This window comes from Nannobrachium achirus (assembly GCF_963921795.1).
Source record: "Nannobrachium achirus genome assembly, chromosome: 13".
Classification (NCBI taxonomy): domain Eukaryota; kingdom Metazoa; phylum Chordata; class Actinopteri; order Myctophiformes; family Myctophidae; genus Nannobrachium; species Nannobrachium achirus.
In genome coordinates this window covers 48,018,468-48,162,646 of record NC_137833.1, presented here as the reverse complement: position 1 = coordinate 48,162,646, position 144,179 = coordinate 48,018,468, and the positions used below count along the sequence as shown (strand labels likewise).

Genomic DNA, 144,179 nt, shown 5'->3' with positions numbered 1-144,179 from the left:
CACTTTATGTTGTTTTTTTTACTAACTGTTGAGTGAGAAAACAATGTTGCACATTAAGTTAACAGGTTGAGAACCACTGACATAGAGGTCCTCTGGCCAGTGATGTCACAGCCTCCCCCCATCACCACCACTGATAGGTTCACTGAGGCGAGAACACCCAAAAAACATGGAACGTTGCAGAGCTTTCTGGCCCATGCTGCATATACAGTAACTACCAGTAAGACTTATCTCCACAAATATCACAACCTCCACCTCTCACGTCATACGGGCAGCCATAGTTACAGCTGGAATGTTGAATGTCCATATATGGAGATAACCTACGCATCACACAAAGTCTGACCTCACCAGCCCATACTTGGGCATGGACGACTTATATCTCCATATACGGAGATGGCCATATATGGAGATACGATGACAATACACAAACAAGCCCTATATAAAGGGGCAATTCTCACCAGGGAAGAGAGCATTCCTCGACTCAGACCTTATCGCCAGGATCAACTAAGCTTATAGCTTATCATCACATCCAACCATCTTAAGATACTCAGCTAGTGGGGAATGCTCTCTTCCCTGGTGAGAATTGCCCCTTTATATAGGGCTTGTTTGTGTATTGTATGACATCACGCCACATCATCAGCTGTGGACTCTGTGATGTCATCGTATCTCCATATATGGCCATCTCCGTATATGGAGATATAAGTCGTCCATGCCCAAGTATGGGCTGGTGAGGTCAGACTTTGTGTGATGCGTAGGTTATCTCCATATATGGAGATTCAACATTCCAGGTGTAACTATGGCTGCCGATGTCATACTGATGTCAGCAGTGTGATGTCATACTGATGCGGAGATATGAGCAGGGCAAAGGTGTGACGTGTGACGTGTGACGGACGGACAGACGGACGGACGGACGGACGGACGGTGGAGGTTTTGATACCAGTAAGACTCCCTAATCGTGAGATAAGCGACCGTTGGTCGCTTATCTCCACAAATAGGCCAAAAGTTTGTTTTACCAATTATCAAGACATACAGGCAGTTGACAGTTTGCCATGGTTACTCATTGAAGTTGAATCTCCATATATGGAGATAACCTACGCATCACACTAAGTCTGACCTCACCAGCCCATATTTGGGCATGAGCAACTTATGTCTCCATATATGGAGATATGATGACATCACACAGTCCTCAGCCGATGATGTGGCGTGATGTCATACAATACACAAACGAGCCCTACAGTATAAAGGGGCAATTCTTGCCAGGAAAGAAGCATTTCTTCGACTCAGACCTTATCGCCAGGGTTGGCTTATAGCAGCTGTCGGTAGGACCATATATGGATTCTGTTAGTGTGGATCTCCTAACAGGGCATCATCTGGGATACAATCCCTTTTATGCCCATATATGGAGATCCCTAACAGAATCCCTTTCATGCCCATATATGGAGATCCCTAACAGAATCCCTTTTATGCCCATATATGGAGATCCCTAACAGCATCCCTTTTATGCCCATATATGGAGATCACTAACAGAATCCCTTTTATGCCCATATATGGAGATCCCTAACAGAATCCCTTTTATGCCCATATATGGAGATCCCTAACAGAATCCCTTTTATGCCCATATATGGAGATCCCTAACAGAATCCCTTTTATGCCCATATATGGAGATCCCTAACAGAATCCCTTGTATGCCCATATATGGAGATCCCTAACAGAATCCCTTTTATGCCCATATATGGAGATCCCTAACAGAATCCCTTTTATGCCCATATATTATGGAGAAATCCCTGCTCTGAGTATCTGACATCAGTGTGATGTCACCTGTTTATGCCCATATATGGAGATCCCTGCTCTGCGTATCTGGTTGCTATGGTAAACAGTTGGTTGCTAGGGTAAAAAAACATGGTTGCTATGGTAAACAGTTGGTTGCTAGGGTAAACAGTTGGTTGCTAGGGTAAAACCATGGTTGCTAAGGTGGTTGCTAACGTACACTAACAGACCAGCAACAACAGACTGTTGCCACAGCAACGTACACAAAGGTTTGTGTACACATGTGGTGTGATGTCATACTGATGCGGAGATATGAGCAGGGCAAAGGTGTGACGTGTGACGTGTGACCGACGGACGGACGGACGGCCGGTGGAGGTTTTCATAGTAAACTGCTCCCTGACGGTCGCAACTAAACTGCGACCTTACGGTACTGATGCGGAGATATGAGCAGGGCAAAGGTGTGACGTGTGACGTGTGACCGACGGACGGACGGACAGACGGACGGACGGCCGGTGGAGGTTCTGATACTAAACTGCGACCTTACGGTCGCAATCATATTGGACATTGCACTGTGCGCTTCTGAAGACTCATTTCACTGCCATATGCATTGTGAGCTCGTAGATCAGCTATTTTCAAATAATAGCCGATAAAGGCCTCCAATAGCCTACCTATAGGGTTAAAGTGGAAACACATTTTGAGGATACGTTCATTAATTTAGCCAGGATACTGTTAGCTTTCAGCATTCAAATTCCAAAAATCACACCCGTGTCAAGTGAGCGGTGCTAATGATGATGACAATGATAGACGCAAATGACGTCACAGGATAGGGACATACAACGTATTTGATACAAAACAACGTATTTCATAGAAAACTAGACCAGGTCAACCTGGTTGTGCCAGACCCCCTGTCTATCATCATCATTTATGACATCATACCTTTTATAGGCATGTCATCATCATGTCATCATCATATATACCCTTTATATAGAAAACCCGGACAGACAGACCGACATTTGCCTATGTAGGCCTACCCATTTCATGGGTCTGGCAAAAACTTGGAAGAACACATGGACATACAACCAAAGTCACGATTGGTGCGCTTATGCACCGCTCCAAAATAGCCCAAAATGCGTCTCGAAACGTGGTGCAAAGCGGCGTCTTTTGAGCTTGTAGATATGCTACTTTTGATGCTTTTGTGTGAATCTGCAGTATGATCAAGTAGGGCGTTCATTTACCCCCCAAAAAACAACTTGAAATATGGAGATAATAAGTTTCTGCCCGACAGGCAGCAGCATCGATATATAAATGCATTTCTACTACAATTTAGGCATTTAAAAGACTACTACTACTACTACTACTACTACTACCAATACGCTATGCCCCGATTCCTCTATGTCCTTCCAGTCTCCTCCTTGGCCTGTTTTAGAAAGTGGTGCAGGGGCTCTAGCAGCTAGGCCCCCCGCTGGGGTGTCTGTTTCAACACAGCTGCTGACAGCTCATCTGAAACCGAGAAGACGACAGTCTGACAGCCACGGATCTTTGTAGTCAAGAGTACGACGTGGCCTTTCTCCTCTAATTTAAGTCAAAGACTATATCGTCATCATCATATTAAGCACGGCTTCACTTCCTTTTTGCCCCCCTTCTATTTTACTCGGGTCATGTTTGTTTGTTGCCCTTTTGTTCCTTCCTTCCGAATGTCAACTACCTACATTTACTAAAGTGCCGTACTTAAGTACAATTCTTTGGTACTTTTACTTTACACAATATTTCAATACTTTATAATGTACTTCTAGAAGTTCTAGTTCTACCCCACTAATACATCTCAGAGGCACAATTGTGCTTTTTAGTCCACAAGTAAACTTTACTTTCTAGTTATTTGTGTAAGTTCATATTACAATCAAAAAGCTTACATTAACCAATTAAGACCCTCCACTTTATAGTTTGTCTACGCAGAATTAGACAATCTATAATCTAAAAACTTGTGAGTTGCATATTGGCCTAAGAGGTTTTGGTACATTTCGAACTTGAGAAATAGACAGCTTTGAGACAGTTTAATGTCACTATACTTTCCTACTTCAAATCAAGTAAAACTATGAATACAAGATTTTTACTTGAAACATTGAACCCATAAAAAAACAGGAAAGCATCTTTGTCTTTTGAAATTGTATCCGTTGACTCTGTGCCATTGAAAATTTTAATTACGAAAAAGTTTGAGAACCACTGATTTTGAAAGCATTTGTGCAATCGGCTTATACAGTAATGGGTATTTTTTTGTTTTAAAAGTGGAGTACTTCTTCCACCACTGAAACATCTCCAAATGGCCTGCAGGAACTGAACTGCCACCTGACTGGTCTCATGTTATAAGCCGCTGATCTGTCAGCGCTAGCTGGGAGCCACCAGTTAAGTTCCACTGGGACTTAACTGTGTGGCGGGGGGGGGGGGGGGGGGAGCTCTCACCCCAGCAGCTGGCCCTTTGCAGAAGGGATAATCAATCCCCTAGATCCTATTGCTGAGCCAGCAATAAACAGCAGCGATGATATACAGTGACATGTATGCAGCATGTGCCCGACGGGTTCTGTTCACTCCACTCCATGCTGCGGCGGTGTCCCTCTTTGGGACTATGATTGTTACTGCGCGGATTCATTTAGCCTCTCAGCTATGGCCGCGGCGGTGTATAGCCTAGGGCGGCCATAGCTGAATGGGCAGAGCAGTTAGTTCTCAAACTTTTACGTGCCAACGAGGAGGAGCCCAACATTGGTTTGTTTTACTGAGGTTAAGGTTAGGGTTAGACATAGTTTTACTGAGGTTAAGGTTAGACATAGCCTACAGTTGTGTTACTGAGGTTAAGTTCAAGAATAAAGAGAAAAAGATGTCAGTTGTCACAACTTGTCAGTCATGTAAGACTGGGCCTTCACTGGACAAGGCTAACACGTCCCAGGAATAGGTGGACCAAAGAAGAAGTTCCCAGCCCAAATACATATATATATTCTTTAGGAATTATTTGTTAACAATTCCCAAACGTTTTGCAGATCTTAGACGCGATAACATTTTTGTGATATTTTATATTGAAACATTAAAAGATGTTTTATGGAATATATTGGGTAAAATATACCCAACGTGGTGGCGTGATGATATTCAGTGTTAGTGTTCTAGGTTTAAAGCTATGTCTGCAGGCTGAGTGAAGTGTGCATGTTTCTACTTAGTCAATTCTACGGCTAAAAGCTGCTCATCTCTCTCCTCTGTACCGTGATTCTGTCAGATGTCGTCTGGCTGTCTCATCTCGGCCCACAGAAATATGACGGCTGTTTTAATTTAATTCGTCGTTTTATTAAAAAGAATTCTGCTGCTTACAGCAGAAAGGATGGCCTTTTATCCAGTGAACCGAACAGCCTCGAAGGACACCCTGCATCTTCAATCAGTAGTCACAAGTAGAAAAGTTTAACCTGTTAGTAGCTGCATTTACATGGACACATTAATTCCAATCTGATTAAATTAAACACGATTTAAGGGTTTGGATCAAGTGTTTTCATGTAGTGAGATCAAGGCGATCTGGTGTTTGATCGAGTTGTGAAAAGGTGTAGACCACCCCTCTGCACGCAATTGGAATTTAAATCGGGTTGGTCTTGATCGGGTTTATTTAGGTGTATACATGGAGAATTTTAATCTGGTTTATTTTCATGTCAACGCAGCTAATGTTACTTATCCACTTTGTGCCTTGTGGCACATATAGTCTGAGCGTTTCAGGCAAACATCGTGCACTTTATGAAAGAAGCATGAAATTTGGCACACAGTTAGAACATGCCATATGGAACATTTTTGGCTATAGGGGCATCGCAGATTCGTCTTGGGAAACTTGTGGGAGCCAATCAAAGTTGCTCTCATAGACTTTACTATAGAGTCAAATAAATACAAAGAATAAATATGCTTTAAGTAGCATGTGAGGGGTCAAACTAGGTGTTATTTGGGATTCTGAATCCAATGCAAGCATTTGTTTTGCACGAAAAACATTCCTTTCCGAGAAACGGCCGCCACTAAACTTTGAAAAGTGATGACTCATCACTAAACCATAGTTTGTTTACGAATCTCCAGTCAGCACTCCACTCCTATGGGATGACGCAGTCAGCTCAAGAAAAACAGAATCACTCACATAAACTCCCGTAGGACAATTCCCATTGGCCGAAGGGTATGTCCGTCAAATGACGTACCCGCCTGGAGGCGGACCCCTATAAATTCCCCATCCGCCGGATGTTCCCCCTCTTTTCGCTTTCTGCTTCAACTGGATAGCTTGTTCACTCACTCGCTCCAACGAAGTCTTCGGCATTAAAGAATATTTTCTACATCTCTTCGATACTCAGGAGTTCGTCTCGTCTGAACTGATTAGGCAAGTAAGGTCGAGCCACCCGGTTTCGAGACCTAGCTCCTGTTTATCCGCTTTTCTCTGCTACAGTATTGTTTGTTAGCCTAGCCTAGCTCTGCTAACCTAGCCTTCTAGCTTGTTAGCTTGTTAGGCTTTTTGGCTACGGCTAGCGTCACCACGCCCGCCGAGCTGTTTTGTTGTTAACCTAGCTTTGCTAGCCTGTTAGCCTGTTACCTCCGCTCTCCAGCGTCGTGTACTAGCTTTGGCTCCCTAGCTTGTTAGCTTGTTAGCATTTGTGGCTACGGCTAGCGTCACACGCCCGCCGAGCCTTTTTGTTGTTAACCTAGCTCTGCTAGCCTGTTAGCTTGTTACCTCCGCTCTTCAGCGTCGTGTACCAGCTTTGGCTCCCTAGCTTGTTAGCTTGTTAGGCTTCTTGGCTACGGCTAGCGTCACCACGCCCGCCGAGCTGTATTGTTGTTATCCTAGCTTTGCTAGCCTGTTAGCCTGTTACCTCCGCTCTTCAGCGTCGTGTACTAGCTTTGGCTCCCTAGCTTCTTAGCTTGTTAGCAATTGTGGCTACGGCTAGCGTCACACGCCCGCCGAGCCTTTTTGTTGTTAACCTAGCTCTGCTAGCCTGTTAGCTTGTTACCTCCGCTCTTCAGCGTCGTGTACCAGCTTTAGCTCCCAAGCTTGTTAGCTTGTGTTGCTTTATTTTGGCTTCCTCGAGCGTCTTCACGTCTCTGGCCTAGCCTTCTTGCGTTACCGCATGTGTCCGTTCCTCCTGGAGCCGGACAACACGCACCCCATGGGCGTTGCTGCAGAGGCTTGGTCCACGCCGCCTCCGGCATTATCTCCAGCCCCACCTGCACGTTTGTCGCAACTCCCCGGTCTTCACCTGGATGCGACTCGCCGCCCGAGCGGCTAGCCTCCTCGGCTACATAGCCGAGCTCTGCACAGTTCCATCTCCAGGGACCCAGGTGCCCCAGGCCCCTTCCTCCGGCCCGCCGTCTGCCTCTCGGCACCGCCGCTCTCCCTCCCCGGCTTCTTCAAGCTCCAGCGGAGCTAGCGGCAGCCCGGACACGGCCTCCGGTTTCAAAGGTAAGGCTCCTTTCACTTTAGGAACGTCGCTGCTTCCTTTTATTTAGTTGTTTATTTTGAGTGTTTGACCTCTTCAGGTCTTTTCACGCTCTTTGCCTTGTGTACAAGGTTTTTGTGTATCCAACCCTTGGGGGTTTTTATCCACACCTTTCATTTAACCTTGAGTGTCTGACCTCCTCAGGTCTTTTCATACACTTTTGCTGTGTGTTTTAGGTTTTGAGTGTTCGGCCTCCTCAGGCTTTTCACACTTAATAACCCTTGAATGTTTAACCTCTTCAAGTCTTGCCATTCCCCTTGTTTTGTGGACTAGGCTTTGAGTGTTCGGTCTCCTCAGGCCTTCACACTTAATAGTCTTTTGAATGTTTAACCTCTTCAGGTCTTACCATTCTCTGTCTTATGTGGACTGGGTTTTTGAGTGTTCGGTCTCCTCAGGCTTTTCACGCTTTATAACCTTTTGAATGTCTAACCTCTTCAGGTCTTGCCATTCTCCTCGCTCTGTGGACTAGGTTTTGAGTGTTCGACCTCCTCAGGTTTTTCACACCTCTTACTAAAACTTTACCATTTTGAGCAGTAGGTTTGTCGTCTGGGGACTGGGTCCTCTCCCGTTACACCTCCCCAGATGACCCCTTAACCTTAATCACGTAGGCGCGGCCTCCCTTCCTCCACCCTGCCTCGCTAACGTCTCGGTCCTCACCGAGCGCACGGCAGTGGACCCTAGGGGCCTTTGACGGCCCCTTCTGCCTCACGCCCACCTCCTAGGACCCCCGTCCATTTTGGAGGAGGGCCACAAGCGTCAGTTTGATACACGACACGCCGCTCAAGCGGCTAGTCTGTTCTACGCTGGAGGAGCGGCCCCTCGCCTCCGAGGCGCCCCACCTGCAGGCCAAAGACCCGGGCCACAGCATCCTGGTGGCGTTCCAGCCAGGCCCCTCTCCAGGGACCGTGGAACCACCTACCTCTCCCCCCGGTACCTCTTCAGGACGACGGGGGATGCAGGCCTCATCCTCACGACACGCCGCTTAAGCGGCTAGTCTATTCAACGCTGGAGGAGCGGCCCCTCGCCTTCGAGGCGCCCCACCTGCAGGTCAAAGACCCTGTTGAGTCACCCTCGCGGGTGTCGGTGTCTTTGCCCGAGGCGGCTTATGGTAGATCCTGCCTTGCAGGGCCCCCTTGCCTACAGAGCTCTCACACCCCCCGCACCGGGAACATTTACGGATGTTTACGGGTTGAGACCTCCCCTTACACCTTGTGCCTTTGGAGTGTTTGACCTCGTCAGGTCCTTTCACACTCTTGCTAACGTGAACGGGGTTTTTAGATGTAGGACCTCTCCAGGTCTTATCTCACGCCCTGCCTGTGCGTTCAAGAGTGTTTGACCTTCAGGTCTTGTCACACTTCCTTTCTAACCTCAGACACAGTTCACGTTTCCCTCTGCCAGAGGGCGGCCCAGCCGCAGGGGTTGGCCTCACGCTGCTCCCAGCCTTTTCCCCATCCCTGCTTGCGCCGACTGCCGCTCTTCCCCGGCATCAGTCAGGCAACGACACGCCGCTCAAGCGGCTAGTCTGTTCAACGTCCTGGCTTCTCCTTACAAGAGGTGTTTCTTACGAAACATTTGTGTTTCCGTGGGCCTTGGAGACGTTTTCTTTAGGCCGTCCTCGGGCAAAGTTTAGAAAAGTGGTGTTTCCCTGTCTGCCCGCACCGAAAGCCCTGAGTCACGTGACCGGCCCTCCTCAGGTGCGCTCGGTCCTTCACGCGAGTCGTCCCACCCGGACGGTTTTCTCGGCCTCAGGTACGCTCGTTCTCCTCTCTGGCTCCGCCAGCTTCCGAGGTGCGCTTGGTTTCTCCCCCGGCCCCGCAGGGGTCCGAGGTGCGGTCAGTTCCTCCCCTGGCTCCGCTGGGGTCTGGAGTGCGCTCGTTTCCTCGCCCGGCTCCGCTGGGGTCCGAGGAACGCCCTTTTATCTCCCGGCTCCGCCGGGGAGATCGTCTCACGTCGGCTCGACGTCACCACGTCGGGACGTACAGACGGAAGTGAGTCTCCCCAGGGAGCACTCGGTTAACGGCACCACGCGTCCCACGGGGGCGGTGCTAACCGGTTTTCCTCTCTACACCTTAACAAGGGGCCTCAGATTTCTACAATTCGCCCCCTCTGACTTCCAAGGTCCTTAACAGCGGCTCTACAAGAGGAATTTCAAGCTCTTCTTCTCAAGGGCGCGATAAGAGAACTTTTCCTCGTGCCCGAGAAGAAGGGGGGGCTACGGCCCATTCTGAACCTGCGCGGGTTGTTTCAGTATCTGAAAACCTTCTTTTTCAGGACGCTGACTCCCGCCAGCCTTCTACGCTCGGTGAGAGTGAACGCCTAGTTCACTTCTCTGGATCTGAAGGACGCGTTTTCACACGTCTCCTTCTTTTCCCCCCCACCGAAAGTTTCTAAGGTTTGCCTTCCAAGGGAAAGTGTACGAGTACACGGTTCTCCCCTTCGGGTTGTCCCTGAGCCCTCGCGTCTTCGTTCTTGTGACCAAGACGGCGCTTGAACCCTTACGGCGCCGGGGCATCAGGTTAGCAAACTTCCTGGACGACTGGTTTTTGCGCAAGCTCCAGTCAGGGGGCAGCGCGACACACCAAGCTGGTGTTAGATAACCTGACGTCCTTGGGGTTCAGCATCCTTTTCGTCAAGAGTGTGCTTTCCCCGTCCCAGAGGACTCCTTTTCTGGGGTCCGTTTTGGACTCTAAGTCGATGGTCGCCCGCCCCTCCCAGGAGAGATTAGAGAAGTTTCTCCCCTGTGCAGCCTTCTTCCGGGCAGGGAACTTAGTCCCTTACGAGAAGGTTATGCGTCTCACGGGTTTTCATGACCTCAGTCTTGCACCCGGTACGGCTGGGCCGTTTCCACATGAGACCTTTCTAAGGTGGACGTTATCCCTTCGGATTCCTGCCACCCAGGGCCGCGCTCTGGTTCAAGTTCACGCAGAGCGGCGAAGGCCCATCTGCCCTAGTGGCAGGCCGACTTCCTGTCGGCCGGAGTCAAGATGGGAGAGGTACTTCACCGCAAGGTGATCACCTCGGTTGCTAGCCTCTCGGGTTGGGGTACAACCCTAGAGGGGCGCACGGCAAGGGGCCTTTGGGGCCCAGAGATGCGGCACTACCTTATCAACTACCTGGAGTTGATGGCGGTGATGCTGGCCCTCCAACACTTCGAGCCCCTGATCCTGGGTTGGCACGTCCTAGTCAGGATGTACAACACCACGACGTTGTGTTATGTCTTCAAACAGGGGGGGCTGAGGTCTCGGGAGCTAGACAGCTTAGCTCGGGACCTGGCACTGTGGTGCCACAGTCGACTGCAGTCGATCAGGGCTTCTCTTGTTCCAGGCCTCCTGAACAGCGGCGCAGACCTGCTGTCCAGAGGGGAGCCTCGGTACGAGAACTGGTCTCTCCGCCCCTCAGTGGCGGAGGAGATTTGGGTCAAGTTTGGCCACCCGGTGGCAGACTTGTTCGCGTCGTCGGAGAACGCGAAGTGTTCTCTGTTCTTTGGCCTGACGGGGACTCCCCCGCTGGGCCTGGACGCTCTGTCTCGCAGCTGGCCTCAGGGCCTGCTTTATGCGTCTTCCTCCGTTAGAGTTGTTTCGACCAACCCTCGAGAGGGCCAGGCGTTACTCGCTGGAGCTGCTCTTGGTGGCGCCGAGTCAGGGAACTTGGAGTTCCCTGGTAGCGCCTCTCCTGGTCGGTCAACCGTGGCGTCTGCCCCTACTCAGGGATCTGGTGAGCCAGGCGAACCAGGAGATTTTCCATCCGGACCCCCAGCGCCTAGACCTGTGGGTCTGGCACCTGAAAGGGAGAGGCTGAGGGCTGCCGGCCTGGCCCCTGCGGTCATAGAGACGATGCAGAGGGCCAGAGCTCCTGGTACTCTAGAAGTGTACAGGGGTAAATGGGAGGCCTTCGTCTCCTGGTGCAGGTCGAACCGCCCTTCGGTGGTTCCGGTTTCTGCGTCCTTGAAAGACCTTTTGGACTTTCTGCAGTCCTGTGTAGTCCAGAAGCTAGCAGCCTCTACTCTTAGGGGCTATGTGGCTGCCTTTGATGTCTGCCACAATGGCCTTGAGGGTTCTAAACCTTCTAAGAACCCTTGAGTGTCTCAGTTTCTGGCTGGGGTCAAACGAGACGCTGCTGCAGCTAGACCGTTGGTCCCCTCATGGGATCTTGAGGTGGTCCTACGGGGTCTGAGTCAGGCTCCTTTTGAGCCTTTGGAGTCTATCTCCTTGAAGCTTCTTAACTTTAAGACGGCTCTTCTCCTGGCTCTGACTACAGCCAAGAGGGTCAGTGACCTTCATGCTCTTTCTGTAATGAGGGCTGTTTGAGGTTTTCGGGTGTTGACCGTAAGGTCTTACTCAAACCTCACCTCAAGTTCTTACCCAAGAACGGGAGGATTCAGAAAGTTCCGGTGGAACTTCTGGCCTTTCACCCTCCTCCTTTCGCTTCGGAGGAGGACAGAAGGCTAAACTGTCTTTGCCCGGTTAGGGCACTGAGAGTTTACTGTGAGAGGACTAAGGACCGCAGACGGTCTAGTAGTCTGTTTGTCTCTCACGGAAAGTCCACTGGTAAGACTGAGATCGCTAAGTCGACTCTGTCGGGGTGGATTGTGGAAGCCATTATTTTGGCGTACGACAGTGCGAAGGTGGCTAGACCCTTCGGTCTTAAAGCCCATTCGACTAGGGGAGTTTCCTCTTCCTGGGGTCTCGCTAAAGGGACCTCCATCCAAGAGGTCTGTATGGCGGCTATTTGGAGGTCGCCTTCCGCTTTTGCGGCTTACTATCACCTGGACTTAACGCCTCATTCCTTGGCGCATTTTGTCCTTGGGGTGGCCGCTTCCTCCCCTTTCTCCTGAGCTGAGTCCCTTGGTAGGGTTTCTCTCAGGGAGTTTTGTAAGTGTTTTTACACTTTTCTTCCTCCACCAAGACCAGAGGGTAGTGGCTCTGGTGGAGGGGGGCCCTTTTCCTGAGTTTTCCCTTCGGTTTTAACTTGGGGCAGACTAGGATTGAGGTGGGTTCTGGTGGGCCTAGTCTATAAGGGTTCCTTAATTCCTGTTGGTTCGTTTCCACGTCCGGGAGTTTATGTTTCGAGTGGAGTGCTGACTGGAGATTCGTAAACAAACACAAGTGTTTCGTATGAAACACCTGTTTGTTAAGAATCGGAAGGAAGCACTCCACTCCGGTGAGGACCCTGTTCGTGAGTTTGCGTAGAGCTCTCTCAAAGAGGGGGAACATCCGGCGGATGGGGAATTTATAGGGGTCCGCCTCCAGGCGGGTACGTCATTTGACGGACATACCCTTCGGCCAATGGGAATTGTCCTACGGGAGTTTATGTGAGTGATTCTGTTTTTCTTGAGCTGACTGCGTCATCCCATAGGAGTGGAGTGCTTCCTTCCGATTCTTAACAAACAGGTGTTTCATATGAAACACTTGTGATTTATGGGGTCCGTTTTTAGCCCAAGGAATGTTTTTCCTGCAAAACAAATGTTTGCATTGGATTCAGAATCCCCCAAAACACCTAGTTTGACCCCTTACATGCTACTTAAAGCATATGTATTTTTTGTATTATTTTACTCTATAGTAAAGTCTATGAGAGCCCAACTTTAATTGGCTCCCACAAGTTTCCCAAGAGAAATCTGCGATGCCCCTATAGCCAAAAATGTTCCATATGGCATGTTCTAACTGTGTGCCAAATTTCATGCTTCTTTCATAAAGTGCACGATTACATCAAAATACTGCCCGAAACACCTGGACTAATAAGGCCCTGCTCTGCTTCTGGAGCGGGTTATCAACCCACAGCCCAACCCCAAGACCAGCAGATGTCGCCATTTCACCTTGGCGGTCAATACCTTATCCTAGCCTAGATCAGCTATACCATCCACCCTTGTTAAAACAAGGAGGGGTAGATACTGCAGTTAGTTAGCTAGCTGCATTAGTATCTAGGCTGGTTATCCCATCTCAGCACAACAATTCACAATTCACAAAGGGGTAATGTTGTGTCCGTCTGGCCTATTCCAACACTTGGGTCGTGTTGGAAGTCACCCACTATGCAGACATATGTAATGCATGCTATGGTGAAAGTAATAAAGTAAATGTCTTGTTTTGAAAATGCATATTTACTTTACTGTACAGTTTGTGTTTGTATGCTCATTTCACAATAACTATTGCGCAATCCTCTGTAGTGTGAAAATGCAAAAAACTCACATTCACATATTTTTCTCTCAGAAACCGTAAGGGCTACAGTTTCAAAACTTCAAGGGAGGTCTCGGCCTCATGGTGGTGCTATAACAGCCTACTTTACGTTTTGACCTATAACTCTTGAAACCAAAATTTATCCCCACATAGGCCACGCCCATTTGCGTCAGGATAGATTTCCCGCCATTTAGAATTTACTTCAAAACACACTTTTTGCTAATTTTCCTACATATTTCCTCCAAATCTCACGAAAATTGGTACACATGTTCTCTGGACCCATGCGACAAGCAACATTTTGATAGTCCATACCGTTCGCCCGTATTAGGCGAGATACCATATATAACATTCGCAGGATCCGAACAGCACCATTTCAAATCACACGTCACATGGCCTCCGACGGTATTCGTCCAAACGTTTTCCTCGGGTCCCAGCATTTTGCTCGGCTCCCCGCGGCGCAACCCACAACTCACGTCAGTGCAACCACACTTGCAATTTCCCAAAATTGCGAGTTTTCTGTATTTTTTTCAGTTATTTTATTGTGAAACTCCCAGAGCACTAATGCCATTTCACACAGCACACATGCTGGGTCGAGGGCCCCGCCCACCACCTTTCACTGGACACATAGAGAGAGACAACAGCCTTTCTATCTATGGAACTTCATTCGAGATGAATTTCACGCACAGAGAAAGAGTTTGCTTATTTTGCCGACGCAAAAATATTTCACAGGCGGCAGCCTGCGCTCATCGGTGTTGTCAGGCATGCACGGCAACCGGTGTGAGTGAGGTCAGACCAGAGCTCTTCTCAGCATATAAGATTTGAAAATATTTTAATAAACTTCATTCCAAAGGGACCAGACAATTTAGTGTGTTTACAGCTGAGAGAAGGAGATAGAAAACTGGAAGAGAATAAATAAATTGTCCATTACCCAACAGAACCTAAAACTCTGTCCCTATCACAGGCCATGGATAGATGCAGATTTGATGATGAACCGCCGCCCCAGGAAGGTGTCAGGTCTCAATCTTCCCAGACTAAGATCCACTGTTCTGATTTTACATACTTAAGATCTCAATCAAGCCATGACGACCTCTATTGCCAAATTCCCATAAATGGACAGATCCCCCCAGAATCCTTCCAGCCAATCACCCGAATTGTAAACAGCCAGGAACAAGGAGACACAGATGAACCAAAATCTTTCAGTCATCAAAATCTAACTCAGCCAGGAGAAGTAAAGACACATCGGCTGACCTATAAGAAAACTCACATCTGTAAACAGTGTGACAAGAGTTTCAGTACGTTAAGTCAACTGAAGAATCACCAGCGTATCCACACTGGAGAAAAACCTTTTCACTGTAAAGAGTGTGAGAAGAGTTTCAGTCAGTCAGGTGCCTTAAAGAAACACCTGCATAGCCACACTGGAGAAAAACCTTTTCACTGTAAAGAGTGTGACAAGAGTTTCAGTATGTTAAGTAACCTGAAGAGTCACCTGCGTATCCACACTGGAGAAAAACCTTTTCACTGTAAAGAGTGTGACAAGAGTTTCAGTCAGTCAGGTTACCTGAAGAAACACCTGCGTAGCCACACTGGAGAAAAACCTTTTCACTGTAAAGAGTGTGAGAAGAGTTTCAGTCAGTCAGGTGACTTAAAGAAACACCTGCATAGCCACACTGGAGAAAAACCTTTTCACTGTAAAGAGTGTGACAAGCGTTTCAGTATGTTAAGTAACCTGAAGAGTCACCTGCGTATCCACACTGGAGAAAAACCTTTCTGTTGTAAACAGTGTGAAAAGACTTTTAGGCGGTTAGATGAACTGATCATTCACCAGCGTATCCACACAGGAGAAAAACCTTTTCACTGTAAAGAGTGTGACAAGAGTTTCAGTCAGTTATGTAACCTGAAGACACATCAGCGTATCCACACTGGGGAAAAACCTTTCAATTGTAAAGTGTGTGACAAGAGTTTCAGTGTGTTAGAGACCCTGAAGAGACATCAGCATCCACACAGGAGAAAACCTTGTCACTGTAAACAGTGAAAACCACCATTGGAGAAGAAAACGCACCTGTGCAAAGTGACTTCACAAGGTATCAAACACGACAAACGTGCATAGGCTATCTCCTTGTAATATCAATTATGGGAGTCAATGAGATTTTGGGGAACTTTACACTTGATTTTATTACCTTATTGGACTCATTTATTCTAAAACTAATGATAAAGTAGGGTATGCTTCTAGGCTTTCTGGTTCTACCGAGTGATGAAGACCAGCCCTCACTTGTGGCTGCAGCCAATATCATTCATTTAATTGTTTTTCTCTTTTTTTTCCTATACCAGATACAGTATAGAAAGATGGCATACTGTATTTTTGGATAATTGGGGCCCATTTGAATGATAATATGGGGGATGGAAGTCCAAAAGAGCAAGTTATGAGGAAACTAGACCAGGTCAACCTGGTTGTGCCAGACCCCCTGTCTGTCATCATCATTTATGACATCATGCCTTTTGTAGGTATGTCATCATCATGTCATCATCATATATACCCTTTATATAGAAAACCCGGACAGACCGACATTTGCTTATGATGGTACAGAGTACTGTAACTGTACCAGTAAGACTCCCTAATCGGGAGATAAGCGACCGTAGGTCGCTTATCGCCACAAATAGGGCAAAAATGTGTTTTTCCAAAATCTTCCTGATCCATGTTGATGACATGAGTGTAGACATACTGTGTGGTGATTTTCGTGATTTTAGGGCAAAATCTGTAGGAGCAGTGTCCAAAAATGTGTTTTTAAAAATCGGCCTGAAGGTGGCGCTATATGGGACAGATTCATGTTGATGGGATGAGTGTAGACATACTGTGTAGCGATTTGCGTGATTTTAGGGCAAAAACTGTAGGAGCAGTGTCCAAAAATGTGTTTTAAAAATCGGCCTGAAGGTGGCGCTAGAAGAGGGGCATGTGAGAAATGAGGGGTGGGGTCTCCGCGTTGCCTTGGTGGACGAATAGGTACCGGCCCCGGCTCTCCCGGACGCTCCTAGCCCGAGTTACGGCATTTTATGTGAGCTGCAGTGGAGGGGGTCCTCCACTGGGGGCGCCACCACTTTTGCATCCGTTCTGGAGCACCAGGAGTGGGTGGTCCCCAGGAATTCCCCGTGAGCAGCCCCGTTGGGGTGGTCATTTTTGCACATTTTTTCATTTTTTACACCTGGGGGTCCCCCAGTCCTGGAGCTGCGGGGGTCCTTGGAGGTTGTAGTTTGGCAGGTAAGGAGTGTGTGTGCAAAATTTGGCATGGATGGGGGCAACGGTTGTGGAGATATGAGCAGGGCAAAAGTGTGACGTGTGACAGACGGACGGACATCCGATGGAGGTTTTGATAGTAAATGCGACCTACGGTCGCAATAATCCCCCCACTCCACAGACAAGCTATATAACTGGACTTTTAGGTGTTTGACAATTCTATTCTTTACAGTATTTCCATTCAGTTCTCGTCATCAGAAGAGGATGATCAAAGTGGTTCCTGAAAAGAAAATAACTATGAGACAATGTCAGCTGAATCAGCTTTTTTTTCTTTTTTTTTTTTTACTTCTGAAAGCCCGCTAGTAAAGGCAATTAATAATTTGTCTGTGTCTGGTGGTTTTCAGGATTCCGATTTTAAAAAGTGCAAAGTAGCAGAACTTCCATGCACATTTTGAGCTTGTGGATCCTTTTTGAAGCGGTGAAAACCGCTTCCTATGAGTGGCTTTGTGTGTATCACGCCCATATATGGTCATTTTAGTCCAGAATGAACAGGGTTTTTCAAAAACACAATGTATGTCACCTCATGTCCATATATGGTCACTCCAGGCCAGAATGAACAGGTTTTTCCTGTCCCGTACGTGCAAAATATCAGTCCAGAACGAATAGGCTTTTTCAAAAAGCAAAATGTGTGTCCCATGTCCATATATGGTCATTTGAATAGGCTTTATCTGTCCTGTACGTCCAGAATATGTGTGCGGTGTCCCTCCCGGTCAGATGAATGGATACTTTGAGGATTGGTCAAGCTTCACATGATAATTTGGCCTTCAGGTTTTATCTGTCTTGTACATGCAATAGGTCTCACCTATTGCAGCAATGACAAATAGCTGCATAAGAGCAAAAGCAAAGGCACAATAAGAATATACAGATGCTAACAGAATGGTAAAAAGGAGTATTAAGGCAGACAAGAGTAAATACATTGAAAATCTAGCAGAAGTTGAAAAATTTAGTAGGCCACACAGAAACTGAAATAATTATAGAGGGATGCAGTTGACAAACAACTAAGAGACCAGCAAGCAGGACTTTTTATATATATTTTTAAAACCTATTATACCAGCTGTCATACCGGCTCTCCAGACAATTCTATACTAAGATTCACCACTTCACTTCGAACCGAGGTTTTATTTTTTGGGGGCTTTATTTTTTGGGGGCTTTTTGCCTTTATTGACCAGTAGAGGTCCAGTAGACTGACAGGGAACGGGGAGAGAGATGGGGAGTGACATGTGGTAAACGTCGTCCGGATCGGGAATCGAACGGGAGACGGCGCGGCAACCATGCCTTTGTGACGGTGCCTATGTGGTATGTGCCTTGACCAGTAGGCCACCGGACGCCCGATCTACTACTTTTGACTTTTGTGTGACACTGTAGTGTGATCAAATAGGGCAGTGGTTTTCAACCCTTTTCATATCCAGGTCTGTTATTTATTTGGCATTTGAGTCACAGACCACCATTTGATGAGATTGAGCCTCTCAGATCCAAGACCAATGCAGATGTTAAACAATAATTTAACTCTTGAGAGAGTCAAAGTGTAATTTTACGCTTTTTACGGTTACCAACTCTCCATCATCACATCCAGTGGTCCTTGAGGGGGTTCCAGGTGGTCCCCGGAACACTGGTTGAGAACCACTGAAGTAGGGAATGAATTTATATAAGGGTAATAATAATAATAACAATAGGATATGGACATAAAAGGTTTCTGCCAGAAAGGGACGAAATGAAATGGGAACATCTGCATAAGAAACTCAAGCCATGTTGTGATAGAGAAAAATGAGTTTTATTCTCATGTTAATGTTTCTTAAAACATACAAATCACATTATTAAAAAAAGAAATAAAGAAAAAAAAAAGCAATCAGTACCTTGTGTCTAGTGTTTCTCTTAATGTTGCATCCCTCTCATTTTGATAATATACGCTACCTACTCAGAAAAATAGGAACATCACGATTTGCTTATGACTAATTTTGTTTTGTGTGTAGTAGTAGTAGTAGTAAAACTCAAGAACTGATTTACCTCTGAAAACTGTGCAAGAAGAAAATCCCTTTTTCAACGATAATTCAAATAAGGAGGAATCTTTCCCAACGAAGAACAAAAGGCCATCAATGAAATGTAAGGAACTGACGTGAAACATACAAAAAAATATAGGCTATAATAATATATATGTGAATTAGTTACAGTAGAAATTATAGTACCTATTCATAGTCTACCTAGCAACAGTTATATGTTTACGGTTCACAAATAAACAAGTGCAAAAACAGGAATAAACGAGGATGAAGTCCGCTGTAGTGGATTTTGGCACAATAAACATACAGGATATGGTTCAAGAAGGGCACAATTCTGTCAATATGGTTTTTGCCTCTTGGAAAACAACAGTTAAATAAACAGTAAACGTCAATGACATTGAAACGGATCCCATCTCCATAAAGATATTAGCTCCATAGGGTCCATAGGGTCCATAGGGTCTCTGTTTTTAGGAGTACAACCAACCACAAAAACAGACAAAACAAAAACACCTAAACATTTTAGGGAGATACCCTGCTAAGACGTGACAGTTGAATGTGGCTAGGTCTATGACCTAGTGAAAATATGTGTGTGTATGTGTGTGTGTGTGTGTGTGTGTGTGTGTGTGTGAGAGAGACACACAAAAATATATATAGAGAGATTTTGACAGCAGCAATAAATACTTTAATATACTCTGTATGTGTGTGTGTGTGTGTGTGTGTGTGTGTGTGTGTGTGTGTGTGTGTGTGTGTGTGTGTGTGTGTGTGTGGGTGTGTGTGTGCGTGCGTGTGCGTGTGTGTATTTAGAGAGGCACGATATTGACATTTTGGCCGATGTCCGATTATATGCAGGGTCAAATCAGACGATTTTGACATCGTTTCGACACCGATATTGCATTTTTTATGAAATATCGGCATATATGTATATGCTACCGATAGTATCGTGCATCACTAGTGTGTGTGTGTGTGTGTGTGTGTATATATACACATATGTATATATATATATAACGTTATAATGTGATTGTGTGTTCATCTGCATACCATATTTGTTATACTCTATAATGTCTTTAAATATCGTCACTGAAAGATAAATGTGATAGCGATCAAGCGTTCTCAACGTCCGGTTCGGGGCCCCCGACAGAGTTCCAAATGGACCCTTATTAGGGGCCATTCACACTGAGCACTGTAACCACAGCCATAATTACGTTTAGCGCCCACACACTTAAGAATGATACAGTTATAAGTCCAGCTGGGTCAGAGCCCATCAGTGTTCATTTCGACAGCCTGTGACAGAACATGTTCCTCGACTTATATCACTGACGAAAACTAAATAAAAACTAAGCTATGATGTCTACATTTAGTCAACAAATAAAAACTGTTAGGGAGGGACTTGTGGAGAAGAGATCCAATAGAATTCTAATTGAAAGTCATTTTATGCTTGGTTGCCTCTGGTATTGCGCTCTGAAAATAGCAGATCTACAAGCTCCATCGTCTATTCTCAGCACGCAACCAAGTGTAAATTCAGGCATTACGACTCCCATCAAGGCCTGCCAAAATAAACTGTAGATTTAGTCGACAAAAATCGTATATTTAGTCGAGAAAAAAAGACTCAAGACTATGACTAGGGGCGCCCGCTGGCCTACTGGTTCTGCCGCAATGCCACATACCACATAGGCTCTGTGCAGCGTGTCGCTGATTCGATCCCCGATCCCGACCAACTTTGCTGCCTGTCACTCCCCATTAATTTCCTGTCAGTCTACTGTCCTATCAATGAATGCATAAAACCCCAAAAAAAGACTATGACTAAACTTAATCAGAATTGCTGTCAAAATCAACACTGGAGACCACACAGAGGGGGAGAGGGGGCGAGGGAGAGATCTCTGTGCTGCTGAAAGTTGTCGCCTCGTCTCTCCATTAACAGCAAAGCTTTCAGAGGAATAGTGGGACTGATTGCATCTCAGTTGTCCTGGTGGATTTTAATTGTGCTGTCAATGTTTCTGTCCTTCATAGCGACGGTGCTCAAAGTGATCCAACAAAGTTGTTTACGGCTGTGATGAGCTCTATGCACAGCGGCCATAATGGAAGCCTTACTTCATTCACAGGTTGGAACCAAATGGACCCCCTGTGGTGTGGACTCACCACTCATCCACTTAAATTAGAATGATTTTTTAAAGCCACATATTAATTATATCGTCTCTGTCGGGTGGAAACCTCATATGTCCAAAAACTCGTCCTTTTCAGGATTCAAATTCAAAGCCGACATAAGTAGCAGAATTACAAGCTCAAAAGCCACCACTTTGCGTCGCGTTTAGAGCTTGCGGATCTGCTACTTTTCTGTGACACTGTACCATAAGAGCGTTAATTTACGAAAAGAACACTAAAAGTTAAAATATGGCAATGAGAGGTTCCTACCTCGACAGCAACAATATTGTTATGTTCAGAGTTGGTGTGCTCAGTGTGAACGGCGCCCTCTACAGGACTGTACAGTAAACTCTCCAGAGTTACAGACATCCCGGTGGCCGGTGGTCCACGGACCCTCAACGTTGAGAAACGGCGTGATAAGATAGATAACACAGTGGTCTGTCTAGCCCTGGAGTGCATTCTGAGGAGTTTTTAAAACCCGTCGTTTTGGCCGCCTGTCCTACGGCCTATAGAAACCCTCAAAACCATTGGCCTGTAGAAAACCTCCAGACCATTGTCATGAGCTCGACACTGGACCCGGCCCCAAAAGAAGAGGAAGAAGAAGAAAATCAGGAAGAAATCAGCCCCCGGCCCACATTAAGCAGCGGAAGAGCGGAGAGGAACATTTTGATTAAGGACGCAGAGCGTTCTTGTCCTGAAGGAAGACAGCTGCTAAATTCTGTTTTCTGCCCGTTGGTGGACATATAGTACGCAAACTCCCTCCCCAGTGCTTTTGAGTCAAAGTATATATACTCCTGGTCAGAATACAACAAAAAAAAAAAGTATAAAGTTCCGCAGTAAAATGTATACTTTGAGTTCAAAGTTACTGGAGTACCTGCCTTTAAAAAAAAAGAAAAATACTCAAGTATTCAAAAAGTGCATGCTTATAAAATAAAAAATAAAATCAAAAGTACAAAATCACAAAGTACATTTGCTTGCTGCGTTGCTGCATTTCCCCCCCAAAATTCGAATCCATTTAAGAAATTGCACCGATCTACAAGTTGATGGCAAGTTGTCAGCTCGCAGGTCTGCTATTTGAACCGGTTTTGAAATAGAGCTGAGCTCAAGTGGTTCATTCATAATGTACCTTTTCAATACCTAGAAATTCTTGAAAAAGAAAAAAAAAGTACTTTGTCACTGTCCACCACTGTGTTTTCCTCACGTGACACGGGGGCTGATTTTTGGGATCAGACATGTTTCTCCAAAGGCACTTCCAAAAAGGCCCGTAACAGTCTGTCAAACACCCAGCTACCATAGATACACAATGCATAGAACTAAACATCAACACGTGTTAAAGCCCCCTCCAAAAATAGTCTATAAGATAGATATTTAGTTTGACATGCCCCCCCCACCCCCACCCACACACACACACACATAAAATGCCAAGAAACACACACACACACACACACACACAAACACACACATACACACAGAGTCTGGAAGCACATTGACCATTTCTCTCGCGCAGAGAAATTCTCGGATATAATCACAAATCAAATATGCTAACAATCCAGGGCTCGTGCCCAGCCCACCGCCCAGGCCCCCCTCTCTGCTGTTCCAAGCGCTTTAATTGTTTTCAGGAGATGGTTTATTTGCATATCGGACCGATAATTGGCGAGATTGGTGATGTCATCATCACGCAGCTGGCTGAGAGGAGGTACAGACAACCACCTGAAAAGTGCGCCGCTCTGGTGGCCAAGTTCTGCACACGCAGTTTAAACACTTATACCCCAGCTACTTATTGTGGGGAAAAGCTTTCGTAGAAAATAGCAGTGCGACAAGCTTACGACGCGCCATTCCAAAAGTCATGTCTCCAAGAGGAGTTAACTGTAGCACAGAAAGCGTGTCTTTTCTGAGTGGAGAGGGACTTTATTTTGTTCCGACTGTATTATATTGTATTGTGTACATTTCGGCTTTGGCAATGTAAACGTATGTTTTCTCATGCCAATAAAGCCCTTTGAATTGAATTGAAATTGAATTGACTTTAATGAGAACTCCACAGCTTGTTTTGCGATTATAATGCCTTCTTTTGCAACTTCGGAAAAAAATAAAAATGCCAACAGAAATGTATGATCTTGGCATTCAATCTCTATAGCCTTGAAATCATGCAAACATTAATCTCTGACTAAAATAGAATGTATAATTTTTTTTGTTTACAACACAATCATCACACTTTTCTCATTGACACTCACTCATTCACACGCCTAGTCACCTACACACACACATGGTCTTTAATCTATTTAAAAAAAAAAAAAATACCCCAGACAGTGACGACATAGTACACAGGTTTTGTGTCGCGGATGCTGAACTTCATTTGGGTTGAGTAGATGTGGGTGGGGGGTACGCATTCAAGCAAAAAAACATGTATTAACGCCAATACTCAGACACATCTTTTGAACTGTAAACAGATGCCTACAATGCAGCATTACATATAAACACTACCATAGACCCTTAGGGAAGACCGAGTTGAGTGAACTCTTGAAGGAGCACCTCACCCATTCTCAACCTCATCCTCGTTATAATAGGCTGTATGCACAGCATATCAGAGAAGTTGGGTCTCTTCTCACTTCCTTCAAAGGTGTTACCAATGATACTAATGAAGGCTCTGTTCCATTTCATGTAGGACAGTGGTTCTCAAACCTCAGCAAGGACCAAATTATACGATATTACACGATACAAAGATATAATTGAAAATGGGCAACGTGCTCCTTTAATGTCAAGATCCAGTGCTACTAAACGTGCTCTGGAACAAATCAGAATAATAGGAGGCTCTGCTTTTACAAACGGTAACAAAAAACAAATAAAAATATCAATAATTTATACAAGAGTAGCTTCGCTGTAGTGTACCTTAGGATTCGTATCGACTATTAACTAGTGTCTGTAAGGTCAGGAGAGGAGCAGGTGCAGTCTGTCTGTTGTAGTGGCAGCTGGTTGCCCTCTAGGGGGAGCCGAGGGGAGTCCACAGGACTTTACTCTGTTCCTGATCAACTATAGTCATGATCTGAGTGCAAATGTAAAGGAGGCTGCCAGCCTGGACAATACCTGCAGAACAAAACAAACACATAGTGTTTACACAATGGTGTAGATCAGGGGTCTTCAACAAGGGGTCCGGGACCACAGATATAATGAGCTAGATGCCTCGTTCGCCTCTGCAGTTAATTGGAGCGATGTGCAAAAGTTCCAATCTGGACTTCCTGGAAAAACTAAGGGAACGCTGTCAGTCAAAGTGACTACTGGCCAATCACAGCGTGTCTTTTTCGGGACTTATCCAAGGACTACAATTCAATTCAACTGAGCCAGTTCCGATGTCGCGCTGCTCAGCTGTTCTTACAGGCTGCATACGTAAAGACCAGCCCCCACCTGCCTCTGATTGGTTTACCGACTTCCGTATGGGTGACGCACGCGCAAGCAATTAACACGGAAGTGATGAAGATTCCCTTAGTTGCTCAATGCATTCGCCCCCTAGCCGAAGGAGGTGTCTACCTTTCTATGTCTATGTCCGGGACCCCTAGGGGGTCCTCAGAGTTACTACAGTGGGTCCTCCAAATCTTTGAGTGATAGAACTTTTTTTTTTATATTAACCACTTGAACCCTAGTGTCCATATTCGGAGAACTTTAGCCCAAAATAGCAGATCTAAGCTTGTAGATCGGCTATTTTCGGCAAAGAGCTCTGGTGTAGAGGGGGAAAAGAGCAGACTAAGTACAGAGTGAAAGGTCAAGTGTATTAAGCATTGACGGTTCAAGTGGTTAAATATCTGGAAAAACACATTTACATGAATCCAGAATACACTGATGATCGTGCTGTCAAACAATGAAACTATAATGGAATCTATGAACAGGTTTGGGGATCTCTGCTTCAACTCTCTCTCAACTAAGGGGTCCTTGGACTGAAAACGTTGAAGACCCCTGGTGTAGATGGAACATAGGGCTGTCACAGGACTAAAACTGGGCTAAAATGTTAGGGACTAGTGATCCAGTCATTTAATGTGTGGTTGCGCTCGGTTGTTGTGCTCTGAAATTAGCAGATCTACAAGCTTGCAACGCATCGCGCCGCAGTGAGCTTGTAGATCGGCTATTTTCAGCATGCAACCAAGTGACAACAATATGCCACACAACAATGTTCAGCATCAGTAACTGTGTCGGGTCCACATACTGACCTGTGAAGTATTTGCTGTACTCCTGCTCTATCTTCTGTGCGCCTTCAAACTGTTCCTTGGAATGTTTCTGAGATACTTTATCCCGTAGATACAGCGGATCCTTCTGTTCCCTGCATCAACACAGCGTGGGAGTGGGAGAGTTTTGTTTGTTTGTTTGTTACCTTTATTTAAACTCGGAAATACAATTGAGAGCAAGCACTCATTTACAACGCAACCGAGATACAACAATGAACAACAACATATATACATATATACATTTACAGACATCATTTGAAATAATCAAAAAGAGAATACTTGAAAACTGTAGAAAGTTCAAGAAACTAAGAGCTAAATGAATTAAAACATATACAGTTTAGAACAAAGGTGTTAGAAACCATCATCCTAAATTGGCCTAAGGCCGGCAGATATTTTATTTTTAATGATTTTTGGAGCTTGTTCCATGCAAGTGGAGCACTGATAGAAAATGCTGCCTTGCCAAGCTCTGTATGAGCAAATGGAACCTCGAGCGTCAAAATGTCGCTTGAGCGCGTCTGATAAGGACTAGGGTCCAGATTCAGCATTGAACAAATATAAGGGGGGAGCAATCCTGAGAGAGCTTTAAAAATAAAAAGATACCAGTGTTTATCACGCCTCTCAGATAAGGAGAGTCAAGCGGTGTTCAAAACTAAACAAACCAGTGATGCCCATAGCTCCAGAACCCGAAAAGAGACATCTTTGTGGGACGGAGTCAGCCGTTGCTGTGCCAACAAACTAGATTCTAAAGTGAAATGGTTCTGGGTTACACATGTGTTTAACCCATTAAGACATGAAGGGCGATTCTACAAACATTTTGTAGAATCGCATTTAATGTCTTCTAAATCCTTCTAAGGTTTTTGGAAAACGTTATGTTTCTATGATCATTGGTTCTGAATCTTTTTCAAATCAAGGACCCATTTGAGTTACAAATGTTCACTTTTGAAGAAAAAAAAAGAAAAATAATAATAATAATATAATAATATATAAAAAAATATATTGATTAAAGTGGTTCAAAGGTCTTAAATGGTCAAAAGAGCCATGAAACGTTACGTTGGATTTTCCATTTGTCACCCGTCTGTATATACACAATCTGGCTAACCATCGTCAAATAAAAGGGAAAAACAGCATCTGTTCTTGAGAGACTAGTATATACATACTGTATGGAAGCACAGAAGGGCAGTTAAAACAAATACGTTTAGAGGTTTTAGAAAGGTTATTATTCGCTGGCAGGAAGAAGGCTGCTTACTGTAGGATCAAAAGTAAGCTGTACATGCAGTTCTATTGTCTCATTATGTGCTCTGTGCAGTCTATTCTGAAGTGCACTTGGATAGGAGATATGCATTCATTCATTGAAGGTCCCCCCTCCCTCCCTCCCTCCCTCCCTCCCTCCCTCCCTGGGGAAAAGTACAGACAGAAAGTGCTGGCTGCTCAAAATTCCAAACACGTTTTGAAACTCTCGCAAATTAATTCTTTATATTTCTGTACAAGCGGTAGAAGGGTTGGTGCTACACAGACGCTTCAATGTGTGTTTTTTTCTTTTTCTTAATTTATTTTTGTTCTGGGTTTCCTCTAACCGTATATGGATTTTCGGTGTTGTTGTTTTGCAGCTGGGGAAAACAATTCAGGTAATGGATAGCAATGTGAATAAGTTAAATGAAATATGTGAAAGTAGATGTAGGAGTTCAGGTCAGACAAGCACACTTATATTTCTTACTTTAGTTCCTGAAACTTCAACACATTAGACCATAGTTCATGAAAATATATGTATACTGTGTATTTAAAAAAAAAAAGAATCTGAATTTCCATTTATTTTCCATTTTGTTAGGTTGATAAGGAATTCAGTAAAACTTGACAGCAAAATTTGATCTAGTTATAGTATGTATGCTATGGTATCGTATGGTATCGCAATGCCCCAATTGCCTTAAAATTTAAGCTCCAAACAGCCCAGAACAAACTGATTAGGGTCGTGCTTGGTCTTCTTTCTCAGGCCCACCTCACCACTTATCACTATGGCTTAGAGTAGCTGACAGAGTACAGCATCTTGCAATGGGCCTGGTGTACAAGATACCCATGTACCTGACAAACTACTTCCAAAATGTCAAGGGTGTCCACTATCACAACACCAGAGGCAGCTCCACTAATCATGTTCAACCCCTATTTAACACTATAAAAGGCTCTAATTCGTCCTCCAGCTATACCACCAACATGTGGAACGCCCTCCCGCAGGCCTTAAAGGAGTGCAACTCCCTAGCCTCCTTCAAAATTGGTCTGAAAAGTCACCTTCAGACGGCTGCTACTAGTGATTTGTAAATAGACTAAGGCCCCATCTGTTGTTTTTATGTTTGTTTTCTTTTCTGCTTTTGTAATTGATGTTTTCCTATGCAAAGTACTTTGTTCTATCCGTCTGTCTTTCAATGTTACATGAGATACATAAAGTGGCTCCTGTGTAAATAAGCCGTAAAGCTTACTAGAGGCATGTTTTCACTACAGTTCCGGAATTTTTCCTGCAAAATAATTAGCATAATGATTTTCAACTTGCCGGGAGTTTAGTTTTTTGGGTGTTTTCACATAAGCAAAAATGCTGGCATAGCCATAAAATACCTCGTTTTCACTAAACCGTTGTCGCGGTGTTGTCCGTGTCCGTGTTGCCAGACTTTGCGAGAGAACTAAGCAACCAGGTGTACGAAAATAATCCCCAAAAAGTGATATTATCTAGGCCACACGAGCACTTTAAAACTACCCGCATCGCCACATCAGCTAATTGAAAATTACCGATCTACAAGCTCACAACAAATAAAACGAAACCAGCAACTATCATATACAAACAACTTTACGGAAATGAAGCCCAGAGTCGCTTATAATTAGCAGACATGGCAACACTTGCACTGAAAGACCTGGGAAAAAAAATGAAAAAAAGAAACACTCTCCCCAGTTCGTTGCGTTCACTGCGGTGGCATCGGTGCCTGTCCTGTCTCTTCTCTCTCTCACTCTGAACGCTACAAATGGATTTACTAAAACAAAATATTCTTCATGCTCAGCAACAACAACACATAAGGTCCGTTCAGAAAGGATCTCATCTAATGCAACGTGTTGCACCTGTGGGCTTTAGATTAGCTGTGGTCTGTGGACTCGCTCGGTGCTCAAAAGACTTTTAGGCTAATCATCACATGACAACGGCGATAAACTAATGATGCACCTTTTGTTGAGAACAGCTTCTTTCTTTCAGAACCTCTCCAGTCCCTCCGCAGATAGCGGAGGAAGAGGTTCCAAAAGGAGCTGCCGTTAAGAAATCGTTGCACTTTTGCAGGCAGCCAGCCAATGCGACTCTCACTCTACTCTTTATAGCCTAAATAATTATCCCTAATGCAAGGTGAAGCTGTATTATATTTCGACTGTAGGCCTATATCCCATTCACATTCTGATCGTTTTCAATCCCAAATACAATGCTTTAACTGTTATCATTGGCTCCTTACGCACCTGCTTGTCAAAAAACCGTCAAAAATAACGGTAGGCCTATGCGTTTTCACAGAAGGGAAATTTGTATTCTAACGGTACTTTAGACAAAAATTACTAGGTATTTTCCCGTCAAATTTCGGCCTCCAAAACTCCCGGAATACAAAATAAGTGGCCGTTTTCACATGGCGTGAATTTCAAAATTGCCGTCATTTTTGACAAGACTTCCAGAAGTTTTGCTCAGTGAAAACGGGGCTTAGGATCCCCTTTTACAGTAGTTGATCTTGTACCAGTGATTTGTACTGTCATGAAACCGTTTTTTTTTCTATTGCAAACTGCTAATAAACTCTTCATTCATAGTCTATTGAATAAGATTCTATTTAGTTGTAGTCATATTTTAGTCATCTGAAATGTTTTGGATTTAGTGATTTACTCAACAACATTTTTGGCAGGCCTTGTGGCGTCGTAATTCCTGACTTTACGCTAGGTTGCACGCTGAAAATAGCCGATCTATAAGCTCACAGAGCTTGTAGGTCTGCTACTTTCAGAGAGCAACACCACATAAAATTACTTGTCTTCTCCACTAGTCTCTCCCCAGCATTTTGGTCTAGTTTTCATTTGTTGACAAAAGTGTCAATATTTAGTCTTAGTTTTAATCATAGCTTAGTTTCTATTTAGTTTTCGCCCATGAAAAAAGGGAGTCGACAAACATTTTTCATCACAGTTTTAGTCGAGGAAATGAACACGGTCTTGGACTTGTGTCCATATTCAGGAATGTGTCCAATGTGTTACTTACTGAGGCACTTGTGTAAGCACAATGAATACTCTGGAGGTACTGTGGTGTTCATCATTAAAGCCATTACACTGCATATATACTGTAAATACAGCTGTTATGGAAAATAATGCACTGTTGGCTTTGCGACGCCGAAATACAGCATAGCCTGACAAGCTAAATACTGTAACTCAAGAAGATGGGATGTAAGCACTTACAGTACACCCGCCAAAACCTACAGTATGAAAGTGTTAGGGATGGGACGATATGAAAATGTCATATCACGATTATTGTGACAAAAGAAATCACGATTTACGATATTATCGCGATAATCAAAATCCATTGTCCTGGGGCGGAACATTTGCACAAAAATAGCCGATCTACAAGCTCACAACGCGTCGCTGTGCGACGCGTTGATCGGCAATTTTTTGGCAAAGACATTTGCTAGAGAGTGAAAAAAAGACTGTAGCAAGTACATTTATTATAAGTACCTTTTACCAATTCTAGAGGGTTTAAGTGGTTCCGGATATGCACCTAGGCAAATAAAAGGTGAATTGATCCCAGTGCATGATGGAGGACGATATCAGGAACAATTCAACATTTTGTTTTGTGCAAGAGTATGTTAATACAATAAATGTAAGTTATACAATTGCTGCTATTCTATTGAGACATTTAGATCCTGTGTCTACGTTGGAAATGACCATTGACACAATCCGGTTTCTGGTTTTAAAATTATGAAATTGTAATTTCTCCTCCAAGCAAGCAAGCAAGCAGGCAGGTAGGTACTATATTAGCTCAGTCCCGCATTGTGGTATTTCTACTTTTGCTTAATTAAAAACACCAGAGTACTGAGGGCTGAAAATAAGGTAAAGTTATAAAATATGTGTTCAAAGAGATAATCTATCCTTGGACTTTAAGGCCACATTTGTGACGAAGCAAAACACCTCACGATACCTCATGCAGCTGCAAAGACCTGGCAAGAGGGTTATCACTTTTCTCGCAGTTGGCAATGATACTAATTACAATAGTATAGTTTTTAAATTAATCATAACAATCTATTGTGGATGTAGAACATATATTTAGAGCGTTAAGAGCTGTATATTTAAAAATAAACAGGGTAGAGACAAGAAAGAAGGGCGAATAAGGACGCCTCAGTTGTGTGCAGGGGTGTTGTTGCCTGGATTATTCATGAAGCATTCCCGGAACAGAAAGATCCCATGATTGGCCGCTAGTTGTGCTGTTTTCCCCCAGCGAGGTACCAAAAAGAATATTTCTCCATTGGACCCCAGTCATTTCCTCCTTTGATTTTCCAACCTTAATAAACATCGTCATAAATACTTTATGGTTCCTGTCGCTAGTAAAAAACTGCCTTTCAATCACCATGATATGCATTTTGTGCAATATGGTCCCATTTATGTTAAAATTGATGATAAAGTTGAGGGGGGCGTGGACAACTAAACTGATACAAGCCGACTGTGTTCTTCTTCGTGTGCTTTATTTCGGGAGGCTCAACACCACATTCTCCCATGTATCCCTGCGGTTCCATGTGACCGTTGGCAGCCAATAGCGTTCCTTATGATTCCTTGTGTACCATTAAAACAATAATTTTTGCAGCATAGAAAGCAATGGCTTCGCACCGTCCATGTTTTTTTACAGTCTATGGTTGTATGACACAGATGGGAACAAGATAGGTTTCAGAGCGAGATTTTATCCTTCTGCATCGTCAGTGAAATGCATGCTTGCGTGCACGCACGCAAATAGTTGGGATGTCACAGTGCCAGGACATCCCCACTAACTATTTATTCTATTTATTTATATCCCTTACAGTACTCTGGGCTTCACCAGTCAAGCATTCTGCACAGCTGTGTGTGTGGGTGTGTGTACTGTGTGTGCAGGGGCATCAATTGGGTATGGCAGGGGTATGCATCAGCCATACCCTGGGTCTAGGGGGAAAATAAAAGTGACTTTTAAATATAAATCCATGAATGTCTCTTTGTCTATCTGTTTAACAAGGTATTATAGGCCTAATTGTATTCTCCACATTTTTATTCTCCCCATCTTGACAAGATGGTATATTCCCAGGTTCCGTAGGTCAGCTGCACAGGTGCAATGCATTATTGTTAATTGTGGAACGTATAATAACATGCCAAGTTAAGCTGCACTTGAACAACCGTTCCAGGCTGCCATATCCAGCCCAAGAAACCGTAGAAATGGTGGGGGGGGAAATTAAATGTACTTCTTAAAATAAATGTATCATGCCTGTTGCTAAGGTATGGCAACATGACTGGTGTCTTGCACGCGCTCCTTTGCGCGCGTGCAAGACACCAGTCATGTTGCCATACCTTAGCTTTTTCTGAACTGACGCCACTGTGTGTGTGTGTGTGTGTGTGTGTGTGCGCGCGTGCGTGCTTGTGCGCGTGAGCGTGTGTGTGCGCAGGTCTTTGTGTGTGTGTGTGTGTATCTGTGTGAGTGTAGTGTAGTAACCTTTTTTTCACAGACTAAAACTAAATACAAACAATAAAAACTAATCTATGATGACTAAAACCATGACTAAATATACTGACAATTTTGTCAACAAATAAAAACCAGATTAAATGTCAGGGAGGGACTAATAGAATAGATATCCAGTAGAATTAAGATGAGTCATTTGTATGCTTGGTTGCACGTGGTCATACTCCCAAAATAGCCGGTTTACAAGCTCACCACGCTTCGCAAACACGCGGTGGGCTTGTAGATCTGCCATTTTCGGCACACCTATGTACTGTATAAATCAGGCATTTACGAGGCCCGCCAAAATGCATTTTAGTCGACCAAATCAACTGCAGATTTATTAGACTAAAACTACACTAAAACCAAAAACATTTCAGATGACTAAAATGTAACAAAAATTAAAATTTCATTCAAAAAGCAAAGAATTAATAAAAATCTAAATGTTACTGTTAAAAATGACCACGGACGGCGGCTACTTACTTGATCTGCTTGGCGTTCTTATAGCGGATGAAGACCACTATGGGGTAGATGTGAAGGGCATGCAGGCGTTCGATGGCGTGGGGGGCGATGTCCAGCAGACAGTGACAGTCCTGCAGTGGGGGGGACACATCGAATGGCATGGGGGACAAACACACAGCATCAGAACAAATGCCACGTTGCCTTCAATGTCCTCAACAGACCAGTGGTTCTCAACCTTTTCAGGCCGCGACCCCCAAAATAATCATATTTGAACTGGGGACCCCCCCACCCTGACGAGCGCTAAGAGCATTATTTTGTATAACACAGTTCTATTGTGAAAATAGCCGATCTACATGCTCACAATGCCTCGCGTTGCGAGGCGTTGTGAGCATGTCTGCTATTTTCACAATTTCTGCCTCAACAATTTGGCCAATGTTTAATTAGTCATTTGAGAGGTTAAAAAGTCCTTAAATTGTCACTTTAGAAATGTGCAGATACCCTCTATACCCTTAAACTTTATGCTGGTTTGTTTACTGTTGAGTGAGAAAACAATGTTGGACATTAAGTTAATCATCTGGGGACCCCCCCAAATAGACCACTGAAGTCTGATAATAGATGGCGCATTACCCCAGTTCACATTGTTATTTTTTGTGTTGAAATCCCCATAGGGGAATCTTAGAACACCTCATATAAGAACTATGTTCCAAATATAAACACACCACGTCAGCGATTTCACTCATATGGATATGACGCATCCACTAAAAGGTGGAAATGTACACATTTACCCAAAGAGTAACACAATAAATGCTAGAAACGCTCTGCTACACCAGTGGGTCTCAAAGTGTGGTCCAGGGACCCTCATGGTTCCTTTGGGGTTCCAAATTGACCCATTGAAAAGGTGTGTAAATCTGAGTGTACAAATGGAACCAAATGGACCCGTAAGGGTCATTTCGTTTCCATTTGTACACTCTCGGAGTGATGGGGGTCCTTAAAATAAAAAGTTTGAGAACCACTGTGCTGCATGAAATGGAACAGAGCCTTACGAGGTCATAATTAAGGCAAGGAGAAGGAAGCGACGCGGTACCTTCTCCGTTATTTCCTTGATGGAGGCGACAGTTGTCACGTCAAAATGGCCGCTCCTGCGCTTGTAGTCGATGAAGAGGCAGTCTTTGACGCCTCGCTCGATGGCCTGCTGCGATGCCTTCATCACCTCTGTGGACCCCACACACAACACAGACACAACAGTTACTGTAAACCAGGCAGTGGTGTCAAATGTACTTTTACTCAAGTAAATGTTGAATTCCAGTCTGCGACTCACTCTGCACTCACTCAGACCCAGACACTCACCCACAGTGGAAATTCGACGGTCACAGACTGATCTGATGCATTGCAAAAGTAAGAATCAAACGTTTTTTCCACCTCATGTGATGTGAATTAACTTATCCCTGCCCAGCTCTGACTGATTCATATTTAATCTCTTAGTTGAAATATCAACTTTGGCAGTGTTGTTATGGTGCTGTGCTGTTAGATATCTGTTATAAGCTGTTGTTATAAAGGACCTATGTTATGGCTCACGGTTGCTGTTACAGCGTGCGTGGGGGGGGGGGGGGGGGGGGTCGTCGCGGGGTGAACAGCCAGTTATGCGTTGGGCACCAAAATGGGTTGTAGCGGCCCTGTTTCTACATTGCAGTATTGATACTCTTGAGTACTTTTTCACCACTGGCACGTTGTTCTAACTTGTATGGCTGAACTCACCCAGTACACATCTGCAGGTTGTTCTTCTAACTGCTATGGCTGAACTCACCCAGTACACATCTGCAGGTTGTTCTAACTGCTATGGTCTGAACTCACCCAGTACACATCTGCATGTTGTTCTAACTTGTATGGCTGAACTCACCCAGTACACATCTGCAGGTTGTTCTAACTGCTATGGTCTGAAGTTCTGAACTCACCCAGTACACATCTGCAGGTTGTTCTAACTGCTATGGTCTGACTCTGAACTCACCCAGTACACATCTGCAGGTTGTTCTAACTGCTATGGTCTGACTCTGAACTCACCCAGTACACATCTGCAGGTTGTTCTAACTGCTATGGTCTGACTCTGAACTCACCCAGTACACATCTGCAGGTTGTTCTAACTTGTATGGCTGAACTCACCCAGTACACATCTGCATGTTGTTCTAACTTGTATGGCTGAACTCACCCAGTACACATCTGCAGGTTGTTCTAACTTGTATGTCTGAACTCTCCCAGTACACATCTGCAGGTTGTTCTAACTTGTATGTCTGAACTCTCCCAGTACACATCTGCAGGTTGTTCTAACTTGTATGTCTGAACTCTCCCAGTACACATCTGCAGGTTGTTCTAACTTGTATGGCTGAACTCACCCAGTACACATCTGCAGGTTGTTCTAACTCACCCAGTACACATCTGCAGGTTGTTCTAACTCACCCAGTACACATCTGCAGGTTGTTCTAACTCACCCAGTACACAACTGCAGGTTGTTCTAACTCACCCAGTACACATCTGCAGGTTGTTCTAACTCACCCAGTACACATCTGCAGGTTGTTCTAACTCACCCAGTACACATCTGCAGGTTGTTCTAACTCACCCAGTACACATCTGCAGGTTGTTCTAACTCACCCAGTACACATCTGCAGGTTGTTCTAACTCACCCAGTACACATCTGCAGGTTGTTCTAACTCACCCAGTACACATCTGCAGGTTGTTCTAACTCACCCAGTACACATCTGCAGGTTGTTCTAACTCACCCAGTACACATCTGCAGGTTGTTCTAACTCACCCAGTACACATCTGCAGGTTGTTCTAACTCACCCAGTACACATCTGCAGGTTGTTCTAACTCACCCAGTACACATCTGCAGGTTGTTCTAACTCACCCAGTACACATCTGCAGGTTGTTCTAACTCACCCAGTACACATCTGCAGAACTTGCCAGGCGACTCCTTGACCAGCATGTCTTTGACAGGGTCAGTGAGCGGGCCGAGGATCAGCACGGGCCGCGGAGACGCACACTCCACCTTCTGGACGCGCTGGTACGCTAGGCTCACACAGTCTGACACACGCACAAACACACGCGCGCGCACGCGCACACACACACACACACACACACACACACACACACACACACACACACACACACACACACACACACACACACACACACACACAGACAAAACACACATTTAAGCATCGCACAAAGCAGCAGTTCTCAAACTCTTTCAGTGCCAAGGACCCCCAAGATTCATCTGGTCCTCCTTCTTACAAGGGTTCCTTTCATCGACTAAAACTATGATGAAAAATTTTGGTCGACTATCTTTTTACTTTCTTTTACCTACCTTTAAAAACTAAATAAAAACTACGTTATTATGATTAAAACAAATTAATATATTGTCAATTTCACAATTTACAAATAAAAACTAGATTAAAATGTCATGGAGGGAGTAGTGAAGAAGAGATCCAGTAGAACTAAAAGTGACATTTTATGTTTGGTTGCACTCGGGTATTGGAGTGGGACTGAGTTACTAGGGCCCAAGGTGGAGGGCCCTAATTATTTTATACTTTAGCTAAATTGATCGGCTATTTTGTGAAAATCGTGAAAATGCATGCAAATCGTTGAATATACATGTATTTTTTAAGCGAACATTTTGTAACTCAGATTTTGCTTCTGGGGAGTCCCTGGAACTAAACATTTTGAGATGGGAAACATAGATTTTTCAAAAAACCTTAGAAGGATTTGAAATATTCAAAGACTTGTGTTGTTCAGGATTTTTTCAAAAATAGCAGATCTACAAGCTTGTATATCTGCTATCTTTCAATAGTTAAAGCACAAAATAACGCGTAATAGTGCGTTCCCTGTCTAAATGGGTTAAACCCCCTCCCCGTATGAAGAACATTCATGGGGGGCCCGCAGTGAATCCTTGGCCCAGGATTTGGTGCGACACCCCTGATCAGAGTTAGCAGTGGTGCTTACCGTCCAGGAAGGGGATGGAGTCTGTGCTGATGGCGTCCAGGGCCAGCGCGTCCTTGCCGTCTTTGGAGCTGCTGCGTTTGTGCTTCTGTCTCCTCCTGAAGAAGGAGCGGCGGGCCGCGGCCGACACCGTCTTACCTGGAGTGGTGGGAGAAGATTATCACGATTGTCACGATTATGACATTTTACATGACGATTAATTGTCACTCAAATAATTGCGATTAACGATTTAATTGTGTTTCCGTCGTTGACAATTACATTCTTGTTTGGCTTGTAGGCTTCGAAGTTGCACGTGGCCGATATGACACATAACTTAAATATACAAATAAATTACTTGCATATTTGACGAAAAATAAATTGATAGTGGAAATAGCCGATCTACAAGCTCAGATCTGCTATTATTTTTGAAAATGTTTGAAAATATGAACAATTTTCAACGATTATGATTACGATGACAAAATATTGCAATTATGTCAAATAATTGTGATTAGACGATTATGTAAAAATTGTGACAGGCCTAGGAAGAAGTACTCTCAGCGGGAGGTAACTGATCTCAGCGTATGGCGGAGGTACAGTTTCACCGTCATTTTAAATCTCTGCGATACGATTATTGTGAAAAAAATGTGTACAGTGATAAACGATAATACGGGTCTGATCTTTACCAGAACCGCTGTCTTCCTTCATCTCCGTCACGCTGTGTCTGCGGTAGAACTCCTGGTCCATCCTGAATCACCAAATAGACACACACACCACATGTATTATTGTGAATTGTGATGACATCAACATGAAGAAATCTAAATAAAAAAATCGAACCTCTGTTCGAAGTGGAGCTGTGTGTGTGTGTGTGTGTGTGTGTGTGTGTGTGTGTGTGTGTGTGTGTGTGTGTGTGCAACAGCGCCCCTCCCTTAACATGTGTGGTCAGAAAAGGTTACTGCAGGCTACAGACAGACAGACACGGAGACAGACAGACCCACACACACGGCCACGTATAGGGAGCTTGTGTTCCACACAGCTCCAAAAATTATAAACTTGCCCCAGAATAGGCACAGCCAAATGTAAAACGTCATGGCCCCCTCATGACAGTTTCCCAAATATCATTGAGAGGAGAGCTATTCTGGGTTAGGCTGCATTAAGGTTAGGGTTGAATGAGTAAATGTCAGAAGTGTCTTAATCAGACGCCAACTTTAACCACTTAAACCCTATGTACTTAGTTGACCGGGGTACCCCAGGACTCTATCCTTGTCCCACTCCTTAACTCTGAGGACGAGTTATATGGGGGCCGTGTCTTTTGCATTAACCACCCTAGCATCCCCATTCTGAGAAGAACTTTAGCCAAACATAGCAGATCTATAACACACTGCAAGGCGTTGGGAGCTTGTAGATCAGCTATTTTCAGAGAAGAGGTTTGGTGTAGAAAGAAGAACAGACCAAGTACTGAGTGAAAGGTCAAGTTTTCTAAGTATTGACAGTTTAACTGTTCTGCTGCTGTAGACGATCCTCATTCAAATCGGTCACTACATGACGCCGTTGACAGCGCTCACCGTCAATCTTACTGTATTTACAGTAAATGTATTAATACTTACATAATGTCCCTCCGGTCGCGGCCGCATCGGTAATGTCAGCGATTTGTTTAAAACGCACGTTGGGCGTGCACGCGAAGTGAAGCTCCTCCATGTTAAGTCAATGGAGAGGCCCATAAAGAAACTTCATTTAATCCAAAAGAGCCATTTTGAGCCATTTTGCACCAGATCTGATGTAAACAATACACACGGCAGGGCGCAGCCATTTTTCTCTTCTCGGCTCACACTGTCATGTGACTAGATGACGTAATCGTTGCCGTCAAGTGATAATCCAAAAAAACAAAAACAACCCCCTTCCAGCCCTTCAAAATAATAGCGGCGGCCGACGGAGGAAACGGCGCGGCACCAAGGCAACAAGCAACCTTCAGATTAAGAGGCACGAGTTGTGTTAAGAAGTGGTTAAATGTCTTAAAACACACATTAACTCAATTGATGCCCACGACACGCCAACTTCTCAAACTCTTTGATGTCTCCCGGTGCCCTCGGCGCGTTGTACAGTAATCTACAGTAAGTTGAACTTTTAAATCATGTTCACGTTTAAAACGCAGCCTTCTCGTGTTCGTGTTAATGTGTATTTTCAGACATTTAACCACTTAACTGTCAATACTGAAATAAACTTCACCTTCCACTCTGTATTTAGACTCCTCTTTTTCCCCTCTACACCAAATCTCTTTTGCCAAAAATAGCCGATCTACAAGCTCGCAGCGTGAGGAGTTTTGAGCTTGTATGATCTGTTAATTTTTCAAAAGTTCTCCTCAGAATATGGATGTTAGGGTTCAAGTGATTATTGTAAAAATTTTAAAAAAAAGTTCCTATCACACAAAGATTTGGTGAGCCCCTGTGGTAACTTTGAGTACCCCTTGGAGTCACGGACGCCCTGTCAAAGACCCCTGGTATAGTGCAACGATCTGTGTGTGTGTGTGTGTGTGTGTGCGTGCGTGCTTGCGTGTGCACACATGCACTCTCAACTCACATGTACTTGCTGGGGACCTGGCCTCTCTGGATCTGCTGGGCGTTCTCATCCAGCTGCCAGGCCATCCATGTGCCGAAGCAACCCCTGAACACAGCACCATGTTATAGTCACACCCTTTACCAATGAACACACAGCACCATGTTATAGTCACACCCTTTACCCATGAACACACAGCACCATGTTAGAGTCACACTCTTTACCCATGAACACACAGCACCATGTTATAGTCACACTCTTTACCCATGAACACACAGCACCATGTTAGAGTCACACCCTTTACCCATGAACACACAGCACCATGTTAGAGTCACACCCTTTACCCATGAACACACAGCACCATGTTATAGTCACACCCTTTACCCATGAACACACAGCACCATGTTATAGTCAAAGCCCTTTACCCATGAACACACAGCACCATGTTATAGTCAAAGCCCTTTACCCATGAATACACAGCACCATGTTATAGTCACACCCTTTACCCATGAACACACAGCACCATGTTATAGTCACACCCTTTACCCCTGAACACACAGCACCATGTTATAGTCAAAGCCCTTTACCCATGAACACACAGCACCATGTTATAGTCAAAGCCCTTTACCCATGAACACACAGCACCATGTTATAGTCAAAGCCCTTTACCCCTGAACTAGGGCTGTCACAATTATTACATAATCGTCTAATCGTGATAATTTTTCATAATCGTCATAATCGTTTCCATGTTGAAAAATGTTCATATATTAAAAAAAAAAAAGGTCAAAATATTTGGAAATAGCAGATCTACAAGCTCACAACGCGTCACATCGCGACGCGTTGTGAGCTTGTAGATCGGCTATTTCCACTATCAAAGTTATTTTTTAAGTAGTAAGTTGTCAAATATGTCAGTAATTTCTTTGTATATTTAGGTTATGTGTCATATCTACCATGTACAACTTCAAAGCCTAAAAGCCAAAACAGAAATGTATTATTATGACAAAAACACAATTAAATCGTTAATCGCCAATTATTTGAGTGACAATTAATCGTCATGTAAAATGTCATATCGTGACAGCCCTACCCTGAACACCATGTTATAGTCACAGCCCTTTACCCCTGAACACAGCACCATGTTAGTCACACCCACAGGTATAAAAAGCTAGATGCCTCATCCTCCACTGCAGCGACATGCAACAACTGGAGGCCGGATGTCCGGGGTGCCGGAGACCACGCTGCCAGACAAAGTGACTACTGGCCAATCACAGCGTGTCTTTTCTGGGACTTTCAACAGAGCTTTATGGGCATGTTTCCGTCCAGTTCCGACGTTGCGCAGCTCTTGCACTGTTCTTTGAGGCTGCATATGAAAAGACCCGTCCCCACTTGCCTCTGATCGGCCAACCAACTTCCAGTTTCTGTGACGGACGTGGAAGTGGGAACGACCGGTCGCCGAGTGCCGCGAGCTTATGGCCCAGAGCCGAAGGAGGCGTCTACCTTTCTATGTCTATGGTCACATCCTTTCTCCCCTGAACAAAAATGACTCTGGACCCCAACGCAATTGTGTTTTTTGCATCCCTGGTATTTACTAACTATGCTGAAAGTTACACGTTTCTTACAAATAGTGCAACATTTTATTCCTATAAAAATAGAATACTGTCAAAATGAACACCTTAATAAAGTAAAAGTAAGAAAAGGTTAAGTGTGCCAACCTTGGCAGAGACTCGTCCACGTAGAGGATGTCATCCTTCTTAAAGCTGAGGTCTCCCTCCGTCTCGCCCACCCGCTCGTAAAGTGCTCTGCATGGACGAAACATTCATTATTGACTAGAGCACAGGTCTCCGCCAGGTCAGGTAGACAGACAGAGAGGACACAGCAGACGGTAGAAGGTAGCAATACCTGATATAGAAGCCGTCTCCCGGCGTGCTGTTGAGCGTGTTGAAGTCATCGGGGCGATGCTGCACCCTGAGCGTAACCGTCTCCGATGGCTTCAGCATCTCCACGTAAACCTCCTCCGCCGTCTTATTCTTCATATTCACCGAGTTATACTGAAAGATGGGGGGTGGGGGTTGGGGGGTTGAGTACTTCGGTTCCAGGGGGTCCCAACTTTAACCTATTAAAAAACTATAGATGTGTGTGTATATATATATATAGGCCTATCTCATGTGGGGGTCCCTTGCACAAACGTATTTCAGATGGGGGTCCGCAGGCGTTTTCACATACCTTTGAAAAATCATAGAATATTAATCTTCGCAACGATCTGTCCATGGGTGCTCTCAAAAGATGCAGTTGAATGTGGCTTGTTTTCGCCCAAAAACCAGTATAAAGCAGAGAAAAACAGACTATGGCGTTTGATGTTGGCTCTGGTATGCTGCTATTCAAGCTGGCACTGTGCCCTGTGCTTACGCCCGCAGCATCACGCCAGTGCCAGTAGCTCAACGCTGTAGCACTCCCTCCCTGTAGTGCTTCAGTGTACCGGAGAAATGTGGCCGTTACTGCACTTTAGCATTGTGGTCATCATTAATTCATTTAAAGCGGGTACACATTATTGTGCATAATGTTTTGCTTTAACTACTGAAAAAATATTTTTTTTAAATCATGAGCAATTGTGCAAGTCATTGAATATTTTGACCCCGAAGTGTCTCCTAAATCCTTCCAAGGTTTTTGGAAAAACCCATGTTTCTATGTCAGTGGTGCTCAAACTTTTTCATGTCAAGGACCCCCAAAATGATATGTATTTGGCCACGGACCCCCATCTCAAAATATTTAGTTCCAGGGACCACCCAGAAGCAAAATTTGAGTTATAAACGTTCGCTTTAAAACTACATACATTCAAAGATTTGCACACATTTTCACAACTTTTTCAAAAATAGCAGATCTACAAGCTCGCAGCGCGGCACTCGGTGCCGCGCTGTGAGCTTGTATATCTGCTATTTTTCAATAGTTAAAGCATTCAATAATTCTAGGCCTAAATGGCTTAATCAAAAGTGTGATAATGAACAGATCAGCTAACCGTGTCAGATCAGCTAACACAGAGAAGCTGACGGAACCTTTGCTAAAACACCCGGGACAATGCTCCACGCGTCCCAGACTCTTCTCCAAACTGTGGAACGAACTCCCCATTGCAATTAGAACTGCAGACTCACTCCCTAGCTTCCGCTCCTAATCTGAAGACTCGCCTCTTCAGACTCCACCTTAAGCCCGTAGCACTCACGTAGCACTTTTTTAATCAATAAATAACACGTGTGCTGTGTGCTGAACATATCGTCTCTGTCGAGGTGGAAACCTCATTATGTCCAAAATCTGTTCCTTTTCACGATTGAAATTCAAAAATAGCAGATCTACAAGCTCAAAGAGTTTTGAGCTTGTAGATCTGCTACTGTTTGATATGTTTGTGTGGCCCTGTAGCGTGATCAAGTAGGGCCGTTCATTACCACAAAAAAAAATAATAATAATAAAAAAATAAAAAAATAAACAAAAAATAAAAAATGTTATAAAAATGTTGTAAAGTACATTTACGTAAGTAATGTACTTGAGTACAATTTTTATCTATTTGTACTTTACTGGAGTATTTCCAATTTACAATACTTTTACTTCTACTCCACTACATCTCGGATCCAAATATTGTACATTTATTCCACTACGGTACATTTATTTGAAAACTTTAGTAACTAGTTACTTGCAGTCAGATATAAATTATAATATAAAATACATACATTTATCAATTTAGCCCTATTTTATACCTAGGCTATTTGAAAATAGCCATGGTACTATTTTGGTACGTTTTGATGCCAATACTTTTATACTTTTATTCAAGTACATTTTGAATTCTGGACTTTTACTTGTATAACAGAGTACTTCTATATTGCAGTATTGATACTTTCACTCAACAAATGTGAGTACTTTTTCTACCACTGGGAAAAATAAAATAAAATAAATAAATAAATATAGGGTTCCCACACATCTTTACCAATTAATTTCCAAAACTTTTCCAGAATATTTAACCCGATTTCCAGGACTATATAACAATAATTCAGCTCAATAACGCGTCGCTTACTCCTATGCGCAATGCCTAAAGACAGGCAGTGTAGGCCAGTGGTTCTCAACCTTTTCAGGCCGTGACCCCCGAAATAATCATATTTGAACTGGGGACGCCGACGAGCACTAAGAGTTGAGGAATTTTGTATAACACCGTTTATGGTGAAAATAGCCGATCTACATGCTCACAACGCCTCGCGTTGCGAGGCGTTGTGAGCATGTAGATCTGCTATTTTCACAATTTCTGCCTCTAATATTTGGCCAATGTTTAATTTGTCATTTCAGAGGTATTAACAAAATCAATAACCAAAGACAATGCATAGTTATTTTTTTCCAGGACCTTCCAGGACCCTTGATGAATTCCAAAACCTTTCCAGTACTGGATTTTGTCCAGTACTGGAATGTCATGACCGTGGGAACCCTGTAAATAACTGAGGGAGATGTGAGGTTTCCCTACCTCCAGGATGAGGTCCCCAGGCTGCAGGCCGTCGGGGCCCCGGGCAGGGCTGTCCTCGTCCAGGGCCTCGATGAAGACGCCGTGCAGGTTCCCTCCGCACAGCGTGACGCCCACCTCCACCCCGGGACGGTGCACCGTCACCAGCCGAGGCTCGCCCGCCTTCCTGACGCTCCCCTCAGAGGGCACCCTGCGTGTGGGGGGGGGATGGGGACGCTCACAGTTTGTTTCATTGTACGCAATGTATATCGTCGTTGTCGGGTGGAAACCTCGTATCTCCAAGTTTAAAATGTGTATTTTCTTTCGCGAAGTAAAGCCCTGCTTCATCGTACAAGGCCGTCACACAAAAGTAGTGAAAACAGCAGATCTACAAGCACACAACGCCTCGCGGTGCGAGGCGTTGTGTGCTTGTAGATCGGCTGTTTTCACTAGATTAAATCATTTTTTTAAATGATCAATGCAAAACAAACGGTTTTGGACATACAAGGTTTCCACCTGACAACGACGATATCCTGAAAATGTCCTGCAAATGCTTTTTTTTCACCGGTTTCATTCCCTGTTTTGCTTTTCAAATTTTTTATGGAGAACAGAGCTTATTTTTTGCAGAAACTAGCAAAACTAGCTGATCTACAATCTACATTTTCAGCAAATCCCCTGAAAATCTACTGTCTTGCCAATGGCAGGACGCGTGACGTTTTGAAATGGCACTTCTGTGTGTGTGTGTGTGTGTGTGTGTGTGTGTGTGTGTGTGTATGTGTGTTCATAATTTATGTTTTCCCCTCGTCTCTTTTTGTGTTTGTTTTGTTGCGACCATAGGTCGCATTTAGTATGAAAACCCATATAGGGACATATTGTGTCAGCCTCTGTTTCAGCACGACCAGGTCGCTTATCGCCCTTAGGGTGTCTTACTGGTATTTTATAAGGAAATAGGTATTTTTAACAATTAGAGAAAAAATCTTTAAACGAAACAAAAGAAGACAGTTTTTGGCCAACGACAACAAAAGGAGCACATCTGGTGGAATCACACTCTGGAATGGTGCACCAATGGAACACTCCTCTCAGAGTTATTGACCTCCAAACTCAGCGCGACGCATTGTGAGCTTGGAGGTCTGCTATTTTCGATATTTTCACCAAAAGGCCCTTTTAGAAATTTCTGCCCCTGCCTCTCTAACATTCACATCCCTGTATGTGTGTGTGTCATTACCTGATGCAGCTGTGAGGGCTGGTGGTGGGCGTGGTGTGCTTGGAGGAGGGGGTGAGGGTGCCCTCGTCCTGTTCGCTGAGCGTGTCGATGGCCATGGACTGATTGTCTCCGCCGCCTCCCCCCTGGGGGAGGGGCTGGGGGCTGATGGGCTCCAGGCGGGAGCTGCAAAAAAACAAACAGCGTCGGAACCAGTGTTCATTTTGACAGCAAAGTTTGAGATTGTTTTAGTCATATCTTTTGAATAATACTGACACATATAATTGTATGGGTCCTTGACATTAAAAAGTTTGAGCACCGCTGATATAGAAACATAGGTTTTTCAGGGACCTTTTTGAAATCGGTTAACCCATTAAGACCTGGATTTATTTAGCTATTGAAAAATAGCAGATCTACAAGCTCACAGCGTGGCACTAGCTTGTAGATCTGCTATTTTTTAGTAGTGAAAACTGGTGCAAATCTTTGAATATATGTATTTTTAAAGCAAACATTTGTAACTCAAATGTTGCTTCTGGGGGGCTGGGGGGGTCCCTGGAACTAAATATTTTGAGATGGGGGGTCCGTGGCCAAATACATTCTCTACATACTCATTTTGGGGGTCCTTGACCTGAAAACCTTTGAGCACCAATGACATAAAGAAACATAGGTTTTTCAAAAAAACTTGTGCCGCGCTGTGAGCTTGTATGTCTGCCATTTTTATTAAAGCATCAAATAATGTGTAATCCCTGGTCTAAGAGAATGGCTCCATTACCTGGAGCGGGAGTGGTTCCCCAGCTGGTACATGTGAGGGTTGTACTGAGCCATGATGGTGATGGTGTCACACTGCTGGCCGATGATCAGCCTGGCCTGCTGCTCCGTGGCCGTGCGCAAGTTGATGCCGTTATACTGGGGAGAAAAAGGAGAAAAGTGACCATGTTGTTGCTCCATGGTTTAACTTTGTTCTGTTTTTTTTTTTTCTTAAATTAACGCCATACTTTATAAGATTAACTAAGTCCAATTATAATTTGAGGACTGTCATGTTTTTGGGACAGTTTTAAGTATAGATGTGGAATCGAGACGGCTGTCGCTATGGGCATACTACATTTCGGTGGCATATTAGTAGAATGCCTCCCTCCCGAGCTTGCTCTTCTCGACCTGGGGCCCATGACCCATGTTTCCAAAAAGTTAGCGACAGCCACAACACCAGAGGGAGTGAACACAATGATCTGATAACACAAACCCATAAGACAAATATGGGTAAATTCTCCTTCTACAACACTGCCACCCAGGAGTGGAATTCCTTGACTACCTCCCTTAAAACGTGTAGCTCGCTCGCATCCTTCAAAACTGCCCTGAAAACTCACCTTTCAGGAGGCCAGAGACGGAGGTAGTTGTCACTTCTCCCATAGAAAAGCGAGAAGTGAGCACCCCGTAAAAGGACTTTTTTGTTCCTTTTGGGCAGGGTGTTTATCTGTACTTGTACTGTACTACATTTCTATTGTACAGACTATACTTGTACTGTTATCCATTTTTTGTCTAATAAAATAATCAATCAATCAAAAAAAAAAAAGTCAACAGCCTTCCCTGAATAAATGAAAGGTGGATGAAAAACAAACAAACCGCGCCACCAACACTGAGTGGATCGTCTCATACCTCCAGCAACTGGTCTCCGTACTCCAGCCCCGCCTGGTGCGCGATGCTGCCTCCCGTGACCTTGGAGACGAAGACGCCGCCGTTCTCCCCGCCCACGATGGAGATCCCCAGTGGCTCCGCCCCCTTGTGCACCACCACGTTGCGAGGTTCCTCCAAGTACGGCCTTTGGGAGGGACAGAGAGAGGGCGGGATGAACAACAAAGCACTGCTATCACAGCCAGAGAGGGACTGTCTGTGGGTGGGAGGATCGAATGATATCGCCTCTGTCGGGGGTGGAAACCTCATAAGTCCAAACTGTTACTTAGATTCAAATTCAAAAAGCAGAAAAGTAGGGGTGTAACGATATAGTAACTGAATCAAAAAAATCTATTTTAATTTGCAATGATCTTCTACATCGATATGCAAAAGCATATATCGTACCGTTTTGGCTTTGTATCGTATCGTTATCGTTTTACAATGCAGATAATCGGTATCGAATCGTTTGGAAAGTGCAAATAATTGATTGTATGGAAACTTAAGTACTTGTATTTAGCATTTTTAGAAGGAAAATTAAAAAGAGGGGTTTAATTACTTTTCCATTCCATTCTACTCTTGGTCTATCGATAAATGTGTGTAATCTCTGTGTTTGTGTCAAGGTGCAGGTTTGTCCATATGTGTCGAAATATAATGTCCATGTATTTGCTAGAGAATCACAGTGTTTACTTATTTATATCCATAATAATAGATTTTCCCTTAGAAAACATGCACTATTGACATGTTTCATACAGATTTAATTTCTTTGCTAAATAGTTACTATATCGATTTTAAATCATTGAATCGAATCGTATCGTATCGCCATGATTGAACCAATATCGTCTATGTATCGTATCGTCAAACATGTATCGTGATGCGTATCGTATCGTTGTTAAAATTTATCGTTACACCCCTTTAGAAAAGGTAGCAGATCGACAAGCTGGAAACCCCTCGCTCCACGGCGCGTTTCCAGCTTGCGGATCTGCGACTTTTGATGCTTCGGTACGATCGAGTCGAGCGTTCATTTACAAAAAGAAAAAGACAAAAAGTTAGAAAATAGGAGATACTGTAGGAGGTTTCTGCCCCCCCCATCAGCGACGATAACATGAGCGAGGCACGGTCAACTTAACACGGTCAACTTAACCACCTTTTTGTGCATTGCGTGCAGCATTGGAAATGCACTCGCAGTGGGTTGACGAGATCTGAATGAACGTGTGAAGTCATGTCAAGGCGACTTCTGGATGGTGTGGTGTGAGGTGGCGATGAAGGCAGACAGTGGAGTGGAACACAGCAGCCATTAAGACAGGAACAGGCAGAGTGAAGCAGTGAGCAAATTAAGGCCACCACGTCCCCCGGAAACACAGGACTGAGGTTTCTATCGTCTTAGGACAACATGAGTGCAGGTTTTCAAAGATACGTCGCCATGCTGATGCCATACACATGGATAAACACTTTATGTTTATGACCTGAGGCCGATTCTACAGATTGTCTAATAAATTAAAGGGACTACACCATGATTTATTTTTTTATTTTTATGTATTTATTTGTCCTCACAAAGTCCTATTTCTGACCATTGTATCTTTCTCAGTTTATTGGGCTGTCAGATTTTTCTCCCTCTGGTGACATCACCAGAGGGACCTACTGCTACTGCTGTGCTGTGTGCTGTGCTGAATAGGGGTTGGGGAGGAGTGGGCAGGCCTGAGTAGGAGGCGGGGAGGAGCTGGGAGGAGGGTGGGGCCAAAACTGAGCAGGAGGCGGGCAGGAGCTGGGAAGAGAGTTGGGCCAAAACTGGCTCAACAGCGCAGTCCTCCCACTCAGGACAAAGTGGTACTGCAGCTGAAAATGCTCTGAAAGCCAGGCAGAAAATGACAGGGGCTCTGTATTCAGGAGTGGAAATTTAGCCTCAAACCTTTTGAAAAACGTTTTTGAGGACATAAACAATATGATATTAATTATTTTTAAACGCATGGTGTAGAACCTTTAAAGAAACTGTTTTCTGATGAACTTATATCAGTGGTTCTCAATCTTTTTCATGTCCCTTTTAAATAATAACCAAAAATAGCCTAACTAGACACATTGAGAGCTTGTAGATCTGGCATGTCCGGTGCACAACATGCTTCCATAGAAGACATGCTGGCTTCTATGGAATCCAAACGACCAAAATCAGTCGTAGCGACTGAGAACTTCAATCCGTGCACACAGCCAGTCAGCAACACAAACAACACAGCAGCAACACGGCACCTTCCCAAGTCCATCAAGTCCAGCGTAACCCCGAGGCTACACTTTTTTTTTTTCAGTGGAGCCATGAAATTGCAATATAAGCTAAGCATGCACCGAACCATCAAGACACCATCTGTGCACTGCGGGTGGGCGAGAATCATCACATCATTCCCTGTGCCTTAACGAGTACACATTATTGTGTATCATTATTTTATGCTTTAACTATTGAAAAATAGCAGATATACAAGCTCACAGCGAGCTTGTAGATCTGCAATTTTTGAAAAATCTTGAAAATTTCAATTTTGACCCGATTCTATAAGTGTCTTTTGAATCCTTCTAAGGTTTTTGGAAAAACCTATGTTTCTATGTCAGCAATCTGGCCAGCCATCGTCAAAGAAGTCCCTTTCACTTAACTGGAGCTCAGTTAGTCTGTTCTTGAGAGAAAAAATATTAATATCTCAAAATATCTAGTTCCAGGGACCACCCCCAGAAGCAACATTTGAGTTACAAACGTTCGCTTTGAAAAATACATATATTCAAATATTTTCACACATTTTCACGACTTTTCAAAAATAGCAGATCTACAAGCTTGCAGCGCGGCACTCGGTGCCGCGCTGTGAGCTTGTATATCTGCTATTTTTACTGGTTAAAGCATTCAATAATTCTAGACCTAAATGGGTTAAGTCAGACAGGATTGCTCAACACCTCCACCTAGTGCACCGAGCAGAAACGCCCCAAGCAGGTGAACGTCTAATGTCTGCATGTGCTGTCGCTGTCAGGTGGAAACCTCACATGTCCAAAGCGGTTACCTTTCAGGACTTAAAGCCATACTGTGTAAGTTGCTCACCTAGTGGTCATTAGCCCTATAGCGAACCGCGGTCGCGTCCGCGTCTTTCGGCCGTTTTTCGTACCTTCAGACCCCCGCGTCTGCCTCCACCTCGCTGAGATCTATCTTTGGAGGGGTCCCTTGTTCCTGTGCGTTCAGTAATTCCAGAGATACACTCCTTCACCCTGCCTGGTAGGCGAAATTACCTAGAGACTGGATGGTACAAACCGGCGACAACAAAATGGCGACCCCACTTCAAGATGCGATGTGATTGGCCGGCAGTTGTATAACCCTCGCTGTGATTGGCCGGTAGTGTGATGACGCAATTTTGGCGCGAGATCCGGTCCCCGGCAAGGATCTCAGTTTACATAATAGAGAAGGCTTTACAGGCTGAAATTCACGGCGCGGATCTTCTAAAACTTTTGTGTTTTAATAGTTAGGAGAATTTTAAGATTTGTTTTATAAAAAAAGTTACATAGTAAAACTTTAAATTCAAAAGCGGCAAAAAGTAGCAGATCGACATCCTCGAAACCTTGCTTACAAGCTTTTTTGTGTGACGCTATAGTGCGATCAAGTAGGGAAAGGGTCTTCAACAGGGGGTCCGGGACCCCTAGGGGGTCCTCAGAGTTACTACAGGGGCTCCTCCAAATCTTTGTGTGATAGAAAGAAAAAAAGAAAATCTGCTTTTTAGCCAGAGTCTTAACCAGATTCTGAGAGCTTTAGCCAAAAATAGCAGATCTACAAGCTCACAATGCCTCGCAGCTTGTAGATCGGCTATTTTTGGCAAAGATGTTTGGTGTAGAGGGGAGAAGTATTGACAGTTCAAGTGGTTAAATAGCTGAAAACACAAATTGACACAAATCCAGAATACACTGATGATTGTGCTGTCAAACAATGAAACTATATGGAATCTATGAAACGGTTGTGGGGGTCCCTGCTTCATCTCTCTCTCTCAACTAAGGGGTCCTTGGCCTGAAAACGTTGAAGACCCCTGAAGTAAGGCGTTAATTTACCAAATAAATCCCGGGGAAAGGGAAAGTTAGCATATGGAGATAAGAGGTTTCTGCCCGACAGCGACCATAATGTGTGGTTGGGGAGAGGTTTTGTAGCGCCAGAGAGAGACAACAAACCTGAGGCTCCTGAGAGAGGAGAACCTCGGCCTCGCGGCCAGAGGAATCCTCAGAAAAGATCGATTACGGTACAGAGAGCTGGAAATGGAAGAGCTACAGAGCAGAGAGGGAGAGAGAGAGGGGGGGGGGGGGAGGAGAGACAAGAGTAACCGCACAGGAAGACGGGACGGGAGAAAAGAACACAGTGCCAGAGGAAGAAACGACGACGAGGTGTGGAGAAGTGATCAGGGGAAGATATTAGGCCTGTAGCGATTATCATCGCCTCGTCGAAATCAGTTTACAGTTTACAGTTTAGGCATTTAGCAGACGCTTTTAATCCAAAGCGACTTACAATAAGCAGATAATACAACAAGATAACATGTCAGAACATCAACAACAATATAACAAATGCATATGAATTTCAATCTAAAAACAAAAAAATCAGTAAAGAGAAAAAGAAAAAACAAAAAACAAAAAAAGAATGTTGACTAGCTTCATGTATGGTCATTGAGTGTTTCAGTAGTGCTATGGGTCAAGGTGGAGTCTGAAAAGGTGAGTCTTCAGTCCACGGCGAAAGCTAGCGAGTGAGTCCGTTGTTCTAAGTGCGACAGGAAGTTTATTCCACAGCTTGGGGCCCAGAAGGGCAAACTGTCTTGGACGAGTGGATTTCTGTCCTGGGGCCTGAAATGAATGCAATACTGTTTCGCATAGTCGCCCTTATTCATTCTCATGTTCAAACATTTTCAAAAATTGTGGAAATAGCAGTGGTATTGGAAACAGTAAACAGAGACGTGTTCTCATGGATTAGGCTACAGCAAGTGGGGAGCTAACAGCATGTTGTGCGTCTCTTTGAACTATAAATAGACGATTCAGGAAAAAAGGACTTTGGAGCGGCCAAAATAAGCGCTTTTGGAAGAGTAGCACAAGCCCCATTTTAGCTGTGAGGAGGGGTCGGGAGATATCAGAAGAGGGGCAACAATAACAGAAATCCACCAAACCAGGTAGGAATATGTATGAACACATGCACATTCTGGGGGCGGGGTCATGTTTTGGTCTGACTCCGAACGTCTCCTTTAAGAAGCCTAAAAGCCAAATGAAAATGTAGAATGTAACTTCTATTCATAAATGTTTCATGAAAACAGAAACACAATAAGTCTTCAAGTAAAACGCCACAATGGCGACAACCTCGTGTGGGGAGAGACGAAGAAATGGAGAGACCAACCAGCACACTGAGTGGAAGAGAGATAAGAAAATGAAGGACTCTGAAACAGACAGCGTATCACTATTGCTCCTAGGGGAGTGCTTTTCAACCCTTTTTCATATCAAGGCACATTATTTATTGGGCATTTGAGCCACAGCCCACCATTTGATAAGAAATTAGCCTCTCAGACCCAGGACTTAACTCTAAAATACCTGGAACGCGCCCGAGTCGCGTAAGATTTGAAACACTTTAACCATTAGTTTATGCTTTAACTATTGAAAAATAGCAGATATACAAGCTCACAGCGCGGCACCGAGTGCCGCGCTGCGAGCTTGTAGATCTGCTATTTTTGAAAAATCGTGAAAATGTGTGCAAGTCTTATATCTTTGACACAATCTTTGACCCGACTTCTAAATCCTTCCTCTAAATCAGCTGTTCTCAAACTCTTTCATGTCAAGGACCCCCAAAATCAAGGGTTAGGGTTAGGGTTAGGGGATAGGGTTTGGCCGCAGACCCTTATCTCAAAATATGTTGTTCCAGGGACCCCCCAGAAGCAGAGATGTGAGTTACAAAAGTCTGCTTTGAAAAATATATATTGAAATATTTGCACACATTTTCACGATTTTTCAAAAATAGCAGATCTACAAGCTCGCAGCGCGGCACTCGGTGCCGCGCTGTGAGCTTGTATATCTGCTATTTTTCACTGGTTAAAGCATTCAATAATTCTAGGCCTAAATGGGTTAAGAGATTCATACTTTAATGAGGAGCAGAGTTTATTTCGGTTAGGGAGGGCACCACAAACCGAAACTATTTAGGTTTAGGTAACTATGGGGGTTTACATGTTCTTCCTCTACAGGGTTTCAACTGGTGAATGTTGATGAGGGACAGCAGTGCCAACGCTGACCAAGATAGATCTGTTGCTAGGCAACCCCGTTTCACAGGGGAGGGGGCTGGGATTCTCCCGGAGGAGCCTAGACAATGGGGATATCATCGCTATGGGGGTGGCATCCCCCCCATAGCGATGTGCACAACAGCACACCAAGATGTCTGCTGTTGCTTTTTGTAACTCTACGCACAAATATAAACTGATGATTAGGCCTGTCACAATTATTACGCCTATTCGCCTATTCTCAATTATTTGAAATAATAGTCGTAATTGTTTCCGTGTTAAAACGTTTGCCTCGTTTACTGCCAGGGACATAGAATGACGTGGACACACACACCATTGACTCATTTTGTAAAAAAATTCAGGAGCAGCCTGCAGTCAACATGATCCAACTTTACATGTGATTATCGAAACTGGACAATTTTGTTTCCTGATTCTATGTGCACCATCGATGGACAGATTGGATCGAACATTTTTATTCTATAATTTTTCAAAAGGTAATTAAAAATCTGGCAGAGAAAGGTAAATAAATAAATAAATCTGTCAGTAAATGAGTTAAAAGCAATAGAAATAGCAGATCTACAAGCTTGTGTGTTCTAAGCTTGATTTTAAAATTGATTTAAAAATGTTTGCTTAAATTATACATAAAAAATGTACACAAACCTTCACGGTTGGAAAAAAAGGAAAAATTGCACATCTACAAGCTTTGTGCCACGATATGAGCTTGTATATCTGCTAGTTGTTTGAATAGCCATAGTATTAGTAGTACAGGAAGACACTCTTGAGGAAGGTCCAGGGGGACCGAAACGTCCTGTCAATTTAAATAAAAAACGAGCAGCTGAGCAAGAGCAGAGTGCGGGATTTTTTGTTCATGAAAATTGTTTCATGATTGCTTCAATAGCCATAGTATAAAATGACACACGTGCTTCCCTGGTTTTAATGGGCCTAAACATGAGCAGCATGTTTTCCTGACCTACCTGTCTTTCCTGGGCTCGCCCCCGATTGGCAGAGGGCTCACGGAGATGCGCGGCAGCGTGGAAATGGAGCCCTGCGATTGGCTACTGGTGAAGGAGGAGGTCTCCAGGTTGAGCGGCGACTGCGGCGGCGTGACCAGACTGGGGCTGCTGCACTCCGAGTGAGAGAGAGAGCCTGGGGAGGGCGAGAGAGGTAAAGAACAGAAGCATAATAGCGATATAAAGCCGCATTATGCCTAGTCCCGGAAGAGACGAGCTGTGATTGGCTGGCGTCGCTTTGAATGACAACCGCACGAGGCTCCTCCCCTACCCGAAAATATATAGTTTATAAAGCTTGGCTAGATAGGAAGTCATAAGAATGAGTTGTCAATGCCCCTGGCGGATGAATTTGTTAATGCTCTATACCAGGGGTTCTCAAACCTTTTTAGGCCGTGACCCCCAAAATAAACATATTTGAACTGGGGACCCCCACCCTGACAAGCACTTGGAATTGTAGGTATTACATTTAATGTGACTCGGTTCCGCAGATAAATATTGTGAAAATAGCAGATCGGCTATTTTCACAATGTTCGCCTCTTGCTTACTTAAAGTGGGCGTGACACGGCCAAAACAGCTAATTATGGCTATCAAATTAGCCAATTTTTTTTAATGATGTCATGTACCCCCATGTTAAATTACCCAATCAAATTAATTTATTGTAGTTACTGACTGTACTGAAAGTAGTACTTTCTGTACAGTAACTGAATTAAATTAATTTGATTGGGTAATATGACGGGAGGGGGCGGAGTTGAGCGCTGAGTATTATCTAGTGAAACAACCCAACAGAACTGTTCGAGGAGAAAATGCGACAATTCATAAAACGAATTTTAAAACAAGCAGTTCTAGGGGTAAAAAATTGATATAATCTGCTATAGAATCCCCCCTAACCGCGTACAGGGTACAAGTCTTCTAACAAAAAGGTGTCAGCGATTAGAACGAGGGTTCTCCTCGATCCTCCGCAGCACAGACCACTTTTTAGCAGCCATCTCTGCTAAAAAGTGCTCCAGTGCTTCACCGGAGCTCCGGACCACTTTTTAGCAGCCATCTCTGCTAAAAAGTGCTCCAGTGCTTCACCGGAGCTCCGGAGGACTGAAGTCTGTGGTAGCCTGTGTGTGTGTGTGTGCGTGCGTGCGTGCGTGCGTGCGTGCGTGCGTGCGTGTGTGTACACAATAGCTCTTGAAAATAGCCGTGCGGTGCGGCGCTACCAGTTAACAACAACACATCACGTTGTGCGCGACACCGCACGACGGACGAAGTATACATTCACTAATAACTGATACGGCCCCGCCTCCTTTTCAGACCGTTTGAAGAAAGACCACGTGACCTACTGTATCATAATGTAAAATTTCGTCCGGTGTCCCGCCCCCTTTAATATTTGACAGTTTGGCCAGTCCTGTCGAATATTCGACTATTCGAATACTTTGAGGTCGAATAATTCGAATACTAAAAATCACTATTCGTAAATGCCCTACTATTGGACATACCTAAGTGAGCTTCTTTCTTTCTTTCTTTTTTAATTGTGAAATGAGACAATCTGCATAATGAGTACTTTCTACTTTTGGTACTTTAAGTACAGTACATGTTGGTGCCAATACTTATGTACTTTCACTCAAGTACATTTTGAATAGCAAACTTACTGTAGTATTTGTAACTTGTACTTGACCATTTCTACAGTAGGACATTGATACTTTTGCTTGAGTAAAAAATGAGTGAAAATCATTACAAGAGGATCTGCAGAGGCTATGAAAACAGGGTTAGAAACATGTTGACAGCCAACCAGTGCAGAGCCACAATCGATGCGCTTTTACACCAACACTCCGCCGCTTTATTTAAAGGCTGCAGCTTTTTTTTCTTTCTTTCACCAATCAATTTCCTCCTCCTAAGTTACGGTGCGGCAGGGCTGGTATTAAGCCTCAAACTGAACACCTGCAACCTCAGTGATAGATTTACTAAGCAAACAGCACGCCTAGCGATATATGTCAAGTCTCATTCGCTTATTGCAATGACTCACAATCTGAAAGGTCGCACGCAGTGTTTCAACACTCAGCACATTGTGGCAGAGTGTGTGAGTACATAGTGTATATTTTTTTCACTGGTTTTGATTTCATTTAGACTTTTTGTTTTCAAGTTTCAGTTTGAATTTTAACTCATTAATCGCCACGCAGGAGTTTCCCTGTGTTTAGATAGATTAGATTTGATTAAAAAGAATCCAAAATCGGATGGCCGATCCAAGGCGCCCGAGTGCCCCAAAGGTAGTGCTTCCGGTTTGGACCGGAAATGGAACTGGATCTGCTTTTTTGGGGCCGGAACAACCCACCACTTCCTTTCTCCGTTTACTTCCTACAAGTCCTTCCCCGTGGGCGTGTGCACAGTATATGTACTGTATTGAACCCAGACATATAAGAAATGTCAGTCAAATCTCCAAATTTGGGCACCGTTTCAACATGAGGCTGTTACCGAGGCGGCGACACTTTTTAGTATCAGTTATTGTCGGCATGCGGACAGCATGCGGACAGATAGCAGACGGTGTTAGATGACAGATACACATTGCACATACATTAACAGTTTTATACAAATCTATTACAACAGACATTCCGTAAATTAATAGTTAGGTGTAAACAGAGCTAGCTAACACTGCTCCTAGCTCAGCAACAGTAGCATGGATTAAGATTGGGTCTTTTGTAATCGCGAACGGACCGCGTTAAAAGGCAAAAAACTGACCGCGTTAAAAGGTAAGAAATAATTGTGAATTAATTCGTTTTTAACAGTTTTACTGCCAGATGTTATTATTTATGTATTGGGTCTTGTGCCAGCAAAAGCAGCTTACCTTTGCGAGGTTATAGACAAAGATCTATGTTTTTTTTCTTTTTTTTTTTTTCTCATTACATGGTGCACTTTGGTCATACTAGCAGTAGAGGGCAGCCTCATGCAAGAATTAATGTGAAATGGCCGCGGTCGGCTCCCATCCGTCCAGGCCACTAAATCGCTACAGAGCAATAGACCCAGAGAAAATAACAAGGATGCGTTGTGTTACTCCATTGATGCTAACGTCCAGTGGGTTTTTGAGAGCACTTTTACGGGAGATGTGTTAACGGTACACACCCGCGCGACCCCTCATCAGTTTACAGACATCAAAACAAGGTACAAAAGAACGAGCGAAAGAACGTACAATTGGCATCGCGCCGCCGTGAAAAATGGGGCGAACGGGAACGTCCAAAGCGGTAAAAGAGTTAAGTGGGTTTGCTAGTGTTTTTTTTTTTTTTCATTTAAAATGTGCTGTCAAAATCAACACTGCTACTGCACCAAACACGCTAATTTCCAAACGTTTAGTTTCACGTTTATGGGACGTGAATGCAAGCATTAAAAGTACCGTACCTCTGTCTGAGCCCAGCATGGAGCGCGGGTAGCGGGGCGTGGAGGGGATCTTGATCCTCTCCATACGGTACTGCACGTTACTGGCGGAGCCTGGGCACACGGAGAGAGGGGAAAAACAAGGTTTCGTTTAATGGCGGGCACGGCTGAAAACAGGAGAGAGGCATTAACCCATTTAGACCATTTTATGCTTTAGTTATTGAAAAATAGCAGATATACAAGCTCACAGCGCGGCACCGAGTGCCGCGCTGCGAGCTTGTAGATCTGCTATTTTTGAAAAAGCTGTGCAATTCTTTGAATATTTTGACATGAAGTGTCTTTTTTTGAAAAAGATATGTTTCTATGTCGGCGGAGCTCAAACATTTTCATGTGAAGGACCCCCAAAATTATATGTATTTGGCCACGAACCCCCATCTCAAAATATTCTATCAGGGACCCCCCCAGAAGCAAATATTTGAGTTACAAATGTTCGCTTTAAAAAATATATATATTCAAAGATTTGCACAAATCTTCATGATTAAAACAAAAAAATAGCAGATCTACAAGCTCGCAGCGCGGCACTCGGTGCCGTGCTGTGAGCTTGTATATCTGCTATTTTTCAATAGTTAAAGTATTCAATAATTCTAGGCCATAAATGGCTTAATGCCCGCTGGTGGAGGTGCTGACGGTGGGAGGGTGGTGCGTGCGTGCGTGTGTGTCAGACTGACCGAGGCGTGCGCTGGAGGGCAATGAGTTTGTACCGTGTGACGCTCGGCTGCTCGGCCGCGACGAACATGACGACTCGGAGAATTCCCCCCCGCGCTTCTGTTGGCTCAGGTCCAGACTCAGTCGACCCTGGTGCTGTGGACTGCAGAGAAGAGAATACACGTGTATTTGTAAAGAAAACAAACACTGGCAATACTGTTAGGTGACTTACGGTCTTGTAAGGGATGTGTCTCCCATGGATAAGACACAACAATAAAAATGCACTCATTCATTCATACACCATCTTTTTTTTATTTAGAGTAGCCAATAATTGTTTTACCTCTTCCCATCAATTTTAGTCTTTATGCCATTTGATTCCTTCCCACTCACGGCTGTTGTATCGTGACTCACCTGCCAGTGAGGAGCCCCCACCAGGAGCCTTCGCCCAACACTCCCCGCTGACAGGTGCCATACGTGAACATACGTGCAATGACCAAGCAATATCAGCCTCCCCGCCTGGCTTCCCTCCACAAACACGGGCCCAATTGTGTTTGTGTAGAGACAAAACCGGATGCACCATGGCAGATTTGAACCCACACTCTCTGGTGTCTGTGGAGGTGGGCAGGGACTTTTACCCCTGCGCCACCTGAGCGCCTACTATCTACAGTATCAATCAATCAATCAATCAATCAATCAATCAGGCCGCTTGGGAACATTCCGGTTCCCAAGCGGCCTCTCTACCTCCTGAGCCACTGCAGCTCCAGTGCAAATGTGTGTGTGTTACCTGGTGTGGGTGTGCTGGTGGCAGATGTGGGAGGCGACAGAGGGACAGTTGCCGGCGTGGACGCGATGGCTGCGCACCGTGTACACCGGGTTCCTCATGACGGCTGTGACGGCCGGGCAAGGCGCCACGCCACGGTGTGCTGAGTCTGCAAGCACACACACACACACACACACACACACACACACACACGTTGGATAACAGGAAGTCCGCACATGTTGATCTGTTTTTAATGAGTTGGCGAGCCAGTGGAACACAGGATGAGGCATTATGTTTAATTTCTTTCTTCATAAACACCATATGGCATGAGCGCACGATGACTATGCATTACCTGTGTGTGTGTATGTGCCGTGTGTCACCAAAGGTCCCCACAAGCATAGTAGAATTTTAGAACTTCAGATTCAGTTAGGTTTAGGATGAGACATTTAGAAGTCAGGATTTGATATAGTGTTATTATGCCTGATTTGCACTTAGTTGCACCAACAAAATATCAGCAATTTAGATTTGTCTTTAGACAATAAGCCGAATAAGGTCCCATTTTTTACAAACGACCATCTTAAAACGATGACGTCCTCACAAATATAGTATCAAACGTGTGTGTGTGTGTTTGTGCATGTGTGTGCATGTGTGTGCGTGTGTGTGTGTGTGTGTGTGTGTGTGTGTGTGTGTGTGTGTGTGTGTGTAGTAGCTTTTGTATTACTGTAAGGAACAAACTAAAAATAAAACATCCCTTTAGAGATCTATGTTTGCAATTAGAAAAAGATTCATGTTGGGGTTAGGATCTTTAGGATTAGGATCTTGAGTAAAAGTACAAGAAGTATTGGTATCAAAATGTACTTAAAAGTACCAAGTAGAAAGCACTCATAATGCAGAAGGTCCCATTTCACAAGTTTTCAAATGTCTAAAATGTGTAAAACTATTTTGCATCGCGACGCATTGTGAGCTTGTAAATCGGCTATTTTCAAATGGCCGAAATGTATATAGTGTTGAAGTGGTTGATGTATGTTTTGTAATAATAATCAAAACCTAGAAAGTAACTAATAACTAAAGTTATCATTATACAGTAATTGTAGCGAAGTAAAAGTACAATAATTGTCTCCACCAGCCGAAGGCAGGGGGAGAGTATGTTTTCGCCCCTGTCCGTCCGTGCGTCCGTGCGTGCGTGCGTCCGTCCGTCTGTCCTCCGAGTTTGTTACCAGCTAATCTCCGGCGCTGTTGGCCGGGTCGCTGCCAAAATGAGCACACACACTCCCTGGACGCCAATTCAGAACCTCTGCCCCACATTTTTCAAATGGCCCTGTTCTAGCGCCACCATGAGGCCGATGTTTGCAAAACACATTTCTGTACACTACTCCTACAGATTTTGTCCAAAAATCACGCAAATCGGTAGACAGCATCTCTACAGTCATGTGATCGACACGGACCTGTCTGATTGTCCATATTCCTTCCTGATTGGCTGATATTGGCTTTCAAAGTTTGTAAGATTGGTCCATTTTGGACAAAATGCCTCAAATCACAAATGCAGAGTGCAATTAACATGAAATCGCGCACACACGTTCCCACTAGGCCGAGGAAGAAATGCCACTTCAAATTTTTGAAATCAGCCTCATGGTGGCGCTATAACAGGCCGATTCGTGGTTTTACCTATAACTCCACCAATCAAGTTTCAGTTTCAAACTTTGTAAGCGCACTCCCTATAGGCCACAACCCTTTCCTTGCATTTTTCACATCAGCCTTTTATAGCGCCACCAGGAGGCCGACTTATGCAAGACACATTTTTGGATATTACTCCTTCAAGACGGATCTGTCCTGTATTAAATATTCCATCCTGATTGGCTAAGATTGGCCTCCAAACTTTGCAGGATTGATCAGTTTCGAACAAAATGCCTCAAGTCAAACACAGCGTGCAATTGTAATGAAATTGTGCACGCACATTCGCAAAAGGCCAAGGAAGAAATGACACTACAAAATGTTCAAATCAGCCTCATGGTGGCGCCATGAAAGGTCTAAGATTGGTGAAGAACACATGCCACCCTTTTTACATTGGCCTATTATAGCACCACCAGGACACGTGGCTGGTGGAGACCTGTGCTCGGAAGAGCACTTCTTCTAGTTGGATCTGAGATGTAGTGGAATAGAAGTAAAAGTATTGGAAATTGGAAATACTCAAGTAAAGCATAAATACCAATTACAATTACATTTGTACTTACAGTAAGTACAGTACACGACCGCCAAAATGACTTTTTTTCTATTGATTACTCATGCCATGGAGACTTGAGTTCAATAATATTTCTTTGTATTTGTCGCATTCCTAAGACAAAAAATGTATTATAGTAAATTTACCCCCATTGATTCCGGATGGGGACCCAAATGCATGGCCCTGTATGGGGACCCAAATGCATGGCCCTGTATGGGGACCCAAATGCATGGCCCTGTATGGGGACCCAAATGCATGGCCCTGTATGGGGACCCACATACATGGCACTGGATTGGGAAACTGTCAGGGTAAATACATTTACTATAATAATTGTTTTGTCTTAGGAATGCGACACAAAACAAAAAATATAGTTCAATAGAACTCAAGTTTCCATGGTGTGAGTAATCAATAGAAAAAAAAAACATTTTGGGGGTGAACTACTCCTTTAAGCTTGTGTGCTTGTGTATGTGTGTGCATGCGTGTGTGTCTCACTAGGGGGCAGTGTTCCGGGGTAGACGGTGGGGACGAAGCCCATGCTGAGGCGATGGGATGGCGGGTTGGGGGAGGAGCGCAGCATCTCTCTGGCCTCTGGAGAACAGCGCTCGTCCTGAGAGGAACTCTGGAGAGGCCGTCCCGGGACCGCCGCGCAAAGAAAACACACACAAATAAAAGCACCGTCATTTCGTCATTCTGAAAACTTGTATCTCCATATTTAAACTTTTCATGATATATATATTTTTTTGGTACGTTTTTTTTTCTCCTGTTAATTCAATGCCCTATTTTGTCGTACACAAGAGTGTCACACAAAAGTAGTGAAAACAGCAGACACCCGTTATAGATCGTCTATTTTCATTATAATTTTCATTATAATAAAAAAGGAATGTTTTTTTTTATATATATTTTTTTTTATTCCATATGAGATCCGCCCCTCTTTTACTCTTGTACGATGTAGCAGGGCAAAAAATGAATAATCTGCAAGACAAATTCTACCCCTCCATTTCTCTCTCTCTTTCTGTGTCTGTCTCTGTCTCCATTTATCTCTCTCTCTCTCTCTCTAAGCCTGCAGGGCTTGAGGGGAGAGGAGGACTGACTCAGCTTTCTTCCCTGGGTGGCTGGGCAGAGCTTTGGGGGGGGGGGGGGGGGGGGGGAGCAGAGGGGCATCAATCAGCGCCAGCCGCCCTGCGAGGCGGCGCTCCGACAGGGCTGTAAATTCTGCCACAAAACGGATAAAGTGATTGTGCCCCCGCCCAGCCCGCTAGGCCCGCCGGGATGATTTGATGCCTTATTGGCCCAACATGTCTGTAACCTTTGTCTGTCTGTGTTTTCATTACAGCACTGTTTCCCCCAAAACAGTGGGGTTTTTTTGGGACCTCCAACCGATTCTAATGGGTCCTGTTGTAATTGTTTGATTTACTGTATTTGATTTACACAACAGAATATGTACAGTACAGTATATGCATAATATACTAGTTAATTCCATGGGAAAGATGGCAGATTTAGTCGTTGTGCCGGTGAGGTACTGTAAGAAACCCTAAAGGGACTTATGAGAAGTGCCTATCTTTCTCACATTGCTTCAAGTAGATCGACCCTTTTCCTCCGCCTCCCCGTTTGGAAATCTTCCAAACGAGAGAGAATTCAAGAAAATGAATTAAATGTAAAGAACACCACTCTCACAGAGGCCCAATGATCGCTTCAGCACACACACACTCACACACATGTTTGGTATGCACCCATGAACACGGGAGAGAGAAGAAAATGAACGAAATGGAAGGAAAATAACACCATGCTCACAGAGGCACTTCTTGCCTCTGTGAAAACAATGATAAATAGATCAGATATTGATCAGCTTCCTCGTAACGTGAATCGCAGACACCGCGTTTCTTAACCGACGTGTCAACCCATCCATTCATGTAATGTCATATGATTGGAAGTTATTGCTCTACACAAACTCAGACGAACGCAGAGGCATGGGGGAGCGGGTTCGATCTACTTGAAGCGACATGAGAAAGATAGGCACGCATTGTGAACCTCACTGTTTACATTACATAAAAAAACAGATGATAAAGTATGATAAAAGAAAATAGAGAAACAAAACTATTAAAGTACATACTGAGCACAAAAGACAAAAACATTTACAGACAGCAGGTTGGACTAACCAGTTAGCTGGGCTAATAGGGTGGTGGTCTGGGTGTCATTCTACTGGTGATGGTCTGGGGAACTGTTTCTCAAACACTGGATAGGGACCCATTTGTGGGTCGCAGACAGATTTTTATGGGTCCCTTTGTTTCCTATATTTAGTTTCTTAATTATTATTATTCAAAATATTTTCAAAAAACATTCCCACAACAAAGCTATGTTTTTCATGAATTAAAAACAAAATTCAATGATTTCTTTTTTCCCTCCAGTAATTTCATGTAGAAATCAAAGAAATTCCAGAAATTAGAAAACAAATGTTCAAGAAGTAGGCCTAGTGAAAATAGCCGATCTGCAAGCACACAACGCGGCGCGAAGCGTCACCTTGTGTGCTTGCAGATCTGTGGTTTTCACTAGTTTGGGTTGCAGGGATACATAGAATTTCTCTTTTGGGTCAAGCTAAAAGGTTTGGGAGCCACTGGTCTGGGGTGTCCCATCCTACTGACCTGGAAGGTGTTCAGGGGTGTCATCCTGCGTCGCAGCGCGGGGGCGGACTTGGGGCGGGGCCTCTTGACTTCTGGCTCCTCCCCTCCTCTTGTTCGGCCAATGTCCTCGTCGCAGGACTTCCTGGAGGTCAGGACCTTGGTGGAGAGTAACCAAGTACATTTACTCAAGTACTGTACAATTTTGAGGTACTTCCACTTTAATGGAGTATTTAAAATGTCAATACTTTTACTTCTACTCCACTACATCTCAGAGGCAAATATTGTACATTTACTCCGCTACATTCAATAGAACACTTTAGTTAGTGTGTTTGCACACAGGGCAACACAATGTAGTTCTCCTAAAACGTTATAGAGTAAACCCCAAAAGTCCATTGAGTGCAACCGCAGGGATACATGGGACATTGTCTTGAGCTTGCCGAAAATAAAGCACACGAAGAAGAATCATCACAAGCCTATGATCACAAGCCCCTCCTACAGCATACTGCTATAACATCAAATATAACATAAATTGGACCATATTTTCACATAACGCATATCATGGTGATTGAAACAAGGCTTTAAACTAGCGACAGGAACCATGAAGTATCTATGACAATGTTTATTAACTCATACAGTGCCGCCGGCCACAAGGGGCGCTAGAGTGCCAGAAATGTCTCCATAGACCTTCGCTCTAGCTTCCGTCGACACTGTCCCAAGTGCCTTGGGATTTCACTCCAGCCAATGCTATGGGTGACGATAGGAGGAAGCTAGCTGACACGTAGCCAAAATACTAACCCATTTAGAAGCCCGATCTAAAGCTATTTCAGTCGCAAAAAACTTTTTCTTTGGGTCTGGGAACACAATCCGGAGAAAATCCTGTCTAAAGATGTGATTTATCATTGGAGTGGGCGGCGCGATGCGGCCGTTAGCGCGACTACGGCCCGTGGATGGCCGAGTCTAAGTCCCGGCCATGGATGGAAATTTAGACCGGGGCTTTGAGGCCTCCGATTAAATAATTCATTTTATTAAATATCCCGAACTAGTTCGGGATAGGCACCCTGGCATACGTCGCGCCGCCGACAGTATATATTGAGGTTTTTTTGGGGGGCTCTAAACTTTATTTTAAACCATTTTCAATGGAATAAATCGTCGGACCATCTAGCGTCTCTCGTTGGCTAGCGCTGGACGAGCCGGGACCACCCATGCTCCAAGCAGCTCGGGGTAAGTAAAATAGCAAATAAAATATTGGATTGGATTGAAATAAAGCCGAACTTGTTCGCGATAGGCACTGTACGAGTTAAGGTAAAAAAAATCAAAGAACAGCGCAACTAGCGGCCAATCATAGGAACTTTCAGTTCCGTGTTTGCTTCATTTGAAATTGGAACAACTACACCCCTGGTCCTTTTCCCAGCACTGACCTTGCCGTCCAGGAGGAAGTAGTGGTTCCCGTTGCGGTCCCTCTCTCCTCCCCGCTCCGTGGTGGAGGTTCCGTCGGAGGTGACGGTGCAGTCAGAGGCGGAGCTGCTCTGGTGGGCGTGGTGTCTGAACCTGAAGGAGTCGCTGCGCACCGGCGGCGTGGGCGTGGAGGAGAGCGAGTCTGTCCTGGACGGCTGCTGTGTGAAGTGAAGTACATTTGCTTATAGTACTATACTTACAATAATTAGTAAAATTTTGAGTTATTTGTACTTTACTTGCTTATTTCCCATTTCCAATACTTTTACACTACATATCGGATCCACCAAATATTGTACTTTTACTCCATTACATTTATTTGACAACTTTTGCTACTAGTTACTTTGTAGGTTTACATTAGTCACTTCAGCCTTATACTGTTCATGTTTTAGCCATTTGAAAATAGCCCATCTACAAGGTCACAATACGTTACATTGCGACACTGAGTTTGTAGATCTGCTATTTTCAAAAGTGTTTTTATATATTTGGAAACTTGTGAAACAGGACATACTGCATAGTGAGTACTTTTGCTACTTTATGTTCACTTTGATACCAATACTTTTCATTTTCACTTTCACTCAAGTACATTTTGAATCCCAGACTTTAATCAGTATTGACTTTTACTTAAGTAGGAAATCGGGAGTACTTTTTCCACCACAGGGGACGAGGCCGCTTGGTACTCCGCCATGGAGCAGGAGGGCGTCTCGGGGCGCATGAAGGTGTCGGGGTCGAAGATGGACTTCCTCTGTTTGGGCGACTTGTAGATGGAGAGCTGGGCGGACGCAGACGCCACCGGACCGCCGCCGCCGCAGTCTGGCACCACAGCCATGATGCCCCCCGCCGGCATCACCTTGGGCCACGTGCCCCCGCTGTGCCTCTTCTCCAGGGGGAGGGTCTCCAGCGTGACGCAGTCCGAGGAGGGCTGTCACCGTTACAAAGGTTAAGTTAAAGGAGTAGTTCACCCCCAAAATGACTTTTTTTCTATTGATTAGTCACGCCATGGAGAGTAGAGTTCAATAATATTTTTTGGTTTTTGTCACATTCCTAAGACAAAAATTTGATTCGAGTAAATTTACCCCCATTGATTCCGGATGGGGACCCGTTTCGAAACGGGTCCCCATCCGGAACGAATGGGGGTAAATTTATTGTTATCAAATTTTTGTCTTAGGAATGCGACAAAAACCAAAAAATATTATTGAACTCTACTCTCCATGGCGTGACTAATCAATAGAAAAAAAGTCATTTTGGGGGTGAACTACTCCTTTAATGATTCATTGTCACACAGATAATTGCAATTTATCGATTTAATTGTTTTTGGTATTGAACATTGCAACGTAACGAATACAAGTTTAAATTTCAGTTTGGGTGTTTAGGCATCACAATCGCAAATTGCACAGATCAGATTATGACAAATAACTTAAATATACACAGTTTAGATCTACAAGCTTTACAACATGTCACAAAGTGAGGTGTTTTAAGCTTTAGATCTGCTATTTTTGGGGAAATGTTTGAAAACGTATGAGCATTTCTTTCGACATGGAAACGATTATGACGATCACGCGAAACAACAGCGATCGTCTCAAACAATTGCGATCAGGTGGTTATGTAATACCAGGGTTCCCACACATCTTTACCAATTAATTTCCAAAACTTTTCCAGAATATTTAACCCGATTTCCAGGACTATATAACAATAATTCAGCTCAATAACAGGTCGCTTACTCCTATGCGCAATGTCGATCTACATGCTCACGCCTCGCAACGCGAGGCGTTGTGAGCATGTAGATCTGCTATTTTCACAATTTCTGCCTCTAATATTTGACAATTTGGCCAATGTTGAATTTGTCATTTCAGACGTATTAACAAAATCAATAACCAAAGACAATGCATAGCCATTTTTTCCAGGACCTTCCAGGACCCTTGATACATTCCCAAACATTTCCAGTACTGGAAAAATATTTTTCTAATTTCAAAATATTTCCAGGAATTTCATGACCGTGGGAACCCTGTATGTGATACTTGCGAGTGGCCTACCGAGGAGGAGGCGGGGTCGTAGGGCAAGGAGAAGGACGTGGCTTTGGTGTAGGAGGAGGATGACGAGGAGGAGGGGCAACACTCCTGGAAGGCGCTGGGGCCGTAGCGTCCCAGCGTGGCGGCCGGGTGGTCCGAGGTCTGCTGGGGCCGGAGGCTGGCGGCGGCGGTGGCGCCGTGCAGGGAGCCCGTGGAGAAAGGCTTCCTGGCGTCCCCTCCGTACGCTCCTCCCCCCACCTCGTCCCCCGCTTCGCTCCGCACCTTCCTCCTGAGGTCGGCGCAGGGGAGCGCGCTGGCATCCTGGAGGTAAGGGTTGTGCAGAAGAATTATTCTTTGTCCCATTAACACCTGGGGAGCCAAACTCGTTCAGGGACGAGTTATGGCCACTAGGTGTCCCCCTGCCACAGGAAGTTATATCGTTCACAGACGTGGCAACAAACAGTTAACTTTTTGAGACTGGAGCTGCCCTTTGAATGACCATAGTGCATTACGTCACCCACTCAATGCAGGCAGCCCCTCTGGGGAAGACATCACGGAAGGACTTATCATGCTTTACATTCTACTTTGAAACATAAGAACGGCTTTATCTCAGAATGACATGAAAACTGCCCCATGGAAGCAGAGAGCTGATTGTTTTCACGGCGACACTTTACCGCGATTTTACCGCGATTTTTGGATTTTAGTTTCGCGAGTGTTTGCAAACAAATGGATTATCCTCCTCAATCTTCTCTGGACACGCACGTGCACACGCACGAAGCTTGCGAGGCACGTCAAAACAAAGCGTAAGTCAATGATGGCAGCAGCAACAGCTATAAATGTTATAAACCTTAGCAGCCCATGTGTTAAGGCCTGAGACAGATTCTTAAAAATATTGTCTAAATCCTAAGAAATCTGAAGAAAAAAATACAAATAAAATAAAAATAAAGTATGTTTCTATGATCAGTGGTGCTCAAACTTGTTAATATCAAGGACCCCTAGAATTATTATTATCTTTTTTTATTTTAACCACTTGAATCCTAGCGTCCATATTCGGAGTAATTTGGCCCAATATAGCAGATCTACAAGCTCAGCGCGAGGCATTGTGAGCTTGTAGATCAGCTGTTTTTGGCAAAGACATTTGGTGTAGAGGGGAAAAAGAGCAGGCCAAGTACAGAGTGAGATGTCAAGTTATGTACTAACAGTTCAAGTGGTTAAATGTCTGAAAACACAAATTAACATGAATCCATAATACAATGATGTTTGTGCTGTCAAACATTGAAACTACTGTATATGGAATATATGAAAGAGTCTCTCTCACAACTAGGGATGGGTATCGTCTGCGATACTTTTAATGGTATCGATTGCATGACGTCGATACTATCGGGTATCGGTCCACGAAAAAAACGAACGATACCTCGTTTCGATACTCTGGAAGGCACCCCTGGCCGGTCGCATCTGTAACAGTTGGGCTACTGAGAGGTTAATGACTACATTAGTAGGCTACACTCGTTACTGTGGAAAATAGGTGACAATAGCCTATAATGTTTATTATTATGATGATTATCCAACGTCTATACTCTCCGCTCTGCCACACTGTGTGATCATCACCTCTGCTCTACCTGCTGCGGTAGAGCAGTTAAACTTAAATAAAAAGTATCGAAAATGGTATCGAAAAGGGTATCGTATCGATTCCCAAGTATCGAAAAAGGTATCGTATCGATTCAAAGGTGAACGATACCCATCCCTACTGACAACTAAGGGGTTATTGGCCTGAAAACGTTGAAGACCCCTGGTTTAAGTGTTTGTGATGTGTGTGACAGGCCCGGACCTGCAGGAAGATGTCCGTCTGCGTGGAGCTGTTGCTGTGCTTGAGGTTGCGGCAGTTGCGAGACTGCACCTCCGACACCAGGTGCAGGCGCCCGTTGTTGGCGGCCTTCTCGGACGAGGAGTCGCGCTGCTGCAGGCTCTCGAAGATGTTCTGGCCCGACGTGCTGCGAGGGAAGAACTGTAGAGGAGGAGGAGGAGGAGGGAGAGAGCAAACATGTAAATCCCATTACGGGAGAGTCCTAATCTGCGATTTGTGAAACAGCACTAAAAGAAGCCGCTTCTTAAATACTTGGCACAAAATATTTAGAATTACGTTTGGTGTTTTGGTTCTAGAACTTTGTTCTTGCTCTTATGTATGTATAGCAAACCAATCAAAAAAAATCACAAGGGATGGGACAATATGAAATTTCACATCACGATTATTGTGTCAAAAGAAATCGCGATTTACGATATTATCGCGATAATCAAAATCCATTATCCTGGGGCAAAACATTTCGCCCAAAAATAGTTAGATCTACAAGCTCATTTGATAGAGAGTGAAAACAATTTAGAAACAAGCGCCCCGGGCACCTATAGGCCCCAAGGCAGCCGGTGCGTCGCGGGTCCGAGTTCCGTTCCCGACGATCTTTACCGCATGTCTCCCCCCATCTCTCCCGGTTTCCTGTCCATCTTCACTATTCTTCTGGATACACATACTGTACGTCATGTCCTAGTATGAGCCAATAGGGGAAGGGGATCGACGTCACGTGATTCATTGTTTGGCCCTGCAAAAACTCGGATGCATGTCTCAAAATATATGATTATTGGCAGAATCGCAGAAAGATACGAATATTTGGCGGTCCAGTTTTCATTTTGCCAAAAATCGGTGGTTGTGTGCGTTCTGTAATGCAATCCAACGGGGAAAGCTGTGTTGTTCTCACCCGGAAAACAAAATGGCAGCCTACATGTGAGTCTCAAAGAACACCTATATAAAAAGGCAGAAAACCCCCAAAAACCAGATACAGGGTTCCCACACATTTTCACCAATTAATTTCCAACAAATTTCCAAAACTTTTCCAGAATATTTAACCCAATTTCCAGGACTATATAACAGCAATGCCCAAAGACAGGTAGTGTATGCCAGTGGTTCTCAACCTTTTCAGGCCGTGACCCCCGAAAAAAATCCTATTTCAACTGGGGACCCGGCACCCTGACGAGCACTAAGCGTTGAGGAATTTAGTATAACACTGTTCTATTGTGAAAATAGCAGATCTACATGCTCACAACGCCTCGCGTTGCGCGGCATTGTGAGCATGTAGATCTGCTATTTTCACAATTTCTGACTCTAATATTTGACAATTTGGCCTGTGTTTAATTTGTAATTTCAGAGGTATTAACAAAATCAATAACCAAAGACAATGCATAGCTATTTTTACCAGGACCTTCCAGGACCCTTGATAAATTCCAAAACTTTTCCAGTACTGGAAAAATATTTTTCTAATTTCAAAATATTTCCAGGAATTTCATGACCGTGGGAACCCTGTAATAAGTGGGGTTGGCAACAAGCGTGGGCGGCCCACCTTCATGAGGGAGAGGCTGAGAGAGTCCCTGCAGCTCCTCAGGAGAGCCTCGCACTCCGTCACCGACTTGTTGTCCAGAGCGATGCCGTTTATCTGGGGGGCAGACACACATTTCTGTTACTGTTGTTCCCTATTGAGCTTGGCACATTTCCTGGGGCAAGCTGCCCAGATCACACATGTCACTTCTTATTTTTTCACTCTCAAAAAACGCCTGCAATGTAGTGCAATTGAAACTGGCTTGATGGTTGGTGATCACGGCTTGCCTCCTGTGAATTGTTTTAGTTTTATTTTTGTTTATTTTCTGTTTATTTTGTTGCCGAGCGAGGTAAGCAGACAGTGACGTGAGTGAGATGAAAAAACCTGGGTGAAATGTGCCAATCTCAACAGGAAACAATGGTACATGTTTTTGCATGTTTTTTGACCAGGTTAACATTTTCACGAGTAGAAACCTCTTACATCTATAGATATTTTAATGTTATGTGTTCTTTTTTTTCCTCTTCGTAAATTAACACCCATACTTGCTCATGCTAGAGCGTCACACACATTAGTCAGGGACAATTAGCAGAATTCCTGTCAAATCTGGGAATAAATTCCTTACCAAACAATTTCTTCACCAATGTGTTCGTAAAGGTGTCTAGTAACATATCTGACAAAGATTGAAATTCAACATCCCTAGCAAAATGTTTGACAGCTAGGGTAATTCTGTGTAATTTCCAGAATTTTAACCCAATTTCCGGTACTATATAACAATAATTCAGCTCAATAACGAGTCGCTTACTCCTATGCGCAATGCCCAAAGACAGGCAGTGTATGCCAGTGGTTCTCATCCTTTTCAGGCCATGACCCCCGAAATAATCATATTTGAACTGGGGACCCCCACCCTGACGAGCACTAAAAGTAGAGGAATGTTGTATAACACGGTTTTATTGTGAAAATAGCAGATCTACATGCTCACAACGCCTCGCAATCTGCTATTTTCAAAATTTCTCCCTCTAATATTTGACAATTTGGCCAATGTTTCATTTGTAATTTCAGAGGTATTAACAAAATCAATAACCAAAGACAATGCACAGCTAATTTTTCCAGGACCTTCCAGGACCCTTGATCAATTCCAAAACTTTTCCAGTACTGGAAAAATATTTTTCAAATTTCAAAATATTTCCAGGAATTTAATGACCGTGGGAACCCTGTACATAAAAGTCATAATCGTCCGTCAATTGGTCCGTGTTGGGCGTAGGGCAGCAGGGCAGGCAGGGTGATACTACGGGCTGGAACGGCACGTGTCAGCAGGGAGTTTTGGGCGGGAGGAGGACGACGAAAGCTTTACGTCCTCCCGGTGGGGGCTCCTCACTGGCAGGTGAGCCAGTAGGATAGGACAGCAGTGACAACACAAATGTGTATGGGGAGGAATTCATTGGCATAACAACTCAATTGGGAAGATTTCCATGATTTCTGAATCCAAGTACCCCTTTTCCCGACAACAACATTTTGCTTATAAAACTGCAATTCAAATATAAATAAATAGTGTTATATGATGCTATTATAACCCCCCCATTTCAGGAATATAAAACAACAAATAAGAAATGTGGTGAAAGAGTTTCAAACAGTTTCTCCTTTTCTCATTTTCAACACTGTAGTCATAAACTTTCAGTCAAGTGTTCATGTCAATAACTTCCAAACAACTTTAAAACTTATCCCAGTTGCCTGGTAAAATGTAATTTGGGTTAGCAACCCAGACTCATCAAGTTTCTCCAGGTGTCATCATTAAACATAACAGTAAAAGTTTTTTTCCCCTCCTAATTCTTTAAACTATGAACAAGCATGATTTATACTAGTTGTCTTTTTTTAGGGCATTTTCTGGAGTACCCCCTGCAGTACCTCCGTGTACCCCTAGGGCTGAACCTACCCCCATTTGAGAAACACTGGTGTAGCTGTCCCAGCAATGGGGGGGCTAGGTAAATATTTTATTTTATTGTTGGATGTGTGGGTTTTGCTGAAATGTTGGGGTTTTGCCAATATGTTGTATTTATGTGGGAGACATATGTTTTGAGGCCATCTGGTGTCTTTGTTGGGTCCATGGTAGGGCATAGACAATGGTCACATGTTACCAATCAGGGCTGGTAGGCTATATAATGGTGCACCTGGTAAGGTGCAGGTAATGAGAAGCTGATCAGAACAGAAGGAAGGAGCTCTCACAGAGTCTCTGAGCAAATGGACAGAGCCAAAGAGGTCTCTACAAGATAACTTGACTCTCCTAAATGTATTCAGTGCAGAAGGCCACACGGTATGTCACTTTTATTGTTTTGTATCTTATTGTTGGTTCACTGTTTTTGTAAAGTTGTTATTTGTTTTCATCTTATTTGCATTGCCTTTTATTGTTTAATTGGTCATTGCATTGTTTGAGTAGTGTTTGTACATTCTTTATTGCTAAAAATATGTATTTGTATGTTTTTACAGTTTTTCACCTTGTCCACAAATTGGTGCAAATAAAAAGCCATATGTGAGATATGAGTTTGGAGCTGAAGTTATTCTGCCTGGAAAAAGACTGTTTGGGAGCGTTACAACTGGGATAGAGGGAGGTGTCAACGGATACACACAGATAGGGTGACAAGACAGCTTTGAACGTTGAGCCTGAATCTGCTCTCAGATCTGCCGGCGTGGGAAATGCTAGGCTAAAGACATCTAGGGGAGCACTTATGCAGACTGAAGTGAAGAGCCTCCCTCGCACTTGGCAATCCACATATTACCATCATAAACACGGTGACTCACTCTGTAAAAAAAAAGAAAGAAAAAACACTGCCAAATAGAAATGGGGGAAGGGTAATATATCGTCGCTGTTGGGCAGATGGGATTTTTTGAACCAATTAAAAAGCATTAACAAGAGCTTATAACAAAAATAATAAATAAAAAACAGCGTGAAGTGGCGCGTTTAGAGCTGGTGCTTTTTCTACTTTTGAATTTGAATCCGGAAAAGCGACAGTTTAGGACAGGGTTCCCCAATAGTCGGCCTGCGGGGGGGGCTACTGTCTGGCCCCCACCAACCCCAGTAATAATGGTGGTATAAGAGCAGCAACAACACTAGTATATCGTCCAAATGTGTATGTTCTTTCGCAAAGTAAAGCCCTGCTTCATCATACAAGGCCGTCGCACAAAAGTAGTGAAAACAGCGGATCTACAAGCACACAACGCCTCGTGATGCGAGGCGTTGTGTGCTTGTAGATCGGCTGTTTTCACTAGTTTAAATCATTTTTTAAAATGATAAATGCAAAACAAACGGTTTTGGACATACAAGATTTTCACCCGACAACGACGATATCTGAACTGTCGCTGGAGTAGCGGGAACGCCACCGTCGCCCTCTGCAATGTCGTGGCCCTCGGCTTGGTACCCTAGACATAATTCGGCCCTTGGGGAAAACTAATTGGGGAACCCTGGTTTAAGGACGTAATGAGGTTTCCACCCGACGGAGACGGATGATACGAGCTCTCCCGGCCAGCGGCGTGCAGCAGCCCGGCTGCTAAAAAGGTGACGCGGGGTGTTCCCTGTAAGCCCTGAGCTTTCATTAACCCATTTAGAACGGGTACACATTATTGTGTATCATTGTTTTATGCTTTAACTATTGAAAAATAGCAGATATACAAGCTCACAGCGCGGCACCGAGTGCCGCACTGCGAGCTTGTAGATCTGCTATTTTTGAACAAGTCGTGAAAATCTTTGAATATATGTATTTTCAAAGCTAACGTTTGTAACTCAAATTTTGCTTCCGGGTGGTCCCTGGAACTAGATATTTTGAGATGGGGGTCCGTGGCCAAATACATGTCATTTTGGGGGTCCTTCACATGGAAAGGTTTGAGAACCACTGACATAGTAGTCTCTCAAGAACAGACTAACTGAGCTCCATTTAAGTGAAAAGGACCTTTTCTTTGACGATGGCTGGCCAGATTGCTGACATAGAAACATAGGTTTTTCAAAAAATCTTAGAAGGATTCAAAAGACACTTATAGAATCGTGTCAAAATTCTAATGTTCACGATTTTTCAAAAATAGCAGATCTACAAGCTCGCAGCGCGGCACTCGGTGCCGCGCTGTGAGCTTGTACATCTGCTATTTTTCAATAGTTAAAGCATAAAATAATGATACGCAATAATGTGTACACGTTCTAAATGCGTTAAGAAGCATTCGCTGGAGTTTGAAGCCAGCCAGGGATTAAGAATTCTGCTGCTGCTGCTGATGGTGCTGGCAGGCCGGAGCTGGTGATAAAGAGTCAAGGACACTCTTCAAACGGAGGAAAGTCTGATGCGTGCTTCCATTTCTGACACCTGTCACCCCACCTCCCCCCCTGCTTATGTTCCCCTGACTTTGAAGCATAACAGCAGGCACGTGGCGGCAGCTGTGTGGGGAGACAGCTCCACCTAGCCCTGCAAAGCTGCAACAACACCTTTTGATCTGTATTTCTTATTCAATGGTATCAGTGTTCATTTTTACAGTACGTTTTTATTTTATTTTAATCATCTTTCAATTACATAGAAAACAAACAAAAAAAAACATTTAGTTTTAGTCATATTTTAGTCATCTGAGTGCCAGCTCACAGAGCGGCACTTGATGCCGCTCTGTGAGCTTGTAGATCTGCTATTTTTGAAAAATCGCGAGAATTTGAATTTTGACACGATTCTATAAGTGTCTTTTGAATCCTTCATGTTTCTATGTCGGCAATCTGGCTAGCCATCGTCAAAGAAAAGGTCCTTTTCACTTAACTGGAGCTCAGTTAGTCTGAACTTGAAAGACTACGTCAGTGGTTCTCAAACTTTTTCATGTGAAAGACCCCCAAAATGATATTAATTTGGCCACGGACCCCCATCTCAAAATATTTAGTTCCAGGGACCCCCCCAGAAGCAAAATTTTAGTTACGTGAGACGTTCGCTTTAAAAAATACATATATTCAAAGATTTTCACACATTTTCACAACTTTTAAAAAATAGCAGATCTACAAGCTCGCAGCGCGGCACTCGGTGCTGCGCTGCAAGCTTGTATTATCTGCTATTTTTCAACAGTTAAAGCATTCAATAATCCTAGGCCTAAATGGGTTAAAATATATTTATTTTGGGGGTCACGTCCTGAAAAGGTTGAGAACCACTGTTGTAAAGGAGCTTGAGGTTGGACTCACAGCTAGGGCTGTCACGATTATGACATTTTACATGACGATTAATTGTCACTCAAATAATTGCGATTAACGATTTAATTGTGTTTTTGTCATTGAAAAGTACATTTCTGTTTGGCTTTTAGGCTTTGAAGTTGCACATGGTAGATATGGCACATAACCTAAATATACAAAGAAGTTATTGACATATTCGACAACTTTATACTTAAAAAAAAGAACATTGATAGTGGAAATAGCCGATCTACAAGCTCACAACGCGTCGCATCGCGACGCGTTGTGAGCTTGTAGATCTGCTATTTCCACTATTGTTTTACTTTAAAAAAATGATATATGAACATTTTTCAACATGGACACATTATGTCAAATAATCGCGATTAGACGATTATGTAATAAATGTGACAGCTCTACTCACAGCTATCAGCCGGTCTCCCACGGTCAGAGAGCCCTCCCTGGCCGCCGGGCTGCCCTGCACCACAGCCGTCACAAACACTCCACTCTCCAGACCGATGCCGCTGTCTGCTTGCAACACAAGACACAGACACAGACAGACACACAAACAAGTCAGTGAAGAAGAGTGCACAGAAGAAAACTTAGGTTGAAGTGAAGTGAGACTTCTGTTTTCCATAGTAGTGGCACAAAAACATTACAAGAGACGCAGTAAATGAGGCCGGAATATATTGTTTGCTGTCCCTAACCCTAACCCTAACCCTTTTTTTTCCTTAGAACCCATTTAGGCCTAAAATTATTGAATGCTTTAACTATTGAAAAATAGCAGATATACAAGCTCACAGCGCGGCTGTGAGCTTGTAGATCTGCTATTTTTGAAAAATATGAAAATGTGTGCAAATCTTTGAATATATGTATTTTTAAAGCGAACGTTTGTAACTCAAATTCTGCTTCTGGGGGGTTCCTGGAACTAAATATTTTGAGATGGGGGTCCGTGGCCAAATACATATCATTTTGGGGGTCCTTGAGATGAAAAAGTTTGAGAACCACTGACATAGTAGTCTCTCAAGAACAGACTAACTGAGCTCCAGTTAAGTGAAAAGGACCTTTTCTTTGACGATGGCTGGCCAGATTGCTGACATAGAAACATAGGTTTTTCAAAAAACCTTAGAAGGATTCAAAAGACACTTATAGAATCGGGTCAAAATTCAAATTTTCGCGATTTTTCAAAAATAGCAGATCTACAAGCTCGCAGCGCGGCACTCGGTGCCGCGCTGTGAGCTTGTAGATCTGCTATTTTTCAATAGTTAAAGCATAAAATAATAATACACAATAATGTGTACCCGTTCTAAAGAGACACATGGAACCAAATGGACCCTTACAGGTCTGGAACTCTGAGAGCGTACAGATGGAACCAAATGGACCCTTACAGGTCTGCAACTGTGAGAGAGTACAAATGGAACCAATGGACCATTACGTGTCCATTTTGGTTTTTGATTGATTTAATATTGTATCAGACATAAATGAAGAACAGTACAAGTATAGTAAAAAAAAAAAAAAGAAATAGTACAGTACAAGTACAGTTAAACACCCTGCCTAAAAGGAACACCCCAAATAAGTCCCTTTACGGTCTTGTTCACTTGCCTTGGTATTCAATTCGTGGACATAACAAACGGCAAAAAAAGTGTTTTCAAATATCATTGCACTTATAAAACACGTATATGTACTAGGGCATTCACAAATAGTGAATTTTAGTATTCGAATTATTCGACCTCAAAGTATTCGAATAGTCGAATATTCGACAGGACTGGCCAAACTGTCAAATATTAAGTAAGCAAGAGGCGAACATTGTGAAAATAGCCAATCTACATGCTCACAACGCCTCGCGTTGCGAGGCGTTGTGAGCATGTAGATCTGCTATTTTCACAATATTTATCTGCGGAACCGAGTCACATTAAATGTAATACCTACAATTCCAAGTGCTTGTCAGGGTGGGGGTCCCCAGTTCAAATATGTTTATTTCGGGGGTCACAACCTATAAAGGTTTGAGAACCCCTGGTATAGAGCATTAACACATTCATCCACCAGTGGCACTGACAGCTCATTCTTATGACTTCTTATCTAGCCAAGTTTTATAAAGTATATGTTTTTTAAAGAGAAAACAATAAAAAAAAGCGAATATTCGACTTCGGTGAACAACGTTGAATAGTGAGTTTAATATTCGAATACGAATATTTGGTGAATGCCCTAATATGTACAAAGTAGGGGGAAAAAGGGGGTGGGGGTAAGGTAAGGGGAGGTGCTCACTTCTCGCCTGTCTATGGAAGAAGTGATAAGTACCTCCGCCTCTGGCCTCCTGAAAGGTGAATTCTCAGGGCAGTTTTGAAGGAGGCCGATTTAGAACGGGTACACATTATTGTGTATCATTATTTTATGCTTTAACTATTGAAAAATAGCAGATATACAAGCTCACAGCGCGTTACCGAGTGCCGTGTTGTGAGCTTGTAGATCTGCTATTTTAGAAAAATCGTTTAAACCGATTCCATAAGTGTCTTTTGAATCCTTCTAAGGTTTTTTGAAAAACCTACGTTTTTATGTCAGCAATCTGGCCAGCCATCGTCAAAGAAAAGGTCCTTTTCACTTTAACTGGAGCTCAGTTAGTCTGTTCTTGAGAGACTACTATGTCAGTGGTTCTCAAACATTTTCATGTGAAGGACCCCCAAAATTATATGTATTTGGCCACGGACCCCCATCTCAAAATATTTAGTTCCAGGGACCCCCCAAGAAGCAAAAATTTGAGTTAAAATGTTCGCTTAAAAAATACATGTATTCAACGATGTGCAGACATTTTCATGTCTTTTTCAAAAATAGCAGATCTACAAGCTTGCAGCGCAGCACTCGGTGCCGCGCTGTGAGCTTGTATATCTGCTATTTTTCAATAGCTAAAGTAAATAAAATAATGATGAGAATGAGGTTCACTGGGGTGTCGTCGATACCTTTGTGACCGGCGAGGCTGACGTGCACTGGGGTGACCATCCTTCCGCCCAGCGACTTCCTCCGCCGCACCACCATGTTGATGTGGCCGGCGCTGCCGCTAAGCACCGCCTTCACCACCTGCTTCCTGTCCTTATTGGTCAGGTCCACGTCGTTTATCTTCAACAGCCAATCGTTCACTCTGGAGAAGAAGAAGAACGAAATAACACGTTTAAAAATGAGTTGTGTGCCGGAGAGTTTGGAAGAATAGGAGCGGTCACGGTTATTACATATCGTCGTTATCGGGTGGAAACCTCGTATCTCCAAGTTTCAAATGTGTACGTTCTTTTGCAAAGTAAAGCCCTGCTTCATCATACAAGGCCGTCGCACAAAAGTAGTGAAAACAGCCGATCTGCAAGCACACAACGCCTCACGCTGCGAGGCGTTGTGTGCTTGTAGATCGGCTGTTTTCACTAGTTTAAATCATCTATCTATAAATGCGAGAAGTCTCTGCGTGTGTGTTTGTAATCCGCGTATCTCGAGAACCGTTCGTCCCACCGGCTTCAGATTCGGCACGCGCGTTCCCCGCCGCGGCACGGAGTGCAGTGCCGGGCCTCGACCCGACCCGACGCGCGGTTTTCCCTAACCGGCGCGAAACGTTCGGAATCTCCTTATGCGGAAATCGGCGCAAAATCGGCGCAAGCGCTGACTCATTGTGACATCACTGCAGTGCCGGGCGCAAGCGCTGAGTCATTGTGACATCACTGCAGGCAGATACAGGGGCCTAGCCTCGACCCGACAGACTGAGATCTCCATATATGGGCATATGGGCAGATACAGAGATCTCCATATATGGGCAATACAGGGGCCTGCCTCGACCCGACAGATATCTCCGTATATGGGCATAAAAGGGACACAGACAGATATATCTCCGTATATGGGCATAAAAGGGACACAGACAGATATATGGGCATAAAAGGGACACAGACTGAGATCTCCATGACAGATATCTCCGTATATGGGCATAAAAGGGACACAGACTGATACAGAGAATGGGCATATGGGCAGATACAGAGATCTCCATATATGGGCATATGGGCATAAAAGATGGACACAGATAGAGTATATGGGCATAAAAGGGACACAGACAGATACAGAGATCTCCATATAATGGGGTTTGCATCCGTATATGGGCATAAAAGGGACACAGACAGATATATGGGCATAAAAGGGACACAGACTGAGATCTCCATGACAGATATCTCCGTATATGGGCATAAAAGGGACACAGACTGATACAGAGAATGGGCATATGGGCAGATACAGAGATCTCCATATATGGGCATATGGGCATAAAATGGACGCAGATATATGGGCATAAAAGGGACACAGACTGAGATCTCCATATATGGGCATATGGGCAGATACAGAGATCTCCATATATGGGCATATGGGCATAAAAGATGGACACAGATAGAGTATATGGGCATAAAAGGGACACAGACAGATACAGAGATCTCCATATAATGGGGTTTGCATTAAAGGGTGGGGCATTCATTCCCTATTTACATCGTTCCCGAGTTGGCCAGGTCGCAAACTCCATATATGGGCATAAATGGGCACAGGCAAACAGATGGTCAAACCAGGTCCTACAGAGATCTCCATATATGGGCAGAAAATGGACGTAGACAGACATATCTCTCCATATATGGGCATAAATGGACACACGCAAACAGATGGTCAAAACGGATCCTATGACAACAGGTATAATGGGGTTTGCATTAAAGGGCGGGGCATTCATTCCCTATTTACATTGTTCCCGAGTTGGCCAGGTCGCCGACTAGACGCTCGGCCGCCCGAAGGGCGGCCGAGCTTCTAGTTTTTTAAATGATAAATGCAAAACGGACGGTTTTGGACGTACAAGGTTTTCACCCGACAACGACGATATCGTCTCTGTTGGGTGGTAACCCCATATGTCCAAAACTGTTACATTTCAGGATTTTAAATTCCAAAAAAGAGCAGATCTACAAGCTTATACTGTAGATCGAGCTCACAAAGCTTACTGTACAAAATACATTTTCAATATACGTCCTATTTTGGCCATAATACATTATGTATTTAGTCATTCAGCTGTGTCTGGATTCTGGATGTTATTTGCCATCTTCCCTGCGTGAGTTTTTATTCAAAAACCTAAAAAAGGCAACCTAAAATGTAAGTTCAATGACAAAAAACACAATTAAAATAGTTAATCGAAAATTATTTGTATGACAAAAAAAATCTAAAAGTCAAGGGCGTGATGGCCCTCCCTGATCATGGCAAGTACTCACCTTAACCTTCCGTCTGCAATACTTCCTTTATCCACTTTCGTCACAAATATCCCACAGTCCCCTGGTAAATATGGATCATTTACCCCTTCTGCGATATCAAACCCCAGCGCCTTCAAATCCATGTCGTCCTGTAATGATTAAAAAACACGTACACTTCCATTGACTTTCAGTGGAAAATGTTACAGTGCCCCTAACATCATGCACTGGAATGTAGGCTGTTTTATCTTCCTCATATGTCCATGTGTCCAAAACTGTTACTTGTGATGCTTTTGTGTGATGCTGTAGCGTGATCAAGTAGTGCATTCATTTACAAAAAAAGAGAGGCTAAGTGGCTAGGCAAGCAGTTAGCATGGGAGGTTTGTAGTAGTTAACTCTGGCATTTCTATCGAATATCTTAATTACAATGAGAATTCACTAACAGTCAAGTTGTGTTTCTCAATTTGTTCAGTTTGGGAAAAGTTAAACAGGGACTCAGGGACTACAAATAATTGTAGTGGAGTAAAAGTGGAATATTTGCCTCTGAGATGTAATTGTGCCGAGCTAAAATGTAAATTGCTATTTACTGTAACACTTCTAGCCCCCATAAGTCACATCCAACCATGAAAGGTTTCGTTGTGTCTTGGGAATGGGCTTATTCTGTGTAAAATGACATATTTAGCCACTTGTACGCATGCCCCCAACCACTGAAATAAGAATCTCTAAAACAATAGAAAGAAGTAAAATGAAATAATTTTAACACTCATCTTTTATATTCTTTAATTACAATCTAAAATATGAACCCTTGTTGTAAAAAACTAAAGTTGTCCTTTAAGTACAGCACTTGAGTAAATGTACGACGTTACTTTACACCACTGCCCGCCACCTCCACCTTACCCTGTCCTTCTCAAACTCCACCACCTCCGTCTCCCACTCCAGGGAGTCGGTGTCGATGGCTGAGTCGTGAGAGCTGTGGGCCATCAGCTGACAGAAACGAGCCTCCTTCTCCATCTGGCCCTCCATCTTCTCCCTGCATGGGAACAGGAACATTAGTCACATATTTACTATTTAAAGGAGTAGTTCACCCCCAAAATGACTTTTTTTCTATTGATTAACTAGCAGACCTCCATGCTGTGACGCATTGTGAGCTTGGAGGTTGGCTATTTTCGATAGGGATGCAACGAATATTTGGCCACCGAAAATATTTGTCCGAATAGTGCCAAAAAACAGATATCCGGTCGGATTTTACGGCCGAATACATATTACAGAATATTACCGAATACCAAATACCGAATATTACCGAATACTGAATACCAAATACAACCGAATAATGTATTTTTTTTATTGATTTTTTTTATTATGCAATAATTCAACTGTATGGCATGTTAATATTTTGAGACATATTGTCTTTTATCACAAATTAACTACTCAATAGTAAATACATAATTCTACACAATAAATACATATATGTTATAAATAACTGATCTCAATATGGACCCTTATACTTTTTGCCATAATCATGTACTGTAGCTCTACAACAGATGCACAGCCATGAGAGCAATGGTATATATATATATATATATATATATATATATATATATATATATATATATATATATATATATATATATATATATAATTAAGAATTCGACTATTCGGTATTCGTTTTTTGGACAAGTCAAGTCAATTTATTTATAAAGCACATTTAAAAACAACCAGGTTGACCAAAGTGCTGTACATCATGAGAACTCAGTAAAACAAATACAATACAGGCAAAACCAATAGAAACGTTTGTAAACATTTAAAACCTTACAACTATAAAAACAAAAACATTTAAAGATATAAAACAATGAGAGGTAAAAGGCAACGGGTGATTCCTATATTCGGTATTTGGTTTCGGCCAAGAATTTTCCTTTCGGTACATCCCTAATTTTCGATATATATTCTTTCAACACAATGTGGCCACTTTCTGCTGTTTACTTCCTTCTCACACAACACTGCTGCCAGCGAAGCAATGCTAGCATGGATTAACATGGGGTCTTTTCTTTGTATTCGAGAACGGACCACGGTGTGCACACGGATCGGGCATATGCAAGAAATCACGGCATAGTCACCTTATTCCTGGCCCTCTCTATGGAGGCTGCCATTTTCTTTTACAGAGGGCGCTAGAGAGTTTTTCTCTGTGTGCTGCTTCAAAAACATCTTTTCACTTCCTCCCAAGTCGAAGAACAAGAGATCCCAAGTAAGGAATTGACAGGGAATTGTCTGTTGCCAGATATTGCCAAAGAAACAAGAGGCCAGGTCTATGAATAATAAGCCCAATAGAATTAACTAGGTTCAGTTTTACTACTTTACATTTACATTTGAAAATAGCAGATCAGCAAGCTCACAATGTGTCACATTGCGACACATTGTGAATATTTTTGAAACATTTTAACAACACAAATCTGTGTGGAGGACTGGAGGTTCCTGGCACCACATATTTTCAGATGGGAGTCTGCGACTGTGGACAAATATGTTAATCTGGGGTCCTTGATATGAAAAGATTTGGGAACCACTGGTTTAAAAAATATTAGAAAGTAAGTCCAGTAAACAACTACACAAATTGCTTATTATAAGCAGACATGGCAACACCGGTTCATTCAGAGCCCAGAGCGCCTCTACTGACACTTTAATGCAAGGACACAGGAAACCAAATGATGTTTTTTATTTTCTTTCAGGATATGAACAGGAAGCCGTGAGCGGGGACAGGAATATGGTGAATAGCAGGGAAAATCTGGGCAGTCAATGTGTGGACAAATACACATCAATGTAGGGGTCCTTGAATTGAGAACCACTGGTCTAACTGGTCTATACTCTTTACACTTTCTGTGATGTACGAGTCTACCTACACTCTTTGTCCTCGTCGACTGGAATAAATACCCTCTGCCGCCGAGTTTGGACACTAAGGTTTATTTTTAAACTAAAAATGCGATGCATAGAATGCCGTTCTGTCACTTAGATGCATGGTGCCCTACTGAGGTCAGCCTTGAGGGTGCCTCTGACATTAAAAAACAATCTTACACTCTCAAAATCACTGTGGGCAGCCATTGCACATTATGACCAGCAGGTGGAGCTTTGACACCATGCATTACAGTAAGTGAACTTCATGGAGGGTGATTATAGTGAGGAGAGACAGAAACAGTGTGTTTGTGTGCATTTCTGAACGCTAAAACACGCTTTTTGGAGGATTACACTTTTAATCCGGAGCATACTGGGAGCTGTCATGACGTCCACAAAAGCAAAACAGCCCAGCTTACGCCTACACACGCCAAACAGATTGTCTTACTGAGACAATGCACTGGGACACACAAAGGAAGAGTGGTTTCGGGCATCTCTACCTCACACAAATAAGGGGGAGGATTTACTTTAGATCAGAGGTCTTTAACAAGGGGTCCGGGACCCCTAGGGGGTCCTCAGAGTTACTACAGGGGGTCCTCCAAATCTTTGTGTGATAGAAACCTTTTTTTTCTCCTTTTTTATTTTAATCACTTGAACCCTTGCATCCATATTCTGAGAACATTAGCCGAAAATAGCCGATCTACAAGCTCACAACGCCTACAGGGGGTCCTCCAAATCTTTGTGTGATAGAAACCTTTTTTCTCAATTTTTATATTAATCACTTGAACCCTTGCATCCATATTCTGAGAGCATTAGCCGAAAATAGCCGATCTACAATCTCACAACGCCTCGCAGCGCGAGGCGTTGTGAGATTGTAGATCGGCTATTTTCGGCAAGAGGTTTGGTGTAGAGACGTTTCAAGTGGTTAAATATCTGAAAACACAAATTGACATGAATCCAAAATACACCAATGATTGTGCAGTCAAACAACAAAACAATCTATGAATCTATGAACAGGTTGTGTGGGGGGGGGTCCCTGCTTCATCTCTCTCTCAACTAAGGGGTCCTTGGCCTGAAAACGTTGAAGATCACACACTTCTCAACACTTCCACGTCTATCAAAACGAAGGAAGGAGCTTCTTTAGCGTTTGCTTCAGAACAACTTTTGGGGTTGAGGCGGCGGACTCACTTCAGCTCCTTGAGCTCCCGCGCCGCGTCGTTCTTCTGCTTCCTCATGTCGTCCAGGTTGCGGAGGGCGTCGGCCAGGTCGCTGACCGCCCGGTCCCGTTCCCTCCGCAGGTTGTCACACAGGGTCCTGGGGGAAGAGAGAAGGTTTTTTAATTCATGACATTTCTTAGGTGTGTTTTTAAATATATTAAAATACTGTATATCAGGGGTCTTCGACAGGGGGTCCGGGACCCCTAGGGGGTCCTCAGAGTTACTACAGGGGGTCCTCCAAATCTTTGTGTGATAGATTTTTATATTAAAACACTTGAACCCTAGCGTCCATATTCTGAGAACTTTAGCCAAAAATAGCAGATCTACAAGCTTCATGTGCGAGCTTGTAGAGCGGGAGCGGGTGTAGAGGGGGAAAAGAGCAGACTAAGTACAGAGTGAAATGTACATTTTATTAAGTATTGACGTTTCAAGTGGTATATCTGGATTTGTTTTTTACATGAACCCAAAATACACTGATAATTGTGTTGTCAAACAATGAAACTATTATATCTATGGGCTGTGGGGGGTCCCTGCTTCATCTCTCTCTCGATTAAGGGGTCCTTGGCCTGAAAACGTTTTCATGGCAAGTCTTCTTTTCTTTTTTTAATGGGGATGGGAAAATCTTTTAAACATAGGAAAATAAAATTTGATTTGGACTCGACTCGTGACCCACGAAAAACTGGTCCGTGACCCACAAATGGGTCCCTCCTACCCACAGGTGGAGAACCACCGCTTTAAGAGGACAAGAGAGACAATGACAGGAGGAGACTGACCGTATGCTCTCCCTCTCGGCCACGATCTTGTCCCTCTCCTGGAAGGCCCAGTCCCGCCGGCACTTGGCCACCTCGGCCTCCTGCGAGGACTCCTTCAGCTCCTGAGACATGCCCTCCAACTGCTTCCTCAGCACCTCCATCTCCTTGTTGGTGCGCTCCATGTCCAGCGTGGCCGAGTCTTGTTTCTGCAGTACGCATGGGTTAAAGCAGTGTTACTCAAACGTTCAAATTTCAAGGTCTCCCCTTAACTCTGCCAGTGTACAAATGGAACCAAATGGACCCGTTAGGGTCCATTTGGTTCCATTTGTACACTGTCAGAGTTACAGACTTGTATGGGTCCATTTAGACCCCCCATAAAGGAACCCACAGAGTCCCTGGAATCCACTTTGAGAACCACTGGATTAAAGCAGGTTTTCAACCCGTTTCATACCAAGGTCCGTTGTTTTATTTGTCTATTTGAGCCACGGATCAGATGTCCATTTGGTAACAAATGGAATCAAATGGACCCATAACCCTTATGGGTCCATTTGGTTCCACTACTTGTACACTCTCAGAGTTATTGGAGTTCTTGAAAATAAAACGTAAAAGAACCACAGTCCGCCGTACGTAGCGTCATTGTAAATCAGTGTCATCCATATTCTGAAGAAAACCTGGAGACTGACATTCAGTAATCGGGGTCTTATGATCAAAACAAGAACATTATAAGGGCGTGTGAAAGCAGGATTTGCCACGGACGAGGCCGAGTCGTGGCCACGGACACAGTTGTCCACGTACGGACGTATTGAAGAGCACTGGTTGCTATTGAAAAATAGCAGATATACAAGCTCGCAGTGCCACGCTGCAAGCTTGTAGATCTTCCATTTTTGAAAAGTCGTGAAAATGTGTGCAAATCCTTGAATATATGTATTTTTTAAAGGTAATAGAGGCTCTCTATTCAGGAGTGGTAATTTAGCCTCAAACCTTTTGAAAAACGTTTTTGGGACATAAACAATATGACATAAATACTTTTTAAATGCATGGTGTATCACCTTTAAGCGAACATTTGTAACTCAAATCTTGCTTCTGGGGGGGTCCGTGGAACACATTTTGAGATCGGGGTCCATGGCCAAATACATTTCATTTTTAGGGGGTCCTTCACATGAAAAGGTTTGAGCCCCACTGACATAGAAACATAGGTTTTTCAAAAAACCTTAGAAGGATTTGACTCGCACACATTTTCACGATTTTTCCCAAAATAGCAGATCTACATGCTCGCAGCGCGGCACTCGGTGCCGCGCTGTGAGCTTGTATATCTGCTATTTTTCAATAGTTAAAGCACCCAGGCAGGGCCCAGAATTTGGTGCGTCACCCCTGCCCTGGTTGGTTGGTACCTGTCTGGCCTGGTAGTACTCTCGCAGCAGCTGGTCCCTCTGGACGATGGCCTCGGTGCGCTCCTGGCGCGCCACGTCCCTCTCCTGGCGGACCGCCTCCATGTCCTTGCAGGCCTGGCTCAGCTCGTCCCGGGCCTCCGCCTTGTCCTTCACCTCGTGGCAGTACTTCTCCAGCAGCTCGTTGCGCTCGCAGATGGCCCGGTCGCGCTCCACCAGCGACGAGTTCAACTCCTGCAACAACGGGGGGATTCCAGTTTGATTTCGATCGATTCATCGATACGATAGGCCATATCAGTGTTTTTCTCAAACATTCAAGTTTCAAAACAGAGAGTAAGGAGTGCATCTGTTTGGCTGTAGACTAAAAATCTCCCACGCAAGGTGCTCTTTGGTAGCCAGGTGACAAAATTGATGCAAAAAAAGTTTAGACCAAGGCACCCTTGAGGGACAGTTAACTTAAAAAAATACACCTACGCGTTGCGGCACATAATGCCGTCTTCAGGGTGACTCAAATTTCAAGGTCACCCCATAACTCTGACAGTGTACAAATGGAACCAAATTTGGTTCCATTTGTACACTGTCAGAGTTACAATCTTGTATGAACACGTTAGGGTTCATTTGGTTCCATTTGTACAATGTCAGAGTTGCAGCCTTGTTGGGTCAATTTAGACCCCCATAAAGGAACCCACAGAGTCCCTGGAATCCACTTCTCTTTTCACTTCCTTCACAGGTGTTACCAATGATACTAATGAAGGCTCTGTTCCATTGTGGTCAAAACAGAGTCAGGGTGCTGATGTTGTGCAGGTTGGTTCACTGGAAACACCTTTGAAGGAAGTAAGAAGAGACCCAACTTCTCTCCATCTGCTCATCTCCTCAATCTATATTACCATTTTTTTCCCTATCATTTTTAGCCCACGATTTTGTAATTCATTTTCACCCAGTGCCAATTGCCTATGTAATCCTGGGCTCTGCTCTCCCTCTGCCGTGCCTGGGGAGACAACGGACAAACCTCATGCTTCCTTCAATGCATGGGTAGTCCAAGTTATTTCTTTTCACCTGACAGGGGGGATTTCCCTGGGATGGACGTAGCACGTGGAAGGAACACATTATTCCAACCAGTTCCTTTCCCCTCCATCAGGTGCCCCGGCTGGCCAAGGGGAGGCATTATAGAGACCAGGATTACTGCATGTTTTTGTGAGGGTATCAACCCTAGGAGACACGGGGAGAACATGCAAACTCCATACAGAGAGGCCCTATCGCCAACCCCACCTAGGGTGTGGGTGCTGATGACGCGGAGGGAGGAACACGCCGCCAGCGCCCACAGCGTCCCCCGGCGGGAATCGAACCCAGGACCTTCTAGATGTGAGGCGAATCGCTAACCACTGCGCCACCGTGCCCCAATCTATATTACCATTGACCATAATCTGTAGGGGGCACTGTGGAGTAAACAAAATAATTTCTGTCTGGCGAACATATTTTATTTTATGCTCAAAAAGTGTATTTTACAGACAAGGTGTCCGAGAGGCTTCCCACCACAGAGAATAGACTTTCAACAAGACTTTCGAGCCCTTGTAGGGCAGTAGAATTCCTTGTCCTGTATCTGAGCCTGCTTCCTGGCAGAGCGTTAGAGAGACCTCGCTATAGTGTGTGTAAGGGCGTTAATGACAGCTACAGAGAGTGATCCGACACATTTACGTGTGGCTACCGGACACTTTGGTGTTCAAAGTCATATTCATTTTTTTTGGGAGCTATTATGAGCCAGTCTATTTTCGTGTGCGGCTGGTTGACTGGATACAGAACGTCCTGTGATCTCCTGAGAGAAAACACATCACAGGCTGCTTCAGGAGCCGCTGAACTGACAGCCTGTCAGAGGCTCCAGACAGCCGTCTGTCCCAGAGGGGACGTTTGGACGTCTTGAGTGCCGCCAGTCCCACAGGGGACGTTTGGACAGGTATGAACAGACTGAAAATGGATCCTGTTATGTTGTTGCTGCTTGGGGGGGAAAAGGTAATTAATATGCACTGAAATTACCTGAAGTGTGCCACTATATTAAGTTACTAATAGAGTCGCAGCTGAATAATTGAGTCAATGCTTAAAGACCTCATGAATTGGCTTTATTGACAATTGTTTTTTACTAAGCTTAGCATAGCTATTTCGTTTTCGTCAGTGAAAAAAGGTAACCCAAATTGACAAAATGCACTGGACGTAGCGCCATAGTTCAGGGGTCATCACTAGCTTGTGGTGGACCTTTTTGTCCTAATTCCATTTTTGCCACAAAACAAGTGGACAAAAACATCACCAGAAACACAAAGGGGTAGCCCTGAATTACCATAACAGGTCTGTAACTTGGAGAGTGTTCAAATGACAGAGTTACGGCGGTCCTTTGCGAATAAAAGGTTTGAGATCCCTAGTACTAGTGGATTCATAATCTGCCATAGTGCCGTGGTAAATAAATGTCATTCATATTCTGACGAAAACCTGGGTCTTATGATCAAAACGAGAACATAATAATGGTTGTGTAAATCTAAGATTTGCAACTGACAAATACAGACATATGGACCAGGGGAGTCACAAGGGGGGGAAAAGTGGGACTGAGTTACTAGGGCCCAAGGTGGAGGGGCCTTAATTATTTTATACTTTAGCAGTTATACAAGCTCACAGCGCGTCACCTAGTGCCGCGCTGCGAGCTTGTAGATCTGCTATTTTTGAAAGTCGTGAAAATGTGTGCAAATATTTGAATATTTGTATTTTTTAAGCGAACATTTTTAACACAAATTTTGCTTCTGGGGGGTCCCTGGAACTAAATATTTCGAGATGAAAAAACAAAGGTTTTTCAAAAAACCTTAGAAGGATTTGAAATATTCAAACGCTTTTTCAAATATAGCAGATCTACAAGCTCGCACTCGGTGCCACGCTGTGAGCTTGTATATCTGCTATTTTTCAATAGTTAAAGCACAGAATAATGCGTTCCCACTTCCCAGTCTAAATGGGTTAAACTCCCTCCCCCAATGAAGAACATTCATGGAGGGCCCAACAGTGAATCCTTGTACCCAGGGCCCAGAATTTGGTGCGACACCCGTGATATGAATGACCCCTGCATAATGTAGTTTCCCTATACCTGTCGGAGAGCCTCCATCTCCTCGCTGGCCACCACCTTCTCTGAGGAGGTATTCTTCAGCCTGGCCTCGGCCGTCTCCAGCTCCGTCTGCAGCTTGTCCAGCTCCTTGATCACCTGCGTTCAGTGGTGGGGGAAAAGTACTCGCAGTTCTTACTTAGGCAAAGAAAAGCACCGATGCTGCATTGTAGAAATATTCCTGTGACAAAAGCACAGAAATATTAGTATCAACGTGTACTTATAGCACCAAAAGTGGAAAATTTATAATCTTTTGAAAATAGCAGATCTACAAGCTCACAATGCGTCGCACCGCGACACATTGTGAGCTTGTAGATCGACTATTTTTAAATGGTCGAAATGTACAGTATACATATATAGGGATGACATGGGTAATCTAATGTGTGGTTTTGTAAAATCTACAAAGTAACTAGAAACTAAAGGCTTCGATTAATTGTAGTAGAGCACAATATTTGTTTCTGAGATGTAGTGGAACAGAAGTAAAAGTACTGACAAAGTAAGAAACAGCAAAATTGTACTTACACTAAGTACAGTGCTTGAGTAAAGGTACTGGGTTACTTTACGCCACTGACCTGGTCCCTCTCGCTCATGATGAGACGGTACTCGTTGAACACGGAGTCTCTCTCCTCCTTGTACTGATCACAGTCCTTGGCCGCCTTCAGCTGGAAGTTCTTGTAGCGCGTCACCTCCGCCTGGAGGCACGGATGTTGTACAATCAGCATTTAGCAGAGCTATCAAATGCATAGCAATAGTAATCTAGAATCATGGGTAAACCGAGAACCTGTCATTAGTCTAACAGTAGAATAACCAAAACATCTATCATCTGTACATTTAAACTAAACACACTATAGCATGGGTGCCAACATTGGCACAGGGTCAATTAAGTCACCTAATTTGCAGCAATTTACATCCTGCACATAATTCTACATTCATTAAATTCTGAACTTTGACTGGGGAGGGAGTCGGGATGGGTTGTAGGGTTGGATCAGACTTTGGAGACATGGGGATGATTGTAGAAATGACAAGTAAAATGACCCAGTAATATAAATACATAATGCAAATCAGGCCATATACTTGAAAATAATTGCAACGAAGGTCGCAGTTTACTATGAGAAATGTCACAGGTTGTCCGTGTCCGTCCGTCCGTGTAGACGTGTACACAATTTTACGGTCTATGGGTTTGACGCTCTGACATCACGCTTTGGCTTCACTGTGATGTCACACTAACAGAATCCCTTTTATGCCCATATATGGAGTTCCCTGATGTCATCAATATTAATGTTGCCCTGTTAGAGAGCTCCCTGTGGTGCCAGGGGGAACAAATCCCTTTTATGCCCATATATGGAGATATGGAGATCCATGTGATGCCAGGGGAACAATCCCTTTTAAGCCCATATATGGAGATCCCTGATGTCCACGTCCCTGATGTCCACATCAGGGGCGTGACCTCGCCCAGGTCGCTTGTCTTGCCTTACTAGTACACACTTTCAAAAAGTTTCTAAAATAGCGGAAGTAGCCCACGTACTGTACGAACTTACAGCTTTAGATCATCTACTGTATTTCCGTTATTCCTCAACCGATTATGTTTTTTTCCCCCGTATGAATGGAAACGATTACGCAAAAGTAATCAAATGATTGTTTGTAGGTTGTATTCACTGTGAGTGAGAAAACAATGTTGCTCATTAAGCTAATCATCTGGGGACATTCAAATCATCTGGGGACATGCTAATCCTCTGGGGACGGGGACAGGGACCCCCTGGCATTAGGTAATAATAATAATAATAATAGTTCCAGGCTTACTGTACCTGGAGACGTTCCATCTCTCTCTGCAGCTCCTTGTTCTGGGCAGACGATTTGTTCAGCTCCTGCTGCACCGAGTCGAACCTGGGGAGGGACAAATGGAACCCAAAGTACTAAACAAAAAGCAATAAAAGACCGATAAGGGTGCATTTGTACGAAAGGTACACCAAGATACGGACCAGCAAGGGGCCATTAGGAACCCCCTCAGTAACCCAGAAGGTCCCTGGAACTCATTATGAGAACCACTGTAATAAAATGTATGCAATACGGTATGTATTGATTGAATTTGTGTGACAATGATGGCCAAAATAAAATATGACCATTATTGTGACCAAAAGACACATCATGTCTGTGTCCGTCCGTCCGTGTACGCTTTTTTATGGTCTATGGGTTTGCTGCTCTGACATCACACTCTGTCATTACTGTGAGGTCAGGGGAACCAAATCCCTTTTATTCCCATATATGGAGATCCCTGTGATGCCAGGGGAACCAAATCTCAAGGTGTCACTCACCTCCTCAGGGAGGTGTTGTACTGCTGCTGGTAGTGGAGGGCTGAGTCTCTCTGCTTGAGCAGTGCGTCCAGCTGCATCTGCAGCCGCCGGTTGTCCTCTTCCACCTGCTCCAGACGGCTCAGGTCCGTGTTGTGGGTGGCCACCTTCACACACAATCACAACCATTGTTGGTCGACGTTAATTGTCACAGCAGCACAGGTTTTACACAGGTGCAAAAGAGGTGGACACAGCAGCAACGCATGGATTAAAGGGGGCTACCACTCATTTTCAACTTTGAACTGTGTCATTAATATATCTTTGTTGTTGTGTGGAAATAAGAAAAAGGTTCCTCCCTTCTGTGTTAGCCTAGAACTGGAAGATTGATTGTGGCGTCATGTGATCAGTGACATCATTAACTACCTCTGAATGCATTCGGAAAAAAAACTAGGTCCCCAGTTCAAATATGATTATCTTGGGAGGGGTCGCAGCCTGAAAAGTTTGGGAACCCTTCTCAAACTTTTTTCCATTTCAAGAACCAAATGAACCCGTTAATAAAGGTCCATTTTGGTTCCACTCGTGCACCTCTCAAAGCTACCGGTTATTTAGCTGGGGGGCCCCCCCAGCCTGCCTGGAAGCTCCCTGACTCAAAGGCCCCTGGGGGTCCCTCTCCGCACCCCACTCTGAGAAGCACTGCACTAGAACAATAGCTAAAGGGTAGAAGTGTTGGGCTGCACCTTCTCGCTGTAGCGCTTGCTGAGCGTGTCGTAGTCCTTCTTCACCACCTCCAGCTTGTCCATGGCCGTGTCGTACATGTTGTTCAGCACCTCCGACGAGCCCCGCTCCCTCATCACCTGTCAGGGGGGAGGACAATTAGGCGTGCAATGGTTAATCTATAGGAAATCGCCTGTCTCCATATTTTAACTTATTGGGTTTTTTGTGTTGAACACCCTATAGTAGGTCATCATACTACAGCGTCACACAAAAACATCGAAAGCACTTGTAGATCTGCTACTCTTGTTATTTTTTAATTTGGGGATCCTGAAAAGTAACCGTTTTGGACTTAACGGTTTCCCCCTGACGGAGACGATATATAAATCTTGACGTTTCTATATATATTTTTTTAATACAATAGGGCTTAGATAATTTTCGCGTTGATTTGTTGAACATAAATAATGCTTCTTAAACATACAATGTGGATGTATACTGAAGAACCACATATAGGTAGTTACCTGCAGGGTAACTAGGTTGTCCCAACGTGTTCAAAAGGTTTGAATCATTATAATACTACTATCACCAATAATAATAGCTATAGCAGTGTTCCTTGTCAGTCCCTAATATGATGGCGTTTGTATTTATAACCAGCAGTACCAGACATGGCCAGTAAGTGGCACTGTGTGTATGGGTGCAGGTTTGGTAGTAAAAGGTACATGTCTTTTATCCCAGATTAGCTCATTATGTTGGTCAAGGTACACCAAACAAGTCATGAAAACACACACAAATAGAAATATACACAGTATCCAGCAACCCCTGGGGGGGTTACACGTGCACGTGTGTGTGCGCGTGTCAGGGGGATCGTTCCATCACATTGATACACACAACCATGAATGCACCCACTCACACGTAAGACTGCATTCCCAGGCACCCTCGCTCTAGCTGCAGCACACGCACGCACGCACACGCGCACACCCCCCCCCCCCCCCCCCCCCCCACAGGGCACTTTCCATCACCCTTGCTCACACACGCACACGCACACACACGCACGCACACACACACACACACACACACACACACACACACACACACGCACACACACCCCACAGGGCACTTTCCATCACCGGCATATGCCAACACACACAAATTTCACAATATGATGACACTACATTTCCAGAAGGTCTGCCTGTCTGTCTGGTACCTACATGAAAGTATCCATATCATGTTAGATATCTTTTTGTGTGTATTGGCTATTCAGAAATAGCAGATGTACAAGCTCTGTGGGGCTCACGGCGCATCACTTCCTGCCGCGCGGGGAGCTTGTACATCTGCTATTTTTGGAACATTTGAAAAGAAAATCATGAAAGAACAACTGGTTAAGGAAGCATTTCATCACTGTCGAGCAGAAACCTTGTATCTCCAAGTTTCAAATGTGTAAGTTTTTTTTTTTTTCTCGCAAAGTTGCTTCATCATACAAGGCTGTTGCACAAAAGTAGAGAAAACAGCAGATCTACAAGCACGGTGCGAGGCGTTGTGTGCTTGTAGATCGGCTGTTTTCACTAGTTTAATACATTTTTTAAATGATAAAAACAAACGGTTTTGGACATACACGGTTTCCACCCGACAACGACGATTTGTAGAATCGTCCTCAGGTCTCACTGGGTTAAAAACACAGGTCAATACGTGCGTGTGAGCACGCGTGCTTGTGTGCGTGCGTGCAGTGGGCTACAGGGAACGTTGTAAAGTCATTGAGGATGCACTCAGCCTCACTCACTCACAATGACGTCTTTCTTTGCCCAGCGTCACGGCTGACCTCTGCTCACAGCCAGTGATCCTGATGATGTGCACCAGCACCCTACAGTCTCTGCACTGCGTATTGCACTGACCTGCCTGCTTTGGCTGTTTCATCCGAAACAGTTACACATCGTATTACACTGACCTGGCTGCTTTGGCCGTTTCTATCTGAAACACTTACGCATCGTATTACACCAGGCCAAGGACCCCTTAGTTTAGAGAGAGATGAAGCAGGGACACCCACAACCTTTTCATAGATTCCATATAGTTTCATTGTTTGACAGCACGATCGATCATCAGTGTATTTTGGAGTCATGTCAATTTGTGTTTTAAGATATTTAACCACTTGAATCGTCAATACTTAAACTTGACCTTTCACTCTGTACTTAGTCTGCTTTCTCCCCCCTCTACACCTAATCTCTTTGCCAAAAATAGCAGATCTACAAGCTCACAATGCCCTATTTTTGGCTAAAGTTCTCAGAATAAGGACCCTAGGGTTCAAGTGGTTAATATAAAAAAGGAGAAAAAAAAGGTTTCTATCGACTTTTGTACTTTTGAATTCTGGACTTTTACTTGTAGCAGAGTATTTCTACATTGCAGTATAGATACTTTTACTTCAGTAAAAGACGCCGTTGCGAAGAGAGAGTTGAGCCAGAGAGAAGGCAAGCTCTGTCTGCCGAGCAATCTTCGTTCCTACTCTCCCCTACGGTCATGAAGCGTGGGTCATGACAGAGAGAATAAGGTCACGGATACAAGCGGCCGAAATGAGTTTTCTCAGACGGGTGGCTGGCATCTCCCTTAGAGACAGGGTGAGAAGGTCAGTCACTCGAGAGAGACTTAGAACTGCTGCTATTACGCTTGGAAAGGAGCTTGTATATCTGCCATTTTTGAATAGACAAAGTATAACCAGTGATGTTACTAGGTTTTCAATGTAATGGGTCCCGGGACCCACAGGTGGTCATTCAAATGGGTCCAAGAAAAGTTTTATGAGTCCTCAATACAATGTTTTCGAGCCCTGTGAGCTTGTAGATCGGCTATTTTCAAAATGTTTGCCTATTTCTTATATTTATTTTACAATTTGGCTAATGTTTGAACTTAGAATTACTAAAACTACTAAAACATGTGCCCCTAATGAATTCGGGCGTGCAAAATGGCGTCGGACGTCGGTGGAATCAAAACATTGACGTTTCTATCGCCTGTTTAAGACTTTCTATGTGAATTTTATTTGTGTTAACGTAGGGTAAAGTAGGATGCTTTCACCCATGAACAATGGTGGTGTCTGTGGAATTTTAAAATGTTTTTCTTTTACCGCGACGCGGTAAATTATTTTAACATGGACTCCAATGGAGGCGCATCCCCGGGACCCCAGGACCATGACATGAATGAGTCCCTGGGCGACTTGAATGAGTTTTTGATGCGGGATGCGCACGTAATGACATCACTGTATAACATAATGGTTGAAGTGGTTAAAATCTTAAAGAGGTGGTCTCATAGTTTTGTACTTTTTCTGTTTTGTCATGTGTCTATAGAATTCACACATCATCGGGTGCCCAAGATTAAACAAAATGTAATCGCCGATTGCCATGGAAACCGGCTATTTTACATTATTTCGGAGCCTCTGAATAAACGTAATCTGAGTTAATGTAATCCAAGTATGTCCTGTTTATTTTTGCGATAGTATTTCCTTTCACTCAGAGCAGAAACATAACAATCCCGGGCATTGGTGCTTTTGTAACAGGCCACTTTTATACATGAATGGGATAAATGTACTTTTGTGAATCTCATAACACTGCTGTCTACGAGGGAACCGGATTTCCCGGTCACGTGATACCCCTCGAAAAACACAGATTTAATGACATCATAGAATCATCCCCTCCCCTTTTACCACACACCCAACACCGTGGGCGTGGCTAACTTCAGCTGGGTCACCACCCACCTGACAACCAGGCATACCAGGCCACATAAAAACATAATTTTAACCCTTTCTGGGCACTTTTTTGGAAATAATCTTCCTCCTAGTATAATCCTAATACCTGATCATCATGTTTTAGGGGGGAAACAATCATGGCACCGCATCTTTAACTCTCCCCACTCTTTGAACGTTCACGTTCGCCCCAATTCTCAAGAGACCTCTGCGCCAATACGGCGCTCGTTCGGTTTGTTCGTCTGATGACTGTAAGCTGATGAGGGGTCGCGCGGCCGTGTACTGTAAACACATTTTCCGCGGTGATGGTGTAAAAAATCCATTATGCGTTAACATCAACGGAGAACAATTCACTTCCTTGTTGATTTCCTCTGGCTGTAAGGCTCTGTGGCCAGTGACTGGTCTTCTTCTTCAACACATAACAGGCAAATTCACATTCATTCTCGCATGACGCCGCCCTCTGCTGCCTGGCAGACCAAAGTGCACTATTGCACAATAAAAATAAATAAAAAAATAAAATAAATAAATGTCTGTCTATCTACTATAACGTTGCAAAGGTAAGCCGCTTTTTGATGGCACCAGACCCAATAAATAAATAAATAATCTGGCAGTAGGAGAGTTAAGTGACCCAGATGCTTTCCAGGTCTAACCACTGTGCTGCAGTGTACCTGTTGCTGCTGCAGCCGCAGGTCCTGCACCTCCTGGTGCTCCTGGCTGTGGAGGCGCTGCAGCTCCTGGCAGCTCTGCTGCAGGAGGTTCTGCTGCAGGAGCAGCTGCCCCTTGTCCCTCCTCACCGCCTCCAGCTCCTCCTTCAGCCGGGACTGCTCCCCCAGCACGCCACTGTGCAGCATGCTGCATGGGGGGAGGGAGAGGGAGGGGGAGGGGGAGGGAGAGAGAGAGAGAGAGAGAGAGAGAGAGAGGGAGAGAGTAAGCCTATGGGGCTTTTAAGCCGTGACATCATTTTGTAGGCAGAGGAGAACTCTGCCCCCAGAGCATTTTCTGTCCCTCGCTATTTCAACAGATCCGAGACAAAAATAACGACTAAAGTATAATTCTAACACTTTCCTTTCAACAACAAAGAGAAGAAAAATGTGTAAATAGTAAAAATAGTAAAAAGATTCACGGAAACTGGGGGCAGAAATTCTCCTCTGCCTACAAAATGATGTCATACTTAACAGCCCCATAGCTCACAATTATCCAGTGGTGGGGAAAGGACTCACATGTTTGATGTATAAAATTATCTCTTTGGGATTGTACAAATGCCTTCTGATTTAGATGTTCTCAAACCTTTTTAATTTTTAGGGCCGGTGGTTAGGACTAGGCATGTACAGGTTAGGTTTAGCGTAGCAGTTAACTCTTCTACCGCTTCGGACGTTCCCGTTCGCCCCAATTTTGAACCCAGCTCGTTGCCAATACGGCCGCTCGTTCTTTTACCTTGTCTGATGACTGTAAGCTGATGAGGGGTCGCGCGGGTGTGTACAGTAAAAACATCTCCCGTAACGCTGCTTTCAAATCTCCACCACACGTAAACATCAATGATGTCCAATTCACTTCCTGGCTGTTCTCTGTGGACCTGATCTAGATTATGCATTTCTATGCTCTGAACGACGGCACGCGGAGAGGCCCAATTCACACCTATTCTTTGCATAAGGCTGCCCTCTGCCGCCAGATTGTCTAAAGTACACATATAATAAATAAAAATTAAAACAAATCGTTTGCAAATAATGAATAGATATTTTTCTATAACATCGCAAAGGTAAGCTGCTTTTTGCTGGCACCAGCCCCAATAAATAAATAATAAATCTGGCAGTAGAACTGTTAAAGCCCGTTTTATCCTTGGAAAAACACGGCGCAGCGCGACGTGTGAAGTGCGTGAGCAATTTTCGGCTTCAGGGTTACGGTTAATAAATATGAAATAAATTGTAAAAAATCCATTCTGAAATGTTGATGTCCTCATAAGTACAGTAATACAGTAGAAACATAGAAACATACAAGCTGGTGCCAAACATGTCGTAACAGTGAGCGGTGAGCTTTTGATCATGTTGAGTAAACATAAGGGCTCCGCATCATCAGCGCCCACACCCTAGGTGGGGTTGGCGAATGGCGATAGGGCCTTTCTGTGTGGAGTTTGAATGTTCTCCCTGTGTCTCCTAGGGTTGATAACCTCACAAAAACATGCAGTAATCCTGGTCTCAATAATGCCTCCCCCTGGCCAGCCGGGGCGCCTGATGGAGGGGAAAGGAACTGGTTGGAATAACGTGTTCTTTCCACGCGCTACGTCCAAACCAGGGAAATCCCCACTGTCAGGTGAAAAGAAGCAACTTGAACTCCTCATGCATAGAAGGAAGCATGAGGTCAGTCCGTTGTCTCCCCAGGCGCGGCAGAGGGAGAGCAGAGCCCAGGATTACATAAGCAATTGGCACTGGGTGAAAATGGGTTACAAAATAGTGGGATAAAAAAAATAAAAAATAAAAAGAAGCGGTGGGTACGGAGGCCCACGCACCACCAAAAGTGGATAACGGCAGTACAAACAAACAAAGGCGAGGAAACCATAATCCACTGATGCCGACGCTGGTGAATGCTAACTGGGTGAATGTTGACCACTAAGCCTAAACCTAACCCTAAAATCTAAGCCTAACCCTTAGTCGAACTAATGACACGTAGAAATATCGAGCCTTTCCCTCTGTATTCATGATTTGAGGCATTTTGTTCAAAAGGGAGCACGCTTGCAAACTTTGGAAGCCAATCTTAGCCAATCAGGATGGAATATGAAACATCTGAAAGACCCGTTTCGTTTAATGACTATAGAGAGATAAATGGTGTGTTTGTTATTCAAAAGAATATAAATAGAATTTGCTGTCAAAATGAACACTGCCGCGAACAACCAAACATAAAAATGACTTGTCTTTTAGTTCCACTGGATCTCTTCTCCTCCAGTCCCTCCCTAACATTTTAGTCTAGTTTTTATTTCTTAATGAAATTGTCAGTATATTTAGTCTCAGTTTTAGTCATCATGGCTTAGATCATATTTAGTTTTTTAGCTGAACAAGGTAAAAAATGTTGATCTTTTTTTTTTTTTTTTTTACAACCTTCTTTCCTCGTGGTATTTACGAACACAAATCTAATTAAATTTGCTGACGTTCAACGCTTTAGTCCCGTGTCTGCATGTACTAAAGGCGATGTGATCTCATAAATGCATCCCTTCCCCAGGTCTTAATACCTTTGTATGTAATGGCAATTCTCTTTTATTGCTGTAATAATGGGCTCTGGCTCCAAGGGATGTTTATAATTTTTTCCTCCTTTTCCAATTAGGTTAATTGCAACAGCAGGCCATTATTTTGGCCCATGTTGCAGTAAGCCGATACATAAAAAGCCAATTATTCCTTTGATAAAAAAGCAGCAGGTGCAACATCATGTAACACAATACCAATACCCATCCCTCACAGCAGTGGCTATGGCTTTAGTAATGAGCATAAATACAATTTACAATTTAGGCATTAGGCGAGAGCCTATCTCTAGCTGTTCTACAAGCTGTGAGCTTCTATATCGGCTATTAGACTAGAACTAAAACATTTCAGATGACTAAAATACGACTAAAACTAAATTAAATTGTATTCTCAAGACTATGAAAAATGTCCCCACACACACACACACACACACACACACACACACACACACACACACACACACACACACACACACACACACACACACACACACACAATGTATATACATCACTTGTGGGGACATTACATAGACTTCCATTCATTTTTATGCAAGTCCTGTGGCCTTACCCTACTAACCTCTATCCCTAAAACCTAACCCTTGTGGGGACCTATTATTTTGTCCCCACACTGTCAGAGGTCCCCTGCAGGTGACTGTGTGAACATGCGTTTAGTCCCCATAAGTATAGCTAGACAAACTCACACACACACACACACACACACACACACACACACACACACACACACACACACACACACACACACACACACACACACACACACACACACACACACACACACACACACACACACACACACACACACACACACACACACACACACAGAGGAACAACTCACTGATAGAAGTCGGCCTCCTTCACAGCCTCCTCACATCTCTTGAGTGTCTTGGTGTGCTGGTTCTGCAGGGACTGCAGGTCTGCCATGGCCCTCATGCACTGGCTCTTCAGCCGCTCGTAGTCGTGGCCGGGGCTTTTGGAATTTGGCCTTCATGAGAAGACAGGGAGGGAAGTGAGGCATCAATGTGTGCCCCCTGAATCTGTGCCCCTCGTCTGTAGAGACTAGGGCTGTCACGATGACATTTTACATGACGATTAATTGTCACTCAAATAATTGTGATTAACGATTTACTGTAATTGTGTATTTGTCGTTGAGAATTACATTTCTGTTTGGCTTTTAGGCTTTGAAGTTGCACATGGCAAGCATGACACATAACTTAAATATAAAAAGAAATTACTAACATATTTGAAAATGTTATACTTAAAAAAATAACATTGATAGTGGAAATAGCCGATCTACAAGCTTACAGCGCGTCGCATCAAAAAATAACATTGATAGTGGAAATAGCCGATCTACAAGCTCACAACGCGTCGCAATGCGACACGTTGTGAGCTTGTAGATCTGCTATTTCCACTACTTTTTGAAAGTGTTTGTAACTATATTAACATTTCTCAACATGTTAACGATTATGACGATTATGCAAAAATATTGCGATTACCTCAATACCTCAATAATTGTGACAGCCCTAGTAGAGACGCACCCACCCACCGACCGTCAGCTCGCGTTTCACCTCCCGTTACCATTCGTCATGCAACGCCATGTGTTTACAACATGCAACCCCACGCACATGTACAGTACTGGTTTTCTTCCTTATGTCACTGATCACATGACCCACAATAACAATATGGTTCAATGTTGAAAATGACTGGTATTCCCCAGCCAAGGTTCTAACATTTCTAGCTGTTGCTGCTGCCGTCGCGAAACTAAAATCCAAACCGGGGCCGACCATCGCGGTAAAGTGTCGCCGTGAAAACAGGCAGATCTCTGCTTCCCTGGCGTTCTTTGCACCTTATTCATAGATAAAGCCCTTTTTATGTTTCAGCATAGAATAGAAATCAATGCAGCCTAGTCGCGCCATTTTGTCTCTCTGCGAGCCACGTTATGACGTATGGACCAGGGTCTTTCACAGACAACACAGGATGCATGCAGCTGCATGTAACCAAGATAACCCTTTGTCTCGTTCCTGAACGAGACAACTCCTTTTGGCACAGCGACCTCCAGTGGCCGTATCTCGTTACTGAACGGGTTTGGCCCCTTGGGTGTTAAAGGTTCTACACCATGCATTTAAAAATAATTGATATAACATTGTTTGTGTCCCAAAAAAAAAAAAAAGAAGTTTTTCAAAAGGTTTGAGGCTAAATTACCACTCCTGAATACAGAGCCCCTGTCATTTCTGCCTCTTTCAGAGCATTTTCAGCTGCAGCGCCACCTTGTCCTGAGTGGGAGGACTGCTATTGAGCCAGTTTTGGCCCCACTCTCCTCCCCACCTCCTTCTCAGCAGGCCTGCCCACCCCTCCCCAACCCTCTCCCAGCTCCTCCTGCCTCCTTCTCAGGCCTGAGTGCTCACCCCTCCCCAACCCCCACTCAGCACCGCAGTAGGTCCCGATAGTGATGTCACAATCGGACCTAAAATCAGATAGCCCGTTCTGAGACCTGCTTACATAGATCTACCTATAAACTGAGAAAGACACAATGGTCAGAAATAGGACTTTGTGAGGATAGAATGTGCTGGTGGGACACCAAAAAAATACATAACAATTGGAAAAATGAAAATTCATGGTGTAGTCCCTTTAAGTGTTTAAGGAAAGGTCTTCCTTGCTTTCTCCATGTCACCTGTGTGTCATAAAGAAATGCTCCGGCGAGCACATCCAATCAGCAGTGTCACTCTCCCAGGTAAAGTCAACATTATCCCTGTCAGAGCGATGCTACTGGGCCATCCTGAACACACCCGCATCCTGGAGTGACAAATTGCACTGACAATTTGACACAGCGAAAAAGCAAACATCACTGATAACATAACACAAGACCAAGAGTCTAAAAGTCACTACTTGCTAGTAGGGAGTCTCAGAGTAGTAGAAAATAGTCGATGGAATCCCTGTCCATGACAGCATTGGCCGACCAATGGGACGCATGGAATTTGTAAGGCTTCAACCACCAGCTCCCAGTACTTAACGCACGACATGCCACGCCCCCAAACACTGCCATACTCATAGCCTACTCCCGAGTTTGCGTTGCCGGGGATCAAACCCGTGACCTATGTGGTCGAAAGGCGTGAGCTATACCGACTGAGCTACCCCGGACACAAAAATTGTTCAACCTTATATACCAGTAAGACACCTCAGGGCGACAAGCGACCTCGCACTAAAGGGTGAGGTCGCGTCACAGTGATGTGGACATCAGGGATGTGGATATCAGGGATCTCCATATATGGGCAAAAAAGGGATTTGTTCCCCCTGGCATCACAGGGATCTCTCTAACAGGGTATCATTAATATTGATGACATCAGGGAACTCCATATTTGGGCATATAAGGGATTCTGATAGTGTGACACCACAGTGAAGCCAGAGCGTGATGTCAGAGCGGCAAACCCATAGAGGCAGAGTGGTTCCTCTGACATCACAGTGACAGAGCATGATGACATCATGATGACACATCTTTTACGTTCTATGGATTCTCACGCGCACAAGCTGTGGCGTTTCTCATGGTAAACAGCGATCTTCGGTCGCATGAGCATTTGTGAGGACCAGTTAAAAAGTGCTCCTTTAAGGACAACAATGAGCATACCGGTCGGTACTTGTCGGGTGGAAACCTCATGTGTCCAAAACTGTTACTTTTCAGGATTCAAATAGAAAAAAGTGTATAGTCACGGCTGATTCTGATCAGGCCCAGAGTGAGAGTGTAGTACAATGCCTGCAGTAGTCGAAGGCGGTGCCAGAGTGAGTGTTGTGCTGTACCTGCAGTCGTCGAAGGTGGTGCCAGGCGATGCCAGTGCCAGGCGCTTGCGGAGCTCGTCCCTCTCCCTGGTCACCTGGCGGAGCTGGCACAGGATGGCGTTGTCGCTGTTGTCGTTCATGGCCGTGGTGGGGGGCGGGGTGGGCGACGACGCCTCGCCGTTGACAGGCGAGCCTGCAGCGATCATGAGCAAACGTTACCGGAGGAGGCCATGCAGTGGTGGAAGAGGTACTCACATTTGTTTTTACTCAAGTACAAGTATCAATACCCTGTTTTAGAAATAGTCTGTGACAAGTAACATGTCTGATGTTCAAAATTCACTTTAGTAGAAGTTCAAAAGTATTGGCATCAAAATGTACTAAAGGGGAACTAGGAAAGTACATTCGCCCGCTCCTCCTCCCCTCTCTAACATACATCAAACAGGTAGCCAGGGTTCCCACATATTTTTACCAAAATAATCATGTTTTAACTGGGGACCTGGCACCCCGACGAGCACTAAGAGTTGAGGAATTTTGCAAAACATGGTTCTATTGTGAAAATGGCAGATCTACATGTAGATCTGCTATTTTCACAATTTCTGCCTCTAATAATTGACAATTTGGCCCATGTTTAATTTGTCATTTCAGAGGTATTAACAATACCAGGACCTTCCAGGACCCTTGATAAATTCCAAAACTTTTCCAGTACTGGAAAAATATTTTTCTAATTTCAAAATATTTCCAGGAACCCTGGGTAGCTGTCTTTGATGCCTTCATTGATTAGAGAAATCACCAACGAGCACTTTTATGGCCCAATCATACAAGGCTGTTGGGTGCCCCCCGCGACGGGGCGCATTTGTTTCCCGATGAACAAGTCAGCGTGTCGCAGTTGCATGCATGCATGGATGTTACACGGACATTGGTGTCCAAGGCTTACACTAAAGGGGAACACACACTGGACGCAGAGGCGGCGCGGAGGCGGCACGGAGGCGGCGCGGAGGCGGCGCGTCAAAACATATGGCCCCACAAATGAACTAACCCACACCAGCGCCATCAGACGCGCGTCTGCCGCGCCGATACGCCACTGTTCTAGCTTTGCTTTCCAGCTTTGCCGCGCGGTGAACATGTTCTCCCATGGTTCTCCCCACCGGGGGAAATGGATGTGCTGTGTGGCAGCGTGACGCATCCAGTTTGGGTTACCGCGCGGCACTTCACGTGCATCGATATCGCGGCGCGACGCTGCGCAGCCACCCGTGTCCAGTGTGTGCACCCCTTTAAAATGTGTGACCGCAGCACGTGTATTTGCATGGTTGATGTTGCATAGACATTGGTGTCCGGGGCTTTTGGTGTGACACACGGGTTGATTTTTTATTCATTTATTTTTTATCGGTCACCGTTAACACTCCGGGTGCCCAGGATTATTCAAGATTTAATCAGCTGTTGCCATGGAAACCTGACATTTTACCTTGTTTTGAAGGTCCAGCGAAAAAGTAAATATAATTACAAGTTGTAATATAGGAATCGTTAAAGAGAACCATTAAGGAATCAGAACATTAAGAGAGGATAGGTATGAATCTGAAGTTACGGAGATATGTGGTTTTCTGTCCTGACAGGAAGGTTTTCTCCCACTGCTGACACAAACTGGAACACAAAGGATTATGTTCATCTTTGGATCAACATTTGGCCCTTTGGCTGCCTTTACGTAACACCGGCGCTGAGTCACTTGGACTGCAGTCAACAGTGGAGAGAATGAACAGGGTCAACAACTTCCTTAGTGTCACTGCCGGGTGGAAACCTTGTATGTCCAAAACTGTTACTTTTTGTTCTAATGGATCATCCGATGCAGTTATTATTCAGTCCCAAGCTCTTCTTAATACTTTGGTTCAATGAACAGACACACTTGACTATTTAGTATTTATCAGGGTTTTGATTAAAACAAATCATGTAAAGCGCTATGATAATAGTTTGATAGTAATCATTGCTGTAGAGTGTTTGTTCAGTAACGGACTGGGGGTCTCCCCGTTTCTCCAGTTTCGTCAATTTCATCTAATCATTACAGAGGACCGCAGCTTCAATCTTCCAGATACAGGTCTAATTCTAATTGTTTCAGTTTCATCACTTCCAATTTCACTTGTTTATCATATATCCTATCATGTATGGGACCTGTGTTACTGAACAAATACTCCTATAGCAATGATAATGTTTTTATTTTTTTTAACAACAAAAGTAACTTATCGTTGCCGAGGTACGTAACCAAAATGTTTGTGCACCGTTTACAGTAGTGAACTAGGGGTACACAGAGGTACTACATGGGGGTACCTGAGAGATCTACATGCTCACCGTTGCGAGGCGTTGTGAGCATGTAGATCTGCTATTTTCACAATATTTATCTGCTGAACCGAGTCACATTAAATGCAGTACCTACAATTCCAAGTGCTTGTCAGGGTGGGGGTCCCCAGTTCAAATATGTTTATTTTGGGGGTCACAGCCTAAAAAGGTTTGAGAACCCCTGGTATAGATCATTAACAAATTCATCCACCAGGGGCATTGACAACTCATTCTTATGACTTCCTATCTAGCCAAGCTTTATAAACTATATATTTTTTAAAGAGAAAACAATAAAAAAATAAAAAAATAAGCGAATATTCGACTTCGGTGAACAACGTCAAATAGTGACTTTGATATTCGAATATTCGAATATTTGTTGAATGCCCTAGCGCGCACTGGTTATAGGAAGATACTGTCCTTACTTTCCTCATGGTTGTACATACCAACACTGCTGAGAGAACTGCTGCTTTCTGAGTCCGAGGGCATGGTGGAGAGGACGCTGTATGTGGAACCTGCCAACACACAGAGGGACACAGTTTAGAGCAGAGGTTTTCACACTTTTTTGACTCAGGGCACCCCTGTAAATAACTTTTTCATCCACGGCACCCCTGAATTACACTGTTATTTTTTAGAATCTTATGTCATATTGGAGAAATATCCCTTTCCACCAGAACTGACTGAAAATAACGTTATACTTGACGTTTAACCACTTGAACCCCAGCATGCCTATTCTGGGGGAAAGGTTCACCAAAAATAGCCGATCTACAAGCTCACAACGCGTCACAACGCGTCACAACGTGACGCGTTGTGAGCTTGTAGATCTGATATTTTTGGTGAAGAATGTTGTCGTAGATAGAAAAAGAACTGTGCAAAGTACATTGCAAATCAGGTCTGTTTTACTAACATAGTGAAGTGATATTGATGATGTAGTGATATTGATGAATTCCAAATTATCAAATGATCTCGCGGCACCCCTGGACTGCCGTCACGGCACCCCAGGGTGCCCCGTCACCCACTTTGAAAACCCCTGGTTTAGAGCACATTTTAGAGCTGCAACAATAAACCCACTGAGACCCGATTCTACAAATGCCTTCTAAAATCAGTAGTCCTCAAACCCTTTGTCGTAATTCGAAATCATTCAATATTTTTAACACTTTCAAGTAGGGGTGGGCGATATGGAAAAAAAACAATATCACGATATTTTCCCAAGCTGTATCACGATAGACGATTTTATCACAATTCTTTTTCACGTTGGTTTTTAAGGTTATTTTTCAAGTTACTTGACAAGAACTAGACTCTGGGTACCTTTCGGGAGGTCTACATTCAATTTTACAAGTATGTAACCCCTGTACAATACCTCTGAAAAGGCATATCGTGGAGACATTGTATCGTCTCTCTCTACGATAATTATCAACATATCGCCCACCCCTACTTTCAAGATTGTTCAAAAATAGTGGATGTAACAAGCTAACAGCACTGTGTGAGCTTGTATATCTGCTCATTTTTTAATAGCCAACACAAAAATGTTGGAACACGAAGATACAAGGTTTCTGCCCGACAGCAACCATATTAGAGGTTTTCCCTCCAAGTAAGTGTGTGTACTGTGCGTGTGCGTGTGCGTGTGTGTGCGTGTGTGTGTGGGCGTGTGTATTTATGAACAGTATCCTAGCAGTACCTACAGCAGTGGTACAACAGTGGGGAAAAGACAATGCTGCATTGTCTTTCCCCATCTCTCTCCCCCTGTTTCCTGTCCATATCTACTATCAAACTATAAATAAAGGCAGACAAAGCCCCAAATATATCATAAAAAAGTACACCAGTGGTCCTCAAACTTTTTCATGTCAAGGAGCGCCAAAACTGATTGGATCCCCATTTGAAAAGATATGCCAGGGACTGTGATAAGACGCGATTTTTTTTTTACGGCTATAGCAGTGATTCTGCATCATTTTAATTTCAAGGACCCCCGGTTTGATATGCATTAGGGATTAGGACCAAAGACCCCCATCTGATACCATTTTTATCCCCGGGACCCCCAATCTACACTGTAGTACAGGGTTCCCCAATAGGCGGCCCGGGGCTACTGTCTGGCCCACACCAACCCCAGTAATAATGGTGGTATAAGAGCAGGGAAATCTCGTATGTCCAAATTTGTACGCTCTTTCGCAAATCATACAAGGCCGTTGCACAAAACTAGTGAAAGCAGCAGATCTACAAGTATCTACTTGTAGATCGGCTGTTTTCACTAGTTTAAATCATTTTTAAAATGATAAATTCAATAATAATTTAATAATAACAACAACAATAACAACAACAACGTAATGTTTTTTGGACACACAAGGTTTCCGCCCAACAACAATGACATTGCGTGTCAGTGGTTCCGTGTTGCCACCACTACACACTGCCACTGTCATTAAAGCTCCACTCCATCACCCTGGCTGTGATGCATGCTCCCTGTACGACACGTTTCTGCTACGCACGCACAATGTCACGGCTGGGATGGGATTTCCTCTTTTTTTATGTCACAGAGCACACCAAGAGAGCAGCCTTGCCCACGGCCGTTTTTTTATAAGCCAGATGTTCCGGCTTATAAAAAGCCAGAATATATTTGGACCCCCAAATTGATATGGTATATGGCCGCGGACCCCCACAATCTGAAAATATGCCAGGGACCCCCCAAAGAATAGAAGATCAGTGTTGAAGAAATATCCGTCTGAATAGCCGTATAGAGTGCACACACTAGGGATGGGACGATATGAAAATTTCATATCACGATTATTGTGACAAAAGAAATCGCGATTTACGATATTATCGCGATAATCAAAATCCATTATCTTGGGGCTGAACATTTGCCAAAAAAATAGCAGATCTACAAGCTCACCACTTGAGCTTTTTTTGGCAAAGACATTTGATAGAGAGTGAAAAAAAAACTGTATCAAGTACGTTTATTATAAGTACCTTTTACCAATACTAGAGGATTTAAGTGGTACCGGATGCAGCTCGGCAAATAAAAGGTGAATTGGTGAATGTCGCCAACCAATCATCAAGGACGATGATACACGAAAGAAGAAGAAGATCCCTGTGCATGACGGAGGACGATATCACGATGAATTAAATCTCCACGATACGATTATCGTGAGTGTTTTTTATAACGATATACGATAATATCGCGTATCATCCCATCCCTAGCACACACAAGCTTGGGGGTGGGGGAGGGCTATTACACATGGTGCCACTGCAGTCCATAGGGGAAGCAGACGCTACTATATGCAGATGATCCCCAGCCATCCTCACACCGCAAAGCAAAGCCGCTCCGGGAGAGCGGCGTGGGAGGAGAGCTATGCTGACAAGCATCTCAGAAGGCACAACCATTCAGAACGGGTACACACTATTGTGTATCATTATTTTATGCTTTAACTACTGAAAAATAGCAGGTATACAAGCTCACAAAATATTGTATCAGGGACCCCCCAGAAGCAAATATTTGTGTTACAAACGTTCGCTTTAAAAATACATATATTCAAATATGTGCACACATTTTCACGACTTTTTTTCAAAAATAGCAGATCTACAAGCTCGCAGCGCGGCACTCGGTGCCGCGCTGTGAGCTTGTATATCTGCTATTTTTCAATAGCTAAAGCATTCAATAATTCTAGGCCTAAATGGGTTAGAAAAAGGTCTGGTTTGTTCTGGTTCCAAATAGCCATTGTTGCATAGTGTGTTTGTATTTGGGATGTACAGTACATTATGGATGTACATACGGGAGTGCTAACACCTTAATCCCATTTCCAACACACGGCAGGGATGCACCATTACCACTGAAACAATCATGAGCAGTCATGTCACAGGTTTGTCACAGTCACGCCAGGTGGAAAGGCGTTAAAAGCACTGTGTAAGGCAGTGGTTCCCAAACAGGGGGGTCAGGACCCCTAAGGGGGTCCCCAAATTATATTGGGGGGTCTTTCAGATGATTAGCTTAATGTGCAATATGGTTTCCTCACTCAACAGTAAACAAACATACAGTATAAGTGTAAACAGGGTTTCTCCAAATTTGACAAATTTAGGAACCGTTCTCGCTACCGCTTTTATCACACTGTCAGAGGCTGGTATGTGAACTTCCCGTCTGCTACGCAATTACAATACTGGTGGTTCTCAAACGTTTTTATTTCAAGAACCACCATAACTCTGAGAGTGTACAAATGGAAGCATGGACGCGTGGTTCCATTTGTACACATTGTTCCATTTGAGATAGATTTCTAAGGGTCCATTTAGAACGAACCCCCTATAGGAATCAATCATTAAATGGAAACGTTAAGGAATTAGACCTTTCAGAGGGAATCATTAAGGAATCGGAATCTTTAAAATCCTAAAGCAAGGGTCTTCAACAGGGGGTCCGGGACCCCTAGGGGGTCCTCATAGTTACTACAGGGGGTCCTCCAAATCGTTGTGCGATACAAACTTTTTTCTCCTTTTTTATATTAGTGATTTGAACCCTAGCGTCAATATTCTGGGAACTTTAGCCAAAAATAGCAGATCTACAAGCTCACAACGCCTCGCACTGCGAGGCGTTGTGAGCTTGTAGATCGGCTATTGTTGGCAAAGAGCTTTGGTGTAGAGGGGAAAAAGAGCAGACTAAATACAGAGTGAAAGGTCAAGTTTATTAAGTATTGACGGTTCAAGTGGTTAAATGTCTGAAAACACGAATTGACATGAATCCAAAATACACTGATGATTGTGCTGTCAAATGATGAAACTATATGGAATCTGTGAAAAGGTAGTGGGGGTCCCTGCTTCATCTCTCTCTCATTTAAGGGGTCCTTGGCCTGAAAACATTGAAGACCCCTGTCCTAAAGGATCCCTAATCATGGATAGCTTAGTTAGGAGCCAACGAGAAGGAAGGCTGGAAGGCAATTGGGCGAAGGCGAGGGAACAAGAAATAAGGAGAGAGAAGGAGAGAGATGCAGGAAAAAAAGAGAAGAGCAGAGAGGATGCGGCTTGTAATCTGTTGGGACGTTTCACTGCAGCTTAACGCTCCAAGCACACAGAGTTGATTTCATATTGTTCTATGAGACGTGTTGGGAAGCTCTCTGGGGCTGTGCAGCGGCAGTTTGTCTGCTGTAGGGCATTAACCACTTGTGATTTTTGCAAGTCGACTCGACTCAGTAAAAAGTTGAGTTGAAGTCGACTTTATCGTTTGATGACGTCATCACATCACACACGACCCCCCAATTATTTTGGGGGGGTCCCCAGATGATTAACTTAATGTGAGACATTGTTTTCTCACTCAACTGTAGAGGGTATCTTCACATGTCTAAAGTGACAATTTAAGGACGTTTTAACACATCTGGTGCCAACCCCGAGTTTCCCGAGTTTGTATTGGTACCACCCCTGTGGACCTCCAGAAATGTGTTAGGCATGATCGCGATCGCGAAATTGCATGTTTAACCCCCATACCAACCCATTCTTTCAAACATGGCAGCCATGTTTGTTTACATCTGAAGAAAACATAATGGCTGATAAATCATGAATGCCTGAACGGACTTCCAAGCGGATTTTTTTGTTTGAAAGCTGTGAACAGTGTGCACACACGTGGTGCATCATCTAGGCATGGGCGTGCACGATCCGTGCACTATAAATTACATGGAAGTCTATGGAGACCATGGCATCGCAGGACATTGAAGACAAAAAATCATTGCAACATAAGTGTTAATACCTCTAAAATGGTAAATTAAACATTGTCCAAATTGTCAAATATACAGTATAGAGGCAGAAATTGTGAAAATAGCCGATCTACATGCTCACAATGCAGTGACGTCAATACGTGCGCGTCACGCGTCTCTGACGCATTCACGTTGCCTAAAGACGCATTCACGTCAGTGTCCTTGGGTCCCATGGACGCATCCACGTTAAAATAATTTACCACGTCGCGAAAAAAATATATTTTAAAAAGTCCAGACGCCACCATTGTTCATGGGTGAAGGCATGCTACTTAATGCTATGTTAACACAAATGAAATCCGCGTAGAAGGTCTTAAAACAGACGATAGAACTAACGACAGTGCGTTCTATCGTCCACCGATGCCATTTTGGGCGACCGTAGATGGTCACAGAATTCAATGGGTGCCTGAGTTTTAGCGTAGCACCGGGCCGCTCTCTGACCATAGTGGCACAGCATGTTTGGTGATACACCGAAAAGGGTTCCCCCACAGAACGTGTGCAAGGCACAGCGCTGAAATATGACGTCTCTACACTGCAGCGACACAACAAGCAAGCAACACTTTATGCAGCTGCACCCATCAGAACTTGCATCAAAGCCCTGATAATATTTATAATAAATAATTGCTCTTCCTTGCGTTAGCATGGAGTCTGTTCTTTAGAGACTAGAAGCGGAGTTTTACAGAGTCCATGGAACGTAGTGGGGGCGCTCAGGCTAGCGCACCCCAGGCTAGTGTAGCTAAGGCTAGTGTTAGTGTATTAAATGTGGAGCAGTGTCTGCCTCGCTCTCTCCCCGACCGCGTCCACGGTGGTGTCGCATTAACGTGTATTTTGCGATCATCGCACATGACGGCGACGCTGCCATTAACAAGCGAGCTTTTCGTGTCAAGCATGCATGCAGAGGCAGGAGGTAAACAAAAGCATCCAGTCCATAGAGTTGATACAGTCAGGCAAGTCAACGCGCATTCGCGCACTGCTATGACGCTCGCATCAGCCCGTTCCAGCAGTGTTTCTCAATCAGTAGTCCGCGGACCTGACTAGCGCCGCATGCATGTTAATGCACAACACAGGCATGCACTCGTCTCCGACACACACACACACACACACACACACACACACACACACACACACACACACACACACACACACACACACACACACACACACACACACACACACACACACACACACACACACACACACACACACACACACACACACACGGTCCTCTCACATATGGAAAACATTAACGCTTATAACGTTTTGAACGATTAAAACCTTTTTTGGGGGAAAAACTTTTGAAAAATAAAGAAAATATATGTTTTTATTTTTCGATAAAATAATCTTACAATTCCAAATTGTAAGATTTGGAATTGTGGTTAATTTCTTTCATACACATTTCTACGTAACATGAACATAACCATATAATAACCAATTCAAGTTAAATGCTGCACTTTGTCAAAAATGACATGACGCGTTGAATTTTTGTGGGACCCATAAAATATCCCTGGGACTCATCCGAAAGACCCCTCTTGGGTCCCGGGACTCATTACATTAAAAACCTATTAACATCACTGCAATGCCGATCTATTTTCACAATAGAAACCCTTTTTTTCTCAATTTCGACATTTCTGGTGGGAGTCGACTTGTGTAATGAAGACGACTTGAGTCGACTTGTCGACTTTTTCGTTAATGCCCTAGTCTGCAGACTCTGCACTCAGCGCAGCTTGCAGCTTCTCCCTGGGCGCATTACAACGCAAGAAACCAGTTCTTGTCGTCTGACCCGGTCTCGTAGTTAAATAAACGACAAGACAGCAGCGGCAATTAACGAGTGCTGCGCCAGCTCAGGCCCAAGGTAATTTATTTCACAACTTTGTTGTACAGTGAAGCTTTGTTCTAGGAAAAACAAACATGTGCGCACTGTAGGGCGTTTTATATTATTTCAAAATGCAAAGCCGTGAAACAAGTTGACAGTAATTTCATCTGCTGCAGCACTAAGATGATGCGCGCGCACACACACACACACACACACACACACACACACACACACACACACACACACACACACACACACACACACACACACACACACACACACACACACACACACACACACACACACACACACACACACACACACACACACACACACACACACGAGAGGGAAGAGGGAAAAGCTGTGGAAACTTTCAACTTCAACTTTTTACTTTATTAGTACCCGGAGCGGAGTGTGATTTGGTTTTGCAGCAAGACACACAAGGCGATAAAATGCAAAATGCCTACATAGAGTACATCAAATGGGGTGGAGGAGGGGTGGATGTGTAGTAGGGGAGGTACTGAGTCTTGTGCATGGGATTCTAGGATTGGGACGAGAGTAAAAGAATGAAAAGCTACTGCATACACGAATAAAGTGCTGAATCAAGTGCTGCATACAAGCATAAAGTGCTGAGTTTCAGGACAACCGTTACAAGTTCAACATGTCACCAATAGAAAAGAAATACAACACAGCTATACTGTCGCCGAACAAGCATTTATTTGGCTTGAAGGACAATGTTACACGCATGCACGCACACACACACACACAGCCCGAGCATCAAAGTCCCATAAAGCAGTGCTGCCCAAACTTTTCAGCTCAAGACCCAAAAGAGAGATTTAGTCAGTAGAGATGGACCGATTGCAAAATTCTTGGCCGATACCGATCCACCGGTTTTATGAAGGTCTGACCTGCCAAAACCGATTTTTCTGATACCGATTTCTTTAGCTAAGAACTAGAAAATAGGGTTGCTCCGATACCCTTTTTTTCAGGCCAAGTAGGCCTACAAGACATACTTCAATTTGAGTACCAATAAGCTAGAAGAACACTAATGCCAAATCAATCACAATAGTACAATATCCAAAATCACAGACAATATCCACTCTAATATGATTGTCTGGACTAGGTAGGAGGAAAGCATGGTGACACATGCTTTTTTTCCCCCTTCTTTTTGGAGACGACATTGACACAGGATTATGGAATATATCCTTACATTGCAAAGGTAATCAGCACCATCTGTATTTTGTAGGCTGCCACTAAGTAGACTGGCTGCTACTTGCTAATGTTTACTTTAGTCACAGGACCGAGCATCATGCTGTGCAGTGCCATAGACACAATTGGCATAAAACCGGTATTTATGTCAGTGACCTGCCGGTCACCGATTCGGCCGGTTTGATATCATACGTGCCGATTTTTGATATTGGCCGATTTCGATGTCCATCCCTATGTGAGTTTTTAGATCCGTTCACTTTTCCACCTGATCTATTTTCACTCCATTAATGGAAACACTACCCTAGAGGCGGCGATGCCAGCGATAGTCATCTATAGTACTAGTAACCACAACCACACTAATTAACAGAGTATAGATTTCATATCAGATATCTCTCTGTCCGTTAGCCTCGTGCAACACCCGTTAATCATAGCAATTAGCGCCCACCTCATTCAAGGGGAGGGCATGGGGGCGGGGGGGGGGGGGGGGGGTGAACTGAACATTTGTCAACACGCTGATGGCGCCAATAAAGCCTGCATCCATTAAACAACAGAGAACGGATCCAGTCCACAGGAGGAAAACAAAAACGATGTCTCACCTGCCACCGTTGGCCCGGAGGCCCCGTCAGTCACAACAGGGTCTGACATCCATATTAACCTCCAACAGACGAACGCATCCTGACAGTCCTGAGGCTTTGTGTACAGCCAGAAGTGGTAGACGAGGTACTCAACACCAGCAACGTAAGCAAGTAGCCTTACTTAGATCTAAGCAGCCACAAAAAGGCACAGTAACGTAACAGGCCGAACAAGCTAGGGGGAGAAAAAAAAGGCTGACTCTGTTGCTGGACCTGAACGGGATGGTGTGGAGGTGGTTGGTGGCGGAGCTGAGCACAGCGAGGAAGCTGGTGGCCATGTCATGGCTAACCCTGAAATAGCAAAGAGTACTGAGTCACCAGCATCAGTGCGGAAGACCGATGGACTGTGTGGGCCAAGTCCTTCTTTGCCGGCTGCCAGGCATGAACTTGAAGCTGTACAGATCCATCTAAAACAGTTAGGATATTGTGTAAATAAGCATGCAGATGCCATAGCACCCCCAAATCATAACTGACTGCGGAAACTTCCCACTGGACTTCAAGCAACTCTGACTTCAGAAGGTTGACATTTCTCTATTATAAATCCTTGAGTGGTCTCGTGTAATATTGTAATATTTTGAAATATGGACCTTTGATATTCATGAGCTGCATGCCATACAAATTCAAAATTTGAGCAAAAAAAAGGATTGGAATAATTCACTGAATGTGCAAGTTGTATATGAAAGGAAATATACAGTATATATATATATATATATATATATATATATATATATATACCCGTAATTGCCGGACTATAAGCCGCGGCTTTTTTCCCAAGTTTTGAACCCTGCGGCTTATACAATGGTGCGGCTTATATAGAGATTTTTTACAGCTAACGGCCAGTTAGTTAGTTTTATAATGGTCTTTAACAAGGATTTATATATAGATTTTTACAGCTAACAGCTACCAGGGGAGCTCTAGCGGGAAGCAGGAAGGACACCTGCGGCTTATAGTCAGGTGCGGCTTATTGCGACCGTAGGTCGCATTTACTACCAAAACCTTACCTCCACCGGCTGTCCGTCTGTCTGTCTGTCTGTCTGTGAGTCAGTCACACTTTTGCCCTGCTCATATCTCCACAACCGTTGCCCCCATCCATGCCACATTTTGCACACACACTCCTTACCTGCCAAACTACAACCTCCAAAGACCCCCGGAGCTTCAGGGACCCCCAGGTCCCTGGGGGACCCCCAGGTGTAAAAAATGACCAAATGTGCAAAAATGACCAAATGACCACCCCAACGGGGCTGCTCACGGGGAATTCCTGGGGACCACCCACTCCTGCTGCTCCAGAACGGATGCAAAAGTGGTGACGCCCCCAGTGGAGGACCCCCTCCACTGCAGCTCACATAAAATGCCGTAACTCGGCCTAGGAGCGTCCGGGAGAGCCGGGGCCGGTACCTATTCGTCCGCCAAGGCAACGCGGAGACCCCACCCCTCATTTCTCACATGGCCCTCTTCTAGCGCCACCTTCAGGCCGATTTTTAAAACACATTTTTGGCCACTGCTCCTACAGTTTTGGCCCTAAAATCACGCAAATCGCTACACAGTATGTCTACACTCATCCCATCAACATGAATCTGTCCCATATAGCGCCACCTTCAGGCCGATTTTTAAAAACACATTTTTGGACACTGCTCCTACAGATTTTGCCCTAAAATCACGAAAATCACTACACAGTATGTCTACACTCATGTCATCAACATGGATCAGGAAGATTTTGGAAAAACACATTTTTGCCCTATTTGTGGAGATAAGTGACCTACGGTCGCTTATCTCCCGATTAGGGAGTCTTACTGGTATATGTAAACATTCTTTTTTTTTCTAAATTTAGCTGGTGCGGCTTATATTCAGGTGCGGCTTATAGTCCAGCAATTACGGTATATATATATATATATATATATATATATATATATATTTTTTTTTTTTTTATAAATCTTTCAAGCGCACAACGCAAGTTGTAAGCTTGTAGAGCGTCAATGTGGCCTCAGTCGCTTCTTTTGGGCTTGTTCTCATATACCTGGTTGCCTATGAAATTCTCTAGCACAATCTGGCAACGGCCTGGCTGTTAGACACACTGCAGCAGTGCAGCAGCTGCACCCTGCCTGCCTGCAATGGTCCATGTGGTACATCCAGCCCTCACCATTACATATCCACGATATCCTTGCTGTCGGGAGGAGACAACATATCTCCATGTTTTAACTTTTTGCGCTTGCCCTACGTTTTCATACTACAGCGTCACACAAAAGCATTTTGAGCTTGCGTAGATCTGCTACTTTTGCTCATTTTGAATCCTGAAAAGTAACATTTTAAAATTTTCGTCGATTCGTTGATATATAAGAAATTAAAGAAAGGCTGCGCCCTAGGCTGCAATGCCAGCCTGACGGTGTGTCGCGGGGTTCAAATCCCGGGCCGGTTCCCTACGACCTTTGCTGCGTGTCACTCCCCATCTCTCTCCCCATTTACTGTCAGTCTACTGTCCTATCAATAAAGGCATAAAAGCCAAAAAATAAATCTAAAAATAATTTAAAAAATAATAATAAGGAAAGTCGGATATTGGTTCTGAATATCGCTTTTGGATAGGTTTCACTCCCCAGCCCCCAGGTGAGAGAGGGAGGTTATGGTAACAAAGACCTGCCTCCCTGCGTGGTGTAAGTAGGTCAGGAGAGTCCCTGCCTTGGGGGAGCACATTCATCTGTTCCACTCCCCCCACCAGGGGCGTCACACCAAATTCTGGGCCCTGGGTACAAGGATTCACTGCGGGCCCCCCATGAATGTTAACTATTGAAAAATAGCACATATACAAGCTCACAGCGCGGCACCGAGTGCCGCGCTGCGAGCTTGTATATCTGCTATTTCTGAAAAATAGTGTAAATGTGTGCAAGAAACCTATGTCAAGGACCCCCAAGATGATATGTATTTGGCCACGGACCCCGATCTCAAAAAATGTAGTTCCAGGGACCCCCAGAAGCAAAATTTGAGTTAGAAATGTTTGCTTAAAAAATACATATATTCAAAGATTTTCACACAATTTCACAACTTTTCAAAAATAGCAGATCTACAAGCTCGCAGCGCGGCACTCGGTGCCGCGCTGTGAGCTTGTATATCTGCTATTTTTCAATAGATAAAGTTACTAGGGCCCCTCCACCTTGGGCCCCAGTAACTCAGTCCCACTTTCCTACCCCTTGTGACGCCCCTGCCCCCCACTCCCATGTCCACACACAACGTATTGCTTCAGAACAGTGGGGTCCAGAGCCATGTGGCCCATAGGGCAGGAGCCCATGTCCTGTTTTCAGTAGCGTGAGGCGCATTGATGTGCAAGTACATTCCCAGCCATGCTGTAGTAGTTACACCATGGCCACTCGAGGGGGTCCCCAATACAAAGATTAAGAACAACTTAAACTTCAAGCTTCAAGGTCACCATGCGTCGCTTCGACGATTATTCCAAAATAATTGTGATTATCCTACAATAAATGCACGGAATATGAGTATGTACGTGTCTGTGTCTGTAGTTCACGAATCTCGCCGTGCGCGTTAAGAGACGTCCCGAGGGAGTTGAGAGCACGGCGTCAAGTGGGGCGGATAGGTGGTTGTCCAGAATCGCCGATCCGATGCATCTTAGAAAAAAAGATGCATCTCAAAAAAATTGGCTACGCAATCTAGAGCTCGGGCCACTTATATCGCCCCCCCCTCCCCTCCCCCCAACGGATCCGACTGATATGCCCATATATGGAGATCTTCGTATCAGTCATCCTGTGTCCCTTTTTTTGCCCATATTATGGAGCGTGGCACATTGGGTGAGCTTGTCCATCGGCTATTCTCAGCTAAAGCCTTCCCCTTAACTCATCCAGTGCCAAAACCGAACATGTTCGGTTTTTTAAAACGTATTACATATGCCAAAACCGAACATGTTCGGTTTTTGAAAAAAAAAAAAAAAAAAAAAAAAAAAAATTGAAATTTAAAAAAAAAATTTTTTTTTTTTGGACCCCATCAAATCTAGTGAACATGATTTCAATCGCGATTTTGCATGTTCCACCCCCATACAACCCCATCTAACATACAGGGCAGCCATGTTTGTTTACATAACATGTAAAACACTAGAAATACTGTTCCTTCGAAACAGTGTGGGCTCGATTCCAACCCAACAAATAGGATACTTTAAGGTACTGTAAGGTACAGTACCCTACAGTATTGTACTGTACCTTACTATACTGTACTGCACCTTACTGTACTGTACTGTACTGTACTGTACTGTACTGTACTGTAACTTACTGTACTTTACTGTACTCTACTGTACTTTACCTTACTGTACTTTACTGTACTCTACTGTAACTTACTGTACTTTACTGTACTCTACTGTACCTTACTGTACTGTACTTTACTGTACTCTACTGTACCTTACTGTACTGTACTGTACCTTACTGTACTGTACCTTACTGTACTGTACTTAACTGTACTCTACTGTACCTTACTGTACTATACTGTACTGTACTCTACTATGCCGTACTGTAACTTACTGTACTGTACTGTACTCTACTGTACCTTACTATACTGTACTTTACCTTACTCTACTGTACCTTACTGTACTCTACTGTACTTTACTGTACTCTACTGTACCTTACTGTACTGTATTGTACTTTACTGTACTGTACTTTACTGTACACTACTGTATCTTGCTGTACCTTACTGTGCTGTACGTTACTGTACTTTACTGTACTTTACTGTACACTACTGTACTGTACTGTACTGTACCTTACAGTACTGTACTTTACTGTACTCTGCTGTACCTTACTGTACTTTACTGTACTCTACTGTAACTTACTGTACCTTACTGTACTGTACTTTACTCTACTCTACTGTACTGTACCTTACTGTACTTTACTGTACTCTACTGTACCTTACTGTACTGTACCTTACTGTACTGTACTTTACTGTACTCTACTGTACCTTACTGTACTATACTGTACTGTACTCTACTGTGCCGTACTGTACCTTACTGTACTGTACTCTACTGTACCTTACTATACTGTACTTTACTGTACTCTACTGTACCTTACTGTACTCTACTGTACTTTACTGTACTCTACTGTACCTTACTGTACTGTATTGTACTTTACTGTACCTTACTGTACTGTACTCTACTGTACCTTTCTGTACTGTACCTTTCTGTACCTTACTGTACTTTACTGTACTCTACTGAACCTTACTGTACTTTTACTGTACTCTACTGAACCTTACTGTACTGTACATATTCTATGTGTTCTAGATCTACATTTTTGATTCTGTGTTTGGGAACCAGCAACTGTCAAATGGACTCCAACTGTAGTGGAGTATATTGAGTGCATATACTGTAGGCTAACAATCCCAGATCACATCTGTCCTCCACTATGTCTTTAACCAAGGCGTTCTTCTATGTGGCCACTCCAGACTGAGGAGTGGAGCATGGCTTTTATTGTGTTTGTGGATCTGACTTGGAAATGCATTGGTTTTGATATCTCCCTGACAACCAACAACAACCACTAATATGGCTGACTGTCCCTGCGGGCTCTAGGATATATGGCTATGGGATTTACATCCCATCGCCCGGACTTGATTCTTGATCACAGCTGTGTAATCAGTAGAGTGGAGAGGGACATTTATTTATAGTTTTAACTATAACTATAGTTTTATACATCACACAGCTTAGACATTTGGATCAAATCAGAGAGCAGACCTGTGTGAACGCAATGATATAGATAGCATATCTGAAGTGTGAACACTGCAGCCACAGCGCCTTAACATAAACATGGGTCTATTATCCTTCTCTCCACTCTGTCCCCACTCACTAAACCCATTGGAAATGCATTGGGTGCTTAAAGTTAAACATTTTTATTTTTTTATATTTATACTACAAAACATTTCAAAACCAAAAATACAAGCACACGTGTCCTCAGTAAGCTGAACACATAAAATTTTGAATGGTGTTGAAAGGTGTAAGCGTTTAAGAGATGAAGCGCGCCAAAGTTTTGAGGAGATACTGACTAGTATATAAATATAGAAATAAACTAGAAATACTGTTCCTTCGAAACAGTGTGGGCTCGATTCCAACCCAACAAATAGGATACTTTAAGGTACTGTAAGGTACAGTACCTTACAGTATTGTACTGTACCTTACTATACTGTACTGCACCTTACTGTACTGTACTGTACTGTACTGTACTGTAACTTACTGTACTTTACTGTACTCTACTGTACTGTACTTTACTGTATTCTACTGTAACTTACTGTACTTTACTGTACTCTACTGTACCTTACTGTACTGTACTCTACTGTACCTTACTGTACTGTACTGTACCTTACTGTACTATACTATACTGTACTCTACTGTACCGTACTGTACCTTACTGTACTGTACTCTACTGTACCTTACTATACTGTACTTTACTGTACTCTACTGTACTTTACTGTACTCCACTGTACCTTACTGTACTTTATTCTACTTTACTGTACTTTATTGTACTTTACTGTACTCTACTGTACCTTACTGTACTGTATTGTACTTTACTGTACCTTACTGTACTGTACTCTACTGTACCTTTCTGTACTGTACCTTTCTGTACCTTACTGTACTTTACTGTACTCTACTGAACCTTACTGTACTTTTACTGTACTCTACTGAACCTTACTGTACTGTACATATTCTATGTGTTCTAGATCTACATTTTTGATTCTGTGTTTGGGAACCAGCAACTGTCAAATGGACTCCAACTGTAGTGGAGTATATTGAGTGCATATACTGTAGGCTAACAATCCCAGATCACATCTGTCCTCCACTATGTCTATAACCAAGGCGTTCTTCTATGTGGCCACTCCAGACTGAGGAGTGGAGCATGGCTTTTATTGTGTTTGTGGATCTGACTTGGAAATGCATTGGTTTTGATATCTCCCTGACAACCAACAACAACCACTAATATGGCTGACTGTCCCTGCGGGCTCTAGGATATATGGCTATGGGATTTACATCCCATCGCCCGGACTTGATTCTTGATCACAGCTGTGTAATCAGTAGAGTGGAGAGGGACATTTATTTATAGTTTTAACTATAACTATAGTTTTATACATCACACAGCTTAGACATTTGGATCAAATCAGAGAGCAGACCTGTGTGAACGCAATGATATAGATAGCATATCTGAAGTGTGAACACTGCAGCCACAGCGCCTTAACATAAACATGGGTCTATTATCCTTCTCTCCACTCTGTCCCCACTCACTAAATGCATTGGGTGCTTAAAGTTAAACATTTTTATTTTTTTATATTTATACTACAAAACATTTCAAAACCAAAAGTACAAGCACACGTGTCCTCAGTAAGCTGAACACATAAAAATTTGAATGGTGTTGAAAGGTGTAAGCGTTTAAGAGATGAAGCGCGCCAAAGTTTTGAGGAGATACTGACTGACTGACTGACTGACTATAAATAATGAAGATAACATACGTGTGCTCGCCTTCCAGGCGAGCCCACAATAATGAAGATAACATACGTGTGCTCGCCTTCCAGGCGAGCCCACAATAATGGCGATTATCTCAAGAATGCCTGAACGGATTTCCAATCGGATTTTTTTGTTTGAAAGCTGTGAACAAACTGCACAAATCCACTCCAATGCAATCCAGGATTGCATTGGATTTTTTAGAGCTCATTCTTCTCTGTTTTTTTCCCATGCATGAGGTGTGCAAGGTTTAATCATGGCTAAGTTCACGAAAATAAGGCTTCTAAAATGCTTGGTAGCCAATAGCTAACTTCAAGCTAACTTCATCCTCTTCCTGTACATGCACAAAGGAAAGTGTTCAGGCAAGTCATGGCTGCAGGGCTTCTGCATATACCAGCATATCTCTATGGGATTTTCTATGGCACCTGGGGCGCCCTCTAGTGGTGAACGGGTGGCACTAAAAGAGTTAATAACAGACAACTGAAAATACGCTAGTACTGTACAGAGCCCTGTGGGACTCCGCTCAACCACAGAGGGGTTTGAGTGGTTAATATTAGGATTGCGACAAGCCTACTCTCTCTGCCTCCTCAAAGGCACTTGAATCCAGCTGCCACCGCCGAGTCGAGAGACTAAATTATTCAAAGCGTGACTTAGAAAAACATCTTAGTATTTTAAAAAAGACCAAATTGGTGCAGGGTATTAAATGTGGAACGGTAACACTACTCGGGGGGGGGGGGGGGGGGGGTTCTTTATTCAAAACATCATCAGCTCTCTTGGCTGTCAGAGAGAGAAAGTCATGAATCACACTGCTGAGAGTATAGACTGTTAAGCCCTTTGCACACAGGACAGTTGCGTTTCTTCCGTTTGCTGTATGAATAAAACACATTGGATTTGGTGTGCAATGCTGTGCGGAATCGGCGCTGCGGATCCCAAAAGGAGTCATACAAGGAGTGATGAGTTTTTTACCGCATGCGACAAGACGCACAAATCGAACTGGGTTCGATCAAGAAAAAAACGCACGGCCGCAGCCACTCGTCGCACGGCTAATTCGGATCCGGTGTGCATGAGGTCGTAGAGAATCATTGTTTTCTTTTAAAAAAATTAAATTGTCCGTTTTATCCGTGCGGATATACGCGCCTGTGTGCAAAGGGCTTTATACTTTCCGTCTCAGTAGTCGATAAAATAATTATAATATAATAATAAATAAAAATTCAAGCACTTCATTTTAATACCCATTATCATGGCCTTTGAGTATTGTGTCCTTATAGCCAGAGGCAGATAATCAGAATGTTTAATCCCCAATTTCAACCCTCTAAAATCAATGATTCTCATTTTCAAGCGGGGCTGAATTGTGTTGAAAGCGCTTGAGAAGTCGAACAATAATATCCTCACAGCACCAATTTCATTGTCCAGGTATGATGAAGCCCAGTGGAGTAGCTAGAGGATAGCTTCCCCCACCCCCACCTTTCCCTGATATGCAAATCTAGCCCAGTCCTTCCCAGACGCTATGCTGAGGCATACTGGTGAGCCGCGAGACAAGTCCAGGCATGAGGGAAAAAAATAAAACACGTACAGAACCTTTACCATCATTCATTAATTTACAGTCTCCAATACACCCCAGCATGAATAATCCATAATGATTTATGATTATTCCCTCAATGTTCAGTATCTGACTCACAGCTCAATGTGCATTAAAGGACAACTTTAGTTTTTTACAACAAGGGTTCATATTTTAGATAGCAATTAAAGAATATAAAAGATGAGTGTTAAAATTATTTCATTTACTTCTTTCTATTGTTTTAGAGATTCTTATGTCAGTGGCTGGGGGCATGTGTACAAGTGGCTAAATATGTAATTTTACACAGAATAAGCCCATTCCCAAGATACAACACAACCTTTAGAAGTGATACTGTAAATAGCAATAAAGAAACAGTTGGCTTATTGTGTCTAAAAAGACATATTTAGCCACTTGTACGCATGACCCCATGTGTACGCATGCCCCACACGCTGGCCTACTGGTCCGGGCGCATACCACTTAGGCATTGCCACATAGGCATGGATGCCTGGCGGCGTCGCCGGTTCGATTCCCGATCCGGACGACATTTGCCGCATATCACTCCCGGTCCCCGTCTCTCCCCCCATTTCCTGTCAGTCTACTGTCCTATCAATAAAGGCATAAAAGCCCAAAAGAAAATCTTAAAAAAAGTCTCTTGAATGGAGCTAGGAGGGATAATCTAATTAATAATCATAATTAATAATTCATAATTAGTGTGGTTGACCAACTGGGCAACACATTATAGTCCTGGGGAAACTTTATTTACTAGGGTAACTTTTCCACTGCCATTGGAAATTGACAGACAGACAGACTTCTGTCCGGGATAGGGAATCAATGGAAGTGGGAATCAATAAGGAAACAATGGGAGTGGGAATCAATAGGGAATCAATTGGTCAAGCTTCACATGACAGTTAGCTTACTGTAGAATATAGTCACGTCAGCAACCACACTTGTAATTTCCATTTGCATCTTTTCTAGTTAATTATATTATTTTATACATAATTATAGGTTTTGGGCACAATTGAAAATCTCTACCGTTTTTAAATATCTGTGTGAATGCACACAACAACATGGGAAGAAGACGTCACGTGACATTACAAATGTGTAGAGATGACTTTAAATGGCCCTCAGCCCTTCAGCCCAGCTGGCCTGTCAGAACTGCTGAGCAGCTTGGGGGTCTAGAACCCCCTCCCGTCCCCCCGTCCCTGTCCCTGCAATACAACCCAGAGTATTATCAGCATGGGCCTTCTCTCTGTGAAGAGCCCTGGCTCAGCATAAATTAGACATAAAGTGCTTTTTGAGCAGCTTACAGTAGCTGTGCCAACTACCAAGGATTGGGTCAAACACAAAAGGTGAAAGACAGATACCAGAACCTCTTCCAATTCCAAATAACGCCATTATGCACAAATGGGATAACAAGACATATGGCTGCCCGTGGCACGCTACATGAATTTGGATGACCCGTTTCCCCCCGCGGCATTTTTGTTCCAAGTACAAGAGAGATCCATATTCGACCGTGTCCATAGATTTCATTTGTTATTAAATATTACCATAATGCTGCATTCACACTGAGAGAAGCCAAGCAAATGGTTGACTTGGTAATTCGATGTAATCTCTATGCAAACCAGCTTTTAAAATTTCCAAGATTTTTTTTTTTCCAGCTTGGAAATTTTAAAAGCTGGTTTTCATAGAGATTACATTGAATTACCAAGCCAACCATAGCTTGGCTTTTCTGTATGCGAATGAGGCATTTGAGTTGTCAGAATTGGCCAACGATTTATTTTTTAATGTTTCTTTTAAAACACAACGTGGGAGGAAACGTACAGAATTATCGTATGTAAATATTTTTATATATAACATATCACATGCAGTAAAACTTAATTCAAACACATGCAGAAGTGTCTTTCTCTATATGCGCCGGGACGCGATTGGTGCTGAGAAACGCGCTCTCTTGCTAGACCAAAGAATGATTGTTTTGATTACTTCACACAGCCAATAAAGCTGTAATGGTTTAGATACAAGCCCGGAGATGCATTGCTACAAGGATGTGCTCATTGTGCTGTTATGGAAGTTGGAACAATCTTTACCTCGAAATTAACTCTTTGAGTGCCAGCGCCCTCTAGGGGCCAAAGAATGCCAGCGCATCTCTCATAGGCGAGCGCTTTAGCTTCCAGGACTTCACCTTCCAGGACCTGACGTGCTCACGTTCATGCACGGCATGGAAATGTCCCGGATGAAGATGCTAACAGAATGGCTATTCCCATTTTGTCATCTAAAAGATCATTTTTGGGCGATTTCGCCGTAAATAAACCTCGCGCCGCTTCCCTAAAACACAAAAAAGAGATATAAGCCTTTAAAGATGCGGTCTTTCATTGGATTAGGCGGAGATTGGCGATTGCGTTCGCAAATTACGGCCGGCCGGGAGGTTGCTAGCTTTCGGCTAGTAGCTAGAAAAATCAGGCCAGGCTTCAGAAGGCCTCTTATCATTTTATTCATTTAATTAAATAAAGCCGAACTACTTCGGGATCGGCACACTCGTGTACTCATCGGAAGCGGCGCCGAACATCGGGTGAACATTGGGGAGCTCAAAAATGTATTTTAAACCATTTTTAATGGAATATATCGTCGGACAGAGTAGAACGGCTAGCTGGCTAGCGGCTAGCGAGCCAGGACCCACGACTCTACAAGCAGCTCGGGGTAAGTGAATTAATTAAAAAAAGATTGTATTGGATTGAAATAAAGCAGAACTAGTTCGGGATCGGCACCAGATGAGTTAAACGGGAAATTATAATCAAAACAATCTATTTTTATTATATTTTTAATCAAGTTCAAAGAAGGCTACAACTGAGAAATGTGACAATTGAGAGAATTTCACAGTGAGGGACATACAGTCTGCCATCACCACCAAATGAATCACCAGTTTCAGCTTGACCGGTTATCCTTTTGAATCAATTAGTGACATTGTGTGATGACTACATGTGTGTGCTTTCTAGTACTGCCTACCTTGCAGCGAGACTGCTGGTTACTGTGTGTGTCTGCCGTGTTAAGTCTGTGTGTCTTAGTTCACAGCGATTTCTCACTTAATGTAAACAAATCTACAATCATTAAAGTGAATTTGGTAAAACATTAGGCCTATCAATTTGCTATTGCAGAGAATACCAGTGTATGACTGCAAATTCAGTTTTATTATATTTGACATACAGTATGACTCATGTTACACGGCTGCTTCAAAGGCAATATGGACAATACAACATTTCCAAAAATCCAACAATGTGTTTGGCTATGTCATAGGAAAATGATATAGCCTAATCTTTGCAACTATGAATGAAAGTGATCTCATTAAGGATCCAAGCCCATCCTGGAAACCGGTAACCTGAGAGAGACGATACACGATTTTCTAACATAGGCCTACGCAAATGATTGCCGATGTAATGGTTTACTTTAGGGGTCTTTTACAATGTTGTATTGATAATTGATAGTTTTGCTTAACACAATGCATGCCACTTTTTCCTTAAGACGTCCACAGGCATCAGGTTAATGGTCACTGACTCACCGTTAAGATGTCTGGGGACGTCTTACCTGGTTACCATGGTTACCAGGTAAACCGAACCTGCGGTAGCGGCTGGTGAGCAAAAACACTACATACCCCATCATGCAACTCGGCCGCCAGCATCATGGAGAGTCTATTCTCCATAGACTCTGGTTCTATGCTGATGCAAAGAAACGGCTTCATCTCGGAATCTACTTTCAGAACGCCAAGAAGGCAGGGAGCCACTCTTTTTCACGGCGACACTGGGCCGTGACGATAGGCAGTGGTTAGGATTTTAGTTTCGCGATGCAAACAGATCAGATTACACAACATGCACACGCACGTGACTTCCGGGGGCTCTTTTGGGCTCTTCAAAATAATGGTGGCACTCTACTAGCCTGACTGCAAGCGTCAAGACTCTATCACACACTTCGTTTTTGGAAGACACAACACCACCACTACCAACAGGGGGTGGTGTTGTGCAGTCTGGTTTATTAACCAGGCTAGCACTCTACAGCCAAATAATAATCTCCTGAGTGAGTTAAAGTTGCTATGTGGAGTTTTCTGCTGACATAAGGCAGCCTGCCAAATAAGCAGACCAATCAGGACCGCCTGTTCTTGTTCGGATTGGTTGACCTGTCTGTCAATCCTTTTAGCTGGGGTCGGCTGGTTCATGCACCAATGAGCTGCTAGTGACAGAACTTCTTACAGATAAAATAATAGTTTTGGAGGCAGACTGCGGCTCCTAGAAGCGCCACAGAGACTAGATTTCTTTAGGGAGCATTGTTAGCCGCCTGAATATAATACAAATAAATAAATAAATAAATAAATAAGCATTTGCCTGTTTCCTGCTTATGTCAGCAGAAAACTGCTTACAGCAACTTTAATAAAGCGTCAAAATCAGTTGACTTGGCAACCCTGGTCATGAGGCAGGAGTATTGAGATAATAATATTCTTCATCGGAAATTATTTGGGCCACAATAATCGTTCCCCATCCCTAATGAGCAGAGATGGCTAAAATAAGAAACCAGGGCAGGGTAACCTTTACCCTGGCATGGGGGGAAAAGACAAAAAGAGAGAAAAAAATAAATAAATGGAGAAAACCTGGTTGAAGGCAGTGGCGTCAGTTCAGAAAAAGCTAAGGTATGGCAACATGACTGGTGTCTTGCACGCGCGCCTTTGCGCGCGTGTAAGACACCAGTCATGTTGCCAGTCATGTTGCCAGTCATGTTACCTTAGCAACAGGCATGATACATTCATTTCAAGAAGTACATTCTATCCCCCCCCAGAGCAGATAGACAAAGAGACATTCATGGATTTATATTTAAAAGTAACTTTTATTTTCCCCCCTAGGGTATGGCAGCTGCATACCCCTGCCATACCCAATTGACGCCCCTGGTTGAAGGTCATGGACCAGAGGAGACGAGGAGCTACGAGGATGGCTCGGTTCATGATCTCATGCCGTTAGCAAGCATATTTTAGACGGTGGCATTTCCACTGCCTTGCGGCGTCAGTAAGAAGTGCGGGAACATGTGTGAAATGCTAATGAAGTCCTGTTCCACAGCACAGCCTCCCAGGCTGAGTGGCTGTGGATGCTCAGCAACAAAACAAAAGACACACACGCCGTCAGAAATCGTGATGCCGATAAGCCTCGGCCATTGTGCACATGGCGCTTGTGTGTGTTCTGCTTTAAGTTTGCTGCCAGGCCAATGGGAAAGAAAATGGAGTTATGGGGGTCCTTGAAATTAAAACCACTGATCTAGGAACAAAATAAATGAAAGAAAATCCATTAATGTCCCTGAGGAGTCTCAGAAGTAATGTTGGAGAACAATAACTGGTGCCCGTTGGGCAGAATAGTCACCACTGACGTACAGTTGTGCAATACCCGTTGTATCCGTCTGTCTGCCTGTGTCCCTTTCATGATTTCAGCATGCGGACAGACAGTGGACGGAGGGACAGACATTAATTACTCTTTCACGGTTAAAATGAAGTTTGAAGTTACAATGGGAGTCTATAGGAAAAGGGGCGTGTCTGAACAAATGAATATCAAATATCTAAATACTGCATCAAGCAGCATATTAAACACTTTCTGGGTTGAAACACAAAAGCCAGAGTAGATGTTAAACTTAAAATTACGCTATGATTAAAAGAGAAATGTCCATTCAAGTCCAGTACTTGAGTAAATGTACATGTAATTACATTCCACCACTGTGCAGACACTCAGACAGGCAGAAATAGAGGTAGGTTGGAGTGAGAGGGTGCTAGGAGTGGAGCCCATGGGAGATATTTAAGAGCATGGTGGTGACAGTAGAGTGTCAGGGTCATAAGTCATTCTGTCTGTCCCCAGTGCTTTATGGAGGGGGACAGGGAGACAGGAGGGACACTGGTTGACCGGGGAGAGGGTATAATAATGAACAACCCCCCCCTCTCTCTCTCCCTCTCCGTCCCACTGACTCAGAATCAGTGTTGCCAGTTTTTGCGAGAGAAATGAGCAACCGGGTCTGTGAAAACAAGCCTGTTAAACTTGGGGGTCCTTGACATGAAAATTAACTACTGGTTTAAACCAGTGGTTCTCAACCTTTTCAGGCTGCGACCCCCAAAATAATCATATTTTAACTGGCGTTGTGAGCATGTAGATTGGCTATTTTCACAATTTCTGCCTCTAATATTTGACAGTTTGGCCCATGTTTAATTTGACATTTTAGAATTAGAGGTATTAAAAAGTCCTTAATTTGTCACTTTAGAAATGTGCAGATACCCTCTATACAGTTAAACTTTATGTTGTTTTTTTGTTTACTGGTGAGTAAGAAAACAATGTTGCACATGAACTTAATCATCTGCGGCCCCCCCAAAATAATTTGGGGACCCCTCTGGGGATCCCGACCCACAGGCTGAGAACCACTGGTTTAAACAACATTTAGGGAGGCAGCCCAAAAATAAGCAACTGAGAAACAAGCCCAAAAAACTGCAACCCCGCAACGACCAATATTTTCAAGCAACTTTACAGAAAAGGATGCCCAAGGTCGCTTATAATAAGCGCACATGGCAACGTGGCTGTCCTGGGCTGCTGTACACAGACCAAGCTGCTGACTGGGTACTTTAGCTCCGCTCAACCTCCAAACAAAAGGACTGTTGTCTCCCCCCACCCACCCACCCTCTCTCTCTCTCTCTCTCTCTCTCTCTCTCTCTCTCTCTCTCTCTCTCTCTCTCTCTCTCTCTCTCTCTCTCTCTCTCTCTCTCTCTCTCTCTCTCTCTCTCTCTCTCTCTCTCTCTCTCTCTCTCTCTCTCTCTCTCTCTCTCTCTCTCTCTCTCTCTCTCTCTCTCTCTCTCTCTCTCTCTCTCTCCACCTCCTTTCTGTCTCCATTAGTGCATCCCTCCACAACTATGTAGAGAGAGGGGAAGCTTTGAGGGAGCGAAGAAGTGAAATTAAGACGTTATGCTTGTGCATCTGTCTGTCTGTCTGTCTCTCTCAGCCTCTCACACACACAGACATAGGTCAGTAGTGACCAGATGTCCCGGCTTGGCCCGAGAATGCCCTGGTTTCAGCCTGGGTGTCCAGTGTGTGTGAGTCCCGACTCCCGACAATGATATCTGGAAAAACGCTCAAATATCAAGTATCCAATTGTCCTGTATAAAGAGGTTTTGGTCAGTGAGAGAAGTGCATGGCAGCATAAAGACATACAGTAGAGCACAGTCAGGTTACTATGGCAACCCGACACTGGCAGTACACGTGTTACAGCCACATCTATACATCTATAAATCGGGCCGTGCACCAAAAATAACAGCTCACAAAAAACACGTTGCAGACGCGGCGCATTGTGAGCTTGCATCTTCGACACGCGGCCCGCTGTACAGCAAAGTATACATTGAACAGGGGGAGCGGAGCCGTTCTCACATCATTTTATTTTCCAGCGGGAATATATCGGACGGCAATCTCCGATATTTGGCCAGGCGATGGCCGATATTTTGCCATATCGCTCAACCTTACCCTAGATAAAGGCAGAGTCAGGAGCAGTGCGAGAAAGCAAGCAACGGAGGAATACAGTGAGGGGGACGTCGTGAGAGTGAAAAGCGAGCAGGGAGTAGACCTTATAGATTGTGGACGCTGCATTCTGTCAGGGAGCACTGAGTTGCCCTCCTTTCTCAGTGGGTTTAAATCACTGTCACACGGCCAGCAATCTGCTGAAGAGCGTGTGTGTGGGGGTGGGGGGGGGGCAAGTGCCTATAACCACGGTAAAGCACGTCCCTAATATTGCAATTATACAACAGTTACCCTTAAAACAAAATACACAACTTCATTTCATTGCAATTAAGATATTTGATAGAAATAAAAAAAAAAATGTTATGCCAGATTTATGTCCCTGAACTTCACATGACATAGTGATAGACAGGGAGCCTGCAGCTACAGTATTTCACACGCCGGCACAGCCGAATTCTTCGTTTGATGAGACCCGTGCCATGACGCTGGTTTGAAGCACGGCTAGATAGACATTTCAACCTATGAGATTGCTTCGTCGTAACTACCTGTTGTATTATTGTCAATATAGCATCAATTCAGTTTAACCACTTTAACTGAAACCCGATGACCCGCTCTGGTTGGACCGCCCAACCAGAGGTCCGCGGCCAAACACACAAGACATATCAATTCAGAGGTGCTGGACATGTTGTACAGTAGGTAGTTAGATCAGACAGCCACGCTGCTATTGGTAGAGCACCACAGACACCAGGCATGAAATCAGTTTTTCAGCTTGGAAATGTGGCAGAAACACTGTGAGTAAAGAGCAGTAGTTTTGGAAAATCAATGGTTTCCCAAATAACTACTGGGGATGGGGAAGGAGACGGTGATGACATTTATACAGGGTTGTGTATAGAGGTATGTCCGTGTCTCACGTCCCAATGGAGAGGGCTGAGGGAATGCAAAAAAACGTCCCCCGCGCGAGAGACAAACGCAACAAAGAAATCCCAGAGAGATGTGACCTTCTCACTCGCACCAGATGGCAGTGGTGGAAAACGTAAAAGTATCAATACTGCAATGTAGAAGTACTCTGTTACAAGTAAAAGTCCAGAATTCAACATTTAATTGAGTGAAAGTACAAAAGTATTGGTATCAAAATGTACTTATCCAAAGTAGAAAGTACTAGAGAATGTCCCATTTTACAACATTTTCAAATGTATAAAATGTCTTAGCAGATCTACAAGCTCACAATGCGTTTCATCGCGACACATTGTGAGCTCATAGATCGGCTATTTTCAAATGGCCGAAATAAATAAGTGGTTAATGTATGTTTTATAATAATAATCACAATCTACAAAGTAACTATTAACAAAACTTTTCATATAATTGTACAGAGTAAAAGTACAATATTTGCCTCTGAGAAGTACAGTAGTGGAGTAGAGGTAAAAATTGGAAATACTCCAGTAAAGTAAAAGTACAGTACTTAAATCTACTTAGTTACTTTCCACCACAGCCAGATGGAGGGACCATGGCAACAGACGGGATCAGCTCGTGGTGAGGGTGTCAAGAGGACCGCTGGACACCAACGTCACCGTGGACGTCGGCAAGGAGCAGGAAAAGTGGGATGAATCAAGAAGAGCAGTTGATTTGAGTGTGAACAAAAGGAAAAGAGAGCTGAGGTTAAGAGCAAAGAGATTACTACTCACACGTTTACGTGCTGTGATTTAGTGCAACCGTCACAGGACCTTCAGTGGAGTCCGATCCATGTGTGCCATGTCTGGACTACGAATTGGCCTTAAGTAGGAATGGGACCATATGAAAGTTTCATGTCACGATTATTGTGAACAAAATAATAGAGGGTATGCGCATGTATAAAGTGAATGGCAAATCGAGTGGCAAATCGGGTGGCAAAGTGGGTGTTGTTTAATGTAATCACATAGGGCTTTTCTGTTTGAATATATGGGCTGTCAAGGCCAGAAAGTAGTTTTTTGCCACTCAGTAGGCGTTCCCGTATAACTTCCGGGTATGATGATGATGTCACGTGTAGCGATTTACAATATTATCACGATATTCAAAATATCCCCAACATCCATTATAAACAAAAATGCAGATCTACAAGCTCACAATGCATCGCAACGCTTGTAGATCGGATATTTTTTGGCAAAGCGATATGGTAGAGAGTAAAAAAAAAATACTTTATCAAGTACGTTATTGCCAGGTTCGTTTAACCAATTATAGAGGGTTTACATGGTACCGGATATGTAGCTCGGCAAATAAAAGGTGAAGTGATGACGGCGGATAATTGAATAATAAATTAAATCTCCACAATTAGTGTGTGTTTTTTATCACGATATAAACGATTATCGTCCCATCTGTAGCCTTAAGTGACAGTGTGTGTGTGTGTGGGGGGGGGGGGGGACATCTCTCTAACACAGGCAGCAGAGAGTACAATCGCAGCAGTAAATGCAAAGGGGCTGTGAAGGCACGATAATGTAGTCTCGCAGAAAGAGCTTCCACGGGGGAGAGAAGCACTAGGCCTAATCCTCTCATGAATAATAAGCACTGACTGGCTGTTGCAATATTCCCTGTGATGAAGCACGGATACAGACCACTCAACACCTCTCAACACCTCTGGGTCCTCAACTGCAGCCCAACAATGAGACGAGGCTTGGAAGGGAAAAAAGCGAACAGGAATGAAATCAAGAACTTCAAAGGGTTTTTCCGGGGGTTGCCTAAAAGCGGTGTCTCTCAAACACTTTGATGTCAAGGACCGCCAAATTGTAGGGATGCACCGATTAGACAGTTTTGGCCAATATCAATATCTGATATAATTATTTAACACTTTAATATTTAACACTAGACAACATAAGTTGACTAGACTAGTGTTCAATCACATTAAAGTGAGACACCCAAGAAAAGTAGAGATGAAAATCAGAATCGGCCAATATAAAAAATCGGCAGGTATGATATCAAACTGGCCGAATCGGTGACCGCCAGGTCACTGACATAAATACCGGTTTTATGCCAATTGTGTCTATGGCACTGCACAGCATGATGCTCTGGTCCTGTGACTAAAGTAAACATTAGCAAGTAGCAGCCAGTCTACTTTAATGGCAGCCTACAGAATACAGATGATGCTGATTACCTTTGCAATGTAAGGATATATTCCATAATCCTGTGTCAATGTCGTCCCCAAAATCAAGGGGGGAAAAAGCATGCGTCACCTGCTTTCCTCCAGCCTAGTCCAGACGGTCATATTAGACTGGATATTGTCTGTGATTTTGGATATTGTACTATTGTGATTGATTTGGCATTAGTGTTCTTCTAGCTTATTGGTACTCAAATTGAAGTATGTCTTGTAGGCCTACTTGGCCTGAAAAAAAGGGTATTGGAGCAACCCTATTTTCTTCATAAAACCGGTGGATCGGTATAAGAATTTTGCAATCGGTCCATCTCTAAAGCAAAGCAGAATGGCAGACTTCACTGTGAAACCTTGCCATTGTGATGACCAGCAGGCAGGAAAGATCACTGATTTCACAGCCAATGTGATAGCCAAGATATTATGCCAATTAGCGTTGTCGAGGGGAAAGACTGCTGTGAGCTCATGGCATTTCTCGAACCAGAACAAACCGTGCCACCAAACAATGAATGCGATTAGAGAGAACGTATGCTTAGATAGCCGCCCTCAAGACATTATAAATGTTTATCCGGTAACCAGAACGTTCACCCCAAAACACACTCAGAACCATTTTTGGAGCGGACCGCTCGCCCCCGAACCGACGGTTCTGACGTCACAGGATTTGTCCTGGCCGAGCGTGATTTGGGGTGACCGTTGTTGTATTCCTCGTTAGTTAGTTATATGCTTGCTGCTGTATACCTACGCCCTGCGGATTAAGTATTTACATTTTAACAAAATAAAGCAAATATTTGTATTATGTTTAGGGCTTTGCAAATTCTAAACATGATGGCTGCAGTTGTGATGCTTGAAGGAAAGCACAGTTGGTGAAATTTAAGTAAACAGTTCCTCATTTTGCTGGGGATCCCTTGAAGCCTGCTCAAGGATCCCTGGGCTTCTCTGAAAATAAATGCATATTATATTATAACAACACTTATAATAGCAGCTTTCAATTGAACATGTAAACTTGAGTGTGACAGGGGCTGAGTAGCTACTCTGCAGTTCCCACACCCAGTATAAGAGAAGAGTAGTATGATAAAGCTCCGGGAAGCATCTGCAATCCACTCAGCAGCAAAAGCATCAAGGCACCAACTCAGCAATACCGGCTATTAGCCAAGTTGTTATTAGCCAAATGGCAGAGCAGAGGCACACTTCGACTTGTAGCAACATAAGCCAGGGATCACAAACAGGCCAGTGTGATACTGAATTAAAAAGAACCGCTCCCTAAACTTTGCAAGTTAAGGAACCTGCCAGGCAGCCTGAAGGCCCTTTTAAGACTTTAAATGTGTCTCCGGATGGTATTGCTTTTCATCTCCTTCCCTGGGTCGGGTCTCTAGGCTCATCCTTGCATTCAGGCCCTGAGGCCATGTCGCTGGTTGTACTGTAAGTAAGCTTCAGTCATTCAGGGAGCAAAACACTTAACTAGACAAGGCTTTTAAACTTGGTTGCTATTTTGCCTGCCTCCGTTCAACAGCAGCAACAGTAACACCCAATACCACTCAAGTGCAAAAGCTATTGCTATATTCCAATGAGCACAATTCAAATGACTATTTGTAACGCTGGGTGATATGATTTCATATCACTATCACGATTATATCAAACGTTTGCCTCAATTACGATTGAAGGATTATTAAAAAAAAAAAAAAAAAAACGTGAAAATAGCAAATCTACAACTGATCGTTTAATCAGACTAATCAACTTTGGCGATTATTTAATTGTGCCGATTCGTTGATATGTAAGAAATAACACACACACACACACACACATACACATACACACACACACACACACACACACACACACACACACACACACACACACACACACACACACACACACACACACACACACACACACACACACACACACACACACACACACACACACACACACACCCCTTTTAAATTATTAGAAGAGACAGGATTTTTGGTCGGTTATTGGTTCTAAATTAGTGATCAGTTTAGATATACTGTCTCAGTAGGATATATGCCCTCACACGCAGGTCGATATGGACCATGACGCCGGTGGAGAGCACGTTGCCATGGAAACAAGTCAGGCGGCTATCTACTGTAATGTACCATAATAATAGCATGGTATTGATAACACCTGTGTGCTCATTATTAAAATTTCACTTAATTTCTTCCTCTGCAAAAGAAAACCATCTGGGTTAGAGCTCCGTCTCGATCATGAAATCTTACTTGACGATTAATTGTCATAAATTACATCATTGCGATTATCGATTTTATTTGTGTTTTTGGCATTGAACATCGGAACATATGAATAAAAATGACTTTTCTGTATGCCTTTTAAGCTTTGTAAACAAAACCTGCATGGGGCAATTATTTACTTGAATATACAAATAATTTACTGCCATATTTAATAATTTTATTCTTTCACATTTTATTCTTTCACATCTCTCAAACACTCACAACGTCACGTTACGCTGTGTTGCGCGAGCCTGTAGATCTACTATTTCCGCTATTAAATGTTTGAAAATGTATGCATAATCTTCAACACGGAAACGATTAAGACAATTATGCAAGATATTAAGTGCTATTATTATCTCAAATAATTGCGGTATAAGGCATTATTACGTAATGACTGCCACAGGCCTAAGCCTACCCATGGGAAATAAGACAGAAACCACATTTACAGTAAGTGTAGAGATGAGCAATGCCAAACAGAACCTAGGTGACCTATAATGCAGCGGTTCTCAACCTGTGGGCCCCCCCGCGTTTTTTGGGGGGGTCCCCAGTAGGGCTGTCACGATATGACATTTTACATGACGATTAATTGTCACTCAAATAATTGGCGATTAACGATTAATTGTGTTTTTGTCGTTGATAATTACATTTCTGTTTGGCTTTTAGGCTTTGAAGTTGTACATGGTAGATATGACACATAACCTAAATATACAAAGAAATTACTGACATATTTGACAACTTACTACTTCAAAAATAACTTTGATAGTGGAAATAGCTGATCTACAAGCTCACAACGCGTCGCATTGTGAGCTTGTAGATCTGCTATTTCCACTATTTCGGACATTTTTCAACATTCACGATTATGACGATTATGACAAAATAATTGCGATAATGTCAAATAATCACGATTAGACGATTATGTAATAATTGTGACAGCCCTAGTCCCCAGATGACAGTAAAGTGACAATTTTAGGCCTTTTAAGACCTTTTAGGCTAAACTCAAAAAATAAGAAAATAAAAAACAAGTTACTTTACTGCATCAAAGTAATCAATTAACTATACCATACAAACTGGTCAAACATTGACAGGAATAAATTGTGAAAGTATGAGGATATGGATAGGATATGTTATTATGTAATCTGACTGATTATTAATTTAGGAGAAAAGATTTTGTACCCGAGTCCTTATAGGTAATGACAAGAAGACAGCATTAGCTATTCATAATCGTCTCTTCTTGGTTAATAACAAATACTTTCCGGGGGTTGAGCAGATTGCATCCCAGATGTCCTGATGGATTTAGAATGTCTGTCATTATAATTGTTATAAAATCGCTCAGAGTGTGATCCAAATGACCAAGAACATAGTTGTCATATTTGGAGTGTGGACTTTTTAACGACATATATAGTTATCGTGGTCGATAACTACCCCCCCTTGACCTAGGTCATATTATACGTTATTACCATAGTCTCTTGGCATGTTATGTGAGCTGTCAAGTAATTTAGAGAGAGATTTAGAGAGAAATGAGAGAAATCTATATCCATATTTCTAAATTGATTAGCCTAACGACTTAACCACAATTCTATCATTTCTTACACAATGTTGTAGTGCAAAAATAGCCGAACTACTAGTAGATCTGCTATTTTGCATTGTCACCATATTTGTATAGGCCTAGTCTTCAAAGTTGTATATTTTATATAACTGTTCATTCATCGATTGATTTGAAGCCATATGTACTGTATACTGTACTGTACTGTATATCGCCCAGCCTAGTTGTGGGGTGCAGTAGGTGCTCTCGTTTCTTGCTTTCTGTGTCTCTTTTAATTAAAGCTGACTCTGGGAGATATGGCTCGAAGGCTTCCTCGTGTAAATGGCTAATAAAGTCTCTTGAATCACATTTTAGTTCTCATATTGTACAGTCTTCTGAGACAAACAAAACAATTCCTGCTGTATGTTGAAGGTAATTCTATAACCAAGATCTAAGGTAATCTGTCTGTCATTCAATGTCATACAGAAAAGGACCTCAATTGAAACAATTGAGCTTGTACCAGTGAACCTTGTACCAGTGAACCAGTCCTGTAATGAAACTGTACCTTTTCCTATGCAAACTTCTAATAAAGTTTTCAATCAATCAATCAATCATCCAGTGGTTCTCAAAGGGAGGTCCGTCCAGGCCTAGGAGCCCCAGGGGTCCTTGAGGTGCTGTGGTTCCACGGGGGTCCCCAGCTAAATGACAGATAGTTACCAAATGGACCCTTACGGATCTGTAACTCCAAGTGTGAACGAATAGAAACCAAAGGGACCCATACAAGTCAATGTGGTACACGTTCAAAGTCAATGGTGGGTCTGTGGCCCTTTAATCAAACTTCCAAGACTTGTCCTTCCTTGCATGTTCATCGCCCAAGCCCCATAGGTGGGCAGTGGGCGCCAAAAGACAATTTGATAAGGGGGGGTCGAGGGGGTCCCAGAGGAGAATTGATTAGCTCATGTTTCCGATTGCTTTGAATATGAGCAGGGGTCATCAATATGTTCGTACGTACACAGACAAATTTGTCCGCCATGGCACGACTTGTCTGTGGGAAATTCTATATTTGTTTTTTACAACATTATAATCTTCAGAATATGTATGAGACCAATTTACTTTAACATTATTAGGAGTCCACTCGTACAGTGGTTTCACAAAGTTTTTATTTTATTTTCAAGGACCACCATAACTCTGAGAGTGTACAAATGGAACCTAGTGTTCATTTGGTTATGGATAAGAGCTAACCGTGACGCGGGTGATTAGCTAACCTGCCGACGCTGGTGAGTAGCTAACCTGCCGAAGCTGGTGAGTTCCTATTCGGAACAACGGACCGGTGGAACAATGAGCGGACCCCTAAGAGCTGATGGTAAATGCATTTAACATTTATATGGCGCTTTTCATACACCAATGGCAGAGGAAACCATGCAAGGCACAAACCTGCTCACTGGGAGCAACTAGGGGTTCAGAGTCTTTCTCAAGGACTCATTGACCCTGCGTGTTCTAAGACGGTTTCTCTCCCCTGAGCCACTGATGAGATGTCAGCATCTCAGGTCTTACCAGATGAGTGGTCCACGGGTCCACCCGCGCTGCTGCTGAACAGGGCAGAGTGGAGGTCAGGATAGGCCTTCTCCAGGGCCACGCAGAGCTCCAGGAAGTGGTCGCTGTCCTTGTTCATCAGCATCTTCAGGAGGTGGTCCACCTTCTCGGCGCTGGACGAACAGTTCTGGTCCAGCTCGAACCTGTCGAGCTGGCTCAGCGTCCCAGACAGGACCAGCAGCTCGATCAGTCGGTCCGCGTCCGTTATGGACTCCAATAGGTTCTGGTGGCACTGGTCTAACAACTCTTTGTGCTTTGGCTCCATTGCTGTAAATATTAATATCGCCGTGATAATAGTTCCGGAACTTTCCAGGCATTACATTACATCTCCACACGGGCCTGGGAACGCCTCGGGATACCCTCGGAGGAAGTGGATAAAGTTGCTCAGGAGAGGACACACAAATCTCAGTTAGAACTGTTACCCCCACGACCCGATTCCGGATAAGCGGTTGAAGATGAATGGATGGATGGAGCTTTCCAGGCTAATGGAGAGACAGTCCAGGTGGATTTTAAAGGTTTATATATCTATCCTATCCCTACCTTAGCTTTAAAACAAAACAAACAAAAACCCCACCAACGCCAATTAACCGAACAACGAACTTATCGCGGATTTACGGAACTTATCGCCTCAACCACCACGGCCATTTGGGTCGCATCGCATGGGAGAGATCAATTTCTATAGCAATAATCATGATGGGTGTTGGGGGGCACAAGAAGCCATATTTGTTGCCTGGAGGGCTGTTGACTGCACTATAAAAGAGCGACACATTTTTTCCCCTCCCCATCTTACTTGTGTTGTTATAGTAGCGGTTCATAATATCGTCGCCTGGGCTTTCTTTCCGAGTACACTTTACCCGAACACGTCCCCATCTTCCCCGGAGGACCGTTTAACCGCACGCCGCCCTGCTCTCCGGTCCGCACGCTATTTACACTACGGCAACATATGATGATATTCCTTCAGTTACACACTGTATCCACTATCCAGTGGTCCGCCATGTCTGGAGCTGTGTGTGTGTGTGTGTGTGGAGCTCACACTTTCGTCGTGCGACGGTGTCGCGGGCGCCCGGAACATAGCTATAGCGCCCCTCCCCTCCCCCAGATCTACAAGCCCACAATGCGCCGCGGACGCAACGGCTGTGGGCTTGTAGATCCGAGGTGGGCTTGTCTATGAAATCTGACAGCAGCGGCTCTAGGCTGCTGCCCCGCTGTCAATCAACGGAACGTGCAACACATTGTGTCCGTATATGGTCAAATGGGGGCGGAGTTTACACAAAAACACGCCTATTCATTATTATTGTTATTATTTTTTCAATGGGCGTGTAGTAGGCAGGCTAGTACGACGAAAATCCCATGCGGGGAAAAAGGAGAATACAGTAATTTGCATCTTGTTTCTATCATAGGCCTATATCATATGCCTTTGATTTTGCCAAACAGCAAATATATTAGGCTAAACAATGATAAAAAAAACAAATGCATTTATTTTATTTTATTCAATGCGTTAAAATTCTAAATCTGAAGCCACAAAGGGCTTCTATCCAATAGCCTAGTTTTATTTTCTAAAGTTTACCTGAAGCTAACGCGCGATAGGCTAGGGAAATCTGGGCTGGGCAGTGTGGGCACCATTTTTGGGGGAAGGCAGTGCCCACAGGCCACAGCCCACTCCCCTGGAAGACGTACGGTGTGGGCACTTGCACTTTGGAGGAGAAGAGTCACGAGTGGGCACCAGAGAGGTGCCTAATCTCCCCATTTGGAAACGCACATGAGTTCTGCCGAAGCCTGGGCAAACATTTTGAAATTGGGTAGGCCTACATCGCCATTTGAACAAAATAGCTTACAGTTTATTGGACTGTAAATAGCCTATATTAGCAATAAAAATGTTGCTACGTGGAAATAAGGGTAGGCTACAATATTCCAGGAGAGATGTAGAGTCGGCCGCAGTTTCATTCTCAAATATGGTCCTTATATCTACCCAATCTCTTGAACAATATCGCCATCGTGTGTTGGTTTTAAACTTGTCATTTAGAGTTTAGGCTGACTGACTCTGTGTGTGTGTGTGTGTGTGTGTGTGTGTGTGTGTGTGTGTGTGTGTCAATTGTTTATACACAGACATTTAAGGCATGGATCCAGATCATAATTACTCATGTTCAGTTACAAATAATACAATTCAAACAATATAAACATTTGACATCATGATTGTATATGAATTCTAATGTTTCTCACCAAATGTCATTACTTGTAATGAAATTAATGGGTCCCTAAATCCACCTGTAAATGTCCCCTGATATTCACCTAGGCACATGACTTCAGAAAGTAGCATATAGGCACTACTGTTGTGGTAAAGCTTAACATCCACCCTGTTATGCTACTATAGGAAAATGTATACATTTTCTAAATTCCGATAATATATATATATATATATATATATATATATATATATATATATATATATATATATATACCGATAATATATATATATACCGGTATATATATACAGTATATATATATACTATATATATACTATATATATATATATATATATATATATATAATCTTCATATAATAGGTCCTCCTCACTAATGTTCATGATAAAATGTCACAATTTTTTGGAGCTGTGTGAAACACAGGCTCCCTATACGTAGCTTTGTGGGTCTGTCTGTGTGTCTGTCTGTGTGTCTGTCTGTCTGTGTGTCTGTATGTAGCCTGACTTCGGCACGCTACTAGTCCCACAGTTTTGCCACCACACACTCGCGCCATATGTCAAATCGACCGGCTTACTCGGGAATAGTGGGCTAGTAACTTGCTAAGAGAAAGGTTCAATAGTTTAATTGATATTAATTTATTAGTGAATTAATTTTCCCCATTGACTTATAATGGCAATCGCAAAAACTCACATTCAATTATTTGTCTCTCGCAAACCATAGGGGCTAGAGTTTCAAGACTTGGAGAGGAGGTTCATAATGGTTTCAAGGATTAAATAAAAAATAATTGTGTCATTTGGCCGCATGGTGGCGCCATAACACCCCACTTTACGTTTTGGCCTGTAACTCTTGAACCGTAGGTCGGAAAATTAAAAATATTTTTTCCCTGGATTCCTTGGGTCATGACGCATCTCCCCATATAGGCCACGCCCATTTGCGCCATGATAGATTTTCCGCCATCTTGAATTTTCTCCAAAACACACTTTTTGCTCCTTTTCCTACATATTTTCTTCAAATGTCACAAAAATCGGTACACATGATCCACACACACACACACACACACACACACACACACACACACACACACACACACACACACACACACACACACACACAGCTCCACTTCACACAGGTGTGATTTTTTCTCCTAGGAGAGCTGTGGGAAGTTCAGAATCCATCGTCTTGTGACATCATCATTTCCCCCCCCCCCAAAAAATTAATCAATATTTTTGAAAAAAATCAAACCTCGGTTTGAAGTGAAGCGGTGAACTTTTATTCTATGTGTTCTAGAGTTATGAACTCTGTGATCTATACATTCTTTATATTCTGAATGAATTAATGATTTTATCTGGAGGGCCGAATTGTCATGTGAAGCTTGACCAATCCTCAAAGTATCCAATCATCAGACCGGGACGGACACTACACACATACGTACGGGACAGATAAAACCTGTTCATTCTGGACTGATATGACCATATATGGACATGGGACACACATTTTGTTTTTGAAAAACCCAATTCATTCTGGACTGATATTCTGGACGTACGGGACAGATAAAACCTGTTCATTCTGGACTGGAATGACCATATATGGACATGAGGTGACAGACATTTTATTTTTGATAAAACCTGTTCATTCTGGACTGGGATGACCATATATGGACATGAAACACACATTTTGTTTTTGAAAAGACCTGTTCATTCTGGACTGAAATGGCCATATACGGGCGTGGGACACACAAAGCCACTCATTGGAAGCGGCTTTCACCGCTTCAAAAATATTATCGATCAATGTAGCTGTATTTAGTTACTCTGGTTGGTTTATTGATAACAGGGAATAGACCGTTTTCATACATGGTATCGATAAAAGCTGTTATTTTACTGTTTCCATGGCTGATAAAACCATGGTGAAGCTAAACACCTAACCAGCCCTAAACCCTAGATTAGAACCTGTATTTCACCTAGCGTA

The 144,179-nt window shown here is 43.6% G+C and overlaps 1 protein-coding gene across 1 annotated transcript; it reads right to left on the bottom strand.

Annotated features, from left to right (window-relative positions):
• Window positions 1-23,825: 23,825 nt before the first annotated feature.
• On the bottom strand, window positions 23,826-140,278 carry dlg5a (discs, large homolog 5a; the record flags this gene model as incomplete). The annotated part of the gene is made up of 43 exons (XM_080740810.1): window positions 23,826-23,929; window positions 25,045-25,154; window positions 32,255-32,364; window positions 33,318-33,445; window positions 35,165-35,308; window positions 36,227-36,361; window positions 36,892-36,947; window positions 38,777-38,860; window positions 40,462-40,548; window positions 40,649-40,797; window positions 43,245-43,431; window positions 44,446-44,607; window positions 45,194-45,327; window positions 46,075-46,237; window positions 50,263-50,340; window positions 53,306-53,477; window positions 56,717-56,806; window positions 57,454-57,560; window positions 58,182-58,326; window positions 60,868-60,994; window positions 63,015-63,149; window positions 64,412-64,606; window positions 65,104-65,367; window positions 66,479-66,775; window positions 68,283-68,459; window positions 69,841-69,933; window positions 75,408-75,511; window positions 77,938-78,116; window positions 80,242-80,369; window positions 81,115-81,247; window positions 84,286-84,411; window positions 85,088-85,272; window positions 86,458-86,688; window positions 89,573-89,686; window positions 90,160-90,279; window positions 91,393-91,471; window positions 91,900-92,042; window positions 92,613-92,729; window positions 96,976-97,159; window positions 100,390-100,536; window positions 103,344-103,515; window positions 106,091-106,159; window positions 139,975-140,278. The coding sequence occupies 43 exons, from the start codon at window positions 140,276-140,278 to the stop codon at window positions 23,826-23,828; spliced, it is 6,168 nt and encodes a 2,055-aa protein (XP_080596936.1).
• Between the last annotated feature and the right edge of the window lie 3,901 nt (window positions 140,279-144,179).